Source organism: Loxodonta africana, chromosome 10 (assembly GCF_030014295.1).
Source record: "Loxodonta africana isolate mLoxAfr1 chromosome 10, mLoxAfr1.hap2, whole genome shotgun sequence".
Classification (NCBI taxonomy): Eukaryota; Metazoa; Chordata; class Mammalia; order Proboscidea; family Elephantidae; genus Loxodonta; species Loxodonta africana.
In genome coordinates this window covers 67,272,146-67,416,324 of record NC_087351.1, presented here as the reverse complement: position 1 = coordinate 67,416,324, position 144,179 = coordinate 67,272,146, and the positions used below count along the sequence as shown (strand labels likewise).

At 40.6% G+C, this 144,179-nt stretch overlaps 3 protein-coding genes across 5 annotated transcripts; 2 read left to right on the top strand and 1 right to left on the bottom strand.

The window, feature by feature from the left end:
• Positions 1–23,443: 23,443 nt before the first annotated feature.
• On the top strand, positions 23,444–54,111 carry TBPL2 (TATA-box binding protein like 2). The gene is made up of 7 exons (XM_003408664.4): positions 23,444–23,497; positions 29,239–29,699; positions 30,345–30,432; positions 33,176–33,267; positions 37,504–37,671; positions 42,263–42,357; positions 54,035–54,111. The coding sequence occupies exons 1-7, from the start codon at positions 23,444–23,446 to the stop codon at positions 54,109–54,111; spliced, it is 1,035 nt and encodes a 344-aa protein (XP_003408712.1).
• Positions 54,112–56,357: 2,246 nt separating this feature from the next.
• Positions 56,358–134,651, top strand: ATG14 (autophagy related 14). Of its 3 annotated transcripts, none has more exons than XM_064292511.1 (10): positions 56,358–56,609; positions 87,178–87,240; positions 89,009–89,051; positions 90,221–90,302; positions 95,249–95,486; positions 97,895–98,124; positions 101,065–101,182; positions 102,536–102,626; positions 102,703–102,788; positions 134,306–134,651. In XM_064292511.1, the coding sequence occupies exons 1-10, from the start codon at positions 56,389–56,391 to the stop codon at positions 134,316–134,318; spliced, it is 1,185 nt and encodes a 394-aa protein (XP_064148581.1). In that variant the 5' UTR covers positions 56,358–56,388; the 3' UTR covers positions 134,319–134,651. The 3 variants fall into 3 exon arrangements, with proteins under 3 accessions (XP_064148581.1, XP_003408711.1, XP_064148580.1); XM_003408663.4 differs by lacking the exon at positions 134,306–134,651 and adding an exon at positions 109,223–125,086; XM_064292510.1 differs by lacking the exons at positions 56,358–56,609; positions 134,306–134,651 and adding exons at positions 88,237–88,307; positions 109,223–125,086.
• On the bottom strand, positions 116,401–140,995 carry FBXO34 (F-box protein 34). Its single transcript, XM_064292509.1, has 2 exons — positions 138,341–140,995; positions 116,401–123,170 (listed from the first exon to the last, which is right to left on the bottom strand). Coding segments are annotated over exons 1-2 (2,142 nt in total). The 5' UTR covers positions 138,343–140,995; the 3' UTR covers positions 116,401–121,030.
• Positions 140,996–144,179: the final 3,184 nt, after the last annotated feature.

The following is a 144,179-nucleotide window of genomic DNA, read 5'->3' as shown; positions in this document are numbered from 1 at the left end:
GAGCTAATTATATCAGGTGGACACTTGAGACTGTGTTGGCATCTCCTGTCTGGAGGGGGGATGGGAGGATAGAGAGAGTGGGAAGCTGGCAAAATTGTCACGAAAGGAGAGAGTGGAAGGGCTGACTCATTAGGGGGAGAGCAAGTGAGAGTACGGAGTAAGATGTATGTAAACTTATATGTGACAGACTGACTTGAATTGTAAACGTTCACTTGAAGCTCAATAAAAGTTAAAAAAAAAAAAAAAGGGGCTCACACACCAATGATGCATTATGAAGGTTCTGAGACATCTAGCTAGCATCAAAGAGACCTGTTGACTGTGTTTAACCCAATACTTACTGAACGCTTGAATTACGAAAACTTTTTTGGTGTAACGTCTATCAACATTCTCTTAAACTAGTATTCTTCCAAACACACGTTAGCAACTCTGCTTGGTCACATGCCGAAACTCTCACATCAATGGAAGGAAGTGAATAATTATCACAACAGGTATAGTATAAAAATAATTTTTATATCTGCTTTAATGTATTTCAATTATAAAAGATTACTTTCCTATTACAAGTATGTATAAGAGTACAACATATTTTAAGAAGGCCAAAAGGGGTATGTTTTATGAGGGGTATGTTAGGTTTACCTTGTTTTTCTATGAAGGTAAATAACTGCAACACTGTTACACTGGATAATTAGAGTTGGGATTTAATCGCAGATGACCAACTCAGTCTGTATTAACATACCTCATTTTGACCATTAATCAGCCTTCTGTTAAAACTAATTACAATTCCAGCTTCGGAAAAGACAGTGAATAATAAAGCTTCTGATGTTAATCACATTACATATATATTTCTATTCTTTAAAACTCATAATTAGAATTCTATCACATATAGTAAGAAGAATAAAGAAAAACCATTAAAATGTGATAAATAGACAAGGTCTCCATTTTCTTTCACTTCGTTTCTCAGATATTTAAGAAGAGTAACAAAAAGTAGATGGAGCCCTGGTGGTCCAACGGTTAAGTGCTACGGCTGCTAACCAAAAGGTCGGCAGTTTGAATCCACCAGCTGCTCCTTGGAAACCCTATGTGGCAGTTCTACTCTGTCCTACAGGGTCACTGATTCAGAATTGATTAGATGGCAACGGGTTAGGCTAGGTTAGTTAACAAAAAGTAGCTAGTGAAGGTTAACTGTATTAGTGTTTTGCTGCCATCCATAAGGGAGAGTTAGTCTTGACGATCCCACTAACATTAGGCTTAGCCAATGAAATGTGAGTGGAAGTGACATGAGTCACTTATAAGCAGAAGTTTTAACAGCTAGGGTGTGGTTCACCATGTCCTCTTTCCTTTTGCCACAGACAGCAGCAATGTTCCAGACAGGGGCTGCTCTGTCAGCCTGAGTCCCTGAATGAAGGTGACATGGAGCAGAGCTGCAGCTGATCCCCAAAGGACAGGTAACACGTGCAGGAAATAAATTAATAAATCTTTGTCATTGTTAGCCTGCATGATTTGAGGGTTATTTGTCACGAGAGCATAACTCAGCCTATTCTGACTGATACAGAAATCACGTACTCTGCACTCTTTATTCATTTCCCCAAACTGGCAACTGTCAACGCACAGAAATAGAAGCATAATCACCAGAAGCATTAAACTCCTTCCGTAGGATGTCTAGAACTGTGGTGACAAACTAGTTTCCATCTCTCATGTCAACTCTAAAACCAAAACCAAACCAGGTGCTGTCGATTCTGACTCATGGCGACCCATGGGTTACACAGTAGCACTGTGTTTCACAGGGTTTCAAGGCTGTGGCTTTTCAGAACCAGATTGTCAGGCCTTTCTTCCAAGGCTCCTCTGGGTGGGTTTGAACCTCTAACCTTTCAGTTAGCAGTAAAGCACTTAACTGTTTTGGTACCCAGGGACCCCCAGGTTAATGCTAATGGACTGATAATGGTGGCCTGAATCAACCCTATGGAGGAGTCTAAGCCACGTTCTTGCCCAGCAGAAAAGGATGTCATACTTATTAGTATGTCTGCCAGTAGAAAGGAGTGTAACAAGCTGTCCATCCCTGGCCTACAAGGCACAACCTATGCTCACTACCATTCTGTTTTTTTTTTTTTTTTTCTTTTCTTTTTCTGATTTCGTGAAGGAGGTATTATTTTGTTTTGTTTTTCATGTACTTAGAATTAAATAAATAGAAGCTAATTTATTAAAATATTTAGATCAATAAATAACCTCATTTTATTTACTGATAAAGAGATAAAATTGTTATTATCAGAGTTGACCACAGAATTCCTCTTTAGGCAGAGAACTACCTTTGTTAAAAACATCTTTGATGGACTTTTTAGTTATTAACATGGCCCTCTAGGCCAAGCCTGAATAGTTTGAAGGGAGAGAGGTAGTTAAGTTGTTTTGCTTCAGAAATGCACAGTAATTTTTGGAGTTAAAGCTGAATGAATGAGGAGGAAGGAGGGAGATGTTCAAGAAGAGAGCCAGAAGGAGTCCGGCAACATGGCAGGAAGCTGGGTCCCAGGAGATGATATGACCACAGCAGGTTTCACAGGGGATGGAATGGGTGAAGGACTTTAAAGAACTGGAATGGTTAAATATTTAGTTGCAAGTATTTTGCCCTTCTGTTCTGTAAAGTAACACCTCTACCCAAACACATACACACACACTGTATTGATCAAACCCTCAGCAACATACTCATCATGCACATAGCCATGAATAGTGTTCTTCTCAGGATTGAGGCCACCTGTCAGTTTGCCATACTGCTGTGATGCTGGAAGCTATGCCAGTGGTATTTCAAATACCAGCAAGGTCACCCATGGTGGACAGGTTTCAGTGGAGTTTCCAGACCAAGACAGGCTAGGAAGAAAGGCCTGGCAATCTACTTCTGAAAATTAGCCAATGAAAACCATATAGACTACAATATTGTTCAGTACAGTGCTGGAAGATGAGCCCCCTAAGTTGGAAGGCTGTCAAAATACACAGTGGCTGCAACAATGGGCTGGAGTGTACCAACGATGGTGAAGATGGAGCAGGAACAGGCAACATTTCATTCTGCTGTACGTGGGTCACCATGAGTTGGAGTCAACTCAATGGCAGCTAACAACAACAACAAGGATTGAGGAGTTTGCAGAAGAGACCAATAGGTAGATGTGGTGTGCAGAAGGAAGAGGACATGCTGGAAGCAGAACACACAGTGGAGACCAGGAAGACAGTGGAAGCAGAGCCTAGTGGCAGAGGAAGCATAGGCTCTTTCCTTGGCCCCACCAGCAAGAATTCTTTGTGCTATTGGGAAAGCATGGCGGGGGGGGCTGCCCACCGCATAAAGGATGGGAGTTTAAGCCAATTTTTACTAAATCCTCGAGGATCAGATGAGCTCAGCAAGCTGGAGAAGTTGGAAGTATCTAGTGGCTGACATCTGGCTCACACTACGAATGATGTCAAGTGGGTGTCTCTGGTTCACCGACAGTCAGTTTAAGTAATGGGCAATTGGAGGCAAAGCGGCCTCCGCAACAATCCAGGCAGCTTTGCCCTCGTCCTAATGCTCATTATGCTTTGTGCAGTGATAATGAGCTTGCTGCTTTGTGGGCTTTGGAGGTAAGGGGAAGAGGTGAGTTTGGTTTAATGCCTGCTGACTCATGAGACTTTGGGGCCCTGGCCTGCCTCTGATGCAATGTGTGTACTTGAATCAAGAATGATTTTCATTTCCTCTCTAGCAAAGACAGGCTGCTAAGGAAGGCTAGCCAAGCATCCAGAGACAGAGAACTGAGAACCTTGCCTCAACCAGCAGGGATGGGGAGGAGGAGGGGAGAGAAAGAAGGAAGAAGAAGGTACATAGCCTCCCCAGCCCTCCCGTTTTAGCTCCACTGCAAGAAAGCTGCTGCTAAAAAACATTAGAGCGGCCACTGAATCCTACCTGATAGGAATTATCATATCTGGTAGGAATTATATCTGATAAGAATTGTTGTTGTGTACCACCAAGTCGATTCCAACTTATAGTGACCCTACATGATAGAGTAGAATTGCCCCATAGGGTTTTCCTGGCTGTAATCTATGGGATCAGATTGCCAGGTCTTTCTCCTGCAGAGCTGCTGGGTAGGTTTGAAACCACCAACCTCTCAGTTAGCAGCTGAGTGCTTAACTGTTGTACAAACCAGCGTTCTTTATGCTAGGCATTAACTGGATGCAAAAATGAATGAACAGCCTTCCATTCCTGTGGAAGCCTGCAATCCAGAAGAGGGTATAAACAGTGAAACATAGGACAAGGTTAAATGAAATATGGGCCAAATTGGGCAAAAGTGACATTGTACAGGCATCCAGAAGAAAAATGGATTCCACGCGTCTAAGGAGACGTGGGAGGGCTCCGTACAGGGGGTGGCATCTGAAGGCTAGGCAGAGAATCAGGAAATGATGTTCCCGGCTGAGCAAACTGTAGGAGCAATGACACTCGGTGCTTTTTCAGGGCCTGGAAGTGTAGTTTAGAATCAAGAGATGGAGCGGTTTTATTTATTTATTGGCTCTTTTTAACTACATGCTCAGGAATTTGCACCTTATTGTCTACAGAGTGGGGAAAACAATAAAAAACTTTTGAAGCATAGAGTAAGGTAAACTTTACATGTTAGCATGATTATTATGTTCTAGAAATTATCTGCAATTTACTGAGTCCCTAAGCATGACTAGGCCCTGTGCTAAAAGTTTTAAACATGATCTCTTTAGGAAGTTACTTTTATTATGCCCATTTTACAGATGGGGAAACTGAGGCTCAGAGAATTTAAGCATTTTAGCCAAAGTCAGGGACCTAGCAAGTGACACCCAGTCCAAAGCACTTGGTGTCAAGTACAGCACTACTCACTATGCCGATATGGAGCCCCTATATAATACTTTTCAGCCAAAATCCCATATATTTTTTTTTTTTTTTTGTTTTTTTATTAACTTTTATTGAGCTTCAAGTGAACGTTTACAAATCAAGTCAGACTGTCACATATAAGTTTATATACATCTTACTCCGTACTCCCACTTGCTCTCCTCCTAATGAGTCAGCCCTTCCAGACTCTCCTTTCCTGACAATTTTGCCAGCTTCCCACTCTCTCTATCCTCCCATCCCCCCTCCAGACAGGAGATGCCAACACAGTCTCAAGTGTCCACCTGATATAATTAGCTCACTCTTCAACAGCATCTCTCTCCTACCCACTGTCCAGTCCCTTTCATGACTGATGAGTTGTCTTCGGGGATGGTTCCTGTCCTGTGCCAACAGAAGGTTTGGGGACCATAACTGCAGGGATTCCTCTAGTCTCAGTCAGACCATTAAGTATGGTCTTTTTATGAGAATCTGGGGTCTGCATCCCACTGATCTGCTCCCTCAGGGGTTCTCTGTTGTGCTCCCTGTCAGGGCAGTCATCGATTGTGGCCGGGCACCAACTAAAATCCCATCTATTTTTAAATATCCTTTAAGACAGTAATTTTGAGACACATAAATTCTAAACAAAGATTTGAGCCCCTCAAAAGAGTGCTCTACAAAACTGAGTTCCACAGAGATGGGGGCACAGAGATCTGGGGCAAGCATGTCCAAATAAACTTGAGCCTGTAACCTTTCACCAGGTGATTTAAAAGTGATTTTGCAACATGTCCTCATCAAATGCCAAGCAGCTCTGAAAGAGGGCAGAAGACAAGTATTCCCTTATCACTCAGCCAGGTTTACAGTTGGAGACACCAAAGCAATGGGAGTTGAAGACAGTCCTTCAAAAAATCAATGTCAGATCTCACAAAAGAATTCAGATTCCTGATCTTGAAGCACATGGTTTAATCACAAAACACAAGAACAAGGAAAAAAGACAACTGTCCCTCTTTTAAAAGTAATATATGTTCATAGTTCTGATCAAAGATTCTAGAAAAGAATCCTGATGAAAAGGAGGAAAATGTGGAACAGAATTGCAAATTTTCAAGGGGTCCAGGCTTTCTGGAGCCATTGAGGCTGGATGAATCCCTGAAACTATTGCCCCGAGATGATCTTTAAATCCTAAACCTTAAACCAAAATGTCCCTTCAAGTCTTCTTTAAACTAAAAAGAGTTTAGCTTAATTAGTAAAGAATGTCTGCCTTGAGCTTTGTGCCCTTTTAAAGAACTATCTACATGGGATCAAACTGACAACAGCAACTTGAAAGGTTAAACAGGAAGCTTAGGGGGCAGTGAGTCTATGTTAATGAGGGGGAGGGGAGGGAGGAACAAGTCAGAAAAGGAGGATGAGGGAATGGTTGCACAACTTGGAGAATGGAATCAATGTCACTGAATTGTACATGCAAAAATCGTTGAATTGGTATATATTTTGCTGTGTATAGTTTCAACAACAACAAAAATAAATTATTTAAAAAAAAGTAATAAAGGCTCATTGTAGAAAATCTAGAATACAAAGAAGAAATTAAAACTACCAATAAGCTCACAACCCAGAGATACCCCCTGTAAACATTTTGGTATAGGTACCTCTAAGAGTTTATGTGGTTTTATTGTTCACACAATGACAGCCCTTCAGTTCCTTTCTGAGCACACGGATCCAAAAGGTCCCAGTCAATCAATAAATAACGTCTTTCTTATATGCCCTGTACTCTACCAGGCACCATGGGGTCAAAAAGGAAGATTGCACGCCTCCAACAGTCTACAATCCATTAAAGCCATGATGCACAGGCCTTGAGTCAGAAAGAGCTGGGGAAGAGCAATAGATCATCAAACTGGCTGCACAGTTTCAGCAAAGAAAGCCAGTCAGGAGAGGCTTAATGGAGGCAGTGCCCTAGGCTTGACCTATGAACAAACTTTAGGGTTTGGGGTTGCAGAAAGGAGGGCAGAAGGCATTCTAGGGTTGAGCAGGGGGAAGGTGGGACAAAAACAGCATGAAAAAAGCCTGGCAGGACAGTGGTCTTGGGTTCCTGAGGATATTGGCATGGGTTTGGAAACTAGAGGGAGTACACAGAGGCCCTCACATCACAGATTTTGTTGGCAGGTACCACCCAGGACTGTGTCAAAGCCATTTCTGTTCCCAGAGCCAGTGTAGAAGGGCAAGGCTACATAAAAGGACCTGTTTTAGTCACTGTATTCAATGTAACCAAACCTACAGATGCAACAAGAAACCTACGACCTGATGCTATAACACACTTTTGTTCCTCTGGGAAACAGTACAAGCACAGCAGCCCAGGAAGTGCTCAGAGATTCTTGAAGCTGATGTCCGGGAAGTGCTAGGTCAATGCCTGGGCTGTAGGAGGGTCCACAGGAGAAAAGATCCTACTAAGTCATGGCACAAAGTCAGAAACCAGCATGCACCAGGCAATTCCTGCCTATATGCCAAAAATAGAATTCTACCACCTTTTTTTTTTTTCTGTTGCCATCGAGTTGATTCTGACTCATGGCAACCCTATGTGTACAGAGCAGGGCTTCGAACCTGTCCTTGCTGTTCAAACCCCTGCTGAGAATTTCCATTTCCACCTTAGAGATACTGAATCAGAATATACATTTTAACAAGATCCCCAGGTGATTCTTATGTATAATTTACCGGGAACTTGTTAGAAATGCAAAGTCTTAGCAATGAATTTGTTGGAAATATAAATTCTCAGCAGGGGTTCGAACCAGAATGAACCCGTTTGAAACCCTGGTACAAAGTAGAACTGTACTACATAGGGTTTTCAGAGCTGTCACCTTTTGGAAACAAATTGCTAGGGCTTCAGAAGTGCCTGAGTGGGTTCAAACTGCCAACCTTTTGGTTAGTAGTTGAGTGCTTAACAGTTTGCACCACCCAGGGACTCCTCTGTCACCTTAGTAGCACTAAAAAAAAGAATCGTCTATGCAGGAGGCAGAGCCCGGGTGACATAGTGGTTAAGAGCTCGGCTGCTAACCAAAAGGTCAGCAGTTTGAATCCACCAGCCACTCACTGGAAACACTATGGGGCAGCTCAACTCTGTCCTATAGTGTCACTTTGAGTTGGAATCAACTCAATGGCAACAGGTTTGGTTTGTTTTTTTTTTGGTATGTAGGAGGCAGTGTGGTAACTGGGGAGGTACCAAGATCTGGCAGCTCCAGTTGCTACGTGACCTTGGGCAGTTACTTAACTGCATTGAGCCTCAAGTCCTTCATCTGTAAAATGAGGATTCTAGCACCTGCTCCATAGTTCTGGTGTGAAGATTAAATAAGATACCATATGCAAAGCATTTCATTCAATACCTGGCATTGGGTAAACTCTGAGTAAACTCTGGTTCCTCTTCCTTTCCTCCCATTGGTCTATTGTTAGAAAGTCAGATTGAAAGCATCAGTGCGGTTTTGGGAAAGGAACTGACAAAATACGATAAGGAGGCTTGAAGCCTCAGACCACATCAAAGGTCTCTGGGGCACTGGTAAAGTCCAGCTTCTTATATGGCTTGAAGACGTGCATCTGTTCGAGATGTCACAGCTTGCTCAGTGCTGCCTCTGCCTTCCACTTAGCATCAAATGCAAAGACAGGATCTATAACAGGATGCTGGAACAAGGCCAGCACAGGAACCCTGAAACCCTGCCTCCTGCCCCAGGCTCAGACTGTGGGGTACTGAAACAACTTCCGAATGTCAAGCTCACATACGAGGAATGGGGGCAGAGATGGCAAAAGAAAAGCTTCTAAGATTCAGGGAAGGAAAGTCCTCAAGGTAGAGCACACATTGACTGCCAGGAAGCCAGAACAAAAGTTAATAATCCAACTTGACAGGCAGCCAAAAGACTTGAGGTGGCTCATTTAAAGTGTGGGTGTTGTACATCCCAGAAGGCAAAAGAGGCATAAACAATAGCAGGTAAAATGTAGATAAAGCTACTTGGTAAGTCAGAATGAGAATCCATCAATTAGTAAGTCTCTCAGATTTCTGCAAGATACTTTCTCTTCGTCCCCTCTCTTCATTTGCACTGTTCCTGCCCTAATCTACCCTCTTATTACCTCCTGCCACCTCTTGGGCACGTTAGTTTTCTAAGTATACAACTCTCATCAAGTTCCTCATTGCTCATCAAATAAAATCTTAATTTTCTAACAAGACATTCATGGCCCTCCATGTTATGTTCCGTGTCTTAAATCCCCCATTCCCTTTCAGGATCCTTATGCTTCAGCCAAACCAAAGCTTACAAATCCCTGGGTTTTTTTGTTTTAGTGTCTTAGCTTGAACTGCTGTTTTCCAGCCATTCTCACACACCCTTCAAAACCTTGCTTTATTGCTGCCCTCTCCATGAAGGCCATCCCGATGCCAACCACAGGAAGCAATCTTTCCTTCCCATAAACTGCCAAGACACTGAACTGAATTTTACTTTGTGTTATACTTATTTGTGCCTTTGTATGCATGGCTTCTATCACATATTTGTCAGGTTGTCATACTGTGGTGGGTTGCATGTTGCTGTGATGCTGGAACCAGTAGGATCACCCATGATGAACAGGTTTTAGCAGAGCTTCCAGACTAAGATTAGGAAGACAGACCTGGTAGTCTACTTCTGAAAAAACTGGCCAGTGAAAACCTTGAGTAGCAGCAGGACATTGTCTGATATAGTGCCGGAAGATGAGCCGCTCAGGTTGGAAGGCACTCAAAAGATGATTGGGCAAGAGCTGCCTCCTCTAGAGTTGACCTTAATGAGGTGGATAGAGTAAAACTTTTGGGACCTTCATCTGTTGATGTGGCATGACACAAAATGAGAAGAAACATCTATAAACATCAGTTAATAATTGGAATGTGGAATGTACGAAGCACAAATCTAGGAAAATTAGAAGTCATCAAAAGTGAAATGGAATACATAAAGATCTATATCCTAGGCATTAGTGAGCTGAAATGGACTGGCATTGGCCATTTTGAATCAGACAATCATATGGTCTACTATGTTGGGAATGACAAATTGAAGAGGAATGGTGTCACATTCACTGTGAAAAAAGAACATTTCAAGATCTATCCTGAAGTACAACACTGTCAGCAATAGGATAATATTCATATGCCTACAAGGAAGATCAGTTCATACTACTGTTATCCAAATTTGCCCACCAACCACTAATGCCAAAGATGAGGAAACTGAAGATTTTTTACCAACTTCTGCAGTGTGAAGTTGATCAAGTATACCATCAAGATGCGTTGATAATTACTGGTGAATGGAATGCAAAAGTTGGAAACACAGAAGAAGGATCAGTAGTTAGAAAATACGGCTTTGGTAATAAAAACACCACCAGAGATCTCATGATAGAATCTTGCAAGACCAATGACTTATCCACTGCTGCTGTTGTTGTTATGTTAGATGAGGTCAAGTCAGTTCTGACTCGTAGAGACCGTATGTACAACCGAATGAAACACTGCCCAGTCCTCTGGCGTCCTTATAATTGCTGCATTGTTGCAGCCACTGTGTTAATCCATCTCATTGAAGGTCTTCATCTTTTTTACTGACCAAGCATGAAGACTTACCAAGCATGAAGTCCTTCTCCAGGGATTGGTCCCTCCTGAAAACATGTCCAAAGAAAGTGAGACGAAGTCTTGCCATCCTCGCTTCCAAGGAGCACTCTGGCTGAACTTCTAAGATAGGCTTGTTCATTCGTCTGGCAGACCATGGTATATTCTATGTTCTTCACCAACACCATAATTCAAAGGCATCAGTTCTTTGGTCTTCCTTATTTATTGCCCAGCTTTCACATGCATATGAGAGAACTGAAAATCTTCTTGGGTCAGGAGCACCTTAGTCCTCAAAATGACATCTTTGTTTTTCAATACTTTAAAGAGGTCTTTGCAGCAGATTTGCCCAATGCAATATGTCGTTTGATTTCTTGACTGTTGCTTGCACGGGAGTTGGTTGTAGATCCAAGTAAAATGAAATCCTTGACAACTTCATTATTTTCTGCATTTATCATGATGTTACTATTGGTCCAGTTGTGAGGATTTTTGTTTTCTTTATGTTGAGGTATAATCCATACTGAAGGCTATGGTCTTCGATTCATTGCAAATACCTTTTTCAACCAAATAAATGACAACTATACATGTGGACCTCACTGGATGGAATACACAGAAATCAAATCAACTACATCTGTGGAAAGGGACAACGGTAAAGCTCAATATCATCAGTCAGAACAAGGCCAGGGCTAACTGTGGAAGAGACCATCAGCTGCTCATAGGCAAGTTCAAGTTGAAGCTGAAGAAAATTAAAAGAAGTCCATGAGAGCCAAAGTACAGTCTTGAGTATATCCCACTTGAATTTGGAGATCATCTCAAGAATAGATTTGACACATTGAACACTAATGACTGAAGAACAGATGAGTTGTGGAATGACATCAAGGACATAATACATGAAGGAAGCAAAATGTCATTAAAAAGACAGGAAAGAAAGAAAAGACCAAAATGGATGTCAGAAGAGACTCTGAAGCTTGCTCTTGAATGTAGAGTAGCTAAAGCAAACAGAAGAAACAATAGAGTAAAAAGCTGAACAGAATATTTCAAAGGGCAGCTTGAGAAGACAAAGTATTATAATAAAATGTGCAACAACCTGAAGTTAGAAAACCAAAAGGGAAGAATATGCTTGGCATTTCTTGAGCTGAAAGAACTGAAGAAAAAATTCAAGCCTCGAGTTGCAGTGTTGAAGGATTCTATGGGCAAAATATTGAATGACACAGGAAGCATCAAAGGAAGATGGAAGTAATATACAGAGTCACTGTGCCAAAATGAATTGTTTGATGTTGAACCATTTAAGGAGGTGGCATATGATCAAGAACCAATGGTATTGAAGGAAGAAGTCCAAGCATTACTGAAAGTATTGGCGAAAAACAAATCTCCAGGAATTGATGGAATACCAGTTGAAATGTTTCAACAAACAGATGCAGCGCTGGAGGTACTCTCTCATCTATGCCAAGAAATTTGGAAGACACTACCTGGCCAACTCACTGGAAGAGATCCATATTTGTGCCTACTCCAAAGAAAGGTGATCCAACAGAATGTGCAAATTATTGAACGATGTCATTAATATCACAGGCAAGTAAAATTTTGGTGAGGGTAATTCAAAAACAGTTGCAGCAGGACATCAACAGGGAACTGCCAGAAATTCAAGCCAGATTCAGAAGAAGACATGGAATGATGGATATCACTGCTAATGGCTGAAAGCAGAGAATAACAGAAAGATGTTTACCTGTGTTTTATTGACTATCCAAAGGCATTTGACTGTGTGGATCATAACAAATTATGGATAACATTGCTAAGAATGGCAATTCCAGAACACTTAATTGTGCTTATGTGGAACCTGTACATAGACCAAGAAGCAGTCATTCAAACAGAGCAGGGGGATACTGCATAGTTTAAAATCAGGAAAGGAGTTTGTCATGGTTGTATCTTTTCACCATACTTATTTAAACTGTATGCTGAGCAAATAATCTGTGAAGCTGGACTATATGAAGAGCACAGCATCAGAATTGCATGGCTTGTTGTTGTTGTTAGAGTCCATTGAGTAGGCTCCTGACAGATGGCACTCCAATGCTTTACGGAGTAGAAGTGCTTCATAGGGTCTTCTTGGCTGTCATCTTTATGGAAGCATATGGCCAGTCCTTTCTTCCATGGAGCCACTGAAAAGGTTTGAACCACCAACCTTTTGGTTAGCAGGCAATTGCAAACCATTTGTACCACCCAGGCTCCTTTATCTTTGGGTGAGTTGCCTAACTTTCATGTGCCTCTTTTTCCTCAGGTTGGAAACTGAGATGACAATTACTTCGTTTCTCATAGCATTGTTTCGATTAAAAAAAATTTTTTAAAGGACTTAGAAGATGCTTGGACACAGTTAAGTCCTCAATATATACTATTACTATTATCTTTACCATTATTATATCATTCATCTTCCCCACTTTGTAAGCTCCTTAAAAACAGGTCTCTCATCAATTGGTCTCAACCCACCTGGAGCAAAGGAGAATGAAGAACACCAAAGACACAAGGTAATTATGAGCCCAAGAGGCAGAAAGAGCTACATAAAGCCACATAAAACATTAGCCTGAGACCAGATGAACTAGATGGTACCCAGCTACAACCGAAGACTGCCCTGACAGGCAACACAACAGAGAACCCTTGAGGGAGCAGGACAGCAGTGGGATGCAGACCCCAAATTCTTGTAAAAAGACCAGACTTAATGGTCTGACTGAGACTAGAAGGACCCCGGAGGTCATGGTCTCCAGACTTTCTGTTAGCCTAAGACAGGAACCATTTCCAAAGCCAACTCTTGAGACAGGGATTGGGCTGGACTATGGAATAGACAATGATACTGGGGAAGAATGAGCTTCTTGGATCAAGAAGACACATAAGACTATGTTGGCATCTCCTGTCTGAAGGGGAAATGAGAGGGCAGAGGGGATCAGAAGCTGGCCGAATGGACACGGAAAGAGAGTTGAGGGAAGGAGTGTGCTGTCTCACTAGGGGGAGAGCAGTTAGGAGTATTTAGCAAGGTGTTTATAAATTTTGGTATGACAGCCCGACTTGATTTGTAAACTTTCACTTAAAGCACAATAAAAATTAAAAAAAAAAAAAAGATAAAAAAGTGGTAATGTATCACGAAAAAAAAAAAAAACAGTCACCTCTGAGTCCCTCATGGTACTTAAAGATTGTCTTGTACATAGTAATGAAAGAGTAAACAGATGGAGGCGAAATAATAGGGAAGTCATCTTGAAGTAAAATAGTGAAGACAGAGACATGCTTAGAAATATTATGAAGGCTCTGTAGAGGTTCTTTACTGAAGGTCCTTCTGTAAAGGAGCCCTGGTGACACAGTGGTTAAGTGCTTGGCTGCTAACTGAAGGGTTGGTGGTTCGAACCCACTAGCCGCCCTGCCTGGGGAAGATGTGGCAGTCTGCTTCTGGAAAGATTACAGCCTTGGAAACCCCGAGGGGCAGCTCTACCCTGTCCTATAGAGTCATTATGAGTCAGAATTGACTTGATAGCAATGGTTTGGTTTGATTTAGTTAAAAAACTACTCTATCCAACTCTATCAGCAGTGAAGAATGCAAGACTTCCCCCAAGGCAGTCTTTCCTTGATCACTCCTAAGACACTTCTGCCAACAGTTACTCCCTTTAACTTACAAGAAGTACAGCTTAGAGATTTGCCACTCAGTGGCCCTTCTGGGTAAGCACAGCGTATCCAAACAAGAATTCCTTTTCATAAAGGACATCATCTACTGATTTGTCATCATGGTAATTATAGTTTATTATTCGCATTGTACCTCTTGCACTGACTTGGCTCTGAAACGGAAGGAAAAAAAGAGGGCAGTGGAGGGGCTGGCCCCTGGTTTAAGGGAAGAGTGACTCAGAAACTGGTAGGTGTGGTGACTCACCTCAGCCTCAGGCCAAAGACTGATTCCTCCCAGGGGCCTTTCCAGAAGTAGTAGAAGCCTTCAGAGGCACTACTGGTTCTGTATACACACGATAATCTCCCTCCACAGGCTTCCATGGGCTATTTTGTTAAGTGGCTGTCTATGGGCCACGGCTCTTAATAGATGGCCCTCTGAAGTTTTTAAAAAATTTTTCATTTTAGAATTGAGGGCTGGGAGTCCCCGGGTGGTGCAAACCTTAATGCACTCAGTTGCTAACCAAAAGGTAGGAGGTTTGAGTCTATCCAGAGGTACCTCAGAAGAAAGGCCTGGCAACCTACATCTGAAAAATCAGCCATTGAAAACCCTATGGAATACTCTTCTACTCTGACACACATTGGGTTGCCGTGAGTGGGAACTGACTTAACAGCACCTGGCTGTTTTTTTTGTTTTTTTTTTGTTCATTTAATTACTCCCACCTAAAAAAAACACATAAATCTTAGCAACTCCACTACAATTGAGGGCACATTTATTATGTGCCAGGCACTGTACTAAACGGTCTACCAATTTGCTCATGTAATCCTTACCACAACTCTAGAAGAGACCTATTATTAGCTCTATTTCACAGGAGAGAAAGTTGAGGCTTACAGAGATTAAATAATTTGCCTGAAGTCACAATCCTTATATGCAAGTAAGCAAGAACTCAGTCTGAGGTCTAACTCCTAAGCCCAGGTTCTCAACCACTGTACTCTACCCATAACCCCCCATTGCCATCGAGCTGATTCCAAGTCATAGTGACCCTATAGGACAGAGTAGAACTGCCCTATAGGGTTTCCGAGGAGCACCTTTTGGTTAGCAGCCACAGCACTTAACCACCGCACCACCAGGGTTTCCTGTACTGTACTCTACTGCCTCCTAATACCAGCACATATCAAAGGACAGGCAGGTTTTATCTCCCACAACTTCAAAAATTATGTCCACTTGATATCTAAGCAAAGAATGAAAAGAACATTGTTTCTTACGTTTCCCAGGTTCAAAATATTAGGGTCAGACCCTTCACAGATGGATAAACAGCTGTAACCTGGGAAGTTTATTTGATTTTGCACACCAAACCCAGTGCCGTAGAGCCGATTCCGACTCATAGTGACACTATAGGACAGAGTAGAACTGCCCCATAGAGTTTCCAAGTAGCGCCTGGCAGATTTGAACTGCCAACCTCTTGGTTAGCAGCTGTAGCACTTAACCACTACTCCACCAGGGTTTCCATGATTTTGCATAATAGATATAAATGTCTTTCAAGTTTCTAGAGAGTGTCTATCAGAATAAAATTTTTAAATGTCAGTTCTTGGGGGAAAAAAACTGTTGGAGAGTCATTCCCAACTTCACACTAATTGTACAGTATGCAAGTGCAGGCATGTACTTTGTGTTTTAGGGAGGTTTGTACAAAGTGGAGACAGAAGCTAAACCCGTAAATCCATCGCTGTCAAGTTGATTCTGACTCCCAGCGATCCTATAGGACAGAGTAGAGCTCCCCCATAGGGTTTCCAAGGCTATAAATCTTTTCGGAAGCAGACTGCCACATCTTTCTCCTGCGGGGCAGCTAGTAAGTTTGAACTGCTGACCTTTCAGTTAGCAGACAAGTGCTTAACCACTGTGCCACCAGGGCTCCTCCAGAAGCTGAAATTCTTTTACATATTTTAGCAAACAAATATTGTCAAACCTAATCTGCTTGTTTACACCGCTGCCGTGCATGGTGTAAACAACTTGTGAAATTTTAATTCCTGTGTTTAATTTTACATGAAATTGAACTATTTTCCTGTGAACATTAAAACACAGAAAGCCCTCTTTTCTGTCCAGTTACATTATTACCTGAGAAGTAAAGCTGTTGCATTATCAGAGAGGGATTGTGACACCATTAAGACTCAAGTGGCCTGAGGCTGGTGAACCAAGACAAGGAGATTAAGATGGTCACACGTGATGACATTTCAGCACCCCCTTGATTAAGCCGTTACGCTGGCTCCTTCTCACACGGACGTTCATGTTCCATGTTCACTGAAAGGGGGGAAAAGATGAATGATTGTGGGATATTTATGTTTCAAGTGATTACTGAAGGGACAAGAATTCATTGAATTTTGTATCTAGAAAAGATCTTTGAGTGATGCAATCCACCTACATATTCTTGTGTATAAACTCCCTGTCAGGAAACAGAGAGCTCAATGTAAAGATAACCGCAGCAAATGTCCATGGCTCCTAAGAGTAGGTTCCATCTAGCAAAATTGCCCTCAGATTAAAAAACGTACTCTCCTAAAAAGGCCTTAAGAAATCTAACCATATTTGCGCTTAAATTCTTGCATTTCAGCTTTTTCCTAAACAGCAAAATTGCCCTTCACATTTCATACCTACCAAGGCAGGACGAATGTAAATTACTCTATAGACTCTTGTAGTAGGTATAAAACACCAAAAAAAAAAAAAAAAAAAACCCATCAGCATCAAGTTGATTCCAACTCATGGTGACCCTACAGGACAGAGTAGACCTGCCCCCATAGAGTTTCCAAGGCTGTAAACCTTCTGGAAGCAGACTGCCATAGCTTTCTCCTGCGGAACAGCTGATGAATTTGAACCACTGGCCTTTCAGTGAGCAGCCAAGTGCTTAACCACTGCTCAACAGGGCTCCTGTGGTAAGTATAACCAAAACCAAACCAAACCTGTGACTCAGTTTTGACTCATAGTTGGAATCATAGCAACCCTAAAGGACAGAGTAGAGCTGCCTTATACAGTTTCCAAGGAGCACCTGGTAGATTTGAACTGCTGACCTTTTGGTTAGCAGCCAAGCTCTTAACCACTGCGCCACCAGGGCTCCACCATAAGTAGAACTTCCTTGAATATATATGTTCAAATATATTTGCATTGACCTGTAACTTGTTTAGTTGTCATCGAGTCAATTCTGACTTATAGTGACCCCTATGTGTGCAGGGTAAAACCGTCCTATAGGGTTTTCAAGGCTATGACCTCTTGGAAGCAGATCACAAGACCTGTCTTCCAGAGTGCCTCTGGGTGGGTTTGAACTGCCAACCTTTCCGCTAGTAGTCAAGTACTTAACCATCTGTGCCACCTAGGGCCTTCCAACCTGAGGGGGGGGGGGAGCTCATCTTCCAGCACTATATCAGACAATGTTCCACTACTATTCATAAGATTTTCACTGGCTAATTAGTTTCAGAAGTAGACTGCCAGGTCCTTCTTCCTAGTCTGTCTTAGTCTGGAAGCTCAGCTGAAACCTGTCCTCAATGGGTGACCCTGCTGGTATCCGAACACCGGTGTCATAGCTTCCAGCATCACAGCAACATACAAGCTCCCACAGTAAGACAAACAAACGCACCAGCCACTAAGGCCAAAGATAAGAAACTGAAGATTTTTATCAGCTCCTGCAGTCTGAAATTGATCAAACGTGCAATCAGGATGCATTGATAATTACTGGTGATTAGAATGCCAAAGTTGGAAACAAAGAAGAAGGATCAGCAGTTGGAAAATATGGCCTTGGTGAAACAATGCTGGAGATCAAATGACAGAATTTTGCAAGACCAACAACTTCTTCATTGCAAACACTTTCTTTCACCAACATAAATGGTGACAATACACATGGACCTCGCCAGATGGAACACGCAGGAATCAAATTGCCTACATCTGTGGAAAGAGACAACGGATGCATATCATCAGATATGCAAGTTCAAGCCAAAACTGAAGAAAACCAAAGCAAGTCCAAAACCAAAACACCAAACCCAGTGCCATCGAGTCGATTCCGACTCATAGCAACCCTATAGGACAGAGTAGAACTACCCCATAGAGTTTCCAAAGGGCACCTAGTGGATTCAAACTGCCGACCCTTTGGTTAGCAGCCGTAGCACTTAACCACCACACCACCAGGGTTTCCAGAGCAAGTCCACGAGAGCCAAAATACGACCTTGAGTATATCCCACCTGAATTTGGAGACCATCTGAAGAATAGATTTGATGCATTGAACACTAGTGACCGAAGACCAGACGAGTTGGGGAATGACATCAGGGACATCGTATATGAAAAAAGTGAGAGGTTATTGAAAAGACAGGAAAGAAAGAAAAGACCAAGATGGATGTCAGAGGAGACTCTGAAACTTGCTCACAAACATCAAGCAGCTAAAGCAAAAGGAGAAATGATAACGTAAAAGAACTGAACAGATGATTTCAAAGGGCATCTCGAGAAGACAAAGTAAAGTATTATAATGACATGTGCAAAGAGCTGGAAATGGAAAACCAAAAGGGAAGAACACGTTCAGCATTTCTCAAGCTGAAAGAACTGAAGAAAAAATTCAGGCCTTGAGTTATAAAAGTGAAGGATTCTATGGCGACAATATTAAACGACACAGGAAGCATCAAAAGAAGATGGAATGCACAGAGTCATTATACCAAAAAGAAGTAGTCGACGTTCAACCATTTCAAGAGGTAGCATATGATCAGGAACGAATGGTACTGAAGGAAGAAGTTCAAGCTGCTCTGAAGGCATTGGCAAAAAACAAGGCTCCAGGAATTGAAGAAATATCAGTTGAGATGTTTCAACAAACAGATGCAGCACTGGAGGTGCTCACTCGTCTATGCCCAGAAATATGGAAGACAGCTTCCTGGCCAGCTGACTGGAAGAGATCCATATTTATGCCTATTCCCAAGAAAGGTGATCCAACCAAATGTGGAAATTATATAAAAATATCATTAATATCACACACAAGAAAATTTTGCTGAAGATCATTCAAAAATGGCTGCAGCAGTATATTGACAGGCAACTGCCAGAAATTCAGGCTGGTTTTGGAAGAGGACGTAGAACCAGGAGTATCATTGATGATGTCAGATGGATCCTGGCTGAAAGCAGAGAATACCAGAAGGATGTTTATCTGTGTTTTAATGACCATGCAAAGGCATTCGACTGTGTGGATCATAACAAATTATGGATAACATTGGGAAGAATGGGAATTCGGGAACACTTAATTGTGCTCATAAGGAACCTTTACATAGATCAAGAGCCAGTTGTTGGGAAAGAACAAGGGGATACTGTCTGGTTTAAAGTCAGGAAGGGTGTGCGTCAGGGTTGTATCCTTTCACCGTACCTATTCAATCTGTATGCTGAGCAAATAATACATGAGAAGCTGGACTATATGACAAAGAACGGGGCATCAGGATTGGAGGAAGACTCATTAACAACCTGTGTTATGCAGATGACAGCCTTGCTTGCTGGAAGTGAAAAGGACTTGAAGCATTTACTGATGAAGATCAAAGACCACAGCCTTCAGTACGGCTTGCACCTCAACATAAAGAAAACAAAAATTCTCACAACTGGACCAATGAACAACATCATGATAAACGGAGAAAAGATTGAAGTTGTCAAGGATTTCATTTTACTTGGATCCACGATTGACACCCAGGGAAGCAGCAGTCAAGAAATCAAATCTGCTGCAAAGGACCTCTTTAAAGTGTTGAAAAGCAAAGATGTCACCTTGAAGGCTAAGATGCGCCTGACCCAAGCCATGGTGTTTTCAATCGCATCATATGCATGTGAAAGCTGGACAGTGAATAAGGAAGACGGAAGAAGAATTGACACCTTGGAATTGTGGTGTTGGCGAAGAATATTGACTATACCATGGACTGCCTAAATAATGAACAAATCTGTCTTGGAAGAAGCACAAACAGAATGCTCCTTAGAGGCAAGGATGGCGAGACTGCGTCTTACATACTTTGGACATGTTGTCAGGAGGGATCAGTCCCTGGAGAAGGACATCATACTTGGCAGAATACAGGGCCAACGGAAAAGAGGAAGACCCTCAACGAGGTGGATTGACACAGTGGCTGCAACAACGTGCTCAAGCATAACAACGATGGTGAAGATGGCGCAGGACTGGGCAGTGTTTCGTTCTGTTGTGCATGGGGTCGCTATGAGTCGGAACCAACTCGATGGCACCTGGCAACAACAACAACAACAGCCACAGAGAAAGATCTACTTTTTTTTTTTTTTTTTAACATCTAAGAGATACATGTACTCCCTTGTCCTCCAGCCCTCAAAGTTATTTGCTCTGCAAGTCAGATGATAATCTCTTCATGGAGAGGAAAGAGGACCCCATAATGAAACAGCATTATTGAACAATGTAGTTCCACCTCCCTCCTAGCCAGAGATTCTCAGATCCCAACAGTGATATGACTGAATTTGAGAGGCTAAAGCCAAGGGCCTAGAGCCTAGAGCTGAGAAAAAAACTGTTGGCTTCAAACTTTTTAAAACATTCCGAAACTGAATGTCTACAAAATGGGGCAATGTGTCAACTAATGACCACAATTCAACTCTTAGCTACGTATCTATAAATTATATTTAATGTGAGATTTGGGCTGATTTTAATAATTTATATCATGAGGGGCACTAAAGGCATATTTTCATGGTGCACCTAAGTCTTGGCATTATTCTCTTAAAGATATTTATAGCAATGCTTTATACATGCAAAGTGCTTGATGAAAGCCTACACATACTCTTGCCCAAGTCATTTAACCTTTATAATAGTAAATTAAGAAACAGCAAACTGAAATTTTTGGATCAGGAGGGTTTTATGTTTTTGTTTGTTTTTCTCTTTTTTGCCAAAGTACAGAATATTATAAATTCTGAGGCCAAAAAAGAAAAAAAAAATCAGAATCAAAACTGATAACAAATATGTTTTAAATGAAATCTAACTAGTAATTTGAAACGGCATGTGAGACTTTTGGTGAGGGACAATACATAGCACACAGCTCCAGAGTAAAACACTCTGAATACCAGCTGTGAACTTGGGAAGTTACTGAACCTCTATGTGTCTCAGTAGCCTGAACTGTAAAATGGGGATAAAAAGAGTACATATTTCACAGGGTTGTTTTGAGGTTTAAGTGAGTTTAACACATAGGAAGCATTTAGAACAGTGCTTGACACATAGTAAGCATTCAATAAATGTAAGCAATTAACTGTTATTCAGTCAAACTATATCAATCTTTGATTCCCAGAAATAGAATAATTTAAGATTTTGGGTAAATTAACTCTCACTGAAATAACTGGAAACATTTACAAAAGCAGTCACTAATCTCTTCTTTTAAAATTTTTTACTTGGAAATAATTTCAAATTTATAAAAAGTTGCAAAATTAAAAATAATATAAGAAACACTGATGCACCCTTTACCCAGATTTGCCTTTTGTTAACATTTTACACCATTTGCTTTATCATTTGCACTGCAGATCACTGCAAATCTGTGTCCGACTTACTATTAATAAATTATGATGTATTTGTTTTCTATTGCTGCATAATAAATTTAGCAGCTTAAAACAGCACCTATTTATGTGCTCACAGCTCTGTAGGTCAGAAGTCCAGGCACTGACTGAGTTCTCCACTCAGGGTCTTACAAGGCTGAAATCAAGGTGTCAGCCTGGATAGATTCCTTTCTGTAGGCTCTGGTGAAGAATCCACTTTCAAGCTTATTCATATTATTGACCAAATTTAGTTCTTTATGGCTACAAGACTGAGGTCCTCAATTCTTTGCTGGCTGTAACTGTGGGCCACTTTCAGCTCGTTAGAGGTCACCCACATTCCTTGCCATGTGGCCTCCTCTGTCCTCAAAGCCAGCAATGAAGAATCACCCTCATGGCAAATCTCTCTCATGCTTTGAGTATCTTCCCCCAAAAAAGAGTCTAGCTCCATTTTAGAGCTCACCAGATTAGGTCAGGCTCACCCAGGAAAATCTCTTTAAGTTAACCGATTTTGAGATCTTAATTACATCTGCAAAATTTCTTCACAGCGGAACCTAGATTGGTATTTGATTGAATAACTGGGAGAAGGTGTGTATACACCATGGGGCAGGATCTTGAGGACCAGCTCAGAATTTTGCCTGCCACATAAGATAAAACCTTCGTAAGACTAATAACAAATCTAAAGGATATTTATTGAGGTAAAAAGCAGGCACTGTCCTAAGCATTTTTCTTAGACTATCTCACTTAACATAAATGATTATAGAAAAATGTATACTGTTATAAACCATTACATAAAATCCCAATTTTATAAAAAAATATTTCCTGTATTTTTCCTTAGAAATTGTGTAAGATTTTGCTTATGATCTGATTCTTAGAGCAATCTGTCTCCACTGTAATGTGTTTCTCATGCTCCATTCCAAGGACAGTTTCATTCACAGATCAAATTTTAGTGAGCATCAGTGACCTTAGTACAGAAACACAAGTACCAGGAGTCAAAATTCCTGTCCTCAGAGAGCTTATAGTCTAGTAGGAAAGACATATTTTATGTGTGTGTGTCTGTATGCACATAAGGTGTCAATTGTATTTATAGAACCATTCTGTATATTTAAGTTTCTATGAAAGCTGAGACATCCAAAATTAAAATAATGATTTCAAGAAAGGGGAAATTCCTCTATTTGCTTATGCATTACCTTCTTGATCTGCCTCGACCCTAACTGTGTAGCAACACACCGTTTCGTATGTGGCTTTAGACTGATTTCCCTGCGATTGGAGAAAAACCACCTGAGATTTGAAGGCAGTGAGAAGTGGTATCATAAAAATGCTACACCTAAGTGGTAAGATTCCTTAAGTTCCAACAGCTCTGCTCAGGAGAAAATGTTTTTGCAAGGAAAGAAGGGAAAAAGAAACATCCTTTATTTTCTCTTTCCCACCGGCTCACTTTTTACGCTAATTACACCGAGACCTCTCCTGCCGCAGGCAAAGGAAGCCTTAGCAGGCACTGAAGGAAATCTCCAGATTTCCAGGTCGGCCGCCTGGAGAGTCTGGGGGGAGCGTCTTTCAGCTTTGGGAGGAGAGCGGCGATTGCACTCGGGAGAGGAAACCCCTTCCCCCGCCCAGCCTGTCTTTCTGGCGACCAGTGGTCGGGGTGCTGAGTCCTGCGGCCCCTGCCCTGGCTCATTAGTGTATTCGCGCCAGCTGCAGCAGCGTGGACCCAGGCGCCGGCTGAGGCTGCCGGGAGGGCGCTGCGGCCTCAGCCCCGCCCCGCCGCGTGCCGACCACCCTGCGGATAAATGGCCTCTGCGCCCTGAGTAGCCAGTCGGGCTCTACGGCCGCTCGACTCGCCAGGTTGCTTACCTTCTTTCCCCCAGCAGTGGGCCCTTCGCCCATGGAGGAGGAGGAAACGTACCTGGAGTTCTACCTGGACCAGTGCACCGCCCAGGTGAGCCTGGAAGCCGCCAATGCTGTCCTGGAGGCAGGGCCGGCGTCCTGCTTTGCGTGCCCTTTTGCTGAGCGCAGAGTACTTCTGCTTTTAGGGTTTTGCCTTCTTTGTCCCGTTTAAAGCTGTTAGCGACATAAGTGGGTTTAACTATCTCCCTGTCTTTCACCTAAAGAAATGGAAGCTTCGAGAGGTGAAGTAACTTGCCCAAGGTTGCCGACTAGAACTGGAACCTGGTCTAGGAATCCAGAGTTATGCATGTGCTTAATCAGGGGCGGATTAGCTAGTAAACAAGGTATGGAGCTCGGGCTTACTTGTGTTTGTTTACTGATCTGTAGTGCATAATTTCATCTGGTTTTCACCAACTAGGTGAAATTGTGCACTACAGATTAGTAAGTAAGTAGACACGAGTAAATCCGTGGGTACCTTGATTATTGCGTAATCCGTCCCTGTGCTTAATCGCCGGATTAGGCCGTCCAGTCCAGTTCTACTGAAACACAGGCGAAGACTTTGGTTTTGTGTTCCCTGTTGTGTTCTCCGGTTCCAGCTGGTCTGTTGCGAGGGTAAATGTAGACTGACTATTCCATGTAGCCTGGATGTTGTACTTTCAAAGGATTGCCAACAACAGACCGCAAGAAATAAAGCCTCTCTGGTGCCTGCCGGTGGAGTCAGTGGTTCCAGGATTTACCAAAATGTGGACATCTGTAGCCTCTTTAAGGAGCCCTGATGGCCCAGTGGCTAAGAGCTCCGCTGCTAACCAAAAGGTGGGCAGTTGGAATCCCCAGCCACTCCTTGGAAACTCTATGGGGCAGTTCTACTCTGTCCTATGCAGTCGCTATAAGTCGGAATCGACTAGATGGCAATAGGCATGGTATGAGGTAGCTTTTTTCAGTTAACGATTCTGAAGGGTTTTTTTCCTCCCCCTGTATAAAAAATCTTTAGAATCAAGTATTATAGAAAAGAGAGGAAGGAGTCTTCAAAGAGAACACTTTTTTTTTTCTGCACCAGATTTTTAGAAAGACAGCACTGAGGTAGAAATAGTGATGGTCCAAAAAAAAGATCAGACTTACTAGTCTGACAGAGACTGAAGAAACCCGGACAGTATGGGCCCTGGACACCTTTTTAACTCAGTGCTGAAGTCACTCCTAAGGTTCACCCATCACCCAGAGATTAGACAGGCCCATAAAACTAACAATAATAAAAGTAGCTCAACTATGTATAGGAGACTAAATGGATATACCAGCCCAGGGGCAAGGATAAGAAGGCAGGTGGGGACAGGAACGCCAGAAGAATGGAAGTGGGGAGCCCAAGGTGGAGAAGGGGAGAGTGTTGACACATGGCAGGGTTGGCAACCAATGTCACAAAACAATATATGTATTAATTGTTTAATGAGAAACCAATTTGTCCTGTAAACCTTCATCTAAAGCACAACTAAAAAAAACAGAAAGTGATGTTCCGCACAGGAAGGGTTCTGGGAAGAATGAGTTGATGGTTCTGCAAAAACTGTTAAACAAAATACTTCTTCCCATATTAGGTCAAGGATACAGCAAATCATGCATTTTTTACGAAGTATACATTGTATGTACACCCTCTGAGGTGTACGTTACCTGAGACGTTCCTACAGATAAACTTGGAAGGGGCTTATGACAAGGTTCCTTTGTCATGAAATGAAATATCCCCCTTCAGCATTTTGTGGCTGTCGCCTTAAATTCCCTGTGGAAGTTTAGTTTCTTTGGGTGACGGCTTTGTCCCCTGCTAAAATGCTATGACGGAAGAAGGGGAGACGCCAATTGTTGCAGAAGGTAGCGCCTTAGTGTAAATTGGCCAACGAGATCCTTTCCAGCTAGGACAGGAAAGGCCAAGAAAACGATGGAGAGGATGCAAGGAACCGTTGACCCCCACCTCAGTTTTCTTAGGGCCACTCTGTGGAGTGCGGATGATAGGCTAATTTACATAATTCAGAATGAAATGAAGGTCAAAAATCTTATTTCGGGAGATTAACTTCAATTCTTTAAGTGTTTTATTTGAACAATTAGTCACCCCTGCCATCTGCTGGATTTGTATTTCAATAACAGAACAAAGCAACAGAATCTAGCCAGATACTTACGTGAGCTGAGGTATGCTTTGTCACTGAGGTGGGGCTTGTCGGAAGTCAGGTCTTCTAAGGGATGGGGTTTATCCTGCAAACAGTGCTCAAAATCTGGGAAATAGGCCTGCAACTTGGGCAAAGCAGGTAGTAATATATGTACCAAGGTAACAGATTTTTTGGTAATAAAGCCAACCCATCTGAGAATGTGGGTTTTGCATTAGCTGCTTCGCTCATTTGCATAGCTCATTCCTTCAGTCAGTGAATAATGGAAGAGCAGTACCCTTTCCTGGATGGAAATGCAGTGCATTGATTTTAAACTGTTCTTATCATCTAAATGTCAGTAACTTTTTTCCTATTGTAAATTTATGTAACTAGAATGCTTTCTTATCCCTTCTTTGACTATAAGGAAGAGTGTTTGGTCTTAGTGGAGTTTCATTAGTAATTAAGACTACATCTGAAATTTCCTTCACTGGTTGCCTTCACTGCATCCTGGTGATGCAGTGGTCCAGGCTCTCGGCTACTAACCAAAAGGTCAGCAGTTTGAACCCACTAGCTGCTCCACAGGAGAAAGATGTGGCAGTCTGCTTCCTTAAAAAAGATGTACAGCTTTGAAAACCTTGTAAGTCAGCTCTACTGTGTCTTCTAGGGTCATTATGAGCCAGGATCAACTCAAAGGCAGTGAGTTTTTGTTTTATTTACTTATTTTTTTTGTCTTTTAAAAATATGAATTTATAACTCTAAAAAATCTTTAAAGAAATCAGGTAAAGTTTATAATTAAGGAGTACAGGCATATCTCAGAGATGTTGCAGGTTCAGTTCCAGACCACCACAACAAAGCAAATATCGCAATAAAGCAAGTCACATGAATCTTTTGGTTTCCCAGTGCATTATAAAAGATGTCTTTATACTGTCATCTCTTAAGTGTGCATTAGCATTATGTCTAAAAAAAAGTACGTATCTTAATTAAAAAATACTTTATTGCTAAAAAATGCTAACCATCATCTGAGCCTTAGGAAGTTGTAATCTTTTTGTTGGTGGAAGGTCTTGCCTCGATATTGATGGTTGCTGACAGATCAGGGTGATGGTTGCTGAAGGTTGGGGTGGCTGTGGCAGTTCCTTAAAATAAGACAACAATGAAGTTTGCTGCATTGATTGACTTGTCCTTTCACAAAAGATTTCTCTGTAGCATACAATGCTCTTTGACAGCATTTTACCCACAGTAAAACTTCTTTAAAAATTGGAGTCAACCCTCTCAAACCCTGCTGCTACTTTATCAACTAAGTTTATGTAATCTAAATCCTTTGTTGTCATTTCAACAATGTTCACAGCATCTTCACCAGGAGTAGATTCCATCTCAAGGAAACCACTTTCTTGCTCATCTGTAAGAAGCAACTCCTCATCTGTTAAAGTTTTATCATGGGATTGCAGCAATTCAGTCACACCTCCAGGCTCCACTTCTAATTCTAGTTCTCTTGTTATTTCTACCACACCTTCAGTTAGTTCCTCCATTGAAGTCTTGAACTCCTCAGAGACATCCATGAGGGTTGGAATCGGCTTCATCCAAATTCCTGTTAATGTCGATAGTCTCATCTCCTGCCATGAATCACAAATGTTCTTAATGACATCAACAATGGTGAATCCTTTCCAGAAGGTTTTCAATTTACTTTGCCCAGGTTCATCAGAGGAATCACTGTCTATGGCAGCTATAACCTGTTGCCATCGAGTTGATTCCGACTGATAGTGACCCTATAGGACAGAGTAGAACTGCCCCATAGGGTTTCCAAGGAGTGCCTGGTGGATTTGAACCGCTGACCTTTTGGATAGCAGCCATAGCTCTTAACCACTACGCCACCATGGTTTCCATGGCAGAATCTATTTCTTGCATAATAAGACTTGAACATCATAATTACTCCTTGATTCACAGGCTGCAGGATAGATGTTGTGTTAGCAGGCAGGAAAACTAACATTAATCTCCTTGTACATCTCCATCAAAGCTCTTGGGTGACTAGGTGCATTGTCAATGAACAGTAATGTTTTGAAAGGAATCTTTCTGAGCAGTTGGTCTTAACAGTGGACTTAAAATATTCGATAAACCATGTTGTAAACAGATGTGCTGTTAACCAGGCTTTGTTGTTCTATTTATTGAGCACAGGGAGAGTAGATTTAGCATAATTCTTAAGGGCCCTGGGATTTTCAGAATGTTAAATGAGCATTGGCTTCAGCTTAAAGTCACCAGCTGCATTAGCCCCTAACAAGAGAGTCAGCCTGTCCTTTGAAGCTTTGAAGCCAGGCATTGACTTCTCCTCTCTAGCTATGAAAGTCCCAAATGGCATCTTCTTCCAATAGAAGGCTGTTCCATCTACACTGAAAATCTGTTGTTTCATGTAGCCGCCTGCAGCAGTTATCGTAGCCAGAGCTCCTGGATAACTTACTGCAGCTTCTACATCGGCACTTGATGCTTTACCTTGCACTTTGATGTTATGGAAGTGACTTCTTAAGCCTCATGAACCAATCTCTGCTAGCTTTAAACTTTTGTTCTGCAGCTTCCTCACCTCTCTCAGCCTTCACAGAATTGAAGAGAGTTCAGACCCTTGCTCTGGATTCGTTTTTGGCTTAAGAGAATGTTATGGGTGATTTGATCTTCTACGCAGCCCACTAAAACCTTCTCTGTATATTGGCAATAAAGCAGTTTTGCTTTCTCATTCGTGTGTTCCCTGGAATAGCACTTTTAATTTCCTTCAAGAACTTTTCCTTTGCATTCACAACTTGGCTAACTGTTTGGCACAAAAAGCCTATCTCAGCCTTTGACATGCCTTCCTCACCAAGTTTAATCGTTTCTGGTTTTTTGATTTGTGAGAGACATTGGACCTTGCCTTTCACTTGAACACTTAGAGGCCATTGTAGGGTCATTAATTGGCCTAATTTCAATATTGTCCTGTCTCTGGGAATGGAGGCCCCCGGGGAGGGGGAGAGAGATGGGGAAACGGCTGGTTGATGGAGCTGTCAGAGCACACACAGCATTTATTAAGTTTGCCATTTTATATGGGTGCAGTTTGTGGCACCGGAAAACAATTACAATAGTAACATCAAAGATCACTGATCACCGTAACAGGTATAGTAATAATGAAAAAGTTTGAAATATTGTGAAAATTACCAAAATGTGACACACACGTGAAGTGAGCACATACTGGTGGAAAAATGGCGCCAACAGACTTTCTCCAGACAGAGTTGCTGCAAACCTTCAATTTGTAAAAAACGCTGTATCCACAAAGCGCAATAAAGTGAAGAAGGTGCAATAAAACAAGGTAGGCCTGTACAGTAAATCTCTTCAAAGTGCACACAGTTTAGTGCATGGTTTCCCAATTACTTCAATTACAAAATTGAATTTGAAGAGTAGGAACTTATTAGGGCTCTAACTAAAGTAGAAAAAAAGTCGTAAAATATGCTTTTACTGCACTTTAAGATATACTTTTGTGCTGCTAGTAAGTGTGCTGTACCCTGTAATGTACTTTGTAGAGAGAAACAGGGCATGAGTCTAAGCTATCTTGAACTTTCCTCTCGTGCTGCACATGATGACCTGCTGTAACGGTGCCCCTTTTGTGTAACACGCTGTTCTGTTTGTTGTGTTTTGTTTGTCTGTTTTGGGAACTGTCTAGGATGAAGTTGTCCCACCCAGATCTCCCCCTTTCAGCCCAGTCACATCTTACGATGTGTACATACCTAATCCATCCAATCCAGAGATGGCATTTAGTTCACATCTTAAAGACAAAGAAACATCTGGTGATTTCTCATCTGTGGATCTTAGCTTCCTACCAGATGAGCTTACCCAAGAAAATAAAGATGAGACTGTCAATGGAAGCAAGGATGAAGTTGAAAAAACCTGTAAAACTCAAAGTCATCAAAGTCAGTTGCCACTACCTAAGGAACAGGACATTGACCTGGGCTTAAATGGCAGTGGTTTGTCAAGTTCCCAGTCACATCTGCACCCTGATGATGCTGACTCAGTCCAGCCCTCTCCTGAGAAACCAACCTCAGATCCCCTGCCTCTGGCATCCGTAGCTTCTATGAAACCAATGACCCCTGTTTCAGAATGTTCTGGAATTGTGCCTCAATTACAGTAAGCTTTTTTTTTTAATGAGTAATGATTCTTGCTACACATTTTGTATTCCTGAATGTGATGACAAGTAATTTCATAATAGTGTAAAGAAGAGAATTTCAGATTTCATTATTCTTTGTTTTTTTGTTTTTATCAGTTATGAATGGATCGTTACTTTAGACAGTTTGGTTATCTGTACAATGAAGCACTAATTCTTGATTCCCTGAGAGGAAGGTAAAGGGTTAGTATACACATTTTTGTAGGATTGTATTATTTATACTAAAGCACTGGAATTGCCAAAAATCATGGTTAGGGTTGTAGAAACACAAGGTTATAAAGATGTAAAATTGAATTCAGTTGCAAATTGCCTTGGCATTGTGCATTCTATTTTGAAGCATAGTTTTGAAAATGATTTAAAAATTAGTCAACTAGTCATGAAATTTTAGAAAAAGCTATTTTAGTGCTTCACTTTGGGATTTTGCATTTTACTAGGGACCACATTATTATGCATTTCATATTGGAATGATTTTTCCCCTAGGAAACCACTAAATGTGTGACTTATCAAATGAAGAAGCTAATTAGTTTTAATTTGCGACCCATAACCTTTTTTTTTTTTCTTTTTCTATCTGATATAATTTTCTTAAGAATATTGACTCATTTCTTCAGGAATATAGTTTCTACTGTCAACTTGGCCTGTAAATTGGATCTGAAGAAAATAGCTTTACATGCAAAAAATGCAGAATATAACCCAAAGGTAAGATTTCTCAGTATTTCTTTCAACAATTAGCTTCTCCTTAAATTTACTTCCCTCCATAGGATCATGACACTGACTCATTTCCCTGTTTCTGTTTTTTTTAGAAAAGTGAATAGCTTTTGGCAACTCAGAAGGAATTCTTTTAAAGATTAATTACCTCATCTTCTGTTTTGAAATTATGAAAATCTCATTCTCTCTTGAATAAAGCAGTTACTGAGCAGTTCCTTAAACCCTGGTGGCATAACAGGCAAGCAGTTCCTAGAAGTTAATATCGTTCCCTTGTCATTCAAAAAGATTTTTCAGCTTGACTGTTGGGACCCTAACTTTCTTAAAATGCCATCACATTCTCAGAAGTTATATTTTTCTAAATGTTGTACTACCTAGCTGACATTTGTGTGTATTTCCGTTTACGGATTCTCCTATTTGAGAAAGCTAAATCATTTAAAGTGTGCAGTTCAAGATTCCGCTTACCAATGTTCAGAATCAGGGCTTCCCTCCCCGCCCCGTCCAAGCTTAATAAAATCTATTCTGTCCTCACAAGGCCAGGTATACTAGTTTTTTTTTTATCTACCTAGGGGAAGTGGACTCGTTAATTCGATCGGCATTTAAAGATTTGCCAGGCTCTGTAGGGAAGTTTCATTTTTGCCCGTTACCTGTCAAACAAACTGAGTCTTGGTCATACCTTCTAATAGATGCCAGGAGCCCTGGTGGTGCAGTGGTTAAGAGCTCGGCTGCTAACACAAAGGTTAGCAGTTCGAATCTACCAGCCACTCCTTGGAAACCCTATGGGCCAGTTCAACCCTATCCTATAGGGTCCAATGAGTTGGAAGCAACTCAATGACAATGGGTTTGGTTTGGTTTTTGGTACTTAGGAGGGAGCTCTTGTGGGGCAGTGGTTAAGAGCTTAGCTGCTAACCAAAATGTCGGCAGTTCAGATCTAGCAACCACTCCTTGGACACCACATGGGGCAGTCCTACTCTGTCCCGCTGGGTCACTATGAGTCAGAATCAACTCAACAGTAATGGGTTTGGTTTTCTGGGTTTTTTTTTTTTGGTATTTAGAAGTGTCACCATGAGTTGGAGTTGACTAGATTGCAGCTAGATGTTTGTTATTGTTGTATTTAGGAAAAGAAGTTCACTCTCTTGGGTGATGGAGAATTTATGGACTTATATGAAAAAGGCCACTTTAGTAGGAACCTGGAGGACATTGCCAACATAACTATTTATGGGTTTAATGGTCGTACAAGTGGCTTAGCGCTTGGCTACTAACCGAAATGTTGGTGGTTCGAACCCACCCACTGGCTCTGCTGGAGAAAGACCTATCAATCTGCTCCCATAAAGATCACAACCTAGAAAACCCCATGGGGCAGTACTGTTCTGTCACATGGGACTGCTCTGAGTCGAAATTGACTCGATGGCTTCTAACAACAACTCTATTTTGCTGTGGTGGTGTTGCTGACATCTAAGTTTAAGTGTTAACCTGAATTTTACCCAAATATAGCTTTCCTTTTTATATTTCCTATTTTTTATATATAACTGGCTATGATGAGGTCAGAAGTTCAAGTTCTGGGTCCAGCAAGCTGAATGATGAGCCAGGATTCTTATAGCTGCAGAAATGATTGACCACACTACTGAGCAACCAGCGTTTTAAGCATATTTTGTTCTCCACCATCCTCAGTCCTCTCCTTATTTAATCCGGGTGTGTAGGATCGTCCAAACTTACACTTAATAGCCAAAGAAACTCTAGTTTGGTGCTTAAACTACCTTACGAATTTAACAAAATGAATACCAGGTGAGAGCATTACCTTTAGTAAACACCTGGAAAACATTGATAGAACTTGACCAACTGTGTAGTGCCGACTCAGGGTTCTTTTACTCTGTTAACAGTTCAGACCTTAAATTACCAGTCCAGCCTTGAAGTGATGGAGCCCCAACCCATGAACCTGTAGTTCCACAGAGTGCTCACCCCCGTTTCCTCCCCAGCTTCACGAGGGAGAGGAGGGGAGTGTGTAGGACTAGTATAGAGAGCAGGTCATGTAATGACACATCAGTGTGTAAGGCCAGTGGTTCTCAAGGCTCATATGCATCCGAATCACATGGAAGGCTTGCTGATGCTGAGAACTACTATCCTAGATAAGAATTTGACAGCTCAATTCTTTTTGTCATTCATCCTCAGCATGCGTATTTATACATCCCATCCTACATTTTGGTTGCTTTTCAGTACATTCTAGAGTCTTGGTAAGCCTACAACACACTTTTTACCTTTACCTGTTTATTTTTGATTCTTTGAAAGAAAAAGGAAAGCATTTCAAAGTAAAAAGTACAGGTTCTGATTATTCGTGGCTTTAAATCTTGACTTTACCATTTCCTGTATAATCTTGGAAGTTAAAAAACTTCTCTATGTCTGTTTCCCCATGTACTAATGGTAGTAATAATGGATTCAGCTCAGTCCTGTCATGAGGGTAAATGAGATCAAAGCTGTTAAACTCTCAGGGTAGGGCCTGAAACAGAACAGAAACTCATATCTTAGCCTTTCCTGTTATTTATTCTTACCTGTTTTTTCCAAGTAAATTTTAGAATCATAATCATTTTTGTTAATATGGGGAGAATAGCAGTGACACTGTTTAGTTTTCCCATCCCATCTCACCTTATTCAAGACGATTTTCATATCCAGCTCTGCTTTTTAACTGGAAAAATGTTAACTCCTGGCAGAGGCTAACTCTTTCTCTGTTTCCTGTGTGTAGAGGTTTGCTGCTGTTATAATGAGGATCCGAGAGCCCAGGACAACAGCCCTCATATTTAGCTCTGGGAAAATGGTCTGCACAGGAGCCAAAAGGTACAAGGCACCACCCTTCATTCCTACCAGACAAACAATTCACTGTGTAAACAAAGAAGGAGAGCATTCGCGTTCCAAAACACACACACACTAGGAGCAAATTACTGTTCTTTGCTGAAGAGTTAACTTCGTGAAAATGCCAAGATGTTTACAAACACCCAGCCTCAGAATACTGACTTATATCCCACACTTTACAATCCCCCTGTTAAACTGGGGGGCTTCGTAGGCGTACAAGTTTTTAAGGTGAACTGGAAAAAAAAAAAAAAAAAAGCTGCAGTAAGATAAAAGATGTTATATGTTATAAGCCTGGAGGAGTAGTTAAGTATTTTCCTCATTCCAGGTGAACGGATAGAACTTCCTAAGGAGGTACATTAGACATTTCTTGACTATTAGCTGAGCATTAGCTCAGGATGCATCTTTTAAAAGATGTCTTTCTTGGATCTCATGCAGAGGAATCCCTGTGCTGATGGAGATTCCCTTATCCTAAGTTGCAGTGGGAGAGCTGCTCTTTCCTGTGTTAAAGGATGAGTAGCAAACTGACCTCCTGAAATTTATCCTTCCCTGAGAAAAGTACTGAGTGTTCATTTTCTCCTGTGGACACTGGTATTAATATTCTTTTTTTTTTATATTTGGCAAATTGGCAAAAAAAGTTTGCATTTACATTTCTTTGGTTTACTAGTGAGGTTGAATAACTTTTCATCAGTATGTAAACTATGTCTTTTGCCCCATTCTCTATTTGTCTTTTTTTAATAGCATTCTGTATTTAAGTATTTTTACCATTTTATACTGTAACTATTTTCTCCTAATTACTGTTTATAGTGTTTTTTTTTTTTTTTTGGCACAATTAAAGTGTTTTTTGTATAGTCATATCTATTCTTTTGTTTTCTTTATAGTTTCTTCCTTTGGTGTGATGCACAATGTTATGTAAATATCGACCCTCCCCCGTATACTTTTCTGGTCTTTTTCAGGTCCTTTTTTTTCTTTGTATTGCAGAAAGGTCAGTTGATGTTTTGATTGATCTAGAGCTTTCTCTTGATGGTGGAAATATTTATCTGCACTGTCTAATGTGGAAGTCAGTAGTCACATGTGGCCGTTGAGCCTTGAAGTATAGCTAGTACAATTGAGGGACTGAATTTTTAATTTAATAAGCCATGTGTGGCTAACGGCTACCATATTGGGCAGAGCGGGTCAAGAATTTTATTTCAATGTAAGGTATAAGATAAGGAATTTTTTTTTCAAATGGTTAGTCAGTGTCCAATACTTTCATTGAAGAATCCACTTTTATCCCATTTCTTTCCTGCATGTTTTTAAATACTAAGCTCTTTACATATGTCTAAGTTTTTTGGGCTTTTTCTTCTGTTGGTTTGCATGTCTCTTGTCCCAGAAATCTCCATTTCTAGGAGATTCCCTGCATGTTTTTAAATACTAAGCTCTTTACATATGTCTAAGTAAGTTTTCTGGGCTTTTTCTTCTGTTGGTTTGCATGTCTCTTGTCCCAGAAATCTCCATTTCTAGGAGATTCCCTGCATGTTTTTAAATACTAAGCTCTTTACATATGTCTAAGTAAGTTTTTTGGGCTTTTTCTTCTGTTGGTTTGCATGTCTCTTGTCCCAGAAATCTCCATTTCTAGGAGATTCTTGGACAGCTGTGCAAAAATGTCCGAGGATGTTCATTCTGACCTTTTTTTCCCTGTATAAATACTAACAATAGGGCTTTGATCATCATATAATAAAATTGTATCAAGACATTAAAATGCAAACATATGTATAATGAGATGGAAGGATGATCACATAATGTGAAGTGGGGGGGGTGTGTGGACAGGCAACTAAATGGTATGTTTATTATCCAGCCCTCATTTTAAAATACACTCATATTACACATATACACACACAAACATATTCATGAATATCTTCCCTATCTGAATTTGTTTCCTAAAATCCGGTAGTGAAACTTGGATAATAAATTCAGATAGCAAGAGATACTTATTGTCCAAATCTGTTTGCTTCTTGAGTTTTAGATAGTACTGAGAATTTGTTAGTAAAAAAGATACCAGCCTTATCGCCAAAACTATCCAAACCTATTCTTTTTAGTTGTAATAACAAGAGTTTGCATAGTAAAGGATACCTGTATTTGCCTAGGGAAAGTAGAGAGGGTCAAATTTAACAGAGGTTATCGCCACTGGTGGTGAGATTTCAGGTTCTTAATCTATTTTCTAATGTTTGTACAATAAACATGTATGTAGATGTTTAACAGTTAGTGGTTTCAATAGGAACTTCTGTGTGATAGTCACAGTAACTATCCCAAGAAACTTTAGGGCTGTGCAGACTCTTGAGATTTGAACTCAAACATTAGCACTATAGGAAACATAATAGGTCAGTCAGACAAAAAATGTTTTTCAAAACAGGAACAAATTTATTTCACTGCTAACTCTGGGACACGGCCTTGCTAGGGACATTTCAGGAGCTAGAAATGGGTGAGGAGAATCAACAAAAATGAGGCAAAAGTATATGAAATTATTAATGCGAGGCCTGGCCCATAGTAGATATCCAATAAGTGGTGTCTGTTAATACATATTAGAGGGGGCAGTGTTTGAAGGATCTAGATCGGAAAGAGAACCAAACACTTCCTTTGGTCCAGCCAAACAACAGACTGAAAATGGCTTTTCTTTCAGGTGCTTCTGAGTGTCAATTTAAAGATGGGGACAACCAAGAGAGAGGGTGGAGTCCACATGACTCACTCGCAGATGTTGCCCCAGTTTGGTGGCCTCTGCTACTCACTATTATATGATAGTATTTTGCGATACAACCCCCATTAACTTCTCTACTACTTTAACCCTAATGCCAACCCCCATGACTGACGTTTGCCCTACATTCCACTTGCTTTGGGGGAAATACCCGTTTGAGAGGAAGATATGGCCCTTCCCTATTGGTCCCATCTTCAACCTCAGTCTCCCTGCTTTTAAATCATAAATTATGAACCGTAAATCTTTTCTACTTTCTCCAGCCCCCCAAAATTTGACTGGGCTATTTTGTTTCATCAATGACTATTGAAAAGTACCTGATGAAAATGAAGCCTTAAATCTCAGGACTTCACAATCTCCTGATCTGGGTTTTGGATTGGAAAGAATAGCCACAAAGTCAGATGACTTTTTCCTTTTTTATGTTGGGTCTGAGTTGAATGATAATTGTGTGGGAAAGCCTGAGCAAAATCAGACAGATTGTAAGGTATTTTAATGTTTTACTCTTTTTAACAGTTTGTCCCATAAAGACCCAAGTCCTGACCTCCTGTGAATGCCACTCAGTTGGCACATGTCTACTTCCTCAGATTGATTTTTTTTTTTTTGTATGTGTCCTCATTTTTGTTGTTCCCATCTAAATGGCAAGCACTTTTAGGCCAAGTGGACAGTTATAAAACTTTAGTGAGCATCACAGTCACCTGGAGGGCTTCTTAAAACAGAAGATGGCTAGGCCCATCCCCAGAGAGTCTACACATGGAGGTACGGACTGAGACTTTCCATTTCTAACAAGTTCCCAGGTGGTGGTGCTACTGCTGGTCTGGGGGCAAACTCTGAGAACCAGTGGAATAGTTAATTTGATCTAATAGCACTTAAAACAAATATTTTAAAAAGTATCTTATATGTGAAAGGTGATAAATTAAGAGAAAATCTGGTCATGGTTCAGTTCAACAGTTGTATGTGTGCCATACTGTTTACTAGGTGCTAGGGACAAAAGGGACAAAAGAAAGGTCAACAATTGGACCCACCAGTGACTCCATGGGAGAAAAGACCTGGCAATTTGCTCCCATAAAGATTACAGCCTAGGAAACCCTGTGGGGAAGTTCTAGTCTGTCATATAGGGTTACTACAAGTTGGAACCAACTCAATAACCAGGAGAAAAACTACAGGGACACAAGATTGGAAGGTAGGTCTTTGTCCTCATGAAGTCTACGGTTTCATAGTATACACTGAAAGATAAAGATGGCACAAATGGTAAAAATACAATAAGAGAGATGTGTGAATATAACATTAGTATAGGGAGCCCTGGTGGCAAAGTGATTAAGGGCTCAGGCTGCTAAGCAAAAAGTAGGCAGTTTGAATCTACCAGCCACTCCTTGGAAACCCTATGGGATGGTTCTACTCTGCCCTATAGGGTCGCTATACATCGGAATTGACTTGATGGCAATGGTATAGAAGACCTAGTGATTAAGACATCTCTAAACATATTTGCCCCTCCCCAGTGAGGAGCAGTCTCGACTTGCAGCTAGAAAGTATGCTCGCGTGGTGCAGAAGCTTGGGTTCCCTGCCAGATTCCTCGATTTTAAAATACAAAACATGGTTGGAAGCTGTGATGTGAGATTTCCCATCAGGCTGGAAGGTTTGGTGCTAACCCACCAGCAGTTCAGTAGGTATGACTGTTATTTACCTTAACTTTGAATTTACCAAGATAGTGAAGTATATTATGGGCCACTTACATAATGTATCTTTCAGAGAAAGTGTGATTATTTTTATAAAAAAAGGCGCAGTAAGTATATTGGCTTCCTAGAGCTTCTGTAATAAATTCTCACAAACTGGGTGGCTTAAAACAAGAGAAATTTATTCTCTCACAGTTGTGCAGGCTAGAAGTCCAAATTCAAGGTTTTGGCTGGGCCATGTTCTCTGTAAAGGCTCTAGGGGACAATCTGTTCCATGCCTCTCTCTTTGCTTCTGGTGTTGCTGGCAATTCTTGGCAGTCTCCTTGACTGGTAGACATATCATTCCAATCTTTGCCTATGTTGTCACACAGCATTCTTTCTGAGTGTCTGTTTGTATGTCTCTTTTCCTTTTCTTATAAGGCCACCAGTCATATTAAGTTAGAGCCCACCCTAATCCAGTATGACCTCATCTTAACTTGATTATATCTGCAAAGACCCTATTTCCAAATAAGGTCTCATTCCAGGTACTGGGGGTTAAGACTTCAACATATCTTTTTATGGGACACAATTCAACCCACAACAGTAGATGAAAGGGCATGAGTCATAGGTTGCCATATGTGTCCAGGCTTTTGAAATGGTAGTTCTCAAACTAAAATTGAACCATAGTCACCTAGACAGCTTGTTAAAACATATTCCTGCCTGGCCTTGAGGACCAGAGATTTTGCTTGAATTTGCATTTCTAATCTCTTAGGTGATGCCAATGCTTCTGGTCAGAGGGCCACACTTTGAGAGCCACTGGATTTACAGATTTATGAAATAAGCACACATGGATTGGGAATGATAGCAGTGGCTTGAGAAGAAGAGGTGAGATGTGGGTTAGGCAAATTGGAAGAGCTAACAGTTGATGAGGGGAGAAAAGGTTGGAGAAAAGAAGAAAACGGAATGACCATAGCACATTCTATGAAAGCAATCATATCTAGTTTTTTTGGCCTATTTTGTTTGCTTGAGGGGTCTTCTTTTTTGTGTAGCCCCTTCATAGTTTCTTCTTTAGTGTATTCATTTTTCTAGGGGAATTTTTCTAGCTTGCCTGACTTCTTCAAATGTAACTTTCCATCTCAACAGCAAATGCTCCTTCCACTCCCCACTTCAGTGGTTCTCGCTTCAGCTCATTCCCTCAGAGATCAGTGACAGAGGTTGACTGATAACACTACAGTCCCACCACCTCATGAAATATACGTCTGGGTCAAGATACTTGGACTGGTTTAGAATCACAAGATGCTCTTAAATTCTCTTGATCTAGCTTAAACTTGGAGCCCTGCTAGCCTGGTGACAAAGCGTTCGCCTCCTAAGCAAAATATCAGCAGTTCAAATCCACCAGCCGCTTCTTGGAAACCTATGCGGCAGTTCTACTCTGTCGTATAGGGTCGTTATGAGTCAGAATAGACTTGACATCAACAGGTTTTTTTTTTTTTATTGGTTAGCTTAAATTTAGGAGCCCTGGTGTCACAAGCGTTAAGTGTTAGGCTGTTAACCAAATGGTTGGCAGTTTGAACCTACCCAGTGGCTCTGCAGGAGAAAGGCCTGGTGATCTATTGCTGTTAAAGACTACAGCCTAGAAAATCCTATGGGACAGTTTTGTTCTGTCACATGAGGTCACTATGAGTGAGAATCAACTTGACAGCAGCTCATAACAACCGCTTAAACTTAAGTCCCTTCACTTCCACACATTTCCTCTCTTTGCCAGCCAGTGGCTAGGGACCAAATAGCTGTGCTTTCTCTAACATTTCTGAGCTTTGCTTTTCGTCTTGATCTGAACAGAAGTTAAAATTTGTTTTCCGTAAAGTTTTAAAAACTTTTAGTACACTCTGAGATTTAGCTTTTATGATATTCTTTGTGCAATGTTTATTTTCCCTTGCATGTATTTTCTTTTTTCCTCTTCTGCATTCATGTTTTTCAGTACTTATTGAGTGCATGTGATGAGCCCCATTTTTCTAAAATCCGAGTTCACTGGGAAGCCCCCTTGCCACTTTATGTATCTTTTTTTCTCTTCATTCTTGGAATAATTTGTAAAACCTTCATATTTAAGAGTTTCAGGGTATGAACCATTTTCTTTTCCAGGTTCTCACATCACAGGCTCCTGCCTATCTTCTCTGAACCAACTTTTTCTGAATGTAGGAAAGATCTCTGCCTGCCTCCTAAGTTCTGTATCTGTATTAGATTTACCCTTCCCTTTTCTAGCCATTCCTGAGGGCAATTCCTCGTTGCCCATCATTTCTTTTCACCAACAATGTCTTCTTTGCAGATCATATTTAAGCCTAGAATAGAAGGGCCCGTTGTCACTATTTCTATCTTCCAAAAGATGAAATTGCCAGTAGGGCAAGATGAGAATTCATGAGTCATTTATTTAAAGGTGGCCTGTCACCGTTCTATCTTTTTTTCTGAGCAGTTTCATGATCTCATCCTTTTTTTTTTTTTTTTTTGGCCAGGAAGCTTGTGTTCCCACAGCTGTGTCTTTGCAGTCCCATTCTCAATGCTCCCTCAAATGCTCTCCTCAGCCCTTCATCTTGGAGTTATGGATTACACCTCTGGTGTGTGTATTCTTGACGTTGTGGCATTAAAACACCTCTTTGCCAGCAGGTTTGTATCTTTAAAATGAGGCTTTTCGTTAATTGCCTGGAGCACTAAGGGGAATCATGGCACACATCAGTTACAATTATCAGGTCAAGTTTGTCTTCTGTTCAGACCTCAAGTTCATTGTCAGTATCCGACTATATAATTATCTTCTTTGTTACTGGGCACCTTCTCCATCAACCTTTCTATATCATAATTGTTTTCACAGTTTTTCCTAAGCATTTTCCCCCTTTCCTTCAATTCTTAATTCAGATATCCCAATAATAAATATTTGTTCAATGAATAAAATCTAGGTGTCTACTTATAGCAGATAAAAATGCGGATAGTAGGGTGATAATAGGAAGCAATACAGCCATGGTTCTTTGCCTACAGGGAGCCTACTGTCTAAAAGGGAAGACAGACAAGCCAATGATATTAATAAAATATGGTAACTATGACGGTAAAGGCCCCTCAAGGCCTCTGGATATTTAATGTAATTGGGGCAAATTGGAGGTCAAGGAAGACTGGCAGAGGGAAGTGACATTTAAGCTGAAACTTGAGGAATGAGTCAAAGTTGGATTGACCAAGGCTTGGCAGCTGTTTGATATTCTCAATACTCATGAAATGTTCTTCATCCCTAACCAAAATCTCTTTTTTTCTGCTTTAACCCTCTTTTGGGGTGAAGCCGAGAATAAATAAAATGAAGGTAAATCTCTAATCAGGAGTTCGTCATTCTATTACCTTAATACCATAGTTCTGGAAGCCAAATGAAGTTCACCACCTACAAACCCAGGTCTTCTCTTGCTTTCTCTTTTTTTCTCATACTGTTCTAAGACTCAGGTGGAAGATCAAGTGAAAAGCTCTGCCCTCAGCTTCACTTTGCCAGCGAGGATCTGGTAGTTCCCTGAGAGGTTTTACAAGGCTCCAGCTAGGATTATTGTCTTCACAGTGGTGTAAAGTCTTGACAGGCTTTCTGACAAGGAGGCGTGACTGATGTTCCAGAAAGACAACAGGACTACTCCATAAGAGTAGTCCTCACCACTGTAATGTATCTTTCTGGTGCTAATCAGAGATTTCATATCTGCCATTATTATGGGTCTTATTCATTGCAGAATGGGATGGAGCTTTCCCATGTTGCCTGGATTCACCTTTTAAGTGCAAAGATTCATGTGTATTAGATTCCATTTCTTGGATTTCATCTTTTTCTTATGTTGGTTCTCCAGTAACCATTGTTTTGAGAGTGGTTATTTTCAGCCTCCTCTTACCTCCTGACTTCTTGCTTGTAGGCTCCTCAAGCCTTTCTAGGAATCTCTTCTCTAGGCTGGGAGAAGCGGTCCTTTACGCTCGATCGTTCTTTGCTCCAGTGGCAAAGCCATCTTAACATCTAGTAGTGCATATGAGTGAGTTACTACTTATGGAAACAAACCTGAATTTAGAAAATTTGGTATAGTTCAGCTTTATAACATTTTTTACGTAGAGCCTTTCCAAAGAGCAATAGTACTGTTTGTGAATAAGTGGTCTAGAATATTTTTTAGATTCTACCTACTAAAACATTTAACCTTAGTAGTTTATAGATGCATATAAAGTGTCCTCATTATTGGGGAACTTGGAAAATCCAGAAAAACAAGTGTTATGTACTCTTATTGATAGACTTTTTTTTGGAAGATGGAAAATATGGAACCAAGATCTTGGTATATTAAATCTGATATACTGTGCAACCTCAATTTTTAATATATAGATAGCTTAAGATGGCTTGCGCTTGAAAAAATGTGAGCAAAAATGAATTCTGTTCTTGACTGCCTTAAGAAATGACCCCAAAGCACTCAAGACTCTGCCTTTATCAAGATGGCCAAAAAGCTTTTGGTAAAATAGCTAACTTACTTATAACTGCTTTAATATGCAACTTTAATATGTCTTGAACTTGATGGGAAAGTAGTTGTGCTATTTTAAACTGTTCCCTTTTATATCTTAACAGTTATGAACCTGAACTATTTCCTGGCCTTATTTATAGAATGGTAAAGCCACGAATTGTGTTGCTTATCTTTGTATCTGGAAAAGTTGTGTTAACAGGTAAGTGCTAAGATTATTTTCTGGCTTTCCTATAAATAAAATAGCTACATAGGTGCTTTGTTTTCCCATTTAAATAGTTTTATTCGTCATTGTAAAGGTAATTCTTGCAATTATAGAATACTTGCCAAAAAATGCAAAGTATAAAGTCATTCGTAGTTCCCAGTACTCAAAACAACAGCTTTTTGTTTTTATGTGATTTTGATATGTGCATTCAACTTCAAAAAGTAGTTGTGCCGTCAAGTCAGTTCTGACTTATGGCAACCCCATGTGTGTTAGAGTAGAACTGTGCTCCAAAGGGTTTTCAGTGACTGATATTTCAGAAGTAGATCACCAGGCCTTTCTTCCAAGGCATCTTTGGGTGGATTTGAACTGCCGACTTTGTGGTTAGCAGCCAAGGACATTAATGGTTTGCACCACCCAGGGACTCCATATTCTGTATATCTTGCCTTTTTATTAACCATTATAACATATACAACTTATTGTTGCAAACTTTATAAAGGTTTTTAATGACAGCATAATGTTCTAACACAGGGATTGGCAGACTTCATCTGTAAAGGGTCAGATACTAAGTATTTTAGGCCTTGGGGTCATAAGGTCTCTGCCACAACCACTGCATTCTGCCATTGCTGCAAGAAAGCAGCTATAGACATTCCATACAGGAATGGGTGTGGCTGTGTCCAATACAGCTTTATTTGTTGACACTGAAATGTGAATTTCATGTAATTTTTCATATGTCACATAGTATTGTTATTATTTTTTATTTTTTCCCCTACCATTTAAATATAAAAATCATTCTTAGATCCACAAGCCATAAAAAACACAGACAGTGGACTGGGTTTGGCTGGAAGGGCTTAGTTTCCTGACTCCTGTTATAATGTGATTGAATCATACTTATTCTCCCATTGTCAGGCTTTTAAATGTTTCTCCTTCGCTACTTATGAATGGCACAAACGTTTGTTTATATGTGTGAATTATTTTATTAGTGTGGACTCTCAGAAATGGAAATTTTGATTTAAGGGTATGACCTTTTTTTTTATAAGGCTCTTAGAATAAGTTGTCTTTTAAAGGAATATGCATTATAGATTTCCTATATCATGTTTCAGCCAGAAGTGATTCTAAGTGTCTTTTACCAAACAATCAGCAGCATTCAAAACAAAATGGTACAACAGAAAACTTTTTTAATTGAATAGGTAAAAATTATCTCAGTGCTTTCATCTCAGCAGTACTCAAAGAAATAGAAATTGATCACTTTTCAATGTATCCATTCAATAAATAGCATTTTATCTTCTGTAAATAGTGTGTGTATAACTTACTCCTTTTGTCTACTTGGTTTTTAGTCGTTTTTTTCCCCTAAGAATTTGTATAAGCTCATAATAATAGTAAAGAATTATTCTTTATTGTATTTGTGATTTTTTCCAGTTGACTTCACCAATTTTTACATCAAGAAGTTTTTATTATTCCTGAGGTAAATGGTTGGGATAATTTTTCATGCCATTCTACTAAGTTTCCTATTTATTTTTGTCTAGGTTCTTCTGACTCTTTAGGCATTTTACTCTTCCCTATCAAAACATATGCTAGTTTAACAAGGCATGAACCAAACTGACCTCCACACCCTACCCACAAATAGCCAGTCAGCCAACTCACCGCTCCATATTCTTCCCCTCCTTATTAATTTGTGCTAACTTCTTTTGACTCTTTTCCAGTTCTGCCCATGTTGTTGTTGTGTGCCATCGAGTCAATTCTGACTCATAGTGACCCTATACTCCAGGACTATACTGTTTTGACTATTACAGCTTTAATTCTGCTGGTCTCCGTATCTGATAGGGTCAGTTTCCCCTCATTGCTTCTCTATTTACGATTTTTTAGTTCTTCTCGAATATTTATTCTTCAAAATAAACTTAAAAACTTCCTAAAATCTTGACCTATCCAAAAAAAAAAAAAAAAACCTGAGATTTTTATATTACCTAAAAATTAACTTGAGAAAAATTGACAAGGTCATCATTTAGTGTCTCCATCCAGCAGCATAGACTGTCTGATTTTTAAGTCGTCTTTTATAACTCTTAGTAAAGTTTTGTAGTTTCTTTTCCCTAAGAAATAACTAATGTGGGGAAAGTCTACTTGGAATTCAAGAACCTTCTGAATACACTAAAGCTAGAATTCCTCAGATGTCAGCAATTTAGAGTCTGGAGTAAAAAAGACTCCTAGTGACTGACATAAAATTTACCTCTATTATTTCTTAGTCCTGGGTGGTACAAGCCAAATGGTTGGTGGTTCAAGTCCACCTAGAAGAAAGGCCTGGCGATCTGCTTCTGAAAAACCAACAGTTGAAAACCCTATGGAGCATAGCTCTACTCTGACACATATAGGATCCCCACCTGTCAGAACTGACTCAAGGGCAACTAGTTTATATGTCCTAAAGGAAGGGGGAAATGTCTGTCAAGTAAATTGACTAGTATAGACATTGGAGGCAAATACACACTCTACTTTTCAAGACCTTTGGAAGGATACTTTCATATCTGTGCTATATATCTCTATATCACTACAAATCAGTCTTATTAAAAGTACAAATTGCCAAGTACAGGATAAGTTGTTGTTGTAAGTACATAAAAATAAGTGTCTTTAAATATCCTTAATTCAGATCAGCATCTCCATTCCCCCAAATTTAAGAAAAAAAAAAGTTTGTATGTACACATTTGCTAGAAGTTTCAAGTCACAAAAATAAAGGATTTTCATTAACTTGTAACACTGAAGATCATACAATATTGCTAACCTTAAAGTTTGTTGACACATTAAGCACATAGAATTGGCAGAGTTAAATTTCTTCATTCCTGCAAGATGCGAATCATCACTTTTGTGGAAGGGACAATGGAGTGTACGAACTGAAGGCCCAATTTCTGCTTATACTATGAAATCAAAGCCAGTTGGTGTCTTACTACTGAAACAAAGAAAAATCATCAATTGTAGTTTTTACCTGTTTATGCTCTATTGTCTTTAATTTGACCTAGTGCTGTATAACTACGTGGTTTAGGTTATTTTTGCTCCAAACTTAGAGACAGATGTTCCCCTTTTCTTAATCTTAGGTAGCTAGACTCTCTTTACCAGAAATTTAAAACTCAAGGGCCTAATTTGGGAGTATAAACTTGGGGAAAGGGCCCCAGGAAGGTCTCCTTTTAGCCTTGCCTGCTGAAGATGGTCGTGGAGTGCCAGGTGGAGTTTTAGGGGCTCACACGTGGTCTAGTCCATCATGATTGACAAGGCTAGGCACTCAGCAAAGATGTTGTGGAAGCAAGGTCCCAACAAGGGTGAGTAACTTTTGCCTAGAAAATGTAAAAATCTTGAAATTACAAATGTACTTTCAATTTGAATTTAAAAAATAATAGATCCCAGCTTTTCTTAGGTCAGAACTGTAGAACACCCATGTGCCTAATACAAATACATGATACTATGAAATCTTTGTATCAAGTGCCGTTTAGGTCTTTGAAAATAATTTATCCATGTAAAATTGTCTTACTCCTGTGAGATGCCAAAGCTGCAGTCACCATGTCTGAGGCTACTTCTGAACATTCTAATTATGGTAAAGTGAGCCGAGGACACAAAGGCACCGCTGTCCTACTTTGTCATGGTCCCTGACAGCAGAAGGCAGTTAGACCTGGCTAAGCTTAATGCACAGGGAGCCTTGGTAGCACAGTGGTTAAGCACTCAGCTGCTCACCAAAAGGTCCGGTGGTTCGGACCCACCAGCAGCTCTGGGGGAGAAAGATGCAGTGGTCTGCTTCTGTAAAGATTACAGCCTTGGAAACCATATGGGGCGGTTCTGCTCTGTCCTATAGGGTCTCTGTGAATCATAATGAACTCAGCAATGGCACTAGTTTTTTTTTTAAGTTTAATGCTGTTTCCCAGGTCTGTGTTTCCTTTTGATGACTGGTATGACATTTGGGACCCATATTTTGTTCTCAAATCACTGTATTATTAGTTCTATAGCAAGGTTCTGCTGGATTAATACATAGTGAACAGCAGATACATCAACTTTCACTGCAAGGATCAGCTATGATAATTAGAGTTAACATATGTTGGGCACTCATATGCCGGGCATTGTGCTAAATAAGGGCTTTTACTTGGGTTATAGTTCGCTCTGTGAGGCTGTACTTTATACGTCGATTTCCCCACCTATAAAATGGGGATATGGCGACCTTGGGTGACACAGACAGTTAAGCGCTCAGCTGTTAACCAAAAGATTGGCTGTTCGAATCCACCCAGAGGTGCCTCAGAAGAAAGGCCTGGCAATCTACTTCCAAAAGGTCACAGCCATTGAAAAAACCCTATAGAGCACAGTTTTACTCTGCAACACATAGACTTCACAGTAACTGGTTTTTAAGTAGCTTTACTAATGTCAGCCAGCTGTATATGCCACAGCAAGGGTGGGAATTTAGGCAGTCTGGCTCCAGAACCTGCTGTTTTCACCATACCTGCCCTGACCCTCAGCCATTGAGGTGTCTTTGAGAACCCTCATGTGGTCTCCTATGCATCTTCTTCCTAATCCTCCTTCTCAGCTGAAGGAATGATAAATACCCTGTTATTGGTGAGAGACAGCACAGTCTGGTGGCTAAGAGGATGGAGTCTGGGGCAATTGTCCAGACTGAATCTAAGGCTTCATCATTTATTAAGCTCTGTGTCCTCGGGTGATTTATTCAAATTCTCCACATCAGTTTCCTCATATGTCAAATAGGGGTGGGAATCGAAACTACCTCCTAAGCGTTGTGAGGAAGCAGAAAACAGTACGGAGCACATGGTAAGCATGCTGTGTGGTAGTTATTAAGATCTCAGTAAATTATGATCTTTGTTTTTCTTTATCATTGAAAAAGACTGAAACTTTGCTGTGATGCCTTGTTCTAATGATAGCAATATGAAATCTAAAGAGGCTTTTAGTAAAATGGTTCAGGTTTACTTATTTCTCTCCAGCAAAAAGGATTAGGAAAGACAGGTCATTGTTACTGAGAGTTACTTTCAGTCAGCTCCACATCAGTGGTTCTCAGAAATAAGTAGGTCAGAGGGCATGTTCTGGGGAAGAGCTGTGTGAGACAGCAGACACAGGGTAAGACTGATTAGTGAGTGGGCCAGAGAGATAGCCCTGTCAGTCTTCACCAGTAATCCCCCACTAACAGCAAGTTAGTGTATGTGGTAAAATGGAATAAGCTGGAGGGCTGAATACCATTTGCTTTTTTTTCAACTTGTTTTTAAATTTTATTAATGTGTTAAGCACACAGAGGAGGCAGTGTTAAATTTTTTCGTTCTTGCAAGATGTGCATCATCACTTTTGTGGACAGGAGAATGAAATGTATTAACTGAAGCCCAAGATTTTGACATGTGTACAGACAAATGTGGCATCAGTTGGGAAAATAAGATGTGCAGTTACAACTTTGTGCACGAATAGAACTGGAAAAGTGGTATTTGGGCTGGTAAAGGGATATATGGGGTGAGCTTACAAAACTTACTGACAGATGACATATTTAATGAGCTCTGGGTGACTAGCTGAGGATATAAAGGCAAATATATAACACATTCCCCATCGGGCAGGAATCCAGCCTGGTAAAGGAGACAGACAAAAATCACAGACAGACAGTCCCCAACTTCCAACATATTCTAGTTATGAATAACTGCACTTACGACCTGCGCTTACGATTTTATTTTTTGTACATCTTGTCATTAGCAATATGTGCTACATACCGTGTTGCAGCACAGAATTTGCTTGTGTTATTCTTAGATATAATGCTTCCAACCCCCAAAGACAAAGATCGGACTTATAAGGATACTGATAGTAAAAGGCAATAATAATGAAGACTAGAAAAAAAAAAAGGTATTCAGTTTACGTCGGGAACGACTGACGACGGAAAGCGGGCCCTGTCGTAAGTCGAGGGCCACCTGTACGTGACACTGGCTGTCACAGAACCATACGTTAAGTCATATATGTACATGCTTGGAACAGCCCTCATGACATCCCTAATTCTTAGGTACATTCTCCTGGGACAATAAAGACAGCTTTGGTTTGATAAAGTGCTATGGTTTACAAAGGACTTAACAAACATTAGCTCACTTTGATGACAACCTTGGGAAAGTTATTTTCATTGTTTTACACGGAAGACAACTAAAACTCAGGTGAAACAATCTGGCTATGATTTCAAAGGTAGTTAGTGGTAGAGCTGGCATTTGAATCCATATCTTGTGATCCCGAACCAGAGCCTTCTCCAGTGTGCCAGGTCACAAGACTTTCTACCTCAGCCACCAAGGTTAGGAATGATCTTTATCTCCCAAAGTGGTAGTCATTGCAACCTTAAGAAAAGGAATGGGAAGTTTTGCTTAGAAGGTAAGAGTCACCTAATCAGAGTCTGGTGATACACATCTGAGTTTTGACTATTGATATATGGTGCAGTGGTTAAGTGCTTGGCTGCCGACCTAAAGGTCGGTGATTCAAATCCACCAGCCACTCCATGGGAGAAAGAGGTGCCAGTCTGCTTCTGTAAATATATAGAGCCTTGGAAACCCTAAGGGCAGTTCTGCTCTGTCCTATAGGATCGCTGTGAGTCAGAATTGACTCGATGGCAATGGGTTTATGGAGCCTATTTCAGTTCCCTTGAAGTTTTGATGCCAATATTTCGTTGAGGAATGTTTGACTAAGCTGACAAAACACACTCATTTTTAACACCTGGCCACAAATACTGCCAATGTTTAGGTGATGGCTTTTGGTGTAAAGGAAGGAAGACTGGGCATGAGTTCTCCTCCCAGAGCTGCTACATCATGATTCTCGGTAACTTCAGCTCTTCTTGGGCCTCAGTTTCCCCTTCTATGGAATAAGGAAATTGTACTATAGACTCTCCCTGAAGTCCTTTTTGTCTAAAGTTGTTTTTCTATATGATATGATATAATGATCACCCCCAATGTCTGCTCCTCTTGGGCTATGGGTATTTTCTGCTCCCCAAGGGGTGCTCCCCAAGGTCACTATGAGTCAGAATTGACTTAATGGTACTGGGTTTTTGGTTTTGTTTATGCTTCACTGTCTCCTAACAAGAAGGCTGTTCCATACAAACATATCCAGAAGGCAAAAATCAATAAAACCAGAGGCAGGGAGTGTTTGTTTGATAATGGTGTGTTACTTATTGCTTCCTCCAACTTTCTGGTTTCTGCAAAACCAACTTTTTTAGAAACTAAAATTAGAATTAGTGCTGTCATTAAAATCTGCTCAGACTTAAGGATTTTTTCCTACCCTAAGGTACAGAGCTCTCTTGTCCATGTTAGTGACCCACCCTCCTCAGTGCCCCACATTTTTGAGGGTGTAGACCCACAGATAGTAAACACCTTGGTGTGGTGGTGGTGGTGCTGTCGAGTTGGTTCCAACTCATAGCGACCCTATGTATAATGGAACAGAAATACTGCCCAGTCCTGCACCATCCTCACAATCATTGCTATGTTTGAGCCCATTGTTGCAGCCACTGTGTCAATCCATCTCACTGAGGGTCTTCTTTTTCACTGACTCTCTAAGATTTTACCAAGCATGATGTCTTTCTCCAGGGACTGGTCCCTCCTGATAACATATCCAAAGTAAGCACAATGAAGTCATGGTATCCTCATTTCTAAGGACCATTCTGGCTGCTGTTGGTTCTTCTGGTAGTCCATGTGTCTTAGTCATCTAGTGCTGGTATAACAGAAATACCACAAGTGGATGGCTTTAACAAAGGAAAATTTATTTCCCCACATTAAAGTAGGCTCAGAGTCCAAATTCAGGGCATTGGCTACAGGGGAGGGCTATCTCTCTGTCAGCTTTAGAGGAAGGTCCTTGTCCTCAATCTTCCCCTGGTTGAGGAACTTCTCAGGCGCAGGGACCCCGTGTCCAAAAGACGCACTGTGCTCCTGGTGCTGCTTTCTTGGTGGTATGAGGTCCCCCTGTCTCTCTGCTTGCTTCCCTTTTATCTCTTGAGAGAAAAGGTGGTACAGGCCACACCCCAGGGAAAGGGAGTTGACCTGAGTAAGGGTAGTGTTACAATCCCACCCTAATCCTCTTAACATAAAATTACAATCACAAAATGGAGGACAACCACAGAATACTGGGAATCGTGGTCTAACCAAGTTAATACACATATTTTGGGGGGGACATAATTCAATCTGTGACACCATGGTAGTCAATATTTGCCAACACCATAATTGAAATGCATCAATTCTTCTGTCTTCCTTATTGTCCAGCTTTTGCATGCATATGAGGTGATTGAAAATATCATGGCTTGGGACAGGCGTACCCTGGTCCTCAAGGTGACATCTTTGCTTTTTAACACTTTAAAGAGGTCTTTGGCAGCAGATTTGCCCAACATAATACATTGTGTGATTTCTTGACTGTGGCTTCCATAGGCGTTGATTGTGGATCCAAGTAAAATGAAACTTTTGACAACTTCAGTTTTTTCTCCATTTATCATGATGTTGCTTATTGGTCCAGTTGTGAGGATTTTTGTTCAGGTATAATCCATACTGAAGGCCATAGTCTTTGATCTTCATCAGTAAGTGCTTCAAGTCCTTTCACTTTCAGCAAGCAAGGTTGTGTCATCTGCATATCGCAGGTGGTTAATGAGTCTTCCTTCAATCCCAATGACACGTTCTTCTTCATATAGTCCAGCTACTCAGATTATTTGCTCAGTATATAGATTGAATTAGTATGGTGGAAGGATACAACCTTGACACACATCTTCCCTAATTTTAAACCAGGCAGTATGACAAGTTCTCTTTGAAAGACTACCTGTTGGTCTATATGCAGGTTCTGCATGAGCACAATTAAGTGTACTGGAATTCTCATTTTTTGCAATGTTATCCATAATTTGTTATAATCTACACAGTCGGATGCCTTTGCAGTCAATAAAAACACAAGTAAACATCTTTCTGTTATTCTCTGCTTTCAGCCAACATCCATCTGACATCAGCAGTGATATCCCTTGTTCCATGTCCTCTTCTGAATCTGGCTTGAATTTCTGGCAGTTTCCTGTCAACATACTGTTGCAACCATTTTTGAATTATCTCCAGCATAATTTTACTTGCATGTAGTACTAATGCTATGGTTCAATAATTTCTGCATTCTGTTGGATGACCTTTCTTTGGAATGGGCACAAATATGGATCTCTTCCAGTTGGTTGGACAGATAGCTGTCTTCCAAATATCTTGGCATAGATGAGGGAGCACTTTCAGCATTGCATCCATTTGTCAAAACATTTCAACTGGTATTCCATCAATTTCTGGACTTTTGTTTTTTGCCAGTGCCTTCAGTGCAGCTTGGACTTCCTCCTTCAGGACCATCAGTTCTTGATCATATGCTACCTCCTGAAATAACTGAATGTCGGCTAGTTCTTTTTGGTACAGTGACTCTTTGTATTCCCTCCATTTTCTTTTGATGCTTTCTGCATCATTAAATTTTTTGCTCATAGAATCCTTCAATACCGTGACTTAAGGCTTGAATTATTTCTTCAGTTCTTTCAGCTTGAGAAATGCTGAGCGTGTTCTTCCCTTTTCATTTTCCACCTCCAGGTCTTTGCATATTTCATCATAGTATTTCATTTTGTCTTCTCGAGCTGCCCTTTGAAATCTTCTGTTTAACTCTTTTAGTCCATTTCTCCCTTGCTTTAGCTACTCTGTGTTGAAGAGCAAGTTTCAGAGTCTCTTCCGGCATCCATTTTGGTCTTTTGTCTTTTTAATGACCTTTTACTTCGGGTATGATGTCCTTGATGTCAGTCCACAACTAATCTTGTCTTTGGTCATAGTGTTCATTGCATACAATCTATTCTTGAGATGGTATTTAAATTTAGGTGGGATGGTTAAACATTTGACTGCTAACCAAAAGGCTGGCAGTTTGAATCCACCAGTTGCTCCTTGGAAACCCTATGGGGCAGTTCTACTCTGTCCAATATGGTCGCTATGAGTCAGAATTGACTAGACAGCAATAGTTTTTGTTTGTTTTTGGTTATACTCAGGGTCATATTTGGCTCTTATGGACTTGGTTTTGCCCTTACCTCTTAAAAAAAAAAATTAAGCTTACAAAGACTTCATCCTTGATTCTGAATCCTCCTTACTACCTGATTCTCAAATCTGTTGATCCTTCTTTTGGTAATTCCCTCTAATTAGTCCTAAAACTAAGGAGCCCTGGTGGGGCAGTCGTTAAGAGCTACAGCTGCCAACCAAAAACAAAGATCGGCAGTTTGAATCCACCACCCTCTCCTTGGAAATCTTATGGGGCAGTTCTCTTCTGTCCTATAAGGTCACCATGAGTCAAAATCGACTTGATGATGACAGGTTTGTTTTTTTTTTTGGTGGTGCAATGGTTAAGCACTTGGCTGCTAACCGAAATTTGGTTGGTAGTTCAAACCCACCCAGTGGCTCCATGGGGGAAAGACTTGTTGATCTGCTTCTGTAAAGATTACAGCCAAGAAAACCCCATGGGGGCATTTCTACTCTGTCGCCTGGGGTCACTATCAGTTAGAATCGAGTTGACAGCTTCTAACAACAAAAACAGTCCTGTAATGAATTCAGATAACCCCTTAGCATTTGATGATGGATGTGATGTGGAGGTTATTTCTACCCTCTTACTGAAGCCTTCCTCCTTTCTAAATTTCTAGCTCTCAAGGAAGAGCCTTTGTCAGCTTATTTACCATTTCGCTTCATGTTAAACGTTTTTGTATTCCCTTCATTAATCTCCTTTCCAAACTTTGTCCCTTCCCTTACCCTCCTTGCCTCTTGCCTACAGTAATATCAGATTATATTTTCCTGCTTAGCGCACTTCATATAAACATCAGCAATACCAGTCTGTATCCCTTAGTGCATAATGTGCCTCCATAATTTTGAGAGTAGAGGTAGTGGTGGCTGGAGAGGTGAAAGGAGTGAGACCTGACTGATAACATTTTTCAAGGTGGGACTGTAAAATTCATGTGTTTAATCACTATAACTCCAGAGCAATTATGTTAGAGTTAAAGATTCCTTGAAACTTACCTAAGACTCTAAAGGTAAAAAGGGTACAATTTTCCCTCTAATAATTCCTTCCCCATACGCTGACATTTAAAGCTCTAGAATAGCTCATTTGTCTACCTTTTAGTCAATATTAGAGAATCAAGATGTTAACTAGAGATGAGTGGATCAAAAGAAATCCCCTTCGCTGATAGCCAAGTACCCACCCAGTGGCCCAGCAGAAGAAAGGACTGTCGATCTTCCAGAAAGATTACAGCCAAGAAAACCCTGTGGAGCACTTTTACTCTGTAACACATAGGATTGCCATGAGTCAGAATCAACTGTAACAGGTTTGGTTTGAGAGCCCCCAGGTGCTGATGAAGTTACTCTGAGATCATATTCTTGTGCACACCTAGCTGTAACATTCCATATTTCCTACTGAGCGATGTGTGGCTACGGACTAACTGATACGCTGATGGAGCAGAAATACTGGAAAATTCTGCCCTACGGTGTGTTGTGGGGATCTGGCTGTAGTCACCAAATTCTTCTGCTTTTACCTTGGAATAAATGCCACCGTTACTTCTCAAGAACACTTAGAGATGTCATCATGTTAAAAGTAATTGGAGATGACACAATGAAATTTTAGTGTTAAGAAAATCTGTCTTGGTATTGTTTTTATAATAAAAATGATATAACCTTGGATTCTTCTTTAGGTGCCAAAGAACGTTCTGAGATCTATGAAGCATTCGAAAACATCTATCCTATTCTAAAAGGTTTTAAAAAAGCCTGAGTATATCATTAACATCTCACAGTATACTGATTTGAATATGTACCTAAGCCCAGCACAGAAATTTATGTATTCTACCTCTAGTTATGGAGAGTTTATGTACATTTTTCACTTATTAAAGGATGATTCTATGTGAACAGCCATGCTTAAATAAAAAACATTCAAAATGACTCTTGTGTATTGTTTTAAAAACTGAACGATTGAACTTATTTCAGAATTTGAAAGATTTAGGGCCTTGCTAGGATGATATTGTAACATCATTAAAATTCAATATTCTACTCTTGTTAAATATGTAGTATATCAATATGTTTTTGGAAAATATGTAGAAATTTCAAATAACTGCATGAACTAGATATTATCTATAATATCATCTAGCAGGGTAGGAATTAATGTGTCTTTTTGCCTTGTTTAACACTGATGATTCTAGCCATTAGGTATCAGGCGTTGTGAAGGATCTTGTCAGAATACAAATGAAAGTCTGAACCTTAAGAAAATTAAATATCCTGTGTGCAACACTCAGAAAATGATTTGCCTTACTTAATCTTAAATTTTAAGTAACCATTTAGGTTTAGTGTAAGCTTTATTTAGAAATCAATGTAAGGTATTTTGCTTTTGTCTACTTTTATAATAATCCTACGTAATTGTAATAAAAACAGACTTGGTAAGACTAAGAATGGAGCAAAGTGTTCAGGTTTAAAACCTAATTAGATTGTAGAATTGCCAGCATTTGATGATGGATGAGATGTGGAGGCTAACCGGGAGGGATGGGGCTAAAATGACTCATGGCTCTCAGTCCTAAGTGGTCAGTGATTATGTTCTTCACCAAAATAAGGAAGCAGGTTTTGGGAGAGGAAGAGTTCATTTTCAGACATGCCTAGTAGTAGGCAGCTATGAACTGTTGGGTCTGGAACTTGGGAGAGAAGTCTCAGAGAATTTAGGGGAGCCATTTTATTAGACTACTACAATAATCCCTGAGAATCATTAGTCTAAGTAGTTTGTGGAGTCCCCGGGTGGTGTAAATAGTTAAGTGCTTGGCTGCTAACTGAAAGTTTGGCAGTTCGCGTCCACCCAAAGACACCTTGGAAGAAAGGCCTGGCTATCTACTTGCGAAAAAATCAGCATTGAAAACCCTGTGGCCCACAGTTCTATTCTGACACACACGGCGTCACTGGAATCAACGCCACAGCAACTAGTTTAGATAATTTGTAAACTTCCTTATGACATAAACTTCTTTTTTCCTTCTGTGTTTTACAGGCATATTCAAACACTAATTATTCTGATATAACCTCCCACCCACCAATCCTACTTACCCCCACAGAAAGAAGCTTGAAGGGAAATCCTAACCATCTAAAAAACCTCCTTCAAATTCTTTATCAGAGCATGGCCCAGTGTATGGGAGGGGTGTTGGCCATTAAATGAATTAAAATTCACTTACCAGAAAGGTACAACTTTGATTTCCACATTCGGTATGGTTCTTTCCATTAGTTAGCTATGATCAATATGGATCACTTACTATTAAATGTATTTACTTATTAATCTTCATGACATTAGGTTGGTACTATAACTATCTCCATTCAACAGATGAGAGAACAGTGACAGAGAAGGTAAGGAATTTGCACCAGGTCACGCAGCTAGTAGGCGGGTAAACCAAAATTCTCCCAATTTTGTTTGCTGTGGAAACCCTGGTGGTGTGGTTAAGAGCTGTGTGGTGGGCAGTCTGAATAGACCAGGCGCTCCTTGGAAACTGCGTGGGGCAATTTTACTCTGTACTTACAGGGTCGCGATGAGTCGGAATCGACTTCAGGGCGAGTTCGGATTTTTGTTTGTTTGCTTTAGTTTTAGTCAAACTTAAAAGCATCTATAGCGAATTAAAGACGTTCCCTCATTTTCCCAACCCGTTTTCCCAGAGTCCTTAGGACACTGTATTACTATTTTTTGCACAACTTTGAGGCGTTAACTAGTAGTAGCCTTGGAAGGAGCCAGGTGACGACGTTTTGTTCGGCAGACTCCCCTCTAACATAATTTTTCTCTGCTAGGGGACCGGCTGCCCCTCAGCAGACAGGAAAACAACGGCCTCCGGGGCAGGCGCAGACCAGCCACTGCCCTTCCCGCTGCTGCCCCCGGGGTCGTCCGGAGGCTGGGCGAGAGGCAGGGAAAGAGCCAGGGTTCCGTCAGGACCCCCGCCCTCCCTCCGGCGCCTCCCCAGGCCCCTCCTCCTCGCCCAGGATGCACTTGGTTGAAAACAAAATCCCACGTGACTGGCTCTGCTCTCAGGCCATCATGGCGTCTCCCAGTGGGAAGGGAGCCCGGGCGCCGGAGGCTCCTGGCTGCGGGTCTCGGCAGCTCGTCCGGGACCTAGTGGACTCCGTGGACGACGCGGAGGGGCTGTACGTGGCGGTTGAGCGGTGTCCGCTGTGCAACACTACCCGCCGGCGGCTGACCTGCGCCAAGTGCGTCCAGAACGGCGATTTCGTCTACTTCGACGGCCGCGACCATGAGAGGTACGGCATCCGTCACGGCCTTATTGTTTCTTCCCGGGTGTCTCCTCGGGCCGGGCGACCAGAGGCTGGAGCTTGAGGTGCCTGTCAGGCCACCGGAGCTCAAGGAGAGGAGGGAAGGGTGGCTGCTTCGCCCTGGCGCTTTGTCCCCAGAGGAATGAGTGGGGGTGGGGGACAGATGAGAGAAGGTCGCTGTTTTTCCCAGTACCCACCCTAGAAGAGTCTCATCCCGCCGTACTTTTGGATATTCGGGAAAGGGAATAGATGGTGACACTCTGGAGAAGTCGTCTCTGTTGCTGCCATGAGTTAGATTCCCAGGTCTTTGCTACACTCCCATTCAAAAGCTTGATTTAACCCTTGTCTTCGAAGGCACATTCATAATCGTTCTCTAGAGGAGAGACCAGAAAAGGATGAAGTAACTGGTTAGGAAGGATTCGGGTCTGGTGGCTTTTGTCACAGGTGGACCTGGTTATCAGACATGCTGACTGTAATGCGTGAGTGAACTAGGACTAGTCAGTCCTTTCTTTTTTCTCTCCCCACCACCAAAGACTGTTTTGGATGCTTAGGAATTTGGAGTCGTGTTTTGAGTTTGCTTTAAAATCCAGACTGGGTGCTATAAGCCCTTATTTAGAATTGAATTTAGAAACGTGTTTTGACCTCAGTTTTGAAACCCAAACAGAGAGCTACAAGCCCCTGGTTAAGAAAACTGAAAAACTGAGTGTGGCTAGCTAGCTTCAGGGTCTCCCGACTTTTGTATCAACAACTTAATGTCAGTAATAGTAAGATAACTAATTTTTTTAGTACAAAAGTTTAAAGCACTCTACAGGTATTAATTCCTTTACAACTGAATTTAAAGTATTATCCCCAGCTTACTGTAAAGGAAACTGCACAGTAAGTACCTTGTCTTAGATCACACAGTTAAGTGTAGGTACCAGCATTAAAATCCAGGCATCCTGGATCCATATACCCAAGCATTTAACCTCTTACACTGTAACACCTTCTATGTTTGGAAATGTTTTGAGTTCCTGGTATTCATTCCAGTGATCATGGATGGAATTCTTTCTTTCTCTTTTGAGGAGATTTAGCTGATATGATCTTTTTAGTTCATTGCTGTGTCCCCTTGAAGACCTTGATGACTTTAGAAACAGCCAGTGTAACAAGAAATAACTTTAAAAATTATACCAGTTGTTTTATTATAAGAATGCTAGGTATGAGATGGAAATGCCTAGGTGGTAGAATTTAACAAGGCTTCAGTTCTGGATCCTTTTCTCTATACTTTTTCCTAGATTCATTCCCATGATTTAAATACCATCTCTATGCTGAAGTACCAGACTTAAAATCTCCAACCCAGATCTCTCTTGAAATCCAGAAAACACCTACGCACTCAACACCTCTATTTAAATTTGTAATGGATATTGCCAACTGAATATGGGAAACTAAATTCCTGTTTTTTTTCCATAAATCTGTTCTTCCCATGCTAATCCCCATTTAGAAAATGGAACCTCATTCTTCCCTTGGCTCAGGCCAAAAAACCTTTCAGTCATCCTTAATTCTTCCCTTTTTCTTTACACCACGGTATCTAATCCCATCAACATACCCTGTCTGCTCTTCACCACCACTTGCTCTTCACCACCAGAGGGTTATTGTCTCTTATCTCTCTGCTTTTCCTGTGAGCCCTTATAGTGTAGTTATCAAATTACAGCCAGAGTATGCTGCTCCTCCATTCCTCCACTCTAAATCCTCTAGTGGCTTCCCATTTTACTTAAAGTAAAAGCCAAAATCCTTAACCAGAGTTCTATATTATCTTCTTCTCTTGACCTAAATTACTATTCTTTTGCTTACTTAATCTTCTTACCTACACTGCTGTATGGCCCTGGCCTCTTTGCTCTCAAATGCCCCTGCCCCAGGGCCTTTGCAGTTTATTGAGACAGCCAAGAACTCTTTTTCTCTCAGAAACCCTCAGGGCTGCCTCCTTCGTTTCCTTTAGGCCTCTATTCACACCTTTTTGGCCATTCAATTAAAATGTAACCTCCTTTCACACTTAACCTGCTTTATTGTTTTCCATAGCACTTAGCACCATCTAATGGTGTACATATTAATTTGTCTAACTGCCACCCTCCCTCTGCCCCCAAGATGTAAGCTCTGTGATGGCAAGGCTAACTGTTTTTGTACTCTACTGTATCCTTACATACTGGAAGCACAATAAAAATTTATTCAATGATTGAATGAATCTACCCATCCTTCCCAAGTGTTTCCCTGTACTATTTCAGTATAATCTATCATGACCCACTTATTACTAAAGCCAGAAGCCTGGGAGTTTATCCCAGCCTTTCCCTATTTCTCATATTTCCCACATTTAAATCATTGGCAAGTCTTATTTGATCAGATCCCAAAATACCTCTAGTCCAAACTGCTATCATCTCTCTTCTGGGCTACTTAACTGGCCTCCTTTCTTTTACTTATGGAATCCCTGGTGATGCAAAGGGTTGACACACTCAGTTGCTAACCAAAAGGTTGGAGGTTGGTGTCCACCCAAATCTGCACTGAACTGAATCCAAGCTCCACCACTTTCTGTGTGACTTTCGACAAGTTTCTTAACTTCTTCCATCGTTGTCTTTTTTCATTTTGAAAATGGTGATTTCTGATGGTGATTACATAAGAGCATGCCTTTAACATTCTTAGCACAATGTCTAGCATTCATTAACCACTCAAAAAATAAACTCATGCCATGCTCTCTCTTAGTTACTGCTCCACCGTCATCGACCTTCTTTCAAACCGTCAAACACCAAACACTCACCACTGGGCCTTTGCCCTTGCTGATCCGTTTGTCAAGAACCTTTTCCCCTGATTGACACCTTGCCCTTAAAGTCTCAACTTATATGTCACCCCCTCAGTGAGAGGTTCCCTGACCTCCCTTGCTAAGGTAGGTTCCCTATTCCCCCCCCCCATTATTTTCTATCGCAACACTACATTTCTTTCATCACACTAAGTACGATGTGTAACAATTTATTTGAGGCAGATAGGCACACCTAGGAGCCTGGGTGGCACAAGCTGTTTGCGATTGGCTGCTAACCTAAAGGTGGGCAGTTCAAACCCACCCAGCGGCTCTGCAGAAGAAAGGCTGGAGAATTGCTCCTGTAAAGATTACAGCTAAGAAAACCTTCTGGGGCAGTTCGACTCTGTAACACCAGGGATCACCATGAGTCGGGAAGAACTTGAAGGCAGCTAACAGTAACAGCAGCAACATTTACATCTAAGGTATGAACTCAGGTTTTGTTCTGTCAGGTCAACAGTACTAAGCACAGTGGCAGTGGGTAGCACATAGCAGGCATATAGCTGAAGGAACAGCAAAGGCAGTGTAACTTTCAAGATGCGATATAAATTCTTGGCTAAATCTGAGCATTACTCTGAACTTTAAGAAGAGGATGTGTTATAGTGGATTTCTTTTCCTGACCAAGCAGAAACATGAAGAGCAAATACCAGAGCCACTCAAGATTTAGAAATAGAGAAGAAATTTTAAGGGTCAGGGATAACAGGATTTTCACAGTGTTCTGTTCAGCCATCTTTGCTTCACTCTTCACCTTTTCCTTTTCTGGACTGTGTATTCCTTAAGAACAGGGGTTTGTTTGTTTAACTTGTTTCTTTCCAGAATAGTACCCAATACGACAGGTGCTGTAGGATGTCAGTAGGGTGACAGAATCTCTTGAGACCCAGAACCACTGTCTAATAGCCGAATAATTTTTAATGAGTGCTCGCTGGGTGCAGTTAATTGCATAAAATAATCTGGCAGTTTACAAAGGAGAAAGATGAGTTCTCTTCTCTCAGTAATTTCTACTGACTACTAATGAGCCTTGGATTACATGGGTCAAAGGTTAATCCTGAGATATTCTACGGTTTTTATTGTTTATGACAGTCTTTGTGTTCTCTACTGGTTTTCAGACTTCTTTTTCCTTTATGGAAAGCCCTTCAGTGACTGTGGAAAACCACTTGGGAATGAAACATGGGGCCTTACAAATCAAAACCAAACCACTGCCATCAAGTTAATTCTGACTCATAGCGACCCTGTAGAACTGCCCCATGGGGTTTCCAAGACTATAAACTTTAATGGAAGCAGATTGCCACATCTTTCTCCTGAGGAGCCACTGATGGGTTCGAACCACTGACCTTTGGGCTAGCAGCCAACTGCTTTAACCACTCCAAGAATGGGGCTCCTTGGAGCCTTACAGCACAGTTTAAAAATCCTGTTTAATTTCTGATTATTTTAAGTGAATGAGCTAAAATAGTTGTGCCTACCTTGATCTTGAATTTGGTAATGCATATCAAATACTTGTAAATGTATTTTTTTTTTCAGGTGTCATTAATAGACTACCTGAATATATAGATTTTAATGGCTTAGCAGTTCAAGGAAAGTTAGATATTAAAGAAAAGCCTAATTATCTCACAATGATTAGTTTCTTTGACTCCTAAGAAGGGAACATTTTCTTTATATAGTTTTGGGGACAGTGTGGATTTGGCAGATACATTGGTTGAAAAGTATCTGAACTGATTACTTTTGTTGTTCAGTCACAGAGCTTCCTTATAACTTTGACTTCCTCACCAACAGCATCCTTTCCTCATCTCCCACACTGCTCCGCCCCTGAAACAATACCTACTTTCTTCTCTGCCTTTTCATCTGTCTTTTCACCTGTGTGCTTCCTTAAAGGACGGAGAAGAGGAATGATATTAAGCAGTATACCCAACACAATCTTCTTTGGATCTGGTACTGCTGAACATTTTTAAATTGCAGATCTTTATTAGTCTTTTTACCGGAACATAACTTCCTGGGTTGTGACCTTATCTGACACCAAAAATAGCCCTGTGTTACCCAGTAGATAACTACGTTGAAGTAATCTTTCCACTTAAGACTGGAAAGAAGTTGATTACAAGTTTATGATGTAGAGAAATGGGACCAGGTCAGAATCTCAGAAACAGAGTTGCTTTTGTTAGGTTCTGTCAAGTCGCTTCTGACTCGTATCGAGCCCATATACAACAGAATGAAACACTGCCCGTTCTTTCGCCATCCTCACAACTGTTTTACTTGAGCCCGTTGTTGCAGCCACTGTGTCAGTCCATCTCATTGAGGGTCTTCCTGTTTTTTGCTGACCCTCTACTTTACCAAGCATGATGTTCTTCTCCAGGACTGGTCCTTCCTGATAACATGTACAAAGTACGTGAGATGAAGTCTCACCATCCTCACATCTAATGAGTGTTCTGGCTGTACTTCTTCCAAGACAGATTCATTCATTCTTTTGGCAGTCCATGGTATATTCAATATTCTTCACCAACACCGTTAATTCAAAGGCATCAGTACTTCTTCGGTCTTCCTTATTCATTGTCCAGCTTTCGCATGCATCTGAGGTGATTAAAAACACCATGACTTGGGTCAGGCACACCGTAGTCCTTAAAGTGACATCTTTGCCTTTTAACACTTTAAAGAGGTCTTTTGTAGGAGATACGCCCAGTGCAGTGCGTCATTTGATTTCTTGACTGCTGCTTCCATGGGTGTAGCACCCGGGAGAACCTCTCATCTGCTGGCTTAGGAGCTACTTATTTTGAAGTGTGGATTAAGAAGAAAAACACATTTTATGAGCATATGGATATTGCTTTTATAAGTTGGTTTTCAGGAATGATGTAGCATGGCCCCCACTAGTGAGCTTTAAGAATATATGATCACATTTTTACTGGGAACAAAGATGTGAGTGCTAAACAAATAGAGAGGTGGAATAAAGGAAGGGCAGAAAACTTAGATGTTACTGCAGATTTCAAGGGGAAGACACAGCCAACATCCAAAAAATATCCTTTAGCTATTTCTCTTTTCCATTCAGTATCTCTTTTATTGTCAGTCATTATGGCCTATAAAAATCTGTTGGCTGGAGAATTTAGCTCTGAATGCAGATTTTTATATCCCACTGAGCAAAGCAAAAGCAAGCAGGTAACTGAACTTCCCATCTTTAGATAGGAGTTACCAACCTTACTACTACTGGATTATGTCTCTCAGGAAGGGTCCTAATCCCCATGCCATGTAGTTTATCATAGTATTCACCCAAGTGTGTGTTTGTGGGGCATGGATTCTGCTGCTAAGGGCATATAACTTTGTTTTTAACCGGTATCATTGGTTACTCTTATTGTATCTTTTTTAATTTATGAAAGGCTTTTCACATTCATTATTTCGTTTGATCCCTACCACAACCCATGAACTATTAATGAATTTTAAGAATGAGGAAACTGAGGCTCAGAGTAGTTGTGGCTTACTTACCCAGAGCTATGCTAATTCTTGAGGCAGCTGATGCTGGTGGTTCAAATCCACCCAGTGGCACTGCAGAAGAATATGTATCACTAAGTCTAGTTTAAATTTGGGCATTAACTATATTAATCTCACCACCTCTTGGAAACCATACTGAAGCAGCACAGAATTGTGGGATGAATTTTTTCCCTATTTCCATAAGTGGTAGAATGGAGAATGCAGAGAATGGATGAGTTTGTGAAGTGCAATTGAAATGCTGCCCCATCCACATTCCTTGATACCATCTGCTGTTTAGCATTCTTTCCACCACTTTTTAAAAATTTTTAAACAAATGTTTTATATATTTATTGTGCTTTAGGTGAAAGTTTACAGCTCAAGTTAATTTCTCATACAAAGATTTATGCACATATTGGTATGTTGCAATCCCTATAATGTGACAGCATATTCCCCCTTTCCATACTGAGCTTCCCTTGTCTGTCTGACCATCTCCTGTCCCCTCCTGCCTTCTCATCCTGCCTCTGGACAGAAGCCACCCATTTGGTCTCATGTATCTGCTTGAACTAAGAAGCGCATTCTTCACAAGTATTATTTTATGTTTTATAGTCCAGTCTAATCTTTGTCTGAAGAGTGGGCTTCGGGAATGGTTTTAGTTCCGGGTTAACCGAGCATCCGGGGGCCATAGCATCAAGGGTTCCTCCAGTCTCAATCAGACCATTAAGTCTGGTCTTTTTATGTGAATTTGAGTTCTGCTCCACACTTTTCTCCTGGTCCATCAGGGACTGTCTATTGTGTTCCCTGTTAGGGTGGTCATTGGTAATAGCTGGGCACCATCTAGTTCTTCTGGTCTCAGGCTAATGGAGTCTCTGGTCTTATGTGGTGCTTTTGTCTCTTCAGCTAATATTTTCCTTGTGTCTTTGGTGTACTTCATTCTCTTTTGCTCCAAGTGCATTTGGACCAACAGATGCATCTTACATTATATGGCTGCCTGTAAACTTCGAAGACCCCAGACGCCACTCACCAGAGTGAGATGCAGGACACTGTCTTAATATACTTTGTTATAGCAATTGACCTAGATTCCCTCCAAAACCGTGGTGCCTGGACCCCAGCCCCTGCTACTCTGTCCCACAAAGTGTTTGATTGTGTTCAGGAAACTTCTTAGCTTTTGGTTTAGACCAGTTGTGCTGACATCTCCTGTGTTGTGTGTTGTCTTTCCCTTCACCTAAGATGATTCTTTTCTGTTATCTAGTAGTGAACACTACGTATTTTTAATTTCCTTCATGAACAATAACATGTCTGTGTGCTTGACTCTTGAGGTATTTGATATAGTAGGAATGATCATCTTATGTTTTATATTCCCTGTTTTCATCTGTATATTTATGTTTTTAAACAAAGCCTAAGCTAATCAATTAGCTAGATATAAAACTGTACAGAGTTGTCTATTATCCCAATTTGTTTTTGTGTAAAGTGTCGTTTTTACAACAAATATGAAGGGAGGGCTTTTATAGCCTATAAAATAAGGTCTTATCATCCATATCAATCCTTTGTTTGCATGGTTTGATGAGTCATATAAGTTTGTCATTTCCTTTATGTTATGTGAACATAAATCACCATATTGCCACAGTAAAAAAGTAGATGCCACATTAATTTCTCATTTTTTATATAAAGAGATGAAGCATGTAATGATTCAGTGATATGTCCAAAAATACACAGCTTCAGAAGAATACGTATTTGTTGTTGCTGTTAGGTGCCATTGAGTCAGTTCTGACTCGTAGCAACCCTTTGTACAACAGAACGAAACACTGCCCAAACCTGCACCATCCTCACAATCATTACTATGTTTGAGCCCATTATTGCAGCCACTGTGCCAGTCCATCTCATCAACAGTCTTCCTCTTTTTTGCCAACCCGCTACCTTACCAGGCATGATGTCCTTCTCTAGGGACTGGTCCCTCCTGATAACCTGTCCAAAGTACATGAGACAAAGTCTCGCCATCCTCACTTCCAAGGAGCACTGTGGCTACGTTTCTTTCAAGACAGACTTGTATGTTCTTCTGGTAGTCCATGGTATATTTAGTGTTCTTCACCAGCACTGTAATATTCTTCTGGTGTTCCTTACTCATTGGCCAGCATCTGCATACGTAAGAGGCGATTGAAAAAACCACGGTTTGGGTCAGGTGCCCGTTAGTCCTCAAAGTAATGTCTTTGCTTTTCAACACTTCAGAAAGGTCTTTTGCAGCAGATTTGCCTAATGCAGTGGCATTTGATTTCTTGGCTGCTGCTTCCATGGGCGTTGATTGTGGATCCAAGTAAAATGAAATCTTTGACTACTTCAATCTTTGTTATCATGATGTTGCTTATTGGTCCAGTTGCAAGGATTTTTGTTTTCTTTATGTTGAGGTGTAATCCATATCGGAGGCTGTAGTCTTTGATCTTCATCAGTAAGTGCTTCCTCTTCACTTTCAGCATGCGAGGTTGTGTCATCTGCATATCGCAAATTGTTAATGAGTCTTCCTCCAGTCCTGATGTCGTGTTCTTCATATAGTCCAGCTTCTCAGATGATTTGCTCAGCATGCAGATTGAATATGTATGGTGAAAGTATACAACCTTGATGCACACTTTTCCTGATTTTAAACCGCACAGTATCCCCTTGTTCTGCTTGAACAACTGCCTCTTGGTGTAAGTACAGGTTCTGCATGAACACGATTAAGTGTTCTGGAATTCCCATTCTTCGCAATGTTATCTATAATATGTTATGATCTCCATAGTTGAATGCCTTTGCATAGTCAGTAAAACACAGGTAAATGTCTTTCTGGTATTCTCTGCTTTTAGCCAGGATCCATCTGACATCAGCAACGATATCCCGTGTTCCACATCCTCTCCTGAATCTGGCTTGAATTTCTGGTAGTTCTCTGTTGATGTACTGCTGCAGCCATTTTTGAATGATCTTCAGCAGAATTTTACTTGTATATGATATTGTTCGATAATTTCTGCATTCTGTTGGATCACCTTTCTTGGGAATAGGCACATATATGGGTCTCTTCCAGTTGGTTGGTCAGGTATAGCTGTCTTCCAAATTTCTTGGCATAGACGAATGAGCACCTCCAGTGCTGCATCTGTTTGTGGAAACATCTCAGTTGGTATCCCGTCAGTTCCTGGAGCCTTGTCTTTTGCCAGTGCTTTTGGTGCAGCTTGGATTTATTCCTTCACTCCCGTTGATTCTTAATCATATGCTACCTCCTGAAATGGTTGGATATCAACCAGTTCTTTTTGGTACAATGACTTTGTATATTCCTCTATCTTTTGATGATTTCTGCGTCATTCAGTATTTTGCCCATAGAATTCTTCAAAATTGCAACTCGAGGTTTGAATATTTTCTTCCGTTCTGTCAGTTTGAGAAGTTCTGAACAAGTTCTTCCTTTTGGTTTTCTAGCTCCAGGTCTTTGCACGTTTCATTATAATACTTTGTCTTCTCGAGTTGCCCTTTGAAGTCTTCTGTTCAGCTCTTTGACTTCATCATTTCTTTCATTTGCTTTAGCTAGTCTACATTCAAGAGCAAGTTTCAGAGTCTCTTCTGACATCCATTTTGGTCTTTTTTTTTTTTCTTTCCTGTCTGTAGAAGAACACATAATTAGATTTCTTAGTATTCTGGGGGATACTTTATTGTAAGTTGCAAACGTATAGTAAATGGCTGATAAATGTTGATAAATTAGCTAATGAATCTATGGGTTGTCTACATTTCACCTTCCTTTCTGAGTTTTCTAATACTGTTTCATGCAGTTACCACTTTAATGGCCATTGCAGCATTAACCAATAGAACTTTTTGCAATGATGGAAATGTTCTATATCCATGCTGTCCAGTATGGTAGCCACCTGCCACATATGGCTATTGAAATGTGGTTGTGTGACTGAGGAACTAAATTTTTTACTTAATTTGAATTTAAATAATCACATATATGAGTATGTAATTTTGTCATATCATATATTGTCTGGTTTACTTTTTTGTTTAATATGTTTATGACTTTGCCTCCACAACTATCTTATGTGCTTTTTGTGGCCCCAGATTACATCTTACACTTCTTCCCTTCCCACCTGCACCTGGCATGTATAAATATATTATGCATTTTCAGTGACTGACTCTTAAATAGTAGGGTCATGATAATATATTAATCCCTGCCATTTATTTTTATTATCTTAAGATAATATTTTATTGAGTTTTTGGTGAAAGTTTACACAGCCAGTTAGGTTCCCATATGACAATTTCCACACAGATTATTTAGTGATATTAGATATATTTATTACAACATGTCAGCATTCTCTGTGTTCAGTTTGTTCCCTTTCCAGTACTCTGGTTTCCCTGCCCCCTTCTCTTTGTCTTTGCTTTTGAATAGTTGTTGGCCTTTTGGTCTCATACTGATGTTTTTGAAGTAGGGCACCAATCTTATGGGTAATATCCTTGACATTGTGTGCTACTCTGCTATTTTGCTGTAAGGTGATCTGAGAGGATAGGCTGGGTTCTAGATTTAAAGAATGTCTCAGGGAGTCCTCTGTTCTCTACTGTTCCAGTCTATCTGGATTTTTTTTTTTTTTTTTTTTAAAGAATTTGAGTTCTGCATGTTTTTCTCCCATCCTATCCAGGACTAACTATTGTGACCCCGGTGAGAATGGTCAGTGTTGGTAGCTGGGCACCATCTAGTTCTTCAGGCCTCAGGGTAGATGAGGTCATGGCTTATGTGGACTTGCTTCTTCTCCAAGCCTTTGGATACCTTCTTACTGTTTTGCTCCTGGTGAGTAGAGAGCTGTAGTTGTGTCTTAGATGGCTGCTCGCAAGCCTTAAGACCCCAGGGACGCTATTCGCTGCGCTAGGATGCGTGTATGATTTTTGTGAGCTATGTTATGCTAGTTGACTGAGCTGTCCCATGAGACTATGATCCTAAGCCTTCAAACCCAAAAACCCAATGTTGGAAGGTGTTTGGTTTTGTCTGAGGAGTTTTGTATTTGTGTCTTCAATGAATATATCTGCCTGCACCCATGTAATTGTGTTTGCACGTACCTGTTTTTGTATTTTTATAGATGCTTCTATCTGTTCTCACCTATGTACACACTTGTAGCTACTCGTGTATCAGTTTGCCTATATTCATCCTTATGTGCTTAGACACTCATGCTGTGCTCATTATATCCACATTCAGTGCCACTTTCCCCATCACCAATGATAACTAGGCTTTACGGTATAAGGTGTACGTTCTCCACCCACCCCTCCCACCCCCCACCCCTGGTAACTACCAGTGAACATTGGTCTCTCTATATTTGTCTGTTATTGTCTTCTTATAAAAAGGGGATCATATAATATTTGTCTGTATATCCTTGACTTATTTCACTTAGCTTTATGCCCTCCAGGTCCATCCATGCTGTAATATTTTGAGGACCCATCATTGTTCTTTATGGTTGCATAGTATTCCATTCTATATATGTACCACAATTTGCTTATCCATTCATCCATTGATGGGCACTTTGGTTGTTTCCATTTGCTTGCTATTGTGAGTAAAGTAGCTATGAACACAGGAATGCAGATGTTTGTTTGTGTCATTATTTTTAGGTCTCTAGGGTATATACCTAGCACTGGCTGGGTTTTTTAGGGTATATACCTAGGTGTGGCATTGCTGAATCATAGGGTAGCTTTAATTTTTTTTAGAAAACAACGTACTGCTTTACTTAGTGGTTGTACTATTTACAGTCCCACCAGCAATGAATAAGGGGTTCTAATCTCCCAATATCCTCACCAGCATTTGTTATGTTTTTTTTAAATCAGTGCCATTTTAGGCAGGGTAAGATGGTATCTCATTGTAGTTCTGATCTGCATCTCTCTAATGGCTGATGATTGTGAACATCTTATGCAGGTGGATATCTAGTTTTGCTAACACCATTTATTAAAGAGATTGTGCCCCACTGAATGGACTTTGACCCCTTGTTGAAAATCGATTGTCCGTAGATGGCTGGGTTTAATTCTGAGTTTTCAGTTCTTTTCCACCGGTCTGCGTGTCTATCATTGAACCAATACCAGGCTATTTTGATTATAGTGGCTATATAGTATGTTTTAGTATCAGGGTGTGTGAAGCTTCCTGCTTTGTTCTTTTTCTTCAGTGTTACTTTGGCCATTCAGGGTTTCTTTCCTTTCCATGTGAAGTTGGTCATTAGTTTTTCCATTTCAGTGAAGAATGTTGGGATTTGTATTGGGATTGCACTGTATCTGTAGATTGCTTTAGTTTAGGTATTATTGACATTTTCAGTATATTAAGCCTTCCAATCCCTGAGCATGGATGTCTCCATTTTTGTAGGTCTCTTTTAGTGTCTTGTAGTAGTGTTTTATAATTTTCCTTATTTGAGTCTTTTAGGAGCCTTGATGGTGCAGTAGTTAAGACCGCAGCTGCCAACCACTCCTTGGAAACCATATGGGGCAGTTCTACTGTCCTATAGGGTCACTAGGAGTCGGAATCAACTTGACGGCAATGGGCTTGGTTTGGGTTTTCTCTTAGTCTTTGTAGTAGTGTTTTATAATTTTCATTGTATGAGCCTTTTATGTCCCTGGTTAGGTTTATTCCTAGGTATTTTATCAATACGGGGGCTATTATAAATGGTATTGTTTTCTTGATTTCTTTTTCATAGTAGTCTTTGTTAGTGTAGGGGAACCCAGATGATTTTTGTATGTTGATCTTGTACCCAGCAACGTTGCTATCATTCTTCTGTTAGTTCTAGTTTTCTTGTGAAGTCTTTAGGGTCTTCTATGTATAGGATGATGTCATCTGCAATAGAGATAATTTTGCTTCTTCCTTTCTGGTTTGGATACCCTTCATTTCTCTTTCTTGTCTTATTGCCCTGTCTGGGACTTCAGTACAGTGTTGAGTAAGAGTGGTGATAATGGGCATCCTTGTCTCATTTCCGTTCCCAAAGCGAAGGCTCTCAGCCTTTCTCTGTTGAGTATAATGTTGGCTGTTGATTTTGCATATGTGCCCTTTATTATGTTGAGAAATTTCCCTTCTGGTCCTATTTTGCTGAGTGTCTTTATGAGAAAAGGGTGTTGAATTTTATCGAATTTTTCCGCATTGATTGATATGATCATATTATTTTCCCTTGTTTTATTTATGTGGTGGATTGCGTTGGTTGATTTTCTAAGTTGAACCACCCTTTTAATCCTGGTATGAATCCCACTTGATCATGGTGTATGATTTTTTTTTTTTTGATATGTTGCTGAAGTCTGTTGGCTAGAATTTTGTTGAAAAATTTTGCATCTGTGTTCATAAGGGATATTGGCCTATAATTTTCCTTATTTATGATGTCTTTGCCTCGTTTAGATAATCAGGGTTTTGCTGGCTTCATAGAAAGAGGTTGGTAGTATTCCTTCCTCTTCTGTGTTTTTAGAGATTGCGTAGGATTGGTGTCACCTCTTTTCTGAAGGTAGCCATCTGGTCCTGGGCTTTTTGTTGTTGTTGTTGGCAGCAGTGTCTCGATGGCATCTTCAGTCTCTTCTTTTGTAATGGGTCTGTTTAAATTTTTTACCTCTGTGTTAGTTTGAATAGGTAGTATGTTTGTAGGATTTGTCCATTTTATCTAGGTTTTCAAATTTGTTGAAGAATAATATTTCATAGTCATCAGTTAAGATCTTTATCTCTGTTGGATCAGTTGTAATGTCACCAATTTGGTTATTTGACTCTTCTGTTTTTTTGTTTTGTTTTCTTTCTTTCGTCAGTCTACCCAGTAGTTTGTATATTTTATTGATCCTTTCAAAGAACCAACTTCTGATTTTGTTAATTTTTTCAGTTGTTTTTCTGTTTTAAATTTCGTTTATTTCTGCTCTGATTGTTAATATTTCTCTTTTTTTTTCCTAGTAGCTTTTGACTTCTTTTGCACTTTTTTGTTTATTCAAGTTATCAGTTTAAGTTAATGATTTTGGATCGTGTTTTTTTTAATGTGGGCATTTATTGCTATAAATTTCCCACTGAGTACTACTTTTGCTGTGTCGCAAAGGTTTTGATATGTTGTGTTTTCATTTTCATTTGATTTTAGGAAGTTTTTTTATTTCACTTTTGATTTCTTCTATAACCCAATAGTTTTTTAGTAGTGTATGATTCAGTTTCCATGTATTCTTTTTTTCCTTATTTATCCTGTTGTTGATTTCTAGCTTCATAGCGTTATGCTCAGGGAAGATGCTTTGTATAACTTCAGTCTTTTTAAATCTGTTGAGACTTGTTTTGCGTCCTAGCATGTGATTTATTCTGGAAAATGATCCATGTGGACTAGGGAAAAATACACATTGTTCTGATGTCGGATGGAGTGTTCTATGTATGTCTGTTGGATCCAATTGGCTTATGGTTTTATTTAAGTTTTCAGTGTCCTTAGTGATTTTAGATATTCTGTCTGTAATTGAAAGTGGTGTGTGTTGAAGTCTCCTAATATTGTGGAGCTGTCTATTTTTCCTTTCATATTAGTCGGTATTTGTTGCATTTATTTTGGTGCCTTGCTCTTAGGTGCATATATGTTTATAATTATTATGTCTTCTTGCTGAGTTGACCCTTTTATTATTGTGTGATATCGTTCTCTATCTCTTGTAGATTTTTATTTAAAGTCTATTTTATGTGATATCAGTATGGCCACCCTTGCTCTTTTTTGTTTACAGGTTGCATGGAATATTTTTCTCCATTATTTTGTTTTCAGACTGTGTCAGTATGTCTAAGGTGTGTTTCTTGTAGACAGCGAAAGGAAGGATCGTGCTTCTTTTTTAAATCCATTCTACCACTCTTTGCCTTTTACATGAGGCATTTAGAACTTTTACATTTAAGGTTACTACTGAAAACAAAGTGTATACCTCACTCATCTTGCTATTTGTTTTTTTGAATGTTTCATTTCTTCTTAGTTTTTTTATTCTGATTTTCCTGTTTGTATTTGGTGCTTTCTTGTGATGAACCTTTTTATTATCTTCCTTCTTGTCTTCTGAATATTTCTTCTTGGTGATTTCTTAGGCTACCCCAGATGTTAGATTACACAACTTAAAATTACAACATTTAACATGAACAACAGTTAACATACAACCTTAACAAAGTAAATCTATTCCTCATGTGCTCCCTGCCTCATATTTCTGTTAGTATGTCTCCATTAACATCAATATACAACCTATATTAGATAAGTTTACTTTGTGCTTATTTCTTACAAAGTTGATGTTGTATTGTTTGCAGGATTTAATTATTGAGTTTATTCCCTGAAAACATTATATACTTGGTCCTTATGATTGCCCATCTTGTGTTTTTTTGGAGAGTTCTCTCTCTTGTTTTTCCCATATGTCTTGGTCATCTAGTGCTGCTATAATGGAAATACTGCAAGTGGATGGCTTTAACAAAGAGTAGTTTATTTTGCCACAGTAAAGTAGGCCAAAAGTCCAAATTCAGGGCGTCAGCTCCAGGGGAAGGCTTTCTCTCTCTGTCAGCCTTCTCATCAATGTTCGCCCAGACCAGGAGCTTCTCCACGCAGGGACCCTGAGTCCAAAGGGCATGCTCTGCTCCTGGCACTGCTTTCTTGGTGGTATGAGGTCCCCAACTCTCTGCTTGCTTTTCTTTCCTTTTATCTGTTTAGAGATAAAAGGTGATGCAGACCACACCCCAGGGAAACTCCCTTAACATTAGATCAAGAGGGTGACCTGAGTAAGGAGTGTTACAATCCCACCCTAATCCTTTTAACATAAAATTAACCCAGTGCCATACGATCACAAAATGGAGGACAGCCACACAATACTTCAAATCATGGTCCTAACCAAGTCGATACGCACATTTTTGGGGGGATATAAATCAGTACATGACACCATGTATAGATATGAGTATTTATTTAATGCTCTTGCCTTTCCACTTGGAGTACTCCCTTGAGTAATACTTGCAAAGCTGGTCTGATAGTGGCAAATTCTCTGAGCTTGTTTGTTTGGGAATGTCTTGATTTCCCCCTTGTTTGTATGTTTTTAATTTTTATTATACTTTAAGTGAAAGTTTACAAACCAAGTCAGTCTCTCATGCAAAAACTAACATACACTTTGCTATATACTCCTAGTTGCTCTCCCCGTAATGAGACAGCACACACCTTCCCTCCACTGTCTATTTTCATGTCCATTCGGCCAGCCTCTGCCCCCCTCTGCCCTCTCATCTCTTCTCCAGACAGGAGCTGCCCACATAGTCTCATGTGTCTACTTGATCCAGGGAGCTCAGTCTTCACCAGTATCATTTTCTGTCTCATAGCCCAGTCCAGTCCATGTCTGAAGAGTTGGCCTTGGGAATGGTTCCTGTCTTGGGCTAACAGTTTTGGGGACCGTGACCTCTGGGGTCCTTCGAGTCTCAGTTGGACCATTAAGTCTGGTCTTTTTAGAAGAATTTGGGGTCTGCATCCCACTGCTCTTCTGCTCCCTCAGGGCTTCTCTGTTGTGTTCCCTGTCAGGGCAGTCATCAGTTGCAGCTGGGCACTATCTAGTTCTTCTGGTCTCAGGCTGATGTAGTCTCTGGTTTATGTGTCCGCCTTGTTTTTGAATGACAACTTTGCTGGGTAAAGAATTCTTAGTTGGCAATTGTTTTGGTTCAGTATTTTATGTATGTCACTCCATTGCCTTCTGGCCTCTGTAGAGTTTCTGGGGAGAAATCTGCATTGATTCTTATGAAAGACCGTTGGTATGTTATGTTGTGTTTTTCTCTTGCTGCTTTCAGAATTCTCTTATTGTGGTTTTCAAGAATTTTATTAGGATATGGCATGGAGTTAATCTTTTTATGTTCTCTGATGGGGGTTTATATAGCATGCTGTATTTGCAGGCTTGGTTTTATGTTTAGGTCTGGGGAATTCTTTCTGATTATCTCTTGGAAAATTATTTCTTTGCCTTTATTGTTATCATGTTGCTCTGGGAGTCCAATACCTCTAATTTTAGATTTCTTAATTGAATGCTACATTTCTTTTTGGATTTGTTCACTTTTCTTTGTTCTTTTCCCTTGTTTCTATTGAGACTTGGTAAGTTCAGTTATTGTCTTCTAGTTCACTTTTTTTTTTTTTCAGTTCACTTATTCTATCTTCTGTCTGTTCGACTCTGTTGTTGAGTGTTTCTCTTTTTCTAAGTCAGATGGTTTATTCTTTAGTTCCAGTAGTTCTCTTTTTTTTTTTTCATGATTTCAATTTCTTTGTTAAGTCTCTCATTTTTTCCTTAATCTGTTTTCTGATCTCGGCTAGTTTGTTTTCTGTGTGCATTTTGCTTTCTTTAAACATACTTAGTAGCCTAGTTTGAAAATTATCAGTCCTTTGCATTATTCTGGCCTCCACGGAAGAGATTTCTTGATGTTTTGCTTTTTGATTATTCCTTCTAACCTTGTGATTTTGTGTGTTTTACTGTATTGTATTGAACTTGGCCCATTTTGTAATTTATTTATTTGGCGTTAAATTTTATATCCTGTTTATTATGGGAAAATATTCTGATTGGTCGCCCTGATGGTGCAGCAGCCTAACACCTGGCTGCCACCTGAAAGCCCAGGGCCTGCACTCACCATCTGCTCAGTAGAAGAAAGACATGGCAGACTGCCTTCACAAAGATTCACAGCCCTGGGAATCCCATAAGGCAGCTCCTTCAGCCCTGCAGGCTCACTCTGAGTCAGAATGACCCAGCAGCAGTGGGCTCGGTATCTTCCGAGAACCATTAGATGGCACTCTTATCCTTAGGTTTTTTTCACTGCTTATTCAGGAATTCTGAATGCGTGGTCTCTGGAATTCAATATCAAGCATGGCAGGGGGAAGAATTAGCTGGTCACAGATGTTAATGTAAGGGTGAAGCTCGACTTCCTGTGGTGACAGTGGGGGGGCTCTCTATGTCTTTTCCCTCACTGGCACCCCTGCACAGGCTGTCCCATGGTGTCCCACTGTGAGCCATTTCCTGTGAAGCCTGTCAGTCTGAAGTATTCCCTTCACACTTCTGCCCTTGAAGTTCCTCCCAGTTCCAGTGCGCATCCGTCTTGGGCCTTCAGCAGCACTCTTGTGCAGTGGCACGCCTCCCTTTTCCCCCTCCCACTTGTACAGTCCATGTACTCCCATGGCCAGTTTGTGCCACCTTAAAAAAAATTGGGGCTAGAGCTTCTTCAGGTAAGCACCTTTTCTGAGTTCCCTGTTTGGGGTGTTACCCAGCTCTGACCAAAATGGCCCCGGTGAGCAAGTGCTCCCGATGTTCACAGATAGGATCTACCAACTTTTGTGCCAACCCCATTCCTCCTCTCCCCTGCTTCTGGACTCACCCTGACTCTCCAGCACCTCAGCTGCTGTCCAGAGTTCTTAGATGTCAGTCAGTGCTTGTTTTTAGTGGTTTTTAGTGAGTTAGTTGCTGGGGGAGTAAATGTGAGCATCCACTCACTTCACCATCTTGCTCCACCTCCGTGTCTTCAGTAATTTTAAGTGTAAAAATTACATTCATTGGAAGTAGGTTGAAAGTATGTCACCTTTCTTCTGAGATTCTGCCGTGTCTATCCCTGCCATTTAGAAGTGGACACCTTTGAGTATGTTTTAAACATAGGGTTATAGACATTAATAATATCTTAGACTTCTTTGGATTGTTTTAAGGAAAATATTTTTAGGGCTGTTACGGTTCTGTTGAATTGTTCATTTAGGCTAGGAATTCAGGAGACTATTGATTATGCAAATTGTCTTACCTTTTCTAAGACTGGTAATAAGCATTAGAGAGTAGGTTACTGTATACTGGTTTCATATGGATTAGAGGATTTTTGCAGTAGTTTCAGCATAAGAGATGTTTTTAAGATAAATAGCTTGAGAATAGTTGGGAAATCATGGTTATATTTGTAAGAAGAGTGGTTGGGATTTTCCTATTTTCTTTTTTCTTGTGATGCTCCTAATCATTTCCCTGTTGACATCTTCAGGCTGAAACCTGTGCTTTCACTTTCTAACTATTTTGTCCTATCTTTACCCACTATTTGAACTCTCTTTCCTGTCATTCATATTCTCTCCAGCCTAATTTATTTCTAAATCTTTTCAAATATCCACATATCACACCTATACAAAATCATCAACATTCATCATCTGTCTCCTTCTGCTGGGTCTGAGAGTGATTTTTAGAAGTAGGTCTTGTCTTTTGAATCAGCATGGTTAGACTTATTTCCTCTATTCACTCAAATGTTTATTGAGGCCAGTCATTTAATTACACAAGTGATATGTGCTATGAAGGAGAATTGGTTGCTAGGAGAGTATATAACGGAAAGAGCCTGATCTATTTGGGTATTAGAGAAAGCTTCTTCCTTGGGAAAGTGATGTTTGAGTTGAGCTTTCATGAGTATATAGGAATTAAGTAGGGAGAGAGTTTATGTTGGGCAGTGGAGACAGGATGTATGGTCTGATGTGGGGAAAAAAATGATACTGAATTCTGGGACTGGGAGAAGAACATGGGGGGGTTTAGAGAGTACAGTGATTTCCTTATACCGTGTAGGCATAGTGAGCTGTTGCCTTGAGGCAGTTGTCTGGGGGCAGTGGATAACTAAAAAAGGTTGGACCAATTTCCTCCCCATACCTAAGGAGAAAATAAGAAAGATGGGCAAAGGAAGACAACATAAAACACATGGTGAGCCCCTCCTTTGTTCTAGGGAGAGCATTGGAAGGTTTAAATTGTTTAGTTCACAGAATACCTGTAAGGCAAGTAATGATATCCCTGTTGTACAGATGATGAAAACTGAGGCTCTGCTGTTTGGTAACACAGCACTGATAAGTTCTAGGACTTAAATCCAAAAGTGTGTTCACTCCAAAGATTTTACAGCTAAATCGTAAAAAAAGTGCTTCTGTGCACATACATATATACAAGATTTTATGTAGTATTTCAAGAGGTCATAGACAGCCAAAAGCTTGTTTTTGGACTCCATACTATGTGGCATTACTTTGTTCCCTTGAAAATAGTTTGTGGACATTGTTAATACTGATTCAAAATCAGTTTTATGATGTTAGTCACACTCTGTTTTTTTAAACAAAAATCTTTTTTTTTTTGTTTTAATACTATATACTATTTAACCCAGTGCTTTCAATGTATTATCAATTCAACATATGATAAAGTGAATTATTAATGAGATTGTTTACATTTTTTTCTTCATGCTATGTCTTGGGAGGCCAGTGTGTATTTTACTTTTTTAAATTTTTATTGTGCTTTAAGTGAAAGTTAACACGTCAAGTCAGTCGCTCGCACAAAAACTTACATACACCTTGCCACTTACTCCCAAATGCTCTCCCCCTAATGAGACAGCCTGCTCCCTCCCTCCACTCTCTCTTTTCGTGTCCATTTCACCAGCTTCTAACTCCCTCCACCTTTTCATCTCCCCTCCAGGCAGCACCATTTGTTAAAAAGATTTTCCCCATTTAACTGTTTTGGGGCCTTTGTCAAATACCAACTGCTCATATGTGGATGGATTTATGTCTGGATTCTCAATTCTGTTCCATTGGTCTATGTATCTGTTGTTGTACCAGTACCAGGCTGTTTTGACTACTGTGGTGTTGTAATAGGTTCTAAAATCAGGTGGAGTAAAGCCTCCCACTTTGTTCTTCTTTTTCAGTAATGCTTTACTTATCCAGGGCCTCTTTCCCTTCCATATGAAGTTGGTGATTTGTTTCTCTTCTCATTAGAGCATGTCACTGGAATTTGGATCGGAATTGCATTAAATGTATAGATCACTTTTGGTAGAATAGACATTTTTATAATGTTAAGTCTTCCGGTCCATGAGCAAGGTATGTTTTTCCACTTATGTAGGTCTCTCTTGGTTTCTAGCAGAAGTGTATTGTAGTTTTCTTTGTATAAGTCTTTTACCTCTCTGGTAAGATTTATTCCTAAGTATTTTATCTTCTTGGGGGCAACTGTAAATGGTATTGATTTGGTGATTTCCTCCTTGATGTTCTTTTTGTTGGTATAAAGGAACCCAACTGTTCGTATGTTTATCTTGTATCCCAACATTCTGCTGAACTCTTCTATTAGTTTCAGTAGTTTCCTTGAGGATTCCATAGGGTTTTCTGTGTATAAGACCATGTCGTCTGCAAATAGAGATACTTTTACTTCTTCCTTGCCAATCTGGATGCCCTTTATTTCTTTGTCTAGCCTAATTGCTCTGGCTAGGACCTCCAGCACAATGTTGAATAAGAGTGGCGATAAAGGGCATCCTTGTCTGGTTCCCGATCTCAATGGGAATGTTTTCAGGCTCTCTCCATTTAGGGTGATGTTGGCTGTTGGCTTTGTATAAATGCCCTTTATTATGTTGAGGAATTTTCCTTCTATTCCTATTTTGCTGAGAGTTTTTATCAGGAATGGGTGTTGAACTTCTTCAAATGCCTTTTCTGCATCAATTGATAAAATCGTGTGATTCTTGTCTGATTACATTAATTGTTTTTCTAATGTTGAACCATCCCTGCATACCTGGTATGAATCCCACTTGGTCATGGTGAATTATTTTTTTGATATGTTGTTGAATTCTATTGGCTAGAAGTTTGTTGAGGATTTTTACATCTAAGTTCATGAGAGATATGGGTCTGTAACTTTTTTTGTGTGTGGTGTATTTACCTGGTGTTGGTATCAGGGATATGGTGGCTTCATAGAATGAGTTTGGTAGTATTCCGTCCTTTCTGTGCTCTGAAATACCTTTAGTAGTAGTGGTGCTAACTCATCTTTGAAAGTTTGGTAGAACTCTGCAGTGAAGCTGTCCAGGACAGGGCTTTTTTTTTTTTTGTTGGGAGTTTTTTGATTACTTTTTCACTCTCTTCTTTTGTTATGGGTCTATTTAGTTGTTCTACCTCTGTGTTAGTTTAGGTAGGTAGTGTGTTTCTAGGAATTCATCCATTTCTTCTAGGTTTTCAAATTTGTTAGAGTACAATTTTTCATAGTAATCTAATATGATTCTTTTAATTTCAGTTGGGTCTGTGGTAATATCGCCCGTCTCATTTCTTATTTGGGTTATTTGCTTCCTCTTCTGTTTTTCTTTTGTCAGTTTGGCCAATTGTTTATCAATTTTGTTGATTTTTTTCAAAGAACCAGCTTTTAGTCTTGTTAATTCTTTCAATTGTTTTTCTGTTTTCTATTTCATTTAGTGCCCCTCCAGTTTTTACTATTTGTTTTCTTCTGGTGCCTGAGTGTTTCTTCTGTTGCTCTCTTTCTATTTGTTCAAGTTGTGGGGGTAATTCTTTGATGTTGGCCCTTTCTTCTTTTTGGATGTGTGCATTTATTGATATAAATTGACCTCTGAGCTCTGCTTTCACTGTGTCCCAAAGGTTCTAATAGGAAGTGTTTTCATTCTCATTGGATTCCATGAATTTCTTTATTTCATTCTTAATGTCTTCTATAATCCAGTCTTTTTGAGCAGGGTATTGTTCAGTTTCCAAGTGTTTGATTTCTTTTCCCTGCTTTTTCTGTTATTGATTCCCACTTTTATGGCCTTGTGGTCAGAGAAGATGCTTTGTAATATTTCAGTGTTTCGGATTCTGCTAAGGCTTGCTTTATTGGCCTATTCTAGAGAATGTTCCATGTGCACTAGAAAAGAAAGTATAGGTGGTTGCTGTTGGTGGAGTGTTCTGTATATGTCTACAAGGTCAAGTTGGTTGATTATGGCATTTAGATCTTCTGTGTCTTTACTGAGCTGCTTTCTCGATGTCTTGTCCTTCACCGAAAGTGGTGTGTTGAAGTCTCCTACTACTATTGTGGAGCTGTCTATTTCACTTTTCAATGCTGATAGAGTTTGTTTTATGTATCTTGCAGCCCTGTCATTGGGTGCATCAATATTTAATATGGTTATATCTTCTTGGTATATTGTCCCTTTAATCATTATATAGTGTCCTTCCTTATCCTTTATGATGGATTTAACTTTAAAGTCTATTTTGTCGGAAATAAATATTGCCACTCCTGCTCTTTTTTGATTGTTGTTTCCTTGATATATTTTTTCCACCCTTTGAGTTTTAGTTTGTGTCTCTAAGTCTAAGGTGTGTCTCTTATAGGCAGCGTATAGACAGATCGTGTTTTTTAATCCATTCTGCCACCCTCTGTCTCTTTATTGGTACATTTAGTCCATTTACATTCAGGGTAATTATGGATAGGTATGAATTTAGTGCTGTCATTTTGATGTCGTTTTTTGTGTGTGTTGACAGTTTCTTTTTCCCGCTTAATTTTATGTGCTGAGTGGATTATCTATGTCTATTGCCCTTTCCTTGTGTTCGTTGTTGATTTTGTTTCACTGAGTCTCTATTTTTTTCTTGTATTTTATTTTGATGAGTAGGATAGTTTGTCTCCTTATCATTTACCTCTGTTTTTCTAAATTTAAACCTAAGTTTTATTTCTTTGTATCACCGTATCTTCCTGTCCATATGGGAAGTGCATGAATACATTTCTTAGTCCCTCTTTATTGTTTTAATGTTGTCTTCTTTTATATAATAACATCGCTGTTACCCTGTTTTGAGCTCTTTTTTTTTAATCTTGCATTGTTTTTTGGATTTCCCTGTCTGGGTTGACTTCTGGTTGCTCTGCCCAGTGTTCTAGTCTTGGGTTGATACCTGATATTATTGATTTTCTAACCAAAGAACTCCCTGTAGTATTTCTTGTAGTTCTGGTTTGGTTTTTACGAATTCCCTAAACTTCTGTTTATCTGGAAATGTCCTAATTTCACCTTCATATTTAAGAGACAGTTTTGCTGGATATATGGTTCTTGGCTGGCAATTTTTTTTCTTTAGTTTTTTAAATAAGTCATCCCATTGCCTTCTTGCCTGCATGGTTTCTGCCAAGTAGTCCAAGCTTATTCTTACTAGGGCTGTCCTTTGTAGGTGACTTTTCATTTATCCCTAGCTGCTCTTAAAATTCTGTCTTTTTCTTTGGTTTTGGCAAGTTTGATTATAATATGTCTTGGTGACTTTCTTTTAAGATCTACCCTATGTGGAGTTCGATGAGGATCTTGAATAAATATCTTCTCACCTTTCATGATATCGGGGAAGCTTTCTGCCAACAAATCTTCGACAATTCTCTCTGTATTTTCTGTTATCCCTCCCTGTTTTGGTACTCCAATCACTCGTAGGTTATTTCTCTTGATAGAGTCCCACATGATTCTTAAGATTTCTTCTTTTTTTTAATTCTTGTATCTGATTTTTCTTCAAGTATATTAGTGCCAAGTGATGTATCTTCAAGTTCAGAAATTCTAGCTTCTACTTGCTCAGTTCTGCTCCTGACTTTCTGTTGAGGTGTCTACTTCTGTAATTTTATTGTTATCTTCTTAATTTCTAATTGCCGTCTATGGATTTTTTCAGCTTATTAAATTTTTCATTATATTCCTGAATAAATCTTTCTAATTTCTTCAGTTGCTATATCTGCGTGTTCCTTGGCTTGTTCTGCATATTGCCTCATTTCCTTTCTGATATCTTGAAGGGTTCTGTATATTAATCTTTCGTATTCTGGCTCTGGTAATTCCAGGAATGCACTTTCATCTAGAAGATCCCTGGATTCTTTGTTTTGAGAGCTTGTTGAGGTGATCATGGTCTGTTTCTTTATGTGACTTGATATGGACTGTTGTCTCTAAGCCATCTATAAGTTATTGTATTCGTTTATGCTTGCTTACTGTGTCGTAGCTTCTTGCTTTGTTTTGTTTTGGTATGCCCAAATGGGTTGCTTGAGTGAACTAGCTTGATTATTTTTGCCTTTGGAGTTCTGACGTTCTGTCCTCAGACAGCTAGAGCTGTTATCAGGTATATCAGTCTAGGAGTCCATTCGCTTTTCTTGTATGAATTCAGCTCAGGTGTCCAGGTAAGTGATCATCAAGTATGTGGTACAGGCTCTGTCCTACAGTCTTAGAGGGGCAGGGCTGATTGTTGTATGTACCGGTATCTGATTGCAGCAGGGGGTCACACTCTGAACAAGGCAGGGGGCTGAGAAGCAACCCCTGAGTGTCTCTGAGGAAAGCGCGTCCCTGTTCCCTAGAGCATGCAGGTGGGTGGATTCTGCAGATGGACCATGGGCACCTAGTGTTTTTGGTTGTAAGGACTGGGAGGTACCAGTTATCCTTGGACTACTGTCGTGGGTGGCTGGGTGACCTGAGTGGAGCTACCAGTCCTTAGGCCCTTGACGTGGGTAGGTGAGGACCCTGTTTAATAGGCAAAGCAATGTCAAACTTGGAACACCCACCTCTGCACCATACAGCTGAAATGGTTGGAGCCTGCCAGCAAGGGCCTATTCTCCTAAAATAGGCCCACACAGGTCCATGCAGAGGGGAAAGGTGCTCAAAGTCCATGGACAGTTTATGCCTGGACAGGAACCACTTCTGTCCTGAGCTCCCCCAGTTAGTGGAGCTGGCAAATGATCTTTTCCCCCATTTACAATTTTTTTCCTTCTCCAAGGCTGGGAGGATGGCTCTAGGTGCTCAACAGTGCCTATCTCAGGCCCAGAGAATTCAGCCGCTGAAGCCCGCTTGCGGGGGCGGGGGTATGGTAAAATATACGCAAGTACTTAGCTTTTGCGGAGAGCACTGTTCTCTTCTGGTTCTGGAGGTGTGAGTAGGCTGTGTGGCTGGCTGCTTCTCCCTGAGGAAACTGCAGCTGAACGCTAGTACCAGCCTGCTGCCACCGCTCTGGGAATGGTGCCTGAGGGCTCCCCACGATTCAGGTTCAGTAACTCCTCTCCACTTCTGAACTGTCTCCGCCCACCCCCCCACCCGGTTTATTTTCTAAGCTTCCCTTTGATGCTCGGGGCTCCTACCTTGTCATAAATATGCTCATTTCACTTTTTTTTTTCGGTCTTTGTTGTAAAGAGGGCTCGCTGAAAGCGTGTCTATTCTACCATCTTGGCTCCGCCTCTAAACCAAAATTCTTAATAAGCAACAGTGGACCTTAGCATAATAAAAGTGTCAGTTATTTTCTGCTCTTAAGCATCTTTACAATTTTTGGTTTTCCTTAATAAGCATGTTAACTTTTACAGGAGAAAAAAGGAAAGCAGAAGCTGTTGTTGCTTGTTTTAATATTGGGAGAGAGGGATCCCCACATAGTGGGTCTCTGTAGAGTTTTGCAAATCACTTAAAATGAACTGAAAGGCTACTTGACCACCTAAACTAAAATGTTATTCAAGTTAGAGGTATTACTATGTCTTTGAAAATAAAAAAAATTTTAAGCGTGAAAAGAAAACTACCATGCCTAAAGGTCTGAAAGCAGTTGTAAGTAGTCTGCACATATTTAACAATGATAGCTTCTTTGGAATATGAAAATAACAACCCAAGGGAACTACTTTGCAGAGAATGATAACTACTTAGATATTCTTATTTATTAGTTTTGTGCTTTTAGAAACAAATCTTGTTTTACATATATATGTTAAGTAAATATTTGTAGAAATATATGTAAATAGATCTGGCTGTTAGAACTGAATTTATGTCTTGTACAGTCTGATCCAAACTTGATTAGGGAGTATCTAATCCTAGTTGTGTGATATATGCTATGAATGATTTAAAAATAAACATGTGACTTCGTTTCTGTCCTTGATTAGTAAATGCTAATATATTGAAGGACTTTGTTCAAACAGATTATTAGAATTGACTATAGATTTGCAGTTACAACTACACTCTGTCTATCTTGTTAATTTTTCTTTCCTATATCCTGATCTGCAGGAATACTTTTTGTGGCTTCTATACCTATGTGGATTAATTTTTTTCTTTTTTCTTGAGTAATCCTTGAAGACTTTAGATTATTTTTTCAAATCAAGTATATTTACTGAATAGAAAGAGGCCTTAGATGTTATGTAGTTAGTATTTAAGAAACAAGTTTGATTTCTTATATTATTTAACGTTATAACATGAAGTCATACAGTATTAACTTTAAGTAGATTGTGTTAAAGATGCACATTGTAATTTGTAACACAACCACTAAAAAAAAGGAATCAAAGGGAAATACAAAAAACTTTCAGTTAACCTAAAAGAAGGCAGGAAAGAAGGAAAGGAACCAAAAACAGATATGAGAAATAGAAAACATATAGCAAAATAGTAGACTTAATTCTAATCATATCAAAAGTTCCATTAAGTGTAAGTGAACTAGTGAACTAAACATTTAATTAAACTGCAGACATGGCCAGAATAAAAAGAAAAATGCCATGAAGTCAATTCTTACCCATAGAGAGACCCAGTGTGTGTCACAGTAGAACTGTGTGCCATAGGAATTTCAGTAGCTGATTTTTCAGAAGTAAATTGCCAGGCCTTTCTTCCAAAGTTCCTCTGGATGGACACAAACCTTTTGGTGAGGAAGCAAATGTGTTAACCATTTGTACTACCCAGCAACTTCTATCTATAAGAAAAATACTTTTAAGTATAAAGACACAAATATGTCAAAAGTAAAAGGATGGAAAGAAGGTATACCACATAAATGCTTATCGTTAGAAAACAAGTGACTTTATTAATAATGACAAAATAGACTTCAAAACAAGTCTATTACTAGAGATGAAAGACATTTTGTAATGATAAAAGGCTAATACATCAGTTATAAATGTGCAGGTGCCTTATAACAGAGCTTCAAAACTAAAGGATAGAGTAGATAATTCCACAATCATAGGTGGAGATTTTAACAGCTCTGTCTCAGTAACTGGTAGAGTTATACAAAATTCAGCAAGGCTCTAGAATAACTCTATCCAATAGAAATAGAATGCAAGCCACATATGCAAATTTAAATTTTCTAGTAGCCATATTTAAAAAAGTAAAAGAAATAGGTGAATTTAATTTTTCCTGGTTTTATGTAATTGCTTTTTTGTGTGTGGGTGGTAAATATATATAACAACAATTTGCTGGTTTTAAAATTTTTATTGTACTTTAGATGAAGTTTTACAGATCAAGCTAGTTTCTCATCAGACAGTACATACATCGTTGTATAATATTGGTTAACAACCCCACGACATGTCAACACTCTCCCTTCTCAATTTTGGGCTCCCTATTTTATTGCCAGCTTTCCTGTTCTCTCCTGACTTCCAGTCCCTGCCCCAGGGCTGGTGTGCCCCTTTAGTCTTGTTTTGTTCCATGGGCCTGTTCAGTCTTTGGCTGAAGGGTGAACCTCAGGAGTGACCTCATTACTGAGCTGAAAGGGTGTCCGGGAGCCATACTCTCAGGGTTTCTTCAGTCTCTGTAAGGCCAGCAAGTCTGGTCTTTCTTTTTGAGTTAGAATTTCATTCTACATTTTTCTCCAGCTCTGTTTGGGACTGTCTGTCGTGATCCTTGTCAGAGCAGTCAGTGGTGGTAGCCGGGCACCATCTAGTTGTACTGGACTCAGTCTGGTGGAGGCTGTGGTAGATATGGTAAATTTGCCATTTTTAAGTGTACAATTCAGTACCATTAATTTCATTCACCATATTGTGCTACCATCACTACTGTCCACTTTCAGATGTTTTTCTTGAGGTAGAATTTACTCCGTGGCAACAGGTTTGGTTGGTTATTTATTTTTTTTAATGGTAAATTTCATTTTAATGATATTTAATCTCTCATATCCAAAAATATCATCATTTAAACATGTAATTAATATTTAAAATATTAAGATATTTTACATTCCTTTTTTTACGTACTAAGTCTTCAAAATCCAGGGTGTGTTTTACACTTACAGCACCTCTCAATTTAGACAAGCCACATTTTAGGTGCTTAGTAGCCACATGTAGCTAGTGGCTGCCATATTGAACAGCAGAGATCCGGAAGATACTGCCAGCCACCTTCAACTGATTGACATTTATAGAACACTATACTCAACAAGTGGAAAATATACGTTTGTTCAAGTGAGCGTGGAACTTTAACCAAAGCAAACCATATGCAAGGCCATAAATCAGTCTCAAAAGAATTGAAACATCACAATATGTTTTATGACCATGTCAGAATTAAATTAGAAATCAATAACAAGTTAACTAAAAAGCCCATATTTCTGGAAATTAAACAGTGTACAACTAAATAAGTTATAGGTCAATGAAGGGATCACGTGAAAAATTAGAAATTCCAAACTAAATGATAATGAAAATATAGTGTATCAAAATTTATAGCATGTACCTAAAGGCAATGCTTAGAGGGAAATTTATAACTTTATGTCGTTATATTAAGGAACCCTGTTAGCACAGTGGTTAAGAACTTAGCTGCTAACCAAAAGGTCGAACCCATCATCAGCTCCATGGGAGAAAGATGTGGGAGTCTGCTTCCTTAAAGATTTACAGTCTTGGAAACCTTATAGGGCAGTTCCGCACTGTCCTACTATGAGTCAGAATCAACTCAACAACAACAGATTTGAGTTTTTTATTTTTATGGTTGTATTAAAAAGGAATAGAGGCTTAGAATTGATAACCTAACTTTCCACCTTAAATTTCAAAAAGAAGGGCAAACTAACCCCAAAATAAGACAGCAGGAAGAAAATGATAAGAGCAGAAAAGGTCTCTGGGTGGCACACAGGATTTGTGTTCAACTACTAGTTGAAAGCAGCCCTGATGGTGCAGTGGTTAAGAGCTCAGCTGCTAACCAAAAGGTTGGTAGTTCGAATCTACCAGCTGCTCCTTGGAAACCCTATTGGGCAGTTCTAGTGTGTCCTATAGAGTCGTTATGAGTCAGAATCAACTCGACGGCAATGGTTTTTTTTTTTTTCTAATTGAAAGGTTGGTGATTCAAACCCACCCCACCCAGGAGTGCCTCAAAAGAAGGGCTTGTTGATCTGCTTCCATAAAGATTATAGCCAAGAAAACCCCGTGGAGCCCAGTTCTTCTCTGTAATAATGGGATCACCATAAGTCAGAATAGACTAGACGGCAACAGATTTAAAACTGACAAACAGAAAATTAACATTGCAATGCAATATGCCTTCTTTTTGATAACTTTTACTAAATAACTTGTTAGCCTGTAATTAGCAATAAAATTAGTGAGGAAAAAAAATTTTAAGGAACTAATTTATAGGTCAGAGCAGAATTAAGTTTAGTAGTTAAAATGATTTTTATAATGGATACGTCAAGTTCCTTGAATTAACATTCACTTAAAGTTTTCTCATGTGCCTGCTTTGGAAAATAATTTAACCTGGGGATAAATATCTATAGACATGTTATGAAAACATTTTGAAGTTGAGAATTTGAACTTAGCCTTAAAATGATAAATAGCTGTGTGTATCCCATTGTACCCAGGTATTCACTTTCAGGACAGTAGCATTTCAGATGAATCTGCGGAAATAATCGGCTCTCAGGAATTTGCATAATCTCATTGAACTGAAAAAAATGAACATTTAAATAAACATTGATTTTTTCCCCCCCCTCGTAGGTTTAGTGACAAGAAGGAAAGATTAAGCCTACTTAAGAGCAAGCAAGAAGAATTTCAAAAAGAGTGAGTTTTTTTTGTGTTTTACTTTTTATTTTGTGGGGATTATCTCTTCACCATTTGGTGTAATTCAGTGCTGTGGTATGCAGATAAATGAATTGCTAATTTATTGAGCATAGGGTAAAATCTCTTAAAGTGTGGGTGAGCCGGGAAGGAGCAGTGCACCTGGGAGAGATCCTCAAGTTTCTAGAAAATATCGGGATCGTACATGGTGCTTGGTACACAATAGGCACTCAGTGAATGCTTGAATGGATAAGTCAAACCCATCGCCCTGATGCTGATATATGACAAATGGGTCCAGGAAAGTGGGCATGATTAGACTTAAATTAGTGGCGGTGACTCCTTTAGGACATTACTGCTTCCATTTACCTTTCTTTCTCCTGTGTCAGTGTTTTCCAAGTGTGGTCTGCAGATCATCTATGTCAGAATTAATTAACTGGAATAATAATGGGGTCATTTGGGATCACCAAGAGTCAGAATGAACCCAGCAGCAACTATCAACAACAGTGGTTAAAAATGCAGATTCTGGAAACCCTATCCTCAGATAGTCTGATTCAGTAGACTTGAAGTGAAGCCTGGGAATCTTAGTTTTTAAAAACAAGCACCCCTCTAAGATAATCATTAAACCTTAAACCAAAAATATCCCCTGAGGCCTTCTTGAAACCAAACAGTAGTTTAGCTTAATTAGTAAAGAATGTCTGCCCTGAGCACTGTGCTCTTTTAAGGCCTGTCTATATGGGATCAAACTGACAACAGCGACTCCAAAGATTAGATAGGAAACTCAGGGGGCAGTGGGTTTACGTTAATGGGGGAGGAATGATTCGGAAGTGAGGGGGAGGATGGTTGCGCAACTTGATTGTACTCAGTGTCCCTGAATTGTACATGTAGAAACTTTTGAATTGGTGTGTATTCTACTATATATATTCTCAACAACAAAAACATTAATTAATTAATTAATTAAAAAAATAAAAAGGCATCCCTGATGAACCTCTCACCCCTTAGGTTTGAGAATTGCTGTCCTGTAGAACCTTCTGCCCCAAACTGATGCAGCGCTCGTCTCCAGACACACCCAGGTGTTTGTCTTTGTTCACAGTTTCTCTCCCCGAGTGCTTTTCCTCTTCTCTGCAAATCCTGCCCATCTCTGGTGGCTCTTCAGGGGTTGTCTCCAGTGAAGTGCTCCCACACCGTGCCACCATGGAGTTTTCACCCTCTCTGCTGTCTGTGCTAACACATGTGCCACGGGTCCCGCAAAGTGTGATTTGAGCTTCGCAAGAGAGTCTGCAGTAGTCAGATAAACACATTCTCAGCGGATTACGTTCTAAAACATCCTGCATTAGAGAAATCCACTTGAATTTATTTAACTCAGAAATGTCTCTACTATTTGATCACAGAAACTTTGTTTTTTCCCATAAACGCTTCATTCCATGCAACAGATTTTCATATATGCTGATTTATGCCATTTGTTTGGCACCTAATCATAGAATTTTGGATCATGAGTTGTCTTGTGACTGTCATTAATAATGACTGATGGAAATTATTGATTATGAATGCAGACGAAGGCTCTGAGTGTTGTGGAAGTTCACTGTGGACATTTGTAGAAAGGAACCGGCCAGTGTTGGGAATGCAAAAGGAAGGAGGTAAAAAAAACTGCAGAGAACAGGGAATTTGGAAAGTGTTCTGAGTGCTAATTCCCACCTTGGTATTTCTAACACTTTCTACGAATTGATTACAAAATCATTTTTAAGAGCTTATTTTCTTTTCTCTCTCCTTACAGAGTATTAAAGGCTATGGAAGGAAAACGGATAACAGATCAGCTGGTGAGTAGTAAGCGATATTTCAATTAGCAGCCTTTGTAGTTGTGGCCCCACCACTTCCCGTCAGCTCGTTGTGCTGTGGTGGCTTGCGTGTTGCTGTGATGCTGAATGAGAAGGACTCAGGCCAGCAATCGCTTTTTCTTTTTTCACTTCTCTGATGTTTAATTTTTTTTCCTGCAACAAGAAGCATTACTTACAATTTTTTAAAGTGAAAAAGTCTCATTGCTGGTCTATCAGTTCTTCTGAATCTGTTTTTCAGTATCTTTCTGACTCCACTGGAGAGTTTATAGAGTTTTGCCCACTGTAACATCCCTGTAATCTATTCTGTATCTTGTACCATCACACTGTTTAGACAAGTGTAGAACATTGTCAACATCCGAACATAAGTTTTGAACTTGTAATTATCCACATTTATGGAGATGTTGGAGGCATCGTAGAATAAATCAGGCTAGGTCCCGTTTTTGCTGCCCCTTTATTCGCTTTGGGGAAAGCTCTGCGTAGATCCTGGTGACGTGAAGAGGCAATTTCACGTTCCAGAGAATTTCTGAGGCTTTTCAGGAAGTCTTACTTGAGCTACGTACTTTTTTTAAAAACTGTTTTTATTATAGTTTTTATTACTTTTCAAGTAATATTTGCCTACTATGTAAGAGAAATAATATAACGATGGTAGCAGTCCCCTGAGCAGCCAGCACTAACGGCTTAGAGCGGCACTTCGGTAGAACTTGGTACAGTGGTGCAGACGTTCTCTGCGTGTGCTGTCCAGTGTGGTGTCCGTAGCCCCACGTGACTTGGAACCCTCGGCATGTGGCTAGTGTGAGTAGAGAACTGAGTTTTTAGTTTTATGTAACTTTAATTGGCTAGTAGCTAATATAGGACAGAGCAGGCTTAGGGAATATCTTTCAGCAGTCTTCTCTGTGCTCATTGACACGTATGCAGGAACTATGTGAATTTCTCTTGCTCTCTTAATTTCCTAGCAACTTCTGCAATGAACTAGAATAACATTGAGTTTTCTTTTTCTTAATCTGCTGTAGCACTTAAAGCTATGACAGATAGATTGGTCTTCATTATGTTTTCGGAGATGTACCTGAAAATAAGTAGTGATCCAGGGTAAACAGAGCGTGTTAATTATCAGGTTACAACCTTTGTGATGTTTGTTGTACACTTTGTTCCAGAGATGGAAAATAATGTCCTGCAAGATGAGGATTGAACAGCTGAAGCAGACAATATGTAAAGGAAATGAAGAAATGAAGAAAAGTAAGTAATCTCCACTCCATCCAGGCCTAAGAAAAGAAGCCCTGGTAGTGCAGATAGTTAAATGCTCGGCTGCTAACCGAAAGGCTGCAGTTTGAACCCCCCAGTGACTGCCTGGGAGAAAGCCCTGACGACGTGCTTCCGTAGAGATTACAGCCAAGACAAGCCGATGGGGCAGTGCTCTGTCACATGGGGCCGATTTGAGCTGAAATAGACTCAACAGCACACAACAACAATGAGCCCTAATAAAGGGCTCCTGTGAAATTTCAGAGGATTAATAAGCTAGAGATGCAGGGAGAGAGTGAAGGAGAGAGGAGGAACGAGGAGAGACAAGAACAGCTTGGAATACTTTACTTGCTGCTTGCCTTCTTTTCTTCGTAATTATTTGCATGAGGAATTTTTTTTTTTAATAAATACTATCCCTTAATTTAAAAAGTTAAGGAATCTATGTGTTTCCATTTGCCTTAGTTTACACATGCAAAAAACTTAACACCCATTTGTTTTAATCAGCTCACGTCAGAAGCACGGAATATTGGCCTTTTCTCCCTTAGTGAGTGTCCTACATTTTTTTAACCTGTATTCATTTTACATTATATATACACTTCATACTTTATCATAGGTAGTTGTCAGACTTTAAGGCTTGGTCCTCTTAATAATCCTATGTCCTTAGAAATACTCCATGTGTTTCTGAGGATCAGTGTTTAGAGTTTTGAATGGGTCACCTGCATACATTGTGTGTCCCTTTCCTGTTTACCTACTGCTTTCAGGAGCATGTGTTTATAGGAGGATGTGGCGGTGTGAAAGTTTCCTTTGAAAATGTTTGTCCTAATAAAGGCTGTGCAAAGTTTCACAGGATTAATAAGCTGGGGGGAAGGGGTTGGGTGAGGTGGGCAGTATAGTGAACAGGTGCTCAGAACTACAGACAACGGATTACCTACTGAGTTTTACATGGTTTCGGTAGCAGCGTGACAGCTTGACATCCAGCGCTGGTCCACTCTCTTTCCCATCCGCCCGTGATGTTCAGACCAGAGGTTTGCCACCAGGCATCAGTAAACCTCCTGAAATTGCTGAATTTACTGAGCTTGCACATTTTTCTCATGAGCAAGTTTAAAGGTTTGATCACCTTCTTTTAAGAAGTTTCTAATGCCCAAAATCAAAAACAACTGCAGAAAATAAAAAACGTGGATCTAAACCTGAGGACCCTATAACGGTGGTTTTCGCCCCTAGCAAAGCATCAGAGTCGCCTGATGGCCTTTTTAAAGTCTAGAGAGAATCCTGGATCCACTTTGGACTTAGGAAATTAAAATGTCATGGACGAGGACTACAATCAGTGCTTCTCAAACTATCTGTAGTGAAGGACCGGTTTTCCCCCCCCTTTTTAATTTCCAATCTGTCATAAACTGATACTTTTGTAAAATACGATAAAAATTAATTATTAGAAGAATGATCCAACACTTGGATGTCAGTGCAGTGTCAAATTGCTGTTAAGTTTCTCAACACTTATTTTGTATTTCTTCTGTTGTTGCAAGCTGTGGGCCCAGATCCATAGGCCACACTTTGAGTAGCACCGGTCTAGGTGGTTCTGATGGCCTGCAAGGGCTGGGAACCACTGTTCTTTACAGATAGCCTAGTTCCCACCTTCTAGACCAAGAGTCACAAAATTTTGCAAACAATTTTAAGGGAGTTGGTGGGTTCCGTAAGTGATGCATGGCCCCAAGCCCACGAATTAAGAGCTTCCTACCCAAGTCTGTCTTGATTTTTTTTTTTTTAATAAATATTTTACTTTTTTAAAAAATTTATTTGTTGTGCCTTAGGTGAAAGTTTACAAAGCAAGTCAGTCTTTCATACAAAAAGTTATACACACCTTCCTGTGTACTCCCAGCTGCTCTCCCCTTAATGAGACAGCACATTCCTCCTCTCCACCCTGTATTCACCATGTCCGTTCAGCGAGCTCCTGTCCCCTTCTTCCTTCTCATCTCGCCGCCAGACAGGAGTCGCCCACGTAGTCTCATGTGTCTACTTGAGCCACGAAGTTCACTCCTCACCAGCATCATTGACTATCTTATAGTCCAGGCCAATCCCTGTCTGCAGAATTGGTTTTAGGAATGGTTCCAGTCTTGGGCTATCAAAGGGTCTGGGGACCATGTTGATTTTTTTTTTCCTTCATTTGGAAACATCATGTACATTCAGAGAAGGGTACAAATTAGAAGTTGTTGCACCTGATGAATTATTCCTCCAGAATCTTTTAAGATTTCATAATATAGGTATGTATGGTACAGTATAATACAGATACATTATACAGCATAGGTAGGTTTGGAAATCCTGGTGGCATAGTGGTTAAATGCTGTGGCTGCCAACCAAGAGGCTGGCAGTTTGAATCTACCAGGTGCTCCTTGGGAACCCTATGAGGGAGTTGTACTCTGTCCTGTCAGGTCGCTATGAGTCGGAATCAACTTGACGGCAACAGGTTTGGTTTTTTTAGGTAGGGCAGTTAGTTTCAGAGTTGATTCGATCCATGCTGCAGTCAGAGTTACTAGTGATTTTCAGGACACAGGAGTAGATTACAGCAATAGCATCTGAATGTTTTTGCATTTAGGGGGGTGGGATGCATGGAGAGAAAAAGGTAAACTCTGAGTGCTGAGTCTGCACTAGGTGCTGAGTGGGTATCTGTGATGATTTCCTGCCACCCGTACAACATGAGGGCTCATAGTATTAAATTTGAAATTGTCCTAAAAAAATTTGACTGCCAAATAACTCAAGACATAGCTAGACACAGGCACAGATTACGCAATAAGCAAGGTATACACCAGCTTAGTTGTGCTTACCTACTAATCTGTAGTGCACAATTTCACCTGTTTTTTGAAATAGTGAGGATGTGGTGAAACCCATGTGAAATTGTGCACTACGGATTAGTAAGGAAACACCATTAAGCCTGCGTACCTTGCTTACTAGTTAATATGTTTACTGGCTAATTTGCTTACTCGTTTATCTAGCCTAGATAGATTCATTTGAGTACTTACAGAGAACTCAGTAAAGATCATGAAAATGAATGAGCTTGCTGGAAAGTGTGTGATGGAACCATGTAACTTAACCTTTAGGACAGTCACAATGAGCAGGGATGATAAAAGGATGCATCTAAAGAGAAAACTGTAACAAATCTTTTGCCCACAACTAAACACCTAGGTTCGGTGGTCCTCAGTAAAAGGGTGGCTTCAGTCCACAGGCGTTTTATTAGATGCCTGTTATATTCTAGGCAGAAGACAAAGTTTTGGTTGGGCCTGATAAAAAGAACCAAGGATATGTGCTGTAGGAGGGGTAAAGACATTGCCATATAGTTCCAAGGAGCAAGAAGTCTGGGAAGCATTTATGGAGGGGATCATGGCTGAATAAGTAAAATTTGGACATTGGGAAATTAGGGGCAAATAGAAAGCATTCTTGGAGAGATGTTGATTTGAAAAACTATATAAGGATGACTGTTTAGGGAATGTTGACTGGTCCAGCATCTATCCATCCATCTAGAGTTTATTTAAGTATTTCTACTTTGTAAAAAAGGATTTGAAGCATCTAGTAATAGAGTAAGGCTAGCGTGAAGGGTGTGCAGAAGGGAACTGTAGAATATATATCAGTTTGGGGGTCGTCTTGAGGCTAAGAAGTTTGGTTTGTGTTTGATGAGCAATGGATAACCGCTAAGCATTTGAGCCGTAGCTTATGAAGACTGGGCCAGCAGAGGAAGGCATGGAGGCTTGGAATGGAGCCAAGCTGGAAACAGGTAGGGTCTTCGTGAACGTTAACTAGGATTGTGATAGTGGGAATGAAAAGTCTAAGTATAAAGAAGTGTAGACCTGCTGATGGAATTGACCATCAAAGAGTTGATTTAGAAGGGACAGTTCAAAAATAATGATGACGTAGAGAAGCCTAAAATGACAGGAGGAGGTTTCCTGGAAGAATAATGAGCTTGGTTTCTAAGTAGTTCCTAGGAGCCCTGGTGATTTAGTGGGTAAGTGCTTGGCTGCTAACCGAAAGGTTGGTGGTTTAAGCCAAGCAGCTGCTCTGTGGGAGGAAGCTGTGGCAGTCTACTTCCATGAAGATGACAGCATTGGAAACCCCATGGGGCAGGTCTGCTCTGGGTCGCCGTGAGTTAGAATCAAGTCCATGGCAGCAGGTTTGGTTTGGTTTTTTTGTTTGTTTTTTAAGTGGTTCCTAGGTGTCTGTCGAGGTTTTACAACTTGGTTTTGCTATCCTAGCTAAGTTTTGTTACAACCCAACAACCCCAGCAGATCTTAGGTTCCAGAACCTGAGGAACTTCCACAGAAAGGACACACATCTGACAGGACACATGTAGGTCTCCTTCCTGGTTGTGTGGCCAGGCTTTTGTTCACTTGCAGTGCTTAACGTGCTGAGTGTGTAATAAGTGCTCACCCGATAAGTGCTCCCACCTGCTGGCTGCTGCTGCGCTTGACTAACTTTTCAGAGCCCTTGGTCTCTTGTTGCTCATCCTTTTTTGGTGCATGACCACATGCCGTGAGATTATCCCGGGGCTTCTGATTGTAACCCAAGACACACCTAAGAGGTTTCTAGGGAAATCAGACAGCCAGTGAGTTTTTCAACCTTGAGTTAGATACCTGCCCTGCCTACCATGACTTTCTTTGCGGCTTACAGTAAGAAAGTCAGGTACTTCTATGCTTAACTGAAACTCAGCGGTCACTGAGTGACTCCTTTTATCAGCGATGATTACTGAGTGAGATCCAGAGTCTTTGTGGAGGTGGTTCCCTTGGCTTTATGTATAATCACTTGAGCTAAACTCTGAACATTTCTACTTAATGAACTAGTGATCTAGTTTTATTGAGGTTTTGCTTTCCATTTAGACTGTAGGAGAGGCACGTATGCTTGTGGGATGGGGTTCTCCAGTACCCAAGAACCACTTGTTCAGTGTGATTTATGTATTTTAGATTCTGAAGGCCTTCTCAAAACCAAGGAAAAGAACCAGAAGCTTTACAGCCGAGCACAACGGCATCAAGAGAAAAAAGAGAAGATTCAGAGGCACAATCGCAAACTTGGTGACCTGGTAGAGAAAAAAACCATTGACTTAAGAAGTCATTATGAGCGTCTGGCAAATCTCCGGCGAGCTCATATATTAGAGCTCACCTCTGTCATTTTTCCAATCGAGGAAGTAAAGACGGGTGTGAGGTACAGTAAGCAAACCTTTCCATTCAGAATAGATCAAGTTCCAAGTGGTGTTTTCACATGTGCCAGCATCTCGTTTATTGAGCTTCATTCTGGAGTTGTTTTCCTGGTAATGAAACTGAAGTCTTATCTGCTTCAGCAAACAGTACACGCTGCACGAAATTGGGGCGCAGCTGCGGTGAAGGGCGGGGGCTCTCAGAGGCGTGGGGTGAGGCTCAGGCTTGTGTACTCTTACTCAGTTTCCAGTAAGGGGCTGACACACACTCCTGGAAAAGCGGGATAACCCAAAACTTGGTGTTAAGACAGCCAGAGGTTGGCGGGGAGAGCTGGCCACAAAAGAGACATGTCAAATTAAATTCTGGTGGGTCAGAGGTTTAAATGTTACAGCACATTACAGTAGACAAAGCGTGAGGCAGAGTTCCAGATGAAAGATATTAAGGAGACTAACAGCTAAATGCAATCTGTGATACTGGATTGAATCTTGGACCCCACAAAGGACATTTGCGGGACAATTGGAGAAATTCGAATGAGGTCTGTAGATGAGTTAATCGTATTGTAGCAGTGTCAGTTACCTGATTTTGATCATTGTATGTTCCTGAATCAATAATTTGGGAAAGTTGGGTGAAGTGTATACAGGAAAACTTTGTATTGTTCTTATGATTTTTTTTTTTTTGTAAAGCTGAAATTATTTTTAAAAATGGAAATTAAAAAGGAAACGAATATGTATAACAAACATACTAGGAAAAAAAAAACACAGAAAAACGTTGTCCTCCATACCTTGATAATTTAATCTTAATCTCATGCCATATGTACTTTTTTGTTTTTAAATGCAAGTGGTTTTGAAGTTATTCCTAAAATAAGATTTGTTTGTTTGCATTTCTCTAAACTTCCGTGAATGGGAGGAAGGAGACATAGAGGTACAGCTGCTTGGTAGAATTGGCCATAATAGCCCTGTTTTCTGGCTTTTTGGTGACAGCCAGTAGGAATAATCTCTCACGTATGTTGTGGCAGAAGGGAAAAGTGTGAGGACCATTGGCCAAGAGGACAGAATCTAAACCTAGCGCAGCACAGAAGGCCCTTCCAGTCTGCCTGCTTTTCTAGCACTGTCTCCTGGCACTTCCCTTGTGCGTCCTGTACACCAACTGCATAGACATCTCTGTTCCCCAGGCACGCTGTGCAACTCCCCCTCCATGCATCTGTGCCTGCTCTCACATCTTGTGGTGAATTCCTCTTCCACCCTTTAGGCCGGTAGTTCTCACAGTATGGTCCCTGGACCTCTGCAGGTGCCCAACACCCTCTTGGGGTATGTGCAGTCAAAACGATTTTTATAATAATTATATCGTTAGGTGTCATGGAGTCGATTCCAACTCATAGCGACCTCATGTGACAGAGTGGAACTACCCTATAGGTTTTTCTTGGCTGTAATCTTTGGGGAAGCAGATTGCCAAGTCTTTCTCCCCTGGAGTGGAACCAGTGGGTGGGTTCAAACCGCCAAGCTCTTGGTTAACAGCTGAGTGCTTAACTGTTTGCACCACCAGGGCTCCTAATTTTTCCACGTTCACTGTGTTGACATTTGCACCGGTGGCTCCAAAGCCCTGGTGTGGGTAAGACCTCTGACTGGCCTTGACACAGATCACGGCAGTGGCACCCAGCTGCAGTGTGGTCACTGTGCCTTCACCACCACACACTTGCAGTTTAAAAAAAAAAAAGTTTCAGTTAAAATTGTTTTTGATAAAACAGTAAAAATTATTAATTTTCTTAAATCTTAATCCTTGAGTACACATCTTTTTAATGTTCTGTGCAATGAAATGGGAAGTATGCATGAAGCACTTGAGCTGCAGACTGAGGTACTGTCGCTGGCTTATGGAAAAGTACTTGAGTGACTGGTTTGCAAGCTGAAGTAGCTGCTTTTTTCATGGAACACTATTTTTACTTGAAAGAATAACTGGCTGACTTGAGTAGAGATTTGCAAAAATGTAAAACAATGCTGTTTTTTCACTCATTTTTTTGTTTGGGAAAATATCAATTTTTTCATAAAAATTTGCTGTGTTAACATATAATAGATTTTTTTGAATGACGTAATAAATATTTAATTTTCTCAGGTTTAACTTTTAATATAGCATACATCACATATAAGCAAAAGCTCTTTGGTCCTCAAAAAATTAAGTATACAGAGGGGTCATGAGACCAAATAGTTTGAGAATCTAATTGGTTTGGGCACTAACTCAGAGTGTGCCATCTTTCTCACCCTTTTGTGTTCTTCTGTGCCATCCTCATCTCTGATAGCAATTATCTACATTCCAGTTAAGTTCCTGTGCTCATATGTAACTTTCAGTGGGTATCTGGCAAGTACATTGCATGCCCATTAAAACCCAGGCTCCTGAAATCCCTGTGTGTATTCTGATTTCTAGAGATCCTGCGGATGTGTCTTCAGAGAGTGACAGTGCCATGACCTCCAGCACCGTGAGCAAGCTTGCCGAAGCCCGCAGGACAACTTACCTCTCAGGGAGATGGGTCTGTGATGATCACAATGGAGACACCAGCATTAGCATTACAGGGCCTTGGATTAGCCTCCCTAACAATGGGGACTACTCTGCCTATTACAGTTGGGTAGAAGAGAAGAAAACAACACAGGGGCCTGGTGAGAAGCACAGTGCTCTTTGAAAACATATGTAATTTATATATATAAATTGAGGTAAAATTCACATAGGATAAAATTAATCATCAGTGGCACTTAGTACATTCACAGTGTTATGCAACCATCACCCCTCCAGTTCCTGAACATTTTCGCCACCAAAGGAAACCCTGTTCCCACAAAGCAGCCACCCCCCCTTCACCCCACTCACCATCACCTGGTGACCACCCATCTACTTTCTGTCTCTCTGGATTTACCTATCCTGGAAATTTAATATAAACGGAATCATACAATGTGTGGTCTTTTGTGGCCAGCTTCTTTCACTTGTCATGGCTTCAAGGTTCATCCATGTTCATCCGTAGCATATAGTAGAACTTGATTCCTTTTTATGGCTGAATAATATTCCATTATATGGCTGTATCACATTTTATTTATCCATTCATTAGTTGGTAGACTAAAAACATGTTTTTTTTTCCAAATTTTGTTTATTTTGTTGTTGAGAATATACGCAGCAAAGTGTACACCAATTCAACAATTTCTATGTGTACAGTTTAGTGACATTGATTACATTCTTTGAGTTGTGTAACTGTTCTCACTCTCCTTTTCTGAGTTGTTCTTCCCTCGTTAACGTAAACTCACTGCCCCCTAAGGTTCCTGTCTCAACTTTCAAGTTGCTGTTGTCAGTTTGACCTCATGTAGATAGTTTTTAAAAGAGCATAATGCTCAGGGCAGGCCTTTTTTACTAGTTAAGCTAAACTACTTTTCGGTTTTAAGATGAATTTAGGAGAAGGTTTAAAAGATTTTCTCAGGGCATTAGTTTTAGGGGTTCATCTACCTTGCATGGCTCTAGAAATGTAGAGTCCCTGAGAATCTGAAATTCTGTTCTGCATTTTCCCCCTTAGATTGAGATTCTTCTATGGAATCTGATCAAAATGTTCACTAATGGCAGCCGGGCCCTATGTAGTTCTTCTGGTCTCATGACAAAGGAGGCAGTTGTTCATGGAGGCAATTCCATGTCTCTCTCCTATTCCTGACTCTCCTTCCTCTGTTGCCCCAGGTGAACTTAGGAAAAATTGTGCCTAAAACGTGCCTTTTTGATATTTTGCCTTGTGGGGGTCATTATTGCTTTATTTATATAAAAAAAACCTCACTATCCAAAGAAGTGTATTTAGCGTGTTGAATCTCTATTTTATAACTTTATAAAGAGTTTGTTTTAGCAATTCTAAATGGGAGATCGAAGTAGCCCAATAGAAAAACCCTTAAAACTCTTGCCATTTCTCTTTGTTGGAGAAGGATCATTTATGTAGTCATTTGGCAAATTTTTAGTGAGCATGCTCTCTGTGTCATCCACAGTGTTGGGCACTGGTGATACAGAAGTGACCAAGACAGGTGTGGCCCCTAGCCCTTCTGTGGAGAGAAGGGCAGGAAACAAGTACATGATCAAATGAACCATTGCCTGGATAAGAGCCATGGAAAGAATCAGCAGCATTGTGGTGAGGGTAGGGAGTAGCTAGGGGGACAGAGGAGGAGACTACTTTTTCACAGGGTAGTCACGGGAGGCCTCTCTAAGGAGGTGACAATTGAAGTTGAGACCTGAAGGATGAAAAGAAACTAGTCAGGGGAAGAACGTTTCACACCAAGGGAATAGATTGTGTAAAGGCTTTGTGTTGGGGAGTGTTTGAGCAACTGTAAGAAGCTGAAAAGGATCAGGAGTGCATGAGCAAGGCTGAAAGGGGAATGAAAGGATGGAGAGGGAGAGGTGGGCAGGGCCTTGGTCATGGAGACCTCTTGGAAGGGGTTGGATCTCATCCTGTGAGTAATGGAAAGCCACTGGAAGGTTTTATACAGTGGCGTTTCATTAGTCTAGTTCTGTCTCTTGAGTTAAGAGCTTTGATATGTTGCATATGTATGGAATAGAAAAGACCCCTCACACTGAGAGTTCAGTTGTTATTAGAATTCTCCAGTCATTAATTCATTGATCAATTCAGTCAGTAGATGTTAACTGAGCACCTAATTTGTGCCTGGCACTGTTCTAGGCACTTGGTGTATACCAGTGAGCAAACAAGCACAATCCCCATGGAGCTTGCATTCTAGTGAGGAAATGGTAGACATTAAATAAATAAATACATAAATTACATATTAGAGATGATAGAATGCTGTGGAGAAAAAACAAATGGGAATGGTGGTTGGGGTGCTGGGGCAGAGCGGTGGTGGTGACTACGTGCAGTCTTCAGTAGGGCGGTCGAGGAAGGCCTCATCAAGAAAGTCATTTAAGCAGAGGTTCCAAAGAGGTGAAATACGGCTACACATCACTATTTATTTCTGAAGATTACCATCTGTTCCTGAGCACATAATTTAACTTCTCCAGAATCAGTTCCCTCATACTTAAAACAGGGATAGTTATAAGGGGTTCGTATGAAGATTAAGTAAAATAACTTCTTTAAAGCATTTATGCAGGTACTTAGCAGATCGTAAAATCCTGATAAAAGCACTGTTTAATGATTACTAACTCTTCTCCAGTGTCCCAGGACTAACTGGGCATCTTGAAAAGAAACAGAAATGTCTTCATTTGGAACTGACTGGATTTTAAACTAGATTTCAGGGAATATCATTCCAAGAATGAATTCCTAGGCATTAATTGTTCTGATAACACACTAAACTCCATCCTCAGGTCCAAGCAGATCAGTGGTTTAGACTTTAATTTATGCTGGGTCTATTTAGGCTCATTTACGTATGTTATATCCTACTCGGCAAAATATCTAAATGATTTTTGTCTGGCCACGGAGCTTTTATGAGTAAGAGTAAAATTTAGCCGTCAGTAATGTAAATGATAACAGTATAAATTATAAGACCTAGGTTCATTAATATCTAAAGATGAGAGATGGTTTTTGTTGGAATTAAAGTGGATGATTTATGATAGTGCATGATTGTGTCTTTATACTTCAGACATGGAGCATAATAACCCCGCGTACACGATCAGTGCTGCACTGTGCTACGCGACTCAGCTGGTCAACATCTTGTCTCACATACTCGATGTCAATCTTCCCAAAAAACTGTGCAACAGGCAAGTAACTGAATGTGGTGATGTCATCTTTATCATGGGTCTTTTAAGTTTCTCTTGGGTTCTTGTTTATTCTAATTAAACCGGAAACTAGAATTTTTAAGTATTACCAAGACAGAAAAGATAAGGCTATGAAATATCAAGATTACTTTTGTAAGCCTCATGTGCACATCTGTTTCATTACCTTACATTTGCACGTGAAGACCACAGTGTTCCCCCACTGGAAAAAATAATAGAAGGAGAAACCAAGATATTCAGAGGTTATGCTGCCTGCAGATCCCAAGAACTGGGTAAATTCTAACAGTTCCAGCTTTGTCTATTTTTTTTAGTAAACTCACATGGTTTAAAATTAAAGAGAAGTGTAAAGGTTTAGCCAGTCCCCACTAAGACCTTCCTACTTCCCTTCCAGTTATCCTTGCATTTCAAGTAAATATAAATATATACTATTACCATCTACCCTTTTTTGTTTTTAAAACACAAAAGGTAGCATGCTCTACTGAGGTGTTTTGTACTTTTGTTTTTTAAGTTTTTATTTCTTCAAGCAAATACTTACTGAGTGCTTACTATGCCAAGCACTATTCTAGGCACTAGGGGTACAATGATGAGCAAGACATAGTCCTTGCCCTCTTGGAGATTACATACATTTTAATGGAGGGTACAAATAATAAACAGATCAGTAAACAGTATGCCAGATGGTGATGAGTGCTATGGAGAAGGTTAAAGCAGGCTGAGAGAAAGGGAGTGTGGAGCCAGGGGAGGCTTGCTGTGTGAGAGCGGGCAGGTGTGTGGTCAGTGTGAACCTGATGGAAGGGAGGGAGCAAGCCAGGCAGACACTTAGGGAAAGAGGCTGCAGGCAGTGAGGACAGCAGGCGCAAAGCCCGGGGGAAGAGGAGTGAGGAGGAGGGCAGAGAGGAAGGCATACCATATGGGGCCTTGTGGCCATTGTAAGCCTTTGGCTGTCATTCTGCATAAGGGAGACAGTTGCAGTGTTTTCCTTGATGTAAATCTCCCAAGATCTAACCAGTTCCCTGTTGATGCTTCAAGGAACAATTTTGAACACTCATCATTCCCTTAGGGTGCAAATATTTATGTAGAATAAATTCCCAGAAGTGAAACTGCTTGGTCAAAGGGTGTATGCATTTATAATTTGTATAAATGCAATAAAATGGCCTGTCCCTGAGGGTAAAAGTTCATTTTTAGAAAGTTTCTGCCTGTGCAGTTTACTAAGGGGCTAAGGACACATGGGGTATGCTTTATACTGAACTGTAGTGGAAAGCATACTTTCTTCAAAACGAACATTTTAACATCAGATTTCCTCCAAAAAGTACAACTTTACAAATTGTGTTTATTTTACAGTGAATTTTGTGGGGAAAATCTCAGCAGACAGAAATTTACCCGAGCCGTGAAGAAATTGAATGCAAATATCCTTTACCTTTGCTTTTCTCAGGTATGGAAAACGTGCTGTGAACTAAGTTTTCGTTTACTATGTAGGCGAAAATATTAATCAATTCTTTGTTTTTTAGCATGTAAATTTAGATCAGTTACAACCACTGCATACCCTCAGGAATCTAATGCACCTGGTCAGTCCGAACTCTGAACACCTTGGCAGGTAAGAAGGAAATCTCTTGGTTTTCTCTAAGTGTTGTTTATCGACTACTTTTAAATAGATTTGAGCTTGTTGGCAGAGTTCAGGGACCAATTCCCCAACCCCAAACTCTCCAGAAATGGCAAAAATAATGCAGCCCCACCGAGAAGGAAACAATGGCTAATCATATTTGAATTTTTATGCTCCTTACATAATCATTTTTCAGAGAAAATACAAAACCTTTTTTCATTCCTAAGACGCGGGAGAAGAGCCCCGACGTTCCTGGCCAGGGGCGTTCTTGTCCTGCCCCGAAGGCCCCGGGCGGCCGCTTCTCTGCTCCGCCTCACGGCCGCCTGCGGTCCTTCCTTGTGCACTTTCTTTTGTGCCTGCTCATTGCCTCCTGCCCATCCCAACATTTCTTCATCGCAGTTTTCTTTACATCCCTGAGTCGGCCTGGCCACCATTTGTTGGGGATAAAAAGGATATTAGAAGTTTGTGAGACGAATTGGTTCGAAATCTTCCATTGGCTTAAAAACAGGAGTCAGTAACAAACCAACCAAGGCTGCTCTGTGGGATCTTTTTAGTCCCTCAGCCCATAAAAGCATGAAATAGACGAGGTTTATCTTCAGGATCATCCAAGCACCACTGCTCCGGGTGTTTATCTCATTCCCTTGATCTTAGCAGTCTGCCGACATGCGTTTCTGCAGAGATTTGACTTGGTTAACATATTTGCACTTTTGAAAGAGAACTAAAGAATGAAAGATGGGAAAGTTCTTTTAGGGCTGTCTTTTCCCTTATCCATTTGCTTTGATGCTGGAATCCAAGGCTCAAGGGGAGCGCCCTGTAGAGCCCCCAGCCTGCCTCCACTCTCAGGTATACCCGGCTTCCTCCACATTGCAATTAATGTTAACACTGTCTTTTGCTTTTTTCCTCCCCCGCAAAAAGTAAACTTTTCTGAAACATAGGCTCCTTTGGCAAAAGCAGCAAACTCTCTCAGGAAACTACACATATACCCAAAATTTGATGCCATTTTATAGGGAGCTCATGCCCCTCCCCGCAAGCTCCACTCACCGTTAACGAGGTGTGGAAACCTGAGTGTCAAAACCATCCCAGCTTTAGCAGTTGATTTCTGTGTATTTGCTTTCCATCCTTTCTGTACCTTATCTGTAAAGGGTTTCATATTAGGAAATTTATAATGATAAATATATTTAATAATAATATTAATAACTTTAGTAATTATTATAAAAATAAGGAGCTCTGGTGGTACAGTGGTTAAAGTAATGGACCAGTAACCAAAAAGTCAGCGGTTCAAACCCACGAGGTGTGGGATTTTCTGAAGTTCACCTAGAAGCATAGTGCGCAAGGACGTTTTGCGGAAGAATGATGAAGGGAGATGGGCTGACCCCTCTGAAAACAAAATTAAAGAGAGCTATTAGCATTCAAACAGATGAAACAATTAGAAGAACAGAATAGAGAGTCCAGACACAGGCACTTTATATGTGAGAATGTGGTATATCATAGGTGTGGCATATTGAATCAGATGATAATAGCAGCTCGGTGGCATTGGGCCAGTTGGATATTCATATGGGAAAAAAGTTGGATTTATGCTACATTCCATACACAAAAATAAATTCCAGATGGTATAAAAGACTTTATTTAAAAAAGCTATAAAATAACTGGGAGAAAAGACAATGTTTTATAATCATAGGGTGTGGAGGAAATTATCAAGCCAGCCACAGAAACCATAAAGGGATGGAATTACACACTGTACTGTGTAAAAACTCTAAATGTCTCTGCGGTAAAAGATACCATGAAGTTAGAAGACAAGCAACAGATACGTTTTGCAACCTATATAACAGACAACAGATTAAAATCTAGACTACTTAAAGAAACCTTTCAAATCAAGAAAGACAAGCAGTCTAATAGAAAAGCAAGCAAAGAATTCAAACAGGCAGTTCACACAAAAGAAATGCAAGTAACCAGGTTCAAATGAAAAAAGAAAATGTCTAGCCTCAGTCAGAGTAAAGAAATGCACTTCAAACAGGTTTCCACTTTTCAGCCATCAGTTTATCAGAAATGGAAAGGACTAATAAAATCCAGTGTTGTGGTTGTTTAGGACCCTGTCTGATACTGGCAGTGTGATGGGCACTGTTTGGAGGCTCTGGAGTTTTCTGTAACTTGCCGTTGATCCTACTGTTCACATTTATTCTGTCCTGCAGAAGCATGCACGCACATGCATGGTGCCAGGGCCTGAGTCAGGCTATAGGGCACACCCTAGCTCACAGTCTGTGATTCTGTACCTCCTGTCTTGGGAGGAGTGAGTACCTCTTAGGGAAGATACATAGGACTAGAAAAACAGAGATCGGATTGGCCTCAGAGGTTTCCGATCCTCTTCTCTGCTTCTAAAAATGAATTTCCATGAGGGGCTTAGGGCCACTAGATCCACACAGGTGTGTGAGGGGAGTGAATTGTAGCTAAGAGAAGTAGAACTCCCCAGGTGCCCTTTTCCATACCAGCCTCAACCAGAGTGGAGGATTAGACAAGATTTCTTTTTTTCTATTGTGCTTTAGATGAAGGTCTACAGAGCAAATTAGTTTCTCATTAAACAATTAACACGTGTTTTGTGACATTGGTTGCTAACCCAGCAACGTGTCAGCACTTTCCCCTTCTCGACCTTGGGTTCTCCATATCCATTTCCCCAGCTTTCCTGTCCCCTCATGCCTTGTCCTGGCCCTGGGGCTGGTGTGTCCATTTGGTCTCACATACGTGGTTGAGCTGTGTGTTTTGTTTGTTTTGTGGGCCTGTCTAATCTTTGTCTGAAGGGTGAACATCAAGAGTGACTTTAGCACTGAGTTAAAAGGGTGTCTGTATATTCTGAGCATAGAGAAGATTCTTCATGGAACTCTGATTGGATTGTTTCCACTCAGACCAGGTGAACGGTAGGGGCCCATCTCCAATGAATTGTTATTTTCCTTTGAAATAAATTCAGACTTAAAAGTTGCAAAAACTAAAAATATTACAAAGGCTCATGTACCCTTTACCTAGATTCACCTATTAATATTCTGCACCATTGCTTTAACCTTTATACAGTCTCTCTCTGTTTCCATATATATACACACACACAAAAAAAAAAACCCATTGCTCTTGAGTTGATTCCAACTCATAACGACCCTACAGGACAGAGTAGAACTGCCCCATAGAGTTTCCAAGGAGCACCTGGTGGATTCAGACTGCTCACCTTTTGGTTAGCAGCTGAGCTCTTAACCACTGTGCCACCAGGGCTCCACATACATACATACACTTTTTTTTTTCCTGAAATCTGTGTAGGATTATAAGAAAATGAGTACTCTGGCTTCAGCATTTGAATAAAAAGTTATCAATTATTCAGCGAAACTAAAATTAGAGGAAAGATTTTGTAATCGTTACTCCCAAAAGACATTAAGTGAAAAAGACTTAATTCTTTAATTAATTAGTTCTGTGAGATGTGTCTGTAGCTCCGGGTGTCCTGGTAGGTACTATATCTCTAACCTTGAAGTGGTGGGAGAGGCACTGGTGGGGAAAGGTCCAGGGGTCTCTGGGAGGGGCCCGTTTGCCTGCTCCTGCAGGTTCCCAGAAATGTGGGTTACTCATTGGAACCAAAATTGTTCCAGCTGGCCTCTTGGGAGTCATCTAGTTGTTCATTTTTTCATTTTCAATACTTCAAGGAGCGCCTGTTCCATGCCAGGTGGACTCTGCCCTGGGAATTCCAAGCAGAGAACTGGAGAACCGTGTGGCTCCCACAGGAGCTCTCTGACTGGAGGAACTGTTACCTCACCCATGGATCACTCCCGTCTATCTCCTGGGAAGACCCTTATGGGGGATCTGGAGACAGTGGTAGTCCCATGCTGAGAACCCCAAGAATAGATAAGGCAACACCAAAGAGGAACCAAAAAACAGGCTAAGCCTCCAGAGCTAGCAGGAAGGAAGGAAGTAGGAATGGTGGAGAGCTGGCTTGTGTGTGGACGGAGGCTGGAGGACTTGGAGACTTAACCTGTACGTGCAGAGGCCCCTTGGAAAGCAAAGTTGAACAGAACAGCATCGGAGAGCCTTGTGTTTAGCGAGGGACGAAGAGGCCAGCTACAGAATTTAAAATTGTTTGTGAAGATTTTTAGTCAGCAAGTGCCACGAGGACAGTGGCAGCTGCTTCAGCAAGATGAGCGGGTAGGGGTGTGTGGGGCCAGCTGAGGCAGGGATGCTGGTTTGGAGGTGTTGGCAGTATAGTGGGGACCTGCACTGGGGTGACATGTTGAGAATAGGGCCAGCTGAGGCAGGGATGCTGGCTTGGAGGTGATGGCAGTGTAGTGAGGACCTGCACTGGGGTGACATGTTGAGAATAGGGCCAGCTGAGGCAGGGATGCTGGCTTGGAGGTGATGGCAGTGTAGTGAGGACCTGCACTGGGGTGACATGTTGAGAATAGAAAGGGGATTGTGGTACTGTCACACAGATGTAGAGCCTGAGGGAGGAGGGGAGTCCGGGCTGCCTTGGGTCTTCAAACTGGTAACTGACTGAGACAGAGAGGAGGAGGTGATTTTTGGGGGAGTTAGTAACCCTCAGATGAGAGATCTCACAGGCATAAGGGAGTTTGGGAATAGAGCTAGGAGGAGAAGAATCTGAAAAGGTGGCTTTGGAGTAGGCACATTTGCCAAGAAAAAGAGAAAGGGAAAGAACAGAGATGAACTATAGTGAGAACCTTAAGGAAACAGAAAAGAGATACCCAGAGCTAACAAACTGCTCACAGTAGCCATTGGTTTGTTTAAAGGAGAAAGTTTCAAGGAGGGACGTGGAGGTAGGAAGATTGTGGGGAGAATCCCTATCCCATTTCACCACTTGCAAAATAAAAAATTCTGGACAGCGTGGAGGCCTTGTAAACTGGGGCCCACCTGGTCTGAGGTACTTTGAAATATAAATTGCTCACTTGAGACCGAGGGGGAAACCCTGTGGTACATCTTCTGGTTTAATTAGTATACATAAAGCCCTCAAAGCACTGCCTGGAATGTCAACGTTAGTTATTATTGTTGCCATACTTCCTACTGGGAAGCAGGCCTATCTTGGAAGAATGAGGCCTGTGTGACCCTGGAAACAGTAAGTCAGAAGGTGAGATCTGGTGGTGAGGGACATTGGAGGCCTACACTGGGCTTTTGTCATTCCAAAGGCTGTAACAAATTTTGGGACATAGACTAGAAAGACAGACTGTATGATTCTGGAATATTTCCAATTTCTATTTTTTTGTTAATCTCTGTCATTTTTCCCAAAATAATTATTAGTGAAACCATTAAAAGAACCAAGGCCTTGTGTGCTTGTCTGGGGGCAATAGCAGGGAGATAGGGGCTGCTGGCAAGACTTGGTCCTGCCCTGTAGCTGGCTCCACGGGTAAATCCCTGGAGGGCAATGGATGGGAGAAACTGTCCACCAAAGAAAATGCAGCCTGGCTCCCCCAAGGCAGATGGTGGGCACTGAAAAGGGGCAAAGGAAAAGCAGCAGCAAGGCCTGTGTGTGGTTTGCTGACAGGGTTCCACAGAGTCCTGCTGAGGCGTGCTCACATGAGATATGGCCTGAGGAAGGGTTATTGGATTTGGCAGTGAGGAAATTATTAGGAACCTTTGGGAAATAAAAATATTTTTCTCTTTGAAATACAGCACAGAAATATGCACTCCAGATGAATGTATTCTAAATAGTTGTTTCTCATTTCGTGTAATAAATGTCTCTAGAAAATTGTGATGATATTTGAAAATGTGTGTGGAAGTCCGCTAGCATACAGCATTCCAGGTATGCACGCTAACATGCATACAAACGTATCACATTTCTCTCTTTTGAGTTTTAAGAGTTTCATAGTTTGGGGCTTCCATAAGGCGGTGTTCTGCCACCAGCTGCTGTGGAGTTGGTTCCGACTCATGGCAACCACACGTGCGTCAGAGTAGAACTGTGGGTTTTCATTGGCTGATTTTTCTTCCAATGCACCTCTCCGTGGACTCAGACCTCCAGCCTTTCGATTAGCAGCCAATTCCCTTAACCCTTTTGCACCATCTAGGGACTCATAAGGCAGAATGTATCTGTGTTTCTTTGTGAACCATTTATTACTTGTTACACTAATTGATATACCTGAGTATACATAAAGTGACTTTTTCCAAATTGTCTCATTGGAATGCTATATATTTACTGTATAGTTGCTGCAGTTGTTTAAAACTGTTTTGGGTGGTTTTTACCTCCGTCTGGGGTCTTCACAAATAGAGGCGGTAGAATTGAGGGAAAGTGTGGTGTGATGATTTAATTTACTACTTGGATTGTGGTTTTTATTTAGGTAAAGAAAACCTCAGTCGTAGACTAACAGAGTGTGGTGCAGACTTGTAAGATGGTGTGTGGCAAGGGGCTGGGCTGAGGTCTGTTTGCCTCCACCTTGGCTGTCACTCTCTGCACACAGGTCGGGGCCCTTTGAAGTACGAGCAGACCTTGAGGAATCCATGGAATTTGTGGATCCTGGAGTCGCCGGAGAATCAGATGAGAGTGGAGATGAGCACATAAGTGACGAGGAGACAGACCTGGGCATGGACTGGGAGAACCTGCCAAGCCCCCGGTTTTGTGATATCCCTTCCCAGCCCGTGGAAGTCTCCCAGAGCCAGAGCACCCAGGCATCCCCGCCCATCGCTAGCAGCAGTGCGGGTGGCATGATCTCCTCCGCAGCAGCCTCAGTGACCTCCTGGTTTAAAGCGTACACTGGACACCGCTAATGAGCATGGATAAAAACATGCCAAATTTGCATCAAGAAAGTTCTTCTCCCACTACACTCTAGTAAACCTTATCTCTTTAGTTGAGAGTGCCTGAAACAAAAAAGGTTAAACTGCTTTTTTTTTTTTTTTTTTAAGGCAGGGAGACATATGGTATGACCGACGTGTAAAATGGGTGTGTGCGTATGATAATAAGACAGAGGGGTCAAAGGTCCTTCTGCCCAGACCAGTGTTGCTAGAAGAAGGACCTGCACATGTGGCCCATTTCTGATTTTGTTGAGGAAGCAGCCATTCATTTGGGCATTTGGGCTCCCTCTCTCTGATCACGGACCACAGGACCCACAGAATCCACCGAGATGGCTTCATGGTTGCCTTTTGCGATGCTGGGACTATTCCTGAACACTTCAAGTTTTAGAAGTTGCATCACAGGAAGTGTTTGTTTTTTTTTTTTTATCTACAGAATACTTCTTTTCTGGTATTATTGTTTATCGTATAGGCTTGCCTATTGCTTGGCTGGAAGGTGGTTTCGGGAATGGCTACAGTTCCACCTGAGAGGGGTGTCTTAGGGCCATAGTCTCGGGGGTTCCTCTAGTCTCTATCAGTTCAGTAAGTCTGGTCTTTTTTTTTACGAATTTGATTTTTTGTTCTACATTTTTCTCATCTGTCCAGGCCCTCAGTTGTGATCACCGCCAGAGTGGTCAGTAGTGATAGCTGAGCACTGTCTAGTTCTCCTGGTCTTGAGGTCATGTAGGCTGTGGCTTATGTGGTCCGTTAGTCCTTTGGACTAATTGCCCCCTTGAGTTTTTGGTTTTCCTTACTCTCCTTGACTCCGAACAGGGAGAGACCACTAGTTGTATACAAGGAAGCAATTCTTGACAATGAGGACTTGAAAGAGATAAACTGTTTAATGAGAGTTTGTTTTGATGCCATCATTTTTTGTATGGAGGCACTTTGAAATATTTTATTTCTTTATAGTTTGGTCATCTTGGATTTTTAGGTCAAGAATTTTGGCTTTGTTTGGGAGAGGTGGTCCTTTTTTGAGGGGTAGTTTAAAAATCATTTGTGCTGCTCTGTTGTAGCTCGTCAGACATTCCTGCTTTTCTTTATCCCCACACACCAAAGAAACTAAGGTCTTTTTTTCTTTAGGACCCATGTCTATGAACAGAAGAAATCCCAGTTGCAATAATGTCCCACAGATTTAAAATTATTTTCTTGTATTCTAAGGGGAATTAAGCTGCTTCTCAGCTAGATTTTTTAATTCCTCCTGTCTACACTGTGTGCATTTTGAAATTGAATTTCTTTTCTATGAGTGAAAATAAGTCATTAAGGTCATTCTGTTGTGTGAGCTAAATGCCTGCCTGGGCACAGGTTACGAGCCACTTAATCAAGTGGCCGCTGGTCATTCTCCTGGTGTCCAGCCTCTTTTAAGGGATGTAGTAGGTGGCAGGTGTTTCCAGGGGAAGCCATCCGGTTTGTTTCCTAGAGGCCTTTGTTACTCTGAAGACACTACCTTTGTTCAGAAATGCAGAGCAGATCGTTATAGCTGATACTACACCCTATCCTGGGGAAAGCTCAGATACAAAGAATGTTCCCTCACCAAGAGATCACTTTCAGCTAATGTGTCTTGTCATTCTCTTAGTGACAATCTTACAAGAAAACCGTAATGAGAGGCATTATGTGCAAATATGTAAGTAGTTTTTTTCTTTTTAATAACTGCAAAAAAAAAATCTTATGTAACAACTACAAAAAAATCCTATGAAAAATTCCTAATAGGCATTATTACCATATCTTGTTAGTGTGATTAGCATAATAGTACCTCAGATAAATCATTTCAATGTTTACTCTGCCCTAGCTTCTTTTCTCATTGTAATTATGATAGTAGATACTTTGCCTCCAAACCTGAGGTGCTATATGGCTTTTGCTAGTAATATATTTGGTGTTTGGTAGCATTTTGGGTAGAGTTGTAGGGGGAGAGGTTTATTCCTATCAAGGAGTACCACATTCCCAGACTCTCTGACATTTTCCACTTAGGGAACAAACAGGCTTTTCCAAACCTTGTGGGTTCTTGTATAGCCGCTCTCTGTTTAAAGTGCTCAGCTTCATGATTGCTGGGCTTGCATTGTACCATCCAGTTCTATAATTCATAGAGAGTAGGTATGGTAAACTTGAACAAATACCAGATGAACTTGAAATCCCATAAGACTTGTCTAGCTACTTGAGACCCTCAGAAGGAATAGCTCAGTCTCAAGAGTTGGAAGACTGGGATTTGGGGATTTGGGGGTAGAGATTGACTTCATCTGAATGGTATACACAGTACTCATGGTTTTCTCAAGTAAGCCTCTTTATGAAACCATGAATGTGAGATGAAGCTAAAGGATAGAATCCAGATACCACAAACTGATATCTAAAGTAATCCAACAAAATGTATAAGAACGTGGCCAATATAGGGATCGATAGGGTATATTTTGTTGTTAATCTCGACTAGAGGCACTTTACTTAGGGTTAAGTGATCAAACCCTTCGGTGGTTTTGAACACCAACATACTGACTTACACTGCTGAGATGTTTTGGTTTTCATTATTTTGCACTGGATCCACCATGTAAATATTCTTAAATATACATTTCAACCACTGTTTTTTCTACTCTTTTTGCTGCTCATTAAAATCTTTCATGTAGGTGCCAGAACCATATGTAAACAGCTTTTTAAAAAATTGAAGCTGGTATTTTTTTTTTTTTTTTTTAGAAAAAAAAAAGCCATAGTACTGGGTCATGTTTTCCATTTTAAAATGATTTATTGAAACAAGGTAATACTAATTAAAAAAAAAAAAAAAACTACAGGCACCAAATAGGCTGCTTAAAATGGTCTGTTCAAGACTTTTTTGTAATGGAATATAACTGAGAGGTTTTGCACGTTCCTAAGAGGAAGAACAGTATGTCAGCATTGAGTATAGCAGACGGAATTCACGTCAGGATCCCTGTGTAGGCAATTTGGAAAAGAACATTCAGTGGCATGCTGTTAAAGGAATTACTGCATCGGAGGGTCTCCTCGCAGTGTCACGTTGCAGGACTGTCCCTCTGCTCTGCAACTTCCAAGCTGGTTTGAGTCATGCAAATGTTTTCTAAATGTTTATTGTATTAAACTGCAATAAATCTTTTAACAGTACTTTGCTAATATGTATGTCATTTTTCAAGTTCGGAGCATTCATTTCTGCTGCTACATTGAGGGTAGAAAAAAAATGACATCTAACCCCTTTAGTATTTTATACAACTTTTACAATATTTTTTAGAATTCTTCTGCCAGGTAAGAAAAAATGGCTATTAATAAGTTTTTAAAACTATAGATCATGGTGGTAGTGGCATCCATCATTAGCAAGCCAGGAAACTGGTTGCTTACCGGTTATACACATTCTCTAACGATACGTTTCTTGGTACCCATCATATAATGAGCACAACCTACAGCAGCTTGGTGTCCTTGGCAGTTGTTCAGCCTTGTCCTAGCCATTCCCAGGCAACAGCACCCTGAAGGGAGTGGGCCTCCAGGATGCCTGTGTGCAGCTGCCCATATTTTCTTTGGGACAAAAGAGAAAGGCAGTGGCGGGGGGGCGGGGGGGGAGGATGATGGAGGGACTTGCCAAGCTGAGAGGAGGACAGTGGAAAATGTGTTACCTTCCAAGTTATATTGTTACGGAGAGGGGCCGCCTGCAGGTGGTGGGAGATACCAGGAATGACTGCTGTGGAACATCCTGGCCAACTCAGAGGTAGCAAGGAGCTGTGGTCCTGGCTGTCCTACACTTTTACCAGGAGCAGATGGCCACACAACAAAAGGAGGAGATGGACAAGGAAATGGGAGGGTTCCCAAATAGGGTTTGTGCCAAAGTCCCCAGAGCTGTGATGTTACTATCCTTCAGCTTCTCTAGGTAGAAGGTAAAAACATGCTCTGATCTGTTATCGTTAGGTGCCATCGAGTTGGTTCCGACTCATAGCGACCCCATGTACAACAGAATGAAACACCGCCCAGTCCTGCACCATCCTCAAAATTGTTGCTTTGCTTGAGCTCATTGTTGCAGCCACGTGTCAGTCCACCTCGTTGAGGGTCTTCCTCTTTTCTGCTGACCCTATACTTTGCCAAGCATGATGTCCCCCTCCAGGGACTGATGTCCCTCTCCAGGGACTGATCCCTCCTGACAACATGCCCAAAGTATGTAAGACGCAGTCTTGCCATCCTTGCTTCTAAGGAGCATTCTGGTTGTACTTCTTCCAAGACACGTTTGTTCTTTTGGCAGTCCATGGTATATTCAATATTCTTCGCCAACACCACAATTCAAAGGTGTCAGTTCTTCTTATTCATTGTCCAGCTTTCACGTGCATATGATGCGATTGAAAATACCATGGTTTGCATCAGGCATACCTTAGTCTTCAAGATGACATCTTGACTTTTCAACACTTTAAAGAGGTCCTTTGCAGCAGATTTACCCAGTGCAATGTGTCATTTGATCCATGGCTGTTGATTGTGGATGCAAATAAAATGAAATTCTTGACAACTTCAATCTTTTATCCATTTATCATGATGTTGCTCATTGGTCAAGTTGTGAGGATTTTTGTTTTATGTTGAAGTGCAATCCATACTGAAGGCTGTGGTCTTTGATCATCATTAGTAAGTGCTTCAAGTCCTTTTCACTTTCAGCAAGCAAGGTTGTGTCATCTACATAACGCAGGTTGTTAATGAGTCTTCCTCCAGCCCTGATGGCCCATTCTTCACATAGTCCAGCTTCTTGGATTATTTGTTCAACATACAGATTGAATAGGTATGGTGAAAGGATGCAACCCTGACGCACACCTTTTCCTGATTTTAAACCACTTAGTATCCCCTTGTTCTGTTCGAACAACTGACTCTTGATCTATGTAAGATTCCTCATGAGCACAATTAATATGCTCCTATCTAGTGTATAACAAATACCCCCAGAGTATCTCATGGTTGATTCAGAAATCAGAGGTTGAAGCAGATGCAGAGAACTAAGGATAACTTAGAAGCATTGATGTAGAGCAATACTGTCCAACAGAAATAATGCAAGCCCTTTATGTGACCTTAAATTTTCTAGTAGTCACATTAAAAAAGTTTGAAGAAAAAAAAAGTGGTTTATTTTTAATCAAGAATATCAAAAAAAATATTATTTCAACATGTAATCAGCATGAAAAGTAGCCACATGTAGCTAGTGGCCAACAGTGGACAGATGGCATAGACTCTGGAGTCTGGCAAGCATCTTCCAGGTATACACTTAGGACCTCCCAAGAATGAAGTTTTAGGAAAAGGTATAGAGGGAAGGAAATTTTTCAGTGGCCTTGGAGGAATGCTGGGGGGAAGTCTTGTTCTAATATAGTGAGACTCACTCTAGTTGAGCTCAAGATTTGCCACTTAAGGCTTTTTCTGGGTGTCTGACATTTGTCTTTCCAGGCCCCTCCACTTCATCCTGCTGTTGCCAGGGAGACTGAGCTGGGTAGGCTGCATCAACAGGCTTCATGGCTTCTGGTAGTCAGGGTGTTTATTCCCCAGCTTTGTCCCTGCCGTGTTTGTGTTCCTCAAATGGAAGTCACTGCTGACTGGATACAACCTCCTCCCTCTGATCCTGGTGGCCACCCCTACCTCTCCTCCAGGGTCTAGCCCTTGTTGTTTTATTGAACACACCAGTGGTTCGTAACCTTCCCTGCACTTCTGAATCACCTGGGGAGCTTTACAGGACACTAATGATGTTCAGCTGCTACCCCCAAAGGTTCTGGTTTAATTTACCTAGGGTGGGGCCTAAGCATTGGGAGTTTTCAGAGTTCCACAGGTGATTCTGATATACAGCCAAGATTAAGAATCACTAGCCTGCCCAGTACCGGCTTTAACCCAGGCAGCTGGGACCCTGCACTGGCTCCTGAACTTTAGAAGGTCCAACCCCTTAGCCCTGCTGTGGTACCCTTTCTCCCTGGGCAAAGAGTTTGCAGGACCACGGGGACAGGCTTTACTGGAACCTGCATTTCTGGGTCCTTGTAACCCAGGGCTTCCAAGGCCCTTTGGCCAGCTCTGTCCTCCAGAGAGAAGATCCAAGCCTGAGGGGTGGCTTGTGTGTATGTGTTCCTACACTGAGGAACGATGCTGGGCTGGGAAGAAAAGGGGGTGGGCTGCAGGAGTGTCCTCTCTTTGTATTCTTACCCTGGGCACCACAAATATTGAGGCGGGCTTGCCCTTGTATCTACTCCCTTATAAACTCTCCTTGAATCCGCTCATCTTGGGTGTGCCAAGTGTTTCTTGTTGAGACCCTGTGCAATGCAGAGCACACACGGGAAGAAAGGTGAGGGGCCTGAAGCCAAAACTACTGGCCATGGAAGAGGAAAAGGTCATGTGAGAGGTCACCACCTCTGCTTTAAAAAAAGGAGGAGGGTAAATCAGGGCTGGGTGGAAGAAGAATTGTTCATGGCAGGGCACACACCCCGCAGCAGTTGTGCTCGGTTGCCTGCATACAGGATTGGTGAGAAAGGGCAGAGTGAAGGCCAACAGCTCAGTCTCAGATCAGGGAAAGCTGGCTCCATCCTGACCCTTGAAACCAAACCGGGACAGGCTGCAAAGAGTTGTGCAAATGAACGCCCAACCTCACAGAGGATAAGGGACAGATAGAATTAACTACATTTTACTGTTTGGCAACTAATTTGATTTTGGTGTTTAACTATCAACCTCTTCATACTGGCAACCTTGGTGGCATACTGGTTAAATTCTACGGCAGCTAACCAAAAGGTCGGCAGTTTGAATCCACCAGGCACTCCTTGGAAACAATATAGGGAAGTTCTACTCTGTCCTACAGGGTTGCTAGGAGTCAGAGTCAACTCAACAGCAACGGGTTTTTAATTCATACTACTTAAAAGGTTTTTTTTTTTTTTAAAAAGGTATCTGGGACTTGGATATGAGTTCATAAAGCAACTGGTTCTGATACAGTGGGAGAGGGAGAAAGGGAACTAATTAAAATAGCACAGGTGATACTGCCCCAAGTAACTGTTTGATGGGATCTACTATTTCCCAAGTCTCAGCTTCTGCTCACAGCACGTCACCCAGCGTGGGCATCTTACAAGACTTGTCACACGCCGCCTGTGACTATGCACCTTATATTTAATCCTCTGCTGGGTGATGGGCAAAGAATTTTCAGTTTTAGCCAGATGCCATTCCCCTCCCCCACACGCTAACTTTAGAAACCAATCTCTGCTGTGTTTCATCAGTCCAAGGAAAAAAAACATTTAGTTGAGCCTTCTTATTTTTTACTTAAAGAGCCCACCTTATTTACAAAGGAATTTGAGATAAAAAGTTCCCGAGCTAATTTTTCCTACGGGCTGTTCTCTGCTAATTAAAGCATGAACAGGGACCTCTTTGGGGGGAAAAAGGTTGCAGTGTAAGGGATTGCCACCTCTGGCCCCATTCCAGTTCTTTCTCCTTCCTCCCCAGCTACCAACTCTAGTGGCATCTGCCCCCCCGACCCCCGCCCAACATAATGCCAAGTTCAAACCACCTAGAATGGTTGTGCTGCAGCCTACGGTTTTGCTTAGAGCAGTTAGGTATAAGTACATGGGAAGTCACCCAAGGGTGCATTACCACAATGTTTACTGTTCCCGTGAGGCTTTGCAAACACCAGCTATGGCCACAAACTTATGAATAGCACATGTCAATGGAAGGGACTGCACACTTCCCACACAGGTGCTTTAAGCCACCTCCCAGAGATTGCAACTTGAGCTTCATTTGAAAGGAAAAATGTACAGAAACCATCAAATTCCCCGAGTGCGAGGCACTGTGCACAAGAACAGAAATGTGTTTAAACTTGGCATGGTGCTTGATACACAGTAAGAGCTAGATAAACATCACCTCTTATTGTAGTCTGGTGTTTTGGAGGCAGACTGTGAGATGAGGGAGAGGATGAACCGCCAGTATGCTGAGTGGAGATGAAGAGTTACAGAGCCCAGGCAGGGAACTCTTACAGCATGCCGTAACCATCAGCCCTATCCTTCTGCAGTCAATAAGCCCAAACCATCTGGGCTGCCAGGGGAGCTACTGGCCACAATAGAGCCGAGATTATACCAAATACATAATCGGTAGTCACTGAGCAAAACCCCTAAGCAAGAATGTGCCCATGGGACCAGCAGTAGCCAGGGAAGAGCCCTTTATCCCGCCTTTGAGTTTCTCGTGCTGAACGGAAGATGACACTATGGCCCAGGGCAGTCAGAACGTGCCAACACCCCTCACACTGAAATGGTCAAGAGAGGAATGCAAACCTTTCTGGAATGTGTGCTGTGTGTGTGACACAGTAGGTGGCATGAACAAGCTGCCCTCTCAGAACCCAGAGCACAGGCAGGAGACCCAGATACAATGACACAAGGGGGCATGCAGTGCTGAAAGGCACCCAGCCGAACCAGGGGCCTGGGGACAGGATGGGGTTGAGTTTCCCAAAGGAGGTGCCTCCTGAGCACCAAGCCATCAGTGTGCTACCACAGGGTGTATGGTAATTCTTGGAGGTCCTTTGACGTGGTCTGTTTTAAGGCTAGTCATTTTGCCAAGGCTTGAATAAGCAAAGATTCATCTTACCTTAGCCCTTTTTCTATCTCTATTCACTCCTTCCTCGGGTTTCTGATCTCATCCACTGGCAGGGGACAAAGCCAAACTGCCCCAGAAATGGGGGAAGAGCTCTGACTCTTCTGGGCTCTCGTTCTGATTTCCTTCACACACACACACACACACACACACAAAACACAAACCCGTTGCAGTTGAGTCGATCCCAGGGTTTCCAAGGAGCACTTGATGGATTCGAACTGCCAACCTTTTGGTTAGCAGCCATAGCTCTTAACCACTACGCCACCATGGTTTCCCTGGTAAGGGCTTAAAGGTGTTAGAGAAAAAACTGGGCTAGAGTATCAGCAAAGGCTTAAGGGGACAGATTTTTTCACAGGGAGTAGGGTTCGTTAAAGTCCTGGTGCCCACATTGTCGTTTTTAGGCTATGATCCTACAGCGGTGCAGGAAGGCAGGTAGCGTTGCAATGTTGCAGAAAATTAAAAGGGAGCTATTTACACCAGCTTGGCACTAGGGGGCCCTGCAGCACACACTCTCCCTAAGAGGAAAGCTACACCTGTCTAAAAATGAAGACCAGGGAAGGGAGGCCTTCTGATGCCACCTGTTCTCTCCTGCTGAAATCCTCCTCTTTTGTGGAGGCAGCTAAGTTCCTGCCACAGGGCAAAGCAAGTCATCAGTACATGCCAAGATGGGCTTGGGGCATTCTCACTGTGCCCTCTACTCTTGGCAGTTCAGTCCCTCAAGCAGTCATGGGAAAACCAGGTTAGGAATGGCTGACTCAGGAAAACCAACTGAGAGTTGTCTGCCGTGTCCACACAGAGCCAGTCATGATGATAGTTGACAATTATTGAGCACTTTCCACATGCCAGGTTGCACTCTAAGTACTTTATGTGCATTATCTCATTTCATCTTCATAAATTATGAATCAGAACAAACCTCTAAGGAAGGTACCACTGAGATTGCCAATTTAGAGCAAATCAAAGAGGTCTAGGACTGGAAACTTGACCCCAGGGGATTCTAGGGTTTAAAAGCATTTTCCAGCATACATCAGCTGGGGTGAGTTATGAGGAAAGACACTGACTGGTATCTTAAAGGAAAAGCAAGCTGTTCTCATCCATTCCTCACTCATAGACAAATCCAATGGGCCAGGCAGCAGTTACTGCCTAAGGATAAGGACAGGAGGTCAAAGCAGATTCAAGTTTGAAAGCCACTCTGTGCCCACCCACCTCAGCCACAGGTGAACCTGGCTCGACCTCGCTCCAGTCCGGCCACAATCTGCCTGGCAGACCTTACGGCTGACCAAAGGCTGCTCAACCTTTACATGTTTCTCCTTTGGGACTATTACGGCCCTCACTCATCATTTACCCATCAACCCCTCCCCTAAAACATCCACCAACAGCCTGGAGCTTACACTGGTCGTAAGGTTTTCTGGTGGGCCCTTGATTTCAAGCCAAGCTAGTTTTTGGCTCCTCCACAGCAGTTTTCCGGGGCCTAGTACCTCCCATGCCTGCCAAGTACTGTATGACCACAGGCCTGAGTAGATCCTCGATGCCTTCTGAACTATTAACTAATTATGCCTGGCAAGGTGTAAGAAAACCCTAGATCATACTTCACCCAACAGGAAATAATGGGTGTTGGGCAGACAACAAACTCCAAATAAGTGTGAAAGGGTTGTAAAAATTCAAGCTTATGTTAAATGAAGATGGTCACTTCCTGGTGACAGACAAAAAAAATTTTTTTTAATCTCCCCTCTTCACTAACAAAAAAAGGTTCTTAGACTATCACAAAATCCTTCAAAAAAATGAAGGGAAAAATCTTTGCAAAACTCAGGTCCCATTTAAGATGTATGTTTTTATTGAAGTTTAAAAAAAAAAAAAAACTGTAACCAGACAGAAAGGATAGACAAGAATGTTATAATCTGACTATATAATATTCTCTTCTCATTCTTGGTGGATCACTAAAATATAACAAAGGATTGTCCTCTAAACTAATTTTAAGGTTGTCCAGTTAAACCATTATTTGGTATCCTTTGAATAGGTTAATGTCTTAACTATTTAGAGTTTCTTCTCAGAAACATTCATATATTATAAAGGAAACATTCATAGTTTATTTGGGAAACATTCATATTCTCTACAGGATGTACAAATTTGAGACGAGACAATAAAACACACAATTATAGCCGCAACACTATCCTAGCTGCATTGTGGTGATGATGCTGTTCAGTCAGCTGTTCGCTATATACAACTGAATTTTCATAGTGTTGTTTACAGAGGGGCCAGAAGCACTCATCTAAAGGTAAAGGCGCTCGAGTTTAATGTGCAGTTTCATAGCCCTATGAAAACACAACAAGTATATACACTGTAAACACCACAGGGCATGAAATCCATTTCCCACCACAAACATCAATCTCACAGATCAAGCATACAAGGTCTAAAGTAAGGTGCCCGGCTTTCCCTTTTTAAGCATACTTTTCACCCAAGAGTGATGCTATTCTTTCCATAGGACACTACTCGCGTATTTCAAATGTGGCGCCAGTGCATGAAACCTTTCTGGAATCCCTTTCTGGAAACTGCCTGCAGAGAATGCAGCGTGCTCTTCTAAATGTCCTCAGTGGTGGCAAGTCTCTGTCCTTTGAGGATGGACGTGATTTAGGAAAACAGGCATAGTTATTCACAGCTAAGTGAATCAAACTGGGCTACCACCCTGGATCAGATGTGAGGCGCCAACGTAGAACTCTTTCTTGGACAGCTCGCCAATTTGCATTTAAAAACCACCTGAGCATGGGCAATCCTGGTGGAGTAAGTACTGCTTCTCCTATGGTGACAACTCTGAGAGGCAACACTCACTTGAATGGTATATCTGGGTGGTATGTTTTACAGTTTCTAAAAAAATGGTTCTTTTGTTGCCTCTTGCATAGACTTTAATATTCCTCTTCAGCTTCAGTCCCTTTTGCTTTCTTATGGATTGCCCGATTAAAGCTGTGGCAGGCAGGGACCCAGTGATTGTCATGAAGCCCCAGCTTACAGCCAGGAAAGCCCTTCTGAGACCGGTGACAACACATCCAGTATCCTGGCCCATAGGGCAGTGCCTGGCAATAGGGCTTGGGGTGCCACCGGCACAGGGACACGTCCCCCTTCACATATTTTTTCTTGCACTGCTTGCAAGGATCCTCTCTATAGCGTGGATCTCGAACCCAGCGAGAATCTGCTGGCCTGATGTTATAATATTCAATGATGAACTTAAAATAGCAGCAGGTACATTTAAGAGCCACTAAACTCTTGGTGGGAAGCAACCTGAAGATTTTCACCATAATGTGGTGGGGCAGAAAGGCCATGTACTGCTGAGGCTCCAAAAGCTGCTGGATTTTAAACCTGGTCTCCAGAAAGTCATGAGACACCTGCTTCTTCCAACTAGATACCTCAAGCACCGGTAATGTACTTTCCACAGAAGAAGCCGGAAGGACAAATGGCTCAGCTGAGACACTTTTTTCCTCAGATGCACTGTCAACCTCAGCAGTGTCTTCAAGCTGGTGGGCCTCTGAAGACTCTCCTGTGCTTTCATTCAACTGTGAACAGTCCGACTCGTGCTGACCAGGCGGCAAAAAAAACAACATCCCTGGAAGTGGGTCACCACAGGTGTTTAAACTAGAAGGCTGGTCTTTCTCCACCTTGGACACAGTGATACTAATACACAAAGACTCTTTTCTGCTCTGATCAGGATTTTGGGTAGTAAGCGGCACAAGCTCTCTTCTCATACAATCAACAGCAACTGTGGGCAATTCAGTGGCTTGGGGACAGGTGCGAGGAGGAAAGGGTGACCCAACAAGTTCCTCCGTCATTTCCACATCATACCTATTGCTGTTTCTCACAGCAATTTGCTGACCTGGCTCTAATTCTGCACTGTCCATGTGGAAACCCACACCTGCTGACAACGAGGGACAGCCCTGAAGAGCACCATCCCAGGCCAGGTCCCCCTCAGGACAACACTGGTCAGCTCTTGAGGGGCCACAGTCCTCAGATACAGACCCCACCTGACACTCAGGTAACTCCAAGGTGCCTTTTTTTGTTTTGTCTTCCTCAGCCTGTGTGCCATTTGCAAGCAGAACCCGGCCCACATTGCGACGGAAGCTGTTATTCCTTGAGAGGCTCCCGGGCTCACGGTGACCCTGCCGCTTCAGGCACTCTGACTCCAGCCTGGCCACCATATCAAGGACACGGACTGGCTCACCCTGGGGTTCGCCTACCTCAGGATTTCCCCTTTCCGTGGGTTCTTCACAGGCTCCTGGGGCAGAGAAGGGCTCAGAGGCTGGGGGCACACCTCTGGACTGCCCAGAAAACCTCACAACAGCAGATGAGTTTGTGGAGTTTTTCGCACAACTGGCTAGCAGAGCACTGGCTCTTTGCTCAAGGAAGGCAACCATCTGTATAACCGACAGCGGCCTCCCTGCACAAACACCATCCCCAGTGTCACTCACGGAATGCACAGAGCAGTGTTCGATGCCACACGCAAAAGGCTCAGGCTGGGGGCACCTGCTGTTGACTTCCCTCATCCTTTCTAATTGTATCTTGGCTTTTTTAAGATCCCCTGATTTTTTCCTTCTTTTAGTAGCTCTCCCATCTATATCCCAGGAGCTTTTTATTTTCATAGATCCTATCCTATTGCTACACTGGTGGGCTGCAAAGAATGCAATTTTCTCCTTGGTATTTCCCGGTTTCACAACGGCCCAGATATCAAGCGGCCCTTCCCCTTCTTCGCCCTGGTGGATTGTTGCAGATGGTACATTCTTTTTGGTTTTAAGACTCAAGCTGCTCTCTACAGGACTCTTCCCACTCATACTGCACAGAACATTTGGAGAAATGATCCCAAAAGGCTTTCGAGATGACACTTTACCAAGAGAGGCTGAAGGAAAGACACTTGGTTTTACGTAGCTTGCTCTGCACGTTTCATCATTTATAGCCCTTTGGTGGCTCATGGGCATTCTTGGTGTTTCCTTGCTAATTTCCAGAGGTAGCTCTTTCTTCTGGAGTTTCCAATATGGTTTTAGATGCATAACAAAGGCCCTAGAGGAAAGAAACACAGATTTGATTAAAAAATCAATTTTGCTTTTAGAAAAAAAATTTTTTTTTTTTTTTTTTTAGTTTAAACCAAGGTGTCTCTAGCAAGTAGTAGAAACATTTCTACCAGTTGCCTAAATCTTAACCAACTCTTCTCATTTCAGCTAGTTCTTAACGCACAGATCAAGAATAACAAAAGCAAAATAATCATTTTCCATGGTGTACAGGCCAGAAGGTTAGTCCTTTAAATGTAAAGAAATGTGAACTTACTGAAAGCATCACAGTAAAGAAGTACAGGACTTAATACGGCAGAAAGAAAAGTACAAAAGGAAGTTTCCGACAATCCCACGCTAGTGGATTATTTATCACTATTTCCTTCTAGGTTATCATGACTAGCCTTTTACTGATTGCACAAGAGTTCATCGAACCTATTATATACAGTTTTCTAAACTATTTCTGTTGAATATTCAGATGTTTATAATTTTTCACTTATTTGCTTATCTACTTTGCCCATCTATTAGTCTTGATTTTCTAAATAACTTATTTGTATAAATTCTTAATTGTCAAATTTCTTGCAAAGATGTTAAATAAAAAATAGAACCCATAATCCTTATTAATTCTAAAAGTGATTTTTCTCACTAGTTCAGAAAAACGGTCCCCCAGCTAGGGGTGGGGAGCTTGGCTGTTAATCAAAAGGTCAGCAGTTCAAAACCACCAGCTGCTCCTTGGAAACCCTGTGGGGCAGTTCTAGTCTGTTCAATAGGGTCATTATGAGTCAGAATTGACTTGATGGCAATGGGTTTGGTTTGGTTTTGGCCAGGAGTGGAGATGGGGGCAATTTCAGAAATTGGATAAACGGATTATATAATAACAAAGACATGTCTTCTACTTCCTGCCTGTCATTAATTAGCGTGACAGATGATTTTACCTTGGTAGGTCACTTCCGCTCTGGTCTGAGCTAAAAACATAACTGAGGGGTTGGATTACTTGTCAATTTATGTGCCAATATTTTGTAGCCCACTGCTACACAGAACCCTAGGATTGAGAGAATGAGTGTTTCCTAAAGATGCCTGGTCCCCTACAAAATAAACCTACAGGTCAGAATAAGCCTCTGCAGACACTTGAGGGTCGTTTCTCAGCCCCCTGCCTTGCTCAGAGTGTGACCCCTGCTGCAATCAGATACTGGTATATATGGCAATCACCCCAACCCTCTAAGACTGTAGGACAGAGCCTGTACCACACACTTGATGATCTGCTATCTGGAAAACCGAGCTGAATTCATACAAGAAAACTGAATGGATTCCTAGACTGATATACCTGATAACAGCTCTAGCCAGCTGGGGACAGGACACCAGAGCTCCAAAGGTGAAAATAATCAAGCTAGCTCACTCAAGCAACCCATAGGGGTATACTAAAACAAAGCAAACAGCTACGACACAGTAAGCAAGCATAAACTAATACAATAACTTACACATGGCTCTGAGACAAAAGTCAATATCAAGTCACATAAAGAAACAGGCCATGATCACCTCAACAGGCTCTCAAAACAGAATCCAGGGATCTTTTAGATAAAAGTGCATTCCTGGAATTACCAGAGCCAGAATACAAAAGTTTAATACACAGAACTCTTCAAGACATCAGATGGAAATGAGGCAATACGCAGAACAAGCCAAGGAACACACAGATAAAGCAACTGAAGGAATTAGAAAGATTATTCAGGAACATAATCAAAAGTTTAATAAGCTGGGAAAACCCATAGACAGACAGCAATCAGAAATTCAGAAGATTAACAATAAAATTTACAGAATTAGACGACTCAGAGGAGCAGAACTGAGCAAGTAGAAGCAAGAATTTCTGAACTCAAAGATAAATCACTTGGCACTACTATATCTGAATAAAAAATCAGATAAAAAAAAAAAAAACGAAGAAACCTTAAGAATCATGTGGGATTCTTATCAAGAGAAATAACCTACGAGTGATTGGAGTACCAAAACAGGGAGGGATAACAGAAAATACAGAGAGAATTGTTGAAGATTTGTTGGCAGAAAACTTCCCTGATATTGTGAATGATGAGACGATATCTATCCAAGATGCTCATCGAACTCCACATAAGATAGATCTTAAAACAAAGTCACCAAGACACATTATAATCAAACTTGCCAAAACCAAAGATAAAGAGAGAATTATAAAAGCAGCGAGGGATAAACGAAAAGTCACCTACAAAGGAGAGCCAATAAGGATAAGCTCGGACTACTCGGCAGAAACCATGCAGGCAAGAAGGCAATGGGATGACATATTTAAAAAAACTGAAGGAAAAAAATTGCCTGCCTTTATGAAGGTGAAATTAAGACATTTTCAGATAAACTCAAGTTTAGGGAATTTGTAAAAACCAAACCAAAACTACAAGAAATACTACAGGGAGTTCTTTGGTTAGAAAATCAATAATATCAGGTATCAACCGAAGACTAGAGCACTGGGCAGAGCAACCAGAATTCAACACAGACAGGGAAATCCAAAAAAACAAAGATTATAAAAAAAAAAAAAAAAAGGCCCAAAACAGGGTAACAGTGATGTTATTACATAAAAGAAGACAATATTAAAATAATAAAGAGGGACTAAGAAATGTAATCATACACATTCCATATGGAGAGGAAGATAACAGCAATATAAAGAAATAAAATTTAGTTTTAAATTTAGAAAAATGGGTAAATAATAAGGTAACCACAAAGGAGACAAACTAGCCTACTCATCAAAATAAAATACGAGGGAAAAATACAGACTCAGCAGAAACAAAATCAACAACAACAAATATGAGGAAAGAACAATACATAAAGAAAATCTACTCAGCACATAAAATCAAGTGGGAAAAAGAACTGTCAACAAACAAAGACATGAAAATGATAGCACTAAATTCACACCTATCCATAATTACCCTGAATGTAAATGGACTAAATGCACCAATAAAGAGACAGAGAGTGGCAGAATGGATTAAAAAACAAGATCTGTCTATATGCTGCCTACAAGAGACAAACCTTAGACTGAGAGGCACAAACAAACTAAAACTCAAAATGATGCGAAAAAAAATATATCAAGCAAACAACAATCAAAAAAGAGCAGGAATGGCAATATTTATTTCTGACAAAATAGACTTTAAAGTTAAATCCATCATAAAGGATAAGGAAGGACACTATATAATAATTAAAGGGACAATACACCGAGAAGATATAACCATGTTAAATATTTATGTACCCAATGACAGGGCTACAAGATACATAAAACAAACTCTATCAGCATTGAAAAGTGACATACGCAGCTCCACAATCATAGTAGAAGACGTCAACACACCACTTTTGGTGAAGGACAGGACATCGAGAAAGAAGCTCAATAGAGACACAGAAGATCTAAATGCCACAATCAGCCAACTTCACTTTGTAGACATATACAGAACACTCCACCCAACAGCAACCAAGTATACTTTCTTTTCTACTGCACATGGAATATTCTCTAGAATAGACCACATATTAGGTCATACAGCAAGCCTCAGCAGAGTCCAAAACATTGAAATATTACAAAGCATCTTCTCTGACCATAAGGCCATAAAAGTGGAAATTAATAACAGAAAAAGCAGGGAAAAGAAATCAAACACTTGGAAACTGAACAATACCCTGCTCCAAAAAGACTGGATTATAGAAGACATTAAGGATGTAATAAAGAAATTCAGAGAATCCAGTGAGAACGAAAACACTTCCTATCAGAACCTTTGGGACACAGCAAAAGCGGTGCTCAAAGGCCAATTTATATCAATAAATGCACACATCCAAAAAGAAGGGCCAAAATCAAAGAATTATCCCTACAACTTGTAACAAATAGAGAGAAACAAAAGAAACCCTCAGGCACCAGAAGAAAACAAATAATAAAAATTAGAGCTGAACTAAATGAAATAGAAAACAGAAAAACAATTGCAAGAATTAACAAGACCAAAAGCTGGTTTTTTTTTTTTTTAAATCAACAAATTTGATAAACCACTGGCCAAACTAACAAAAGAAAAACAGGAGAGGAAGCAAATAACCCAAATAAGAAATGAGAGGGGCGATATTACAACAGACCCAACTGAAATTAAAAGAATCATATCAGATTACTATGAAAAACTATACTCAAACAAATTTGAAAACCCAGAAGAAATGGATGAATTCCTAGAAACACACTACCTACCTAAATTAACACAAACAGAGGTAGAACAACTAAATAGACCCATAACAAAAGAAGAGATTGAGAAGGTAATCAAAAAAACTCCCAACAAAAAAAAGCCCTGGTCCAGACAGCTTCACTGCAGAGTTCTACCAAAGTTTCAGAAAAGAGTTAACACCACTACTATTAAAGGTATTTCAGAGCACAGAAAAGGACGGAATACTACCAAACTCATTCTATGAAGCCACCATATCCCTGATACCAAAACCAGGTAAAGACACCACAAGAAAATTATAGACCTATATCCCTCATGAACTCAGATGCAAAAATCCTCAACAAAATTCTGACCAATAGAATTCAACAACATATCAAAAAAATAATTCACCATGACCAAGTGGGATTCATACCAGGTATGCAGGGATGGTTCAACATTAGAAAAACTATTAATGTAATCCATCACATAAACAAAAGACAAGAATCACATGATTTTATCAATTGATGCAGAAAAGGCATTTGACAAAGTTCAACACTCATTCATGATAAAAACTCTAAGCAAAATAGGAATAGAAGGAAAATTCCTCAACATAATGCAGGGCATTTATACAAAGCCAACTGCCAACATCATCCTAAATGGAGAGAGCCTGAAAACATTCCTCTTGAGATTGGGAACCAGACAACGATGCCCTTTATCGCCACTCTTATTCAACATTGTGCTGGAAGTCCTAGCCAGAGCAATTAAGCTAGATAAAGAAACAAAGGGCATCCAGATTGTCAAGGAAGAAGTAAAAGTATCTGTATTTGCAGATGACATGATCTTATACACTGAAAACCCTAAGGAATCCTCCAGGAAACTACTGAAACTAATAGAAGAGTTCAGCAGAGTATCAGGATACAAGACAAACATACAAAAATCAGTGGGATTCCTCTACACCAACAAAAAGAACATGGAAGAGGAAATCACCAAATCAATGCCATTTACAGTAGCCCCCAAGAAGATAAATACTTAGAAATAAATCTTACCAGAGATGTAAAAGACTTATCCAAAGAAAACTACAGTACACTTCTGCAAGAAACCAAAAGAGGCTTACATAAGTGGAAGAACATACCTTGCTCGTGGACAGGAAGACTTAACATTATAAAAAAGTCTATTCCACCAAAAGCGATCTATACATTTAATGCAATTCCGATCCAAATCCCAACGACATTCTTTAATGAGATGGAGAAACAAATCACCAACTTCATATGGAAGGGAAAGAGGCCCCGGGTAAATAAGGCATTACTGAAAAAGAAGAACAAAGTGGGAGGCCTTACTTTACCTGAGTTTAGAACCTGTTATACTGCCACAGTAGTCAAAACAGCCTGGTACTAGTACAACAACAGATACATGGACCACTGGAACAGAATTGAGAATCCAGACATAAATCCATCCACATATGAGCAGTTGATATTTGACAAAGGCCCCAAAACAGTTAAATGGGGAAAAGACAGTCTTTTTAACAAATGGTGCTGGCATAACTGGATATCCATCTGCAAAAAAAGAAACAAGACCCATACCTCACTCCATGCACAAAAACTAACTCAAAATGGATCAAAGACCTATATATAAAATCTAAAACGATAAAGATCATGGAAGAAAAAATAGGGACAATGTTAGGAGCCCTAATACATGCCATAAACAGTATAGAAAACATTATAAAGAACATAGAAGGAAAACTAGATAACTGGGAGCTCCTAAAAATCAAACACCTATGCTCATCCAAAGACTTCACCAAAAGAGTAAAAAGACTACCTAGAGACTGGGAAAATGTTTTTAGCTATGACATTTCCGATCAGCGCCTGATCTCTAAAATCTACAAGATACTGCAAAAACTCAACTGCAAAAAGACAAATAACCCAATTAAAAAATGGGCAAAAGATATGAATAGACACTTCACTAAAGAAGACATTCAGGTAGCTAACAGATATATGAGGAAATGTTCACGATCATGAGCCATTAGAGAAATGCAGATCAAAACTACAATGAGATTTCATCTCACGCCAACAAGGCTGGCATTAATCCAAAACACACAAAATAATAAATGCTGGAGAGGCTGTGGAGAGACTGGAACACTTCTACACTGCTGGTGGGAATGTCAAATGGTACAACCACTTTGGAAATCGATTTGGCGCTTCCTCAAAAAGTTAGAAATAGAACTACCATATGATCCAGCAATCCCACTCCTTGGAATATATCCTAGAGAACTAAGAGCCTTTACACGAACAGATATATCCACACCCATGTTTATTGCACCACTGTTTACAATAGCAAAAACATGGAAGCAACCAAGGTGCCCATCAACGGATGAATGGATAAATAAATTATGGTATATTCACACAATGGAATACTACGCATCGATAAAGAACAGTGAGGAATCTGTGAAACATTTCATAACATGGAGGAACCTGGAAGGCATTATGCTGAGTGAAATTAGTCAGTTGCAAAAGGACAAATATTGTATAAGACCACTATTATAAGAACTTGAGAAATAGTTTAAATGGAGAAGAAAACATTGTTTCGTGGTTACGAGAGGGGAGAGGGAAAGAGGGTGGGAGAGGGGTATTCACTAATTAGATAGTAGATAAGAACTACTTTAGGTGAAGGGAAAGACAGCACACAATACAGGGGAGGTCAGCACAATTGGAATAAACCAAAAGCAAGAAAGTTTCCTGAATAAACTGAATGCTTTGAAGGCCAGTGTAGCAGGGGCAGGGGTCTGGGGACCATGGTTTCAGGAGACATCTAAGTCAATTGGCATAATAAAATCTACTAACAAAACATTCTGCATCCCACTTTGAAGAGTGGCGTCTGGGGTCTTAAACGCTAGCAAGCAGCCATCTAAGATGTATCAATTGGTCTCAACCCACCTGGATCAAAGGAGAATGAAGAACATCAAGGACACAAGGCGATTAGGACCCCAAGAGACAGAAAGGGCCACGTGAACCAGAGTCTACATCATCCTGAGACCAGAAGAACTAGATGGTGCCTGGCTACAACCGATGACTTCCCTGACAGGGAAAACAACGGAGAACCCCTGAGGGAGCAGGAGAGCAGTGAGCAGTGGGATACAGACTCCAAATTCTCATAAGACCAGACTTAATGGTCTGACTGAGACTAGAAGGACCCCAGTGGTCATGGTCCCCAAACCTTCTATTGGCCCAGGACAGGAACCATTCCCGAAGCCAACTCTTCAGACATGGATTGGACTGGACAGTGGGTTGGAGAGGGATGCTGGTGAGGAGTGAGCTTCTTGAATCAGGTGGACACTTGAGACTATGTTGGCATCTCCTGTTTGGAGGGGAGATGAGAGGGTGGAGGGGTTTAGAAGCTGTCGAAATGGACAGGAAAAGAGAGTGGAGGGAGCGTGCGGGCGGTCTCATTAGGGGAAGTGTAATTGGGAGTGTGTAGCAAGGTGTATATGGGTTTTTGTGTGAGAGACTGACTTGATTTGTAAACTTTCACTTAAAGCACAATAAAAATTATAAAAAGAAAAGGGAATAAGCCTCTGCAGTCACAGGTCTACTAATACTAAACACATGGAGTTTTACCTACTCTCGCGGGCGGGTCACCAGTCTAAGACATACATCTTGGGCAACTCAGCATATTCCTACTCTTTCACTCCACAACATATTCTGAGTGCCTACAATGTGGCAGCCTCCATGGTAAGTGCTTTCAGATCATCAGTTTTAACCATCAAGAATAAGAATGATCATCCAAACCAAGTTTACCCTTCATTTCAACTTTTAATTTAACACAGAATTCTGAGAGTTCAACCTCAGCTAAAAGAAGTATAGGCTAACTTTTAGCTAGATAAAGAGAAATTCTGCATTTAAGACACACAAGTATTTTAAAAGATGCCCCTGAAATAAATCAGATGGAATATGTATGTGCTTTTCTGATCTTTGGCAATTTCTATCCTAAGTATCTGTGGAGATCTCCCCCAGCTCTGTACTGTAGCAGAATTCTATTCTATTCTAGAGTTTAGTCTTACAGAAAGAACTACCCAGAATTCAAGAACAAAATGACATATAAATGAATAAAAGAGGCACATCTAGTGCTGTCTCTCTTGCCAACTACCTTCTGTTTTTCATATTCCGTCAACCTCTCGAAGTGAAAAAGAAATGGAAGTCGCTCAGTTGTACACACCAAGTAATAACTTTTTCTCCTGAAAAATCCAATAAATGCTCACATAATGATTACATTAGAGTGCCTGAGAATAAATTTAATTTCAACTTTAGCAATGTGTGCCATTTTGCACTGCACAATATGTTCTCTTTGCCTTCCTCCCCCATACATTATTTTAGATGCTATTACTGGGAGACGGGACACTGAGAGGAAACTACTGAAATTACAGAAAGCTTTTGTTTGCATTTATTAACTTGGCAAGTCAGCCCAACTGGCATGATACTAATATACAAGTTTTGAGCAGTATTAAAATAGATGATCCCAGGGAACAAGAGAGAGAAGAGGTGTAACCAGGAAGGAGAAAAGCCAGTAAGGACACATGATCGAGGTGACTGCTGGAGCATGGGAGGCAATTCTGTAGGACCCCTGAAGTAGGCAGAACATTTAGGCTCCTATCCCAACTGGCTGAAGGTTGCTTGGGGCATTCACCTTCATCCTCCTCTTCCTGGGTCTGAAGCCCCTCAGGAAGAAAATAGAAAGGTATGGGCAAGACTTTGAAAAATCTGCAGAAATCAGAGTTCTGGTTGAAAACAGCAGTGAACCAAGAGGACAGAACACAGGGCACCAGGGGCACCTGCTGCAAAAACCCACAAAATAAAACTTTAAATCTCCAACAGATTACACCAGATGGTGATGCTTTTCTCGCACCCCGCACCCTCACCCACACAAAACAGACACTGGGGAAAGCTCCAGCCAGGTTTCCATGGTTGCCAATCGCTTCAGCACAATTGTATTTTAAAAGTTCACTATAATAAAGTTCTGTTCTCTTGCAATTAAATAAAACGCAGGTTTATAACGCCTACACATTCGTGTTCCTTAGAATCTCAGAAAGGCCATTTTATATAATTAAGATCCCTGAGCCCACTGAATCAGAATTTCTGGGACTGGGCCCAGAATCTACGTGGGTTTTGTTTGTTTTTTTAGTTTTATTTTATTTTTGATACTTTTAAATTGAGGTGAAATTCATATAAAATTATCCATTTTAAAGTGAAGAATTCAGTGGCATTTAGTACATTCACAATATTGCGCAACCGCCACCTGTATCTAGTTTCAAAACCTTTTCGTCACCCTCAAAGGAAAACCTGTACCCATCAAGCTGCTACTCCCCATATTCCTCCTTCCCCTCCTTCCAGCCCCGGCAACCACCAATCTACTTCCTGTCTCTGAATTTACCTCTTCAGGATATCTCATATAAATGAAATCATACAGTATGTGACCTTCTGTGGCTTCTGCCACTTAGCATAATGTTTTTGAGGTTCATCCACATTGTAGCACTTATCAGTATTTTATTAATTTTTACGGCTGAATAATATTCCATGGTACCTAGATACCACAATTTATCCATTCATCTGCTGATAGACAATTGCGCTGATTCTACCTTTTGGCTACTGTGGATAACGTTCCTGTGAACATGCACATAACATGTATTTGTTTGAGTACCTATTTTTAATTCTTTGGGTGTAGAAACAGAACTGCTAGGTCAAATGGTAATTCCGTATTTAACTTTTTCAGGAACTGCCAAACTCTTTTCCACAGGGGCACCCCCTTGCACAAGGGTTCCAATTTATCCACATCCTCACTCAACACTTGCTATTTTCCATTTTTTGTTTTGTTTTTATTATGGCCATCCTAGCAGGTATAAACTGGTATCTCATTGTAGCCAGGATCTGTTTTTAACTTTAGATTTAATTTGGAAGGGACTACAGAGGTCATGGAAACCCTGGTGGTATAGTGGTTAAGAGCTATGGTTGTTAACTAAAAGGTCGACAATTCAAATCCACCAGGCTCTCCTTGGAAGCTGTATGAACAGTTCTACCGTTTCCTATAGGGTCGCTATGAGTCCGAATTAACTCGACAACAATGGGTTTTTGGGGTATAGCGGTCATGTATTACATTCAGTGTAAGAACATCAGTGGGGCTCTTTCTAGATTTGGGCTGGGATTCTGGGCTACAACTAGGTGAGGTGAAACTGCCCAACAAAAAGCCAAGCAGATGGTCTGGACTGAAACAACTGTTCAAAGGACTGGATAAAGAGAGACCATTTTCTTACTTTTTATCCTCTCTCTAAAACACAGTAAAGTCAATGACCTTTTTATTGCCAAATTCCCTCCTCAACTATACAACTCCTCAGTTTTGTTGAGACTCCCTTCCTGGCTCTTTTCATCCCTGGCCCTTAAACAATGGTGTTCCTCAGAGTTCCTTCTTTTTCTAGACCATTACTCTTCTTAAGCTGTAAGTCTGTCCAAGTAATCTCTGATGACTCTTCAACCTTTATCTATAGTGTAGAACTCTCCCAAACTTCATATCTAATTGCCTGGTAGACATACTCACCAGGATGTCAAAAAAGCCTGAAAACCAACAAGACCAGTTAATGACAGCACCAAGTACCTATGAGACAGGTCTGGGGTCCTGCGGTAAAATTAACCCTCTTGTGAATCAAAAAAAAAAAACCCAGTGCCATCGATTCTGACTCATAGCAACCCTATAGGACAGAGTAGAACTGCCCCATAGAGTTTCCGAGGAGCGCCTGGCGGATTCAAATTGCTGACCCTTTGGTTAGCTGCTGTAGCACTTAACCAGTAGAGGCTGTAAAAAAGAAAAAAATCCAAAGCAAACAAGATGTGGCGTAAGCCAGACACGAAGAAACCAGTATCTTAACCTAAGGCTAAATTTTAAAACGATAAGCAACCAGATTTCCCTTAATGCTTCCTCTTAGGATTGTTTTTTTCAGGCAAACCAACTAAAACCAGAATCCTGATCACGCACAGAAACAATCTGGTTGACTGCTGGATGTTCCCATCCCATAATGAGTCCTGCCTAGAAACCAAGGAACTTGCGTCAGGAAACTAAAAGCGCCAGACATACATCACCAGACAGAAGCCAGACCCAATTCAGAAACGAGAAGTCCAACACCCACTTCCGTGCTAAGTCTCAGCCGAGCCCTTTTTTTAAAAAATATGCATACTATTTCCCAGAAGTTTAATGAATGTGTATAACTTCCCTTATACTGCATAGTATAAAACTTCTCTAAGCCCTTTGTTCTGGGAGACAGTGCTTTGAGAGTAAACTCCCTGTCTCCTACTTGCTGCAAGTATTAAACTATGCCTGTTTGAAATCCACTTGACTCTTATTCTTAACCAGAGTACAAGTGTTAGACCCACTAAGTTCGCCAATACCTAGTTAACTAAGCCAGAAACTCGAGTCACAGATTCTTCCTCCCTGACCTCCACATCCAATCAACAAATCACTACATCCCTACCACAACTACCCCAGTTTATGCAGCCATCTTATCTCTGCTACACTGTTGATTCAAAAGCCTCCCATGGCAGGTATACAAATTCCTCTATTCCACTTCATCCACTCCCACAAAAACACTGAGCATGCACAGCCACACAAACACATAATACCGCTACCACACTCAGACACAAATCGATCATTTCAATTCCCAGATTAGGGCCATTCAGTGGTTACCAGGTGTTACCTTCAGGAAAGCCTAACCTCTTTATCAGCGCAATGTGAGGTCTGGGAGTTCAGTCCAGTCCACTTACGCAGTTTCACTCCCCTCCCCCCGCCACCCCCCCATTTGCCCTACCATACTTCACAATTTGGAAGCTTGTTCACAGAACAATTACCACAGGATCAGGTGGATGAAAGCCAAGCACATCACTAAGGTGAAATTTTAAAGCAGCCAGGACTACAAAACTAACAGCATTAAATTTAGTTTCATACTAACCACCACCTTAGAAACGTTCATTTCCTTATACCCGTTTGTTATCAGAAATTTACTAAAGAGTCTCAGACTGGATATAATGAATAAGATGAGGAGATCACACGGTCTAATGGTTGACTGTGGGGGACAGGGAGAATAAGACGGAGAGAGGTATGTATGCAGGGAAGAACGGGATCACAGCACCAAGCTCAGCCTTGACTGTATAGGAACAGGCTAGAAAAGCCCTAATTTTGTAAGTTAAGCCCTGAAAGAAGATATGCAGAGTCCTAAGCAGTTCAAAAGTCGATGATGGTTTTGGCAAACTAAGACAGGTGAGAAACCAAATAATCAGAGCTCAAGCTAAAGTGCTATCAGTAGAGAAATGACAAGTAAATGGATTAATAAGGAAAAACAAACAGGAATTAGTTACTTATTATAAATGGTGAGGGAAGAGTCGAAGACGAGTCCTCATTTCAGGGCTTCAGAAACTGGATGAAGAGTGGTAGCCTTCAGTGAGATGATAACGAAGGTGGCTGAGCAGATTTGGAGCAGGAGAGGCAGAGGTTAAGCTCAGTTTTAAGAAACATTGGGCTTGAGTGGCTGCAATGAGAGAGATATCCAGCAGGCAAACTGACAAAGGTCTGGCCAAGAGAATAGGAGGAAAGGAAGAAGACAGCTGTCATAGAAATATTTCAACTAGGAAAAAGTTTCCTGGATAGAGACTATAGGTATCTTTTTCCAAAATTTTCCATACTGAATGTGTGTAACTTTTACAATCAGAAAAAAAAATTATATATATATAAAAGTAGTGCCTTTTAGACACTGGAACACGGTCCAATAAACAAACGTGTCCAGTTGGTGATGAGGTCTCCTGGTGACCCTGCCACGAAGGACTGCAGGGGATGAGTGAGACAGAGCCAGAAGTTCATGGTAGACAAGCAAGTGGAAGGAAGGTGAGAAAGTGAACACTAAGTGTAGCAACTCTTTCAAGAAGCTCTGCTGTGAAGGATATACCTGCCACCGTAAATCCTTTCCAGGAATGAAGTGAGATATAACAATGAATCAATTAAAACTTGAACTTTCCTCCAAAGAAGGCCAACATCCTGCTTTCAAATAATTTCAGTATTCCTTTTAGACTCTAACACAATGTTTTATAAGTAGGAGGCTCTTAAATTTTCTTTTTTTTAAGGGTATACAGAAATCACTGAGTACCAAATTAATTCTAATTTTAGCTCAAAAAGGCTGGAAAAACTGATCCTCACCAAAATTAAGACACGAAAGATAATTTAACTTTGCATAGAAAAAAATAGTAAAGACTCATACTAACTCTTATTTGTAGAGGCGTGAACTTGATCAAAGAGGAATCAAATGGCAATGTGGGATTAGAATGGGGGAAAGATGTGATTTCTCTTAGCCGTAATAGAAAGCCATAACATCAAAGGCAGATGCCCATTTTCTAACTGGTTACTCTTAGTCCTCAGCCTTGCCACCAAAACAGGTTATAGGACAAGGCATTTCCTGTTACTTTAGGCTTCAATAAAAGCACAGAAATGCTCATTCCAAAAAGGAGTTATCATCTATTAGTATAATAAGAGCAACTCTATTCTTAAAAAAAAAAAAAGGTTGGAGAAAAAAGAAGAGTTGCAAAAAGACCCTTCATGACACCTTGGGGCGGGGGGGTGGGGTGAAGAAAATCACCTTTTCTTAAAAAAATTTAAAACCTTCCAGAGAACATCTTAGGACAGCCTTCTTCATCAGACTTAGGACAGCCTTCTTTGTCAGACCTACACAAACGACTAGCAACTCCAGCAAAATGCATACAAGGAAATCCTTGTTTTTGCAAATGAGGAAGCAGAAGTAAAATGACTTCAGAGGCCCCACAGCTAGTTAGTAGGAAAATTAAGATTAGAATTAGATAAGAAACAGTCTCCTGGATCTATACTTCCTTGATACAAAAAGAAAAAGAAAAAAAAAAAGAGCTTTTCAAAAACCTAGGCTTAAAAAAAAAAAAAAAAACCCAGGTTCAATCATGAAACAAATAAAATTAAATAATTCTGGTAGCTTTTATTCTTTGAAATTTGGTGTTCTTCTTAAGTGCCATGTAAAACCTCGAACTGTGGTGAATTCTATCATATCGCATAAGAAGCCAATATAAAAGTATGGAGAAACTGCTTCTATAGCTATTAAAGTGGGAAAAGTACCAAGCTCATGAGGGTGTGAACACAGGCAGCACATAATACTTCCTCCGTACGCCTCTGCACACTGACAGGATGCATCCAACTCCCACACTGCTTTAAAAAAAATCAACTGTGGATCAGAAAAGATAATATTTCTTAAACTGAGATCCCAAATACTGGGGGCTTAGTGTCCAACCTAGTTGCCGTTGAGTCAATTCCAACTCATGGTGACCCAGGGATGCCTTGGAAAAAAAAGCCTGCCGCTGATCTACTTCTGAAAGGTCTCAGCCATTGAAAACCCTATGGCTTGTTGTTCTACTCTGAAATACAAGTTGCCATGTGTTGGAATGGGCTCGGAGGCAACTACCTGGCTTTTAATGTTTTAAAGACCACTTTTCGGGGAAGGGAGTTCACCCCTTTTTCTCAGGAATATTCTCTAAAGTTATTTCATGGAACTTTTGAATTTTGCCTCAGTAGCAGGAGTGCTAGATGGTTGGTAGTGCAGAGTTTAAAGGAAAAATCCTTTACTGGCTATTAACAGCTACACAGAGAATGGCCTTTGGAAACACTTGTGTGGTTTTCAAGAATGCGATGCTCACAGCTTCCATCTTAGAATTCACAATGGTATTTACATACAGCACCCGGCTTCAAGGTTATAATATAGATGGTCTATCATGGCTAAAGATCAAACAAAGCTAACTTTCAGAAAATAAAAGAAGCTCTACGCTAAGCTTGATGGGACAACATACAAATTAAGGAGGAATACTACAAGTTGTGAAGGGTAACCACTATTTTGCTCTTCTACTGTATCACAATAGAAGCTATACCTAACATGGTTTAACATGTATTGCAAAATAATTATGATAGTATGCAAGCTTACATGTGTTCCCTCTCCCCCGTTTTCTTGGAGTAGGGCGGAAAGGCAAGGCCCTGAAAGAAAAAATGCTTGCTCAGGTTGTTGTGAATTCTTAAATAACATTTCAGGTTAGAGACAAATACAAGTGTTACGGTTTGTTAAATGAACCATGTGTAAGCTGGCCCAGTAAATGGTAGTTGAGGAAGTTATTTCCTCTTGCTTCTGTGACATAATACCAAGTACCCACAAAACTCCAGCATATCACACTTTATTTCTACCTAAACTAATGAGGGAGTCTCTGGGTGGTGAAAAGAGTTACGTGCTCAGCTACTAAGTGAAAGGTTGGCAGTTTGGATCTACCAGAAGCACCTCTGAAGAAAGGCCTGGTCACTTTCAAAAGATCACAGCCATTGAAAACCCTATGGAGCACAGTTCTACTCTGACACACATGAAGTTAGCATGAGTTAGAGTTGATTCAGTGGCAGGTGTTTTTTGTTGTTGTTTTTAAAGATAAAAACCTACAACTTGGTAACTCCCACTAGAATGGACGTCAAAATCCAGATAAAACATAATACAAAGTTTAAGTCCCAAAAAAATCATTAATACATTTTGAAAAGTACATTAAGCATTAATTATCAAGAAAATTTCATCTCCACAGCTTTTCAGATATTCTGAGCTCCGGTTAAACCCGACTGTTTATTTTTCCTACTCTAGTATCTTACAGAAAACATAGGAAAAGAAAAATTCCACCCCTTTGTGCAGTAAGCCATTACTTCTTTAAGTGAGCAGATGCTTTTTCAAATTTTGAAACCAATCATTATTTCATACATATTTTTATATAAATGCAAATATTACATATTTTTAAAGGCATAATTTTTGACATTGCTTGCACAGGTAGTACTTTCTAAGCTGATGAGAGCTTTAACATACAGCCTATTGACCAAAATGTAAGTCAGACACAGGCTGTCTCCCTTTTACGGAGTAAATGTTCAAGGCTCAATTCTAAGGCCAGCCATAGATACAGTCCAAAAATCCATTAGGTGCCAAATAACGCTTGATGTGAAAACTAAAGATAACAGCTGTTCATTCTAGTGTGGTAAGTGCACACCCACACTGGCTGCGCTTGTCTGCCAACACTGTTAACTGCCCTTTAAAGGAGCTTATCTCTAGGGAATGAAAAAAAGGGGGTAAAAAAAAATTCAGGTAACAAATATTGAACTAAACAAAACCATTTGCTTGCAGTATCAATGCAGACAAAAGAGCAGGCAGTTAAGACTTTGTCAGCAACTCTGGGTGAGGGTGGAAGGGGCAGGAAGTATTTCAGAAACAGGACCCACAGGTGTTTACCACAGTCCTGACGACCCAGCTGTTCAGTATTCTTCCTTCTACCACCTGCCTCTAGGATCTGGTGAACCAAGGCTGAAGTTAACAGTCTGTGCACCAACTGGTCAAGGTACACTTTGGTAAGAATTAAGAACTGTAAAGAAACGAGGCTCACGATCAGTAGAAAACTGAAAGTTGCTCCTTTGGGGCCTATTTTTAGAGCTTACCAAAACCAATTTAAAAACTGGTTAAAAAATGAATATTTCCAAGGGATAATGTGAGAAATCTACACTACAGAAAATCAATCATTAGGCACCCAGGAGCACAAACTGTAATATCTGGAAATACAAACTGGGATTTGTATACTTGTCTTATCTCTCCTATAAAGGTATTCCTTGAGCACACAGAAGAACACTGTCTTATTCATCTTTGTAAGCCCTAGGCATCCCCATTCTGCAGAATTTGACTGAACCTGGAATTCCTAACGTAATATACCAGAGGTAATGGCTTATAACAAAGCATATACCAAACTGAAAACCAAACCCATTGCCATCAAGTCAATTCCGACTGACAGACTAGAACTGCCCCATAGAGTTTCTACACCAAAAACCCAAGCCCACTGCCATCAAGTCAATTTCGACTCATAGGGACCCCACAGGTTTTCCAAGGCTGTAAATCTCTATGGAAGCAGAATGCCGTATCTTTCTCCCAGAGTAGCAGTATATAAGATCAATATACAAAAATCAGTTGGATTCCTACACACCAACAAAGACAACTTCAAAAAGGAAATGAGGACAACAATATCATTTATAATAGCCCCTAAACAGATAAAATACTTAGGAATAAATCTAACCAAGGATGTAAAAAGCCCTATACAAAGAAAACAGAAAACACTATTGCAAGAAACCGAGAGAGACCTACATAAATGGAAATACATAACATGCTCTTGGATAGGAAGATTCAACATTGTGAAAATGTCAATCCTATCCAAAGTGATCTACAGGTGCAATGCAATCCTGATCCAAATACCAACAGTATTCTTTAATGAGATGGAAAAACCAATCACCAGCTTCATATAGAAAGGAAAGAGGCCCCAGATAAGCAAAGCATAATTGAAGAAAAAGAGCAAAGTAGGAGGTCTCACACTATCTGAGTTCAGAACCTACTATACAGTCATAGTAGCCAAAACAGCCTGGTACTGGTATTAACAATAGACACATAGTCCAACGGAACAGAATCGAGATCCCAGATGTAAATCCATCTACCTATGGTCAGCTGATTTTTGACAAGGACCAAAGTCCACTAAATAGGGAAAAGACAATCTTTTCAAAAAACAGCAAAAATATATGCCCATCTGTAAAAAAAAAAAAAAAAAAATTGAACAGGACCCATATCCTCACACCATGTACAAGAAACTAACTCAAAATGGATCAAAGTTGTAAATATAAAACCTAAAACAATAAAGATCATAGAAGAAAAAACAGGGACAACACTAGGGGCCCTAATAAATGGCATAAATAGTATACAAACAATAACTAACAATGCACAAACCCCAGAAAAGAAACTAGATAACAGGGAGCTCCTAAAAATTAAACACTTATGCTCATCAAAAGACTTCACCAAAGGAGTAAAAAGAGAACCTACAGACTGGGAAAAAAACTTTTGGCTACAACATATCCAACAAGGGTCTAATCTCTAAAATCTACAGAACACTTTAACACCTCAGCAACAAAAAGACAAATAACCCAATTAAAAAATGGGCAAAGGATATGAACAGATAATTCACCAAAGAAGACATTCAGATGACTAACAGACACTTGAGGGAATACTCATGATCATTAGCCATTAGAGAAATGCAAATAGAAACTACAATGAGATACCATCTCACCCCAACATTACTGGCACAAATCAAAGAAAAAGAAAATAACAAATGCTGGAGAGGTTGCAGAGAGATTAGAACTCTTATGCATTGCTGATGGGAATGTTAAATGTTACAACCAGTATGGAAAACGGTATGGCGCCTCCTTAAAAAGCTAGAAATAGAAATATCATACAATCCAGTAATCCCACTCCTAGGAATATATCCTAGAGAAATAAGAGCTGTCAAACAGACCTATGTATACCCATATTCCCTGCAGCATTACAATAGCAAAAAGATGGAAACAACCTAAGTGCCTATCAACAGATGAATGGATAAACAAATTATGGTACACAAAGGACTACTATGCAATGATAAAGAACAATGATGAATCTACGGATCATCTTACAACATGGATGAATCTGGAGGGCGTTATGCTAAGTGAATTAAGTCAATCAAAAAAGGACAAATATTGTACGAGACCACTATTATAAAAACCCAAGAAAAGGTTTACACACAGAAAAAAACAATCTTTGATGGTTATAAGGGAGAGGAGGGTTGAGGAGGGAAAATTACCAGCTAGTAGACAAGTGTTAACTTTGGTGAAGGGAAAGACAACACACACTATAGGGGAAGTCAGCACAACTTGACCAAGGCAGTCACAGAAGCTTCCTAGACACATCCAAACACCTTGAAGGACTAAGTTACTGGGGCTGAGGGCTGGGACCATGGTCTTGGCAATTGGCATAACATAGTTCATAAATAAAATGTTCTACACCCTACTTTGGTGCGTTGTGTCTGGGGTCCTAAAAGCTTTCGAGCAGCCATCTAAGATACATCTGTTGATCCCAGCACATTTGGAGCAAAGGAGAATGAAGAAAATCAAAGATACAAGGAAAATATTAGTCCAAAGGACTAAAGGACCACCTGCACCACAACCTCCACAGGCCTGGGCCCAGAACTAGATGGTAACTGGCTACCACCACTGACCACTCTAACAGGGATCACAACAGAGGGTCCTGGACAGAGCAGGAGAAAAATGTAGAACAAGGTTCAAATTCACAAAAAAAGACCAACTTACTCATCGGACGGTAACGGGAGGAACCCCCAAGACTACAGCCCCCAGATACCCTGCTAACTCAGAACTGAAGCCACTCCTGAAGTCCATCTTTCAGCCAAAGATTAGACAAGCCTATAAAATAAACAATAATGCACATGAGGAACGTGCTTCTTAGTTCAATCAAGTATATAAGACCAAATGGGCAACACCTGTCCAAAAACAAAGATGAGAAGGCAGGAAGGGACAGGAAAACTGGACAAACGGACACGAGAACTCCGGGTGGAAACAGGGAGAGTTGTAGGGATTGCAACCAATGTCCCAAAGCAATCTGTGTGTAAATTCTGAATGAGAAACGAATTTGTGCTGTAAACTTTCACCTAAAGCACAACTAAAAATCAAAACAAAACAAAAAAAAAACACATATATATGGAAAAAATAAACACACAAACAAGAAAACCATTTTGATTTGATCTCTATTTAATCTAAGCTGGCTCAGGAGAAGGCCTCAAACATTACAGAACTCACTACTCCAAAAATAAAACCTGCACAATCTTCTAATTTATTGTGTAAATATGTTCTGGAAAAGAAAATATGTTATCATTCCTATTAGTTATAAACTCACTTTAAAGAGTACAGTGGTTATTAACCTTTTTTGCTTTCGCCAAGTCTTTTGAAATTCTGATGAAAGCAATGTACCCCTCCCCAAGAAAGGGCATGAGAAAGGGCACATACCAACAAAGTTTACATTATCATTTCAGTAAGTTCACAAATCACCTTCCCTGGGTGGCACAAATGGTTAAGTGCTCAACTACTAGCCAAAAGGTTGACAGCTTGGGGGACCACAGTCTCAGGGAACATCTAGCACAACTGGCATAACATAGTTTATAAAGAAAATGTTCTACATCCTGCTTTGGTGAATAGCGTCTGGGGTCTTAAAAGCCTGTGACTGGACATCTAAGATACTCCACTGGTCTCATCCCTTCGGGAGCAAGGGAGAATGAAGAAAATTAAAGACACAAGGAAAGATTAGTCCAAAGGACTAATGGACCACAACTACCATGGCCTCCACCAGCCTGAGTTCAGTATGACATGGTACCCAGCTACCACCACTGACTGCTCTGACAGGGATCATAATAGAGGGCCCCAGACAGAGCTTGAGAAAAATGTAGAACAAAATTCTAATTCACAAATAAAGACAAAGACTTACTGGCCTGACAGAGACTGAAGAAACCCGAGTATGGCTCCCAGACACCCTTTCAGCTCAGTATTGAAGTCATTCCTGAGGTTCACCCTTCAGCGAAAGATTAGACAGGCCCATAACACAAAAGGAGACTAAGGGGCACACCAGCCCAGGGACAAGAACTAGAAGGCAGGAGGGGACAGGAATGCTAGTAATAGGGAACCCAAGGTAGAGAAGGGAGAGTGTTGTCGTGTTGTGGAGTTGCTAACCAATGTCATAAAACAATATGTGTACTAACTGTTTAATGAGAAGCTAGTTTGTTCTATAAACCTTCACCTAAAATACAATTTAAAAAAATAACACAAAAGGTTGACAGTTTGAACCTACCCAGAGGCACCTCAGAAGGCAGGCCTGATGATCCGCTTCTGAAAGGTCATAGCCT

Bases quoted from the DNA above. Each gene is read 5' to 3' on its own strand.
- TBPL2 (XM_003408664.4), top strand. From the start codon at position 23,444: ATGGAGGAGGAGGAAACGTACCTGGAGTTCTACCTGGACCAGTGCACC. The intron at 29,700-30,344 runs GTAAGCTTTTTT...TCATTTCTTCAG, and splicing joins GGAATTGTGCCTCAATTACA to GAATATAGTTTCTACTGTCA. The intron at 30,433-33,175 runs GTAAGATTTCTC...TCCTGTGTGTAG, and splicing joins ATGCAGAATATAACCCAAAG to AGGTTTGCTGCTGTTATAAT.
- ATG14 (XM_003408663.4), top strand. From the start codon at position 56,389: ATGGCGTCTCCCAGTGGGAAGGGAGCCCGGGCGCCGGAGGCTCCTGGC. The intron at 56,610-87,177 runs GTACGGCATCCG...CCCCCCTCGTAG, and splicing joins GACGGCCGCGACCATGAGAG to GTTTAGTGACAAGAAGGAAA. The intron at 90,303-95,248 runs GTAAGTAATCTC...TATGTATTTTAG, and splicing joins AAATGAAGAAATGAAGAAAA to ATTCTGAAGGCCTTCTCAAA.